At 40.3% G+C, this 143,865-nt stretch overlaps 4 protein-coding genes across 5 annotated transcripts; 2 read left to right on the top strand and 2 right to left on the bottom strand.

Annotated features, from left to right (window-relative positions):
* Positions 1–27,489: 27,489 nt before the first annotated feature.
* On the bottom strand, positions 27,490–45,116 carry hhipl1 (HHIP-like 1; the record flags this gene model as incomplete). The annotated part of the gene is made up of 9 exons (XM_083907784.1): positions 27,490–28,058; positions 28,159–28,241; positions 28,592–28,673; positions 28,793–28,938; positions 30,315–30,441; positions 31,999–32,327; positions 33,834–33,977; positions 37,175–37,821; positions 44,817–45,116. 9 exons carry the CDS (start codon positions 45,114–45,116, stop codon positions 27,490–27,492), a joined length of 2,427 nt encoding a protein of 808 aa, XP_083763910.1.
* A 3,990-nt stretch (positions 45,117–49,106) lies between these two features.
* On the top strand, positions 49,107–65,895 carry LOC310942403 (coiled-coil domain-containing protein 85C-B-like; the record flags this gene model as incomplete). Its single annotated transcript, XM_083907783.1, has 5 exons — positions 49,107–49,764; positions 59,732–59,811; positions 63,516–63,596; positions 64,636–64,725; positions 65,791–65,895. The coding sequence occupies 5 exons, from the start codon at positions 49,107–49,109 to the stop codon at positions 65,893–65,895; spliced, it is 1,014 nt and encodes a 337-aa protein (XP_083763909.1).
* A 5,277-nt stretch (positions 65,896–71,172) lies between these two features.
* On the bottom strand, positions 71,173–83,705 carry LOC310942402 (uncharacterized protein; the record flags this gene model as incomplete). The annotated part of the gene is made up of 11 exons (XM_083907782.1): positions 71,173–71,627; positions 72,265–72,333; positions 72,418–72,448; positions 72,569–72,744; positions 73,463–73,632; positions 74,462–74,519; positions 78,944–79,049; positions 80,278–80,409; positions 81,626–81,707; positions 83,161–83,342; positions 83,643–83,705. The coding sequence occupies 11 exons, from the start codon at positions 83,703–83,705 to the stop codon at positions 71,173–71,175; spliced, it is 1,524 nt and encodes a 507-aa protein (XP_083763908.1).
* A 6,609-nt stretch (positions 83,706–90,314) lies between these two features.
* Positions 90,315–136,554, top strand: setd3 (SET domain containing 3, actin histidine methyltransferase). Of its 2 annotated transcripts, XM_083907452.1 has the most exons (13): positions 90,315–90,392; positions 95,457–95,575; positions 96,939–97,031; positions 99,516–99,664; positions 99,922–99,994; positions 100,630–100,886; positions 111,182–111,240; positions 113,742–113,856; positions 114,104–114,178; positions 115,042–115,208; positions 118,154–118,239; positions 119,844–120,004; positions 120,538–123,268. In XM_083907452.1, the coding sequence occupies exons 2-13, from the start codon at positions 95,473–95,475 to the stop codon at positions 120,982–120,984; spliced, it is 1,785 nt and encodes a 594-aa protein (XP_083763578.1). In that variant the 5' UTR covers positions 90,315–90,392; positions 95,457–95,472; the 3' UTR covers positions 120,985–123,268. The 2 variants fall into 2 exon arrangements, with proteins under 2 accessions (XP_083763578.1, XP_083763579.1); XM_083907453.1 differs by lacking the exons at positions 119,844–120,004; positions 120,538–123,268 and adding an exon at positions 136,490–136,554.
* Positions 136,555–143,865: the final 7,311 nt, after the last annotated feature.

The following is a 143,865-nucleotide window of genomic DNA, read 5'->3' as shown; positions in this document are numbered from 1 at the left end:
AAACAGTTTTTTTTCAGTAATCTGACATCTATTTGGAATGTTATTCCTCATAATTTACTATCAAAGATTGGTGGCCTCAAGTTATTTATTGTTTGTAGTTATAACATGACAGAATCCCTGCAAATATTTGGCATCAACCACAATTTCACACCTCAAAACCAGTGCGTGAAGCCGAAAAAGTAAACGTCAGTCCTCTCTTTATCCTTACTAGTGCAGTGCCCATAGGAAGTATGTATTCCTATAGTTGGAGCTGAAGAAGATTTTTACGTTATGGCCAAATGAGGCTGTGTGTGAAGGTTGATTGTACAAAGAGGTGTACTCTTGTGTAGTGTTAATATACAAAGTGTATATTGGGTTAGACATGGATGTACATTGACATATAAAGAGACACAGACATTTTAAGAAAAAGAAAATGATGTATGCATTGAGAAGATGCAGTAGGTAGTAGTATGAATGGAGCAGTAGGCTCATCGTGACCTGTAGAGCCACGTCCATTGTGGCCACATCCATGCATTTTTTTTTTAAAACACTCACTCACGGTAAAGCTGTTTTGTCACAATAAAATACTAATTAGTCCTTAAAGTGATGAGCTTGTACACAATGTCTGTACAACAAACAGAAACATTGTGGCATGCAGGGCTAATGTATGACTGATTAACAACATACACCCAATATATTTATTTATAGTAATATTTTAGGCATCCCATGCTTAATTAATGCTTTATACAATATGATTTATGGATTATTAATGCTTAATACTCATAATGCTTTATACAATAATAATAATATGGTAAATAATATAGATAAACTGGGAGCTGGATTCAATCCTACAACCTTCCCAACAAAAGTCTGACAACTTAAAGGTACAATATGTAGTATTTATGGGTTATATAACCCAAAATCCACTTTTGTATACATATAATGTGCTCCTGCATTGTCTAGTCGCTGTATAATAGTTTTTGTTTCATTTTCGTAGTGTTTCAAAAAGTCATGTTAAATAACATGACCGCGGACCGCGGTTGCATAGCCACTGTTAGCAGCGAGACGCCATGTTTCTACCGGAGCCTGTAAGGACAAACGCGAGAGAACAAAACAAGCGTCTCTTTACTTGTAGCGGAAGTCCCGCCTCCTCTCTCTTCGCTTCGTCTGCTACGGCCGCGGTAGCTCTGCCCTCTCCCTCACCTCACGAACCTCATCTGCTGACATGGAGAAAGACGACGAGGACGACATTTGACCAGCTGCGGATACCGTAGCGCTCAGGGAAGGGAGGGGGTGAGCAGAGCAGCAGGTCTTTGTTGTAAATTTCAGCCTCTCCTCTAGATGGCACTATAAACTACTTATTTCCCCTTTAACCACTAGACTACCACTGTAAACATATGTCCTTTATGTCATTACCCAACCCGATCCGATCTGCGCATGCGCATGAATTCCTAGAACCATTGACGCTCGGACACCTCTCTTGCCGGTCAGTATCGTAACCGTCTAGGTATCGCGGGTTTCAAACCTTTCAGAGGATGGATGATATTTGCACCATGTGCTTATGCTATTCAGAACCGTTTTTAATCATGATGTGTACTTCAGCTTGAGAAATCGGAGGTGCGCGAGAGCGTGAAAATTCAGTCAAATGCGCGAGTCTCACGGCCAATGCGTGAGAGTTATGCACAGTGTTTGCAGATGCATTGTTTTAAAAGTAGCCTAGTATCATGTACTTACTATAAAAGAAAATCCTCACGGCGCCCCTGCCTGGTGTAGCGTGATAAATATTAATAATAATAATTTTATAATTTTATTTAATAATAAAATTAAAATTACTCCAAAAAACTTGAAAATCAAGGATTCAAGGACACCATCGGGCCATGCTCAACCCACATCCAAAATCTTAGGTCGATCTGACTAACGGTCAGCGATATGCCCTTCACAGACACACACACACAGACACAACTTGCTTTATAGATAGATGTGGTGAGTCTGAATTACTAAATCATTAAACACTAAATTATGGAAATTCAGAAAATAAAAGATACCAGAAGTTGTTGATGTTCACAACATTAATTTTTTTTAATATTGAGTCTATTTTAAAATAACTAAAAACTGAACTTAAATACAATAATTAAATGCATAAAACATAATTTAAACTTCAAACACACATTTATTTATTTAGTGTCCTCCTGTTATTTGTTGTGATTCAACTTAGTAATTGGTGGGAAAATATTAACACAAATGATTAATTATTTTTAATAATTCATTTTGTTATTAATTTCTTAAAAACGGGGCACCACTCCTCTTAGCGTGAGGAGAATGACAGAGAAACTGTCACTTTACAACCTTCAAGTGTCTTTTGACTATCAGTTATAACTAATTAATAACAAGTATATTAATATTTATTAATAAATAACAAAGAAGGTGTGAGATCATACACTGGCTTCTTTCAATTACCCTTTGTCACAAACAAGCAAGCACAAAAGACAGAAACGGTACTTTTAAAGTAAAGGTTCAACATTTATTAAAGCATTAAAATTAATCAATAACAGCAACAAACATCAATCCCTTAATCTAAAATAACTGCTGGTAAAAACGTTTCAATATAAAAGAAAGAAAGTAAAATAAAATAAAAAGGGGTATGGATCTGAGTGCAGGAATGTGTGTGTGTGTGTGTGTGTGTGTGTGTATGTCTGTGTGAAAAGGGGGCGTGTCACTTTAGCAGCAGGTAACAGGAAGTGAACAAAACAAAGCCAAAGTAAAACAGGAAGCAACAAACAAAGCCAAAAGGTAAAAGAAGGAGGGGTCTCTGACGTGACGGTTGTCACGACGACGCGTCTCCCACTTCCGGGTTACCAAAGAGTACGTCACGTGAAAATGGCGTCACTCGCTGTTACCGTGAGGCGACGCGAGATGGCGCTCATGCTCTGATTTATTTACTCCGCTCTTCCGTCTTTCACTAGCGGAAGCGCTGAGTAAAAGAGGAGAGTTGAAGGAGGAAATGAAGTCCGCAGTGACGTGGAAAATTTAAAGGGAAATGGCGGCAAGAAGTGAAATAGACAAAGGAACGAGTCTGATCAGAAAACTTCTGTAATCACACAGTTTATTCGGCTTGTCCGACTTAAACGGTGGTTCTTACAGATCACGGAAGTTTCCTCTCGAGTGATCGCGGGCTGTGTTGAGGACACAGGATCGCGATACACGAGGACAAATCACAGTACAAAAGGGGAGACTCGTGAGGAGAAATAGAAACCGAATTCGACCACACAGATTAGCGAGAGTTTATCTCGTGAGCCTGTCTTCTTACCGGTCAAATTAAGTTTCTATTATGATCGCCGCTGGCGCTGCGCGCGGAGCCAAAGGCATAAAGAATAATACAATCGATCAGCTGGGCGGACGGCGCCGGTGGTTCCGCTAAACGGTCCGCTAGCTTAGTTCACAGGTATTATTCTACACAAGTTACAGCCACAATGAAAGAAAATAAAAGAACATAAAACAATAAAAACACAATGAAACTACGGGGTGCACTCCCGTGTTTATAATAAGCCTTAAATAAGCTATTTTGCCCAGACACAATCGCTTACTATGAGTTGCCTTACAACGAGTAAGGAAGGGGTCCGTGGATCTCGTTGCGCGATTCTGCTCCGTGCGTTGGCTGGTTCTGCCGGAATGGGAGAGATGAGAGGGCGCCTCTAGAGCTGTGTTACGCATGGTTCAATCCGTGGTTCAATCTGTTCTTCGGTCAGTATACCGGTATCAGAGAACGGGAGCGGGCGTCTCGTTGCGCGGCTCTGGTGCTGGGACAGCTGGTCGACAGGGATTTAGGAGCACGGTCTCCTATTCTGCAGAATAACGGGAATAACTCGCAGGGGGTTATTCACAGGATCAAAAATAAAAATAAAAAACAAAAAGGGAAAAACCAAAAATGGGGTAGGAATGGACGAAGAAGAATCTTCAAAGCTTGGCCAGCAAGGATGTAGATTTTCTTGATGTTTTCCTCTTCTTAAACACATATGTCCTCTCTCGCTGAGAGCTATGGTGAAGAGACCGAACTCTGGGGGTTCGAATAGTTGTGATACCTTTGCTTCGGGGGCGGGGCATTCTGTGGTGTCCACCAATGGGTGAACGGCTGACTGCCGTGGACGTCATCTGCCGCAGTGGGTTGTGGGGGATGGGTACCTCACAGCTGGACGCCTTGGGGGAAAAGATTCCTTTCCTTTGTTCTCCCCCATGTGGCTCCTGGGGTCTTTCAGACCGCCATTTTAGGTCCAGGCTGTATTCAGGCTTTCCCAAAGAGGACAGTGAGGTCTCACAGTCATGCTGGGCCCAACATATTATATTGTCCTCAAGACACAAAAGTGGAAAGTTAGTGAATAATTAAACTTTGAACATTATTAAACACTTTTAATAGCTCCTTTTCTTTGCCTTCTTCTTCTGGCTTCTCTTTATGTAATAACAACATTTTGAATCAATGCAAATTCCTCTTCTTGACATTTTGGTTTCACAACAATATTCTGTCAGTTATTTAATGAGGATGGTCTTCATTGATGTGTGAGGAATCTGTACCAAAATGCTACATCCCTGTAACATGGGGGAATATGCAAATACCATGCTATACCATCTGGAGTCTGTTTGCTTTCTAAATACCTCCCAAGAATTGAAAACCCAACAACTGTCCTTGTTCTCTCCAACACACACACAGGTAAGATTTGTTTTTCCTGTTCTAGTTGTAGTAACATTAAACTCATAAGAGCTCTTTTCCAGAAATATATTACAACTACACTATTGTGGATGATGTGTCATGGAATAAGACATGTCTACCTAATTGTTACTTAATCAATAACAGAGTTTAAGACATTTCATTTAACTCATTCAAAAATTATATTCAACTAAGGTCCTTATTCAAAAAAGCAACACTAGGGGTGGGAATTGATACGTTTTTAGAAATATCAATGCCATTGTCCATTCTGCCTATCAATCCAATTCCTTAGCAATTCTCTTATCGCTTCCTGGGTAGTAATCGAATGGAAAAAAGGACTTCTACATATTTCCCAAAATGATGTATGTACAAGACTGTGAACACACTGAACAACACCTTGACAAGAAAATATGGTCTAAATAATTTAGACTGATACAATAAATAAAAAACAGGAATTGAAATGTAATACTTGCTAAATGCTTACATGCTAAATTACAGATTAATGATCCTTTTTCTTAAAAGGGATATTGTAAATGATGTAACAGTGGACATAGAAGTTCTCATGTATGCCACAATACCATTGTTCATGTAACTTATTGCAAGCCTTAACTTGAGCCGATGTCAAGGGACCACAGAGGGCCCCCAGGAAACAGGTGACGGCGGATCCCCGGGCAGGCCCCCAAACATACGCATAGGTCAGAGGCTCGAGGACCCGTCACGGCGTACCCCGCAACCCTCCGGTACAGGGACCCACTGTACATCCAGGGGCCAAGGCGCCCAGAGTTGGCCCCCACCAAGTGAACGGCTCGCCGCCCACCACCACGCCTCCCAGGAGTCATGGCGAGCTACAGTCAGACAGACTTGCTTGCCATACTTCCAGAGCACAATGTGTCTGTATTTGCTGCAATGTTTCAGGTTAAACATTGCATGTGGTTTGATTCAACAAACTCCAAAGAAAAATAACTTTGAAAAATCTCTCTCTCTCTCTGTATTTTGCATGCACACATCCCATCATGTCCACACACACACAAACACATGTGTGCATGCTGGTGTGCACAATTAACTCCTCCCAGACTTGGGTCTATATGGTGCATGTGGTGGAGGAGACACAGGGGAGGAAAGGAACGGGGAACAGGGTCAAAGGGTGAAAGAGCTTCCAGATGTTGAGGCTGTTTCTTTTTCAAATTAAAGTTCCTCCTCACTTCCTTTTTTGACTGAGAACATGTGTGTGTGTGTGTGTGTGTGTGTGTGTGTGTGTGTGTGTGTGTGTGTGTGTGTGTGTGTTTGTCGAGCATACAACCTTAAAATTCAGTGAATAAGTAGGAAGTCAATGTGTGCTGCAGGATAAATGTCATTATTCAACATGGCGACACGGGCTGTATCTATATACGACTTTACCAGAGTTGTTACAAAGTTTATTTCTCTGTTTTGTTGCGTGGTGCCTTTCTATCAATAGGTATTACAGAATAAGTCCTATAAGTAAAGTACGCTGCCTAGCAACAATAGTCAAAAACAACTTTGACAAAGGGATCCCTCATGTCGTTCCACGTCCTACGGCAAAAACCATCGCTTTTTTGGAACGTGGTAACAATCTCCTTCCATGGATTTAAGGCCATTTGACTGTCTCGGTGATCTTGGACAGAAAAGTCATACAAATGCTTGTACTGTTGGACCTGACTTGGTGCACGCCCCAGCCAACAAAGTTACAAAAATGTGCACGACCAATCGGCGTGACACGCTTTGGAGCTGACACGCCGGGCCCGACACAGGATATGACGCAATTTGTGTTGTGCGCCCAGCACACTATAGTGAACTTTTGTGTTTTAAAAACTTTACTTGTAAAAACATCCGCCACTATGTCCACAAGCTTTTCAAAGTATTGAAACAAACAATAAATTGACCAAAAGTCAATAATTGTTAATATAATCTTAGGCCCCTGACTCACTTAGCTACGGCCCTGCATCAAACGTGCAGTGCGCTGTTCACAGTCTGGCTCACACACAGTGAGTCTGCTGCGGTGGCTCTGCATCCAAAGAGAGGAGCGACTGCCAGGTGAAGTTTAAACACAACAATTTAACTTAAAGTTACATTTATAATGAAAGTAATCTAAGGTGATTCAGCGTCAGCGATAACAGCGCGGCCATTAATTAAATGTGAAATCGCTTGCTCGTGATTTGTAAGAGCGTTTTGCTCTTTGATCAGTTTTGATTTTAGTAAAGACAACAACAGCTTCATACACTATATTTAAACATGTCATGTTTTAATCCATAACGTTAACACAGGGTCGCTGTTTCGTGGGATTACTTTACAACGCACTACAGGGTGTAGCAGTAGACCTGATATAAAACCACTTACTGTCACCTATCACAGCAATGAGTTAAACCAGGTGACATCCTTTACTTTTCTAACTGAGAAAATAACAAATACAATAGCATTAAATAGTCTAAACATAACTGTTCTGTGCAATAAATATCTTCTGATTTTAGATTTGTTATACATATTAACTACATGGCCCTACAGTGTAACAAGGATAACCAGAGCTTCGCACGTCTTGACTATTGCAGGCAAGAGTAGCTGGAGAGAGCAGAACAATGAAAAGGAGAGCAAAGAGTGGGGATTTGACAGACAAAAATTTGAAAATTGGAATTTTGTAACTGATTTAAGTCATTTTACTCACTTAAATTAAGTAAATGTTTGGGGGGTTTTTTCACCATAAATGCTACTTTTACCACAGATCACACAACAATGCAGTTCATATAGGTTTAACAGTTTATGTTGGCAACCTTTACCTTTACCAGTCATTAAACAATGCAAAATACAAAACAAAATAAATAGTGTCGAGGGCAGCCCACAAAACAAGACACTCTGATAAAGTGACATATGTCACTATATAGAATACAATATGGACTGCTGTTCTGTAAAATGGCCGAATTGCATGAACACATCGTTGCTCTTAAAAGAAGTCAGAAGTTAACAAACTGGGCACTGCACTGGGCAGAACGAACACATAAAGTGCAGGCCTTGTCCTTGTTCTTTACAGAAAAAATCCTGTGTAATCTACACATAACAGCTGAGACTGAACTGTAGTCATCATGGTGATCATATTTAAGAGAGCAATTTTAATTTCAACGCTTGCACTTTTGGGGACAGCTTAATCCCATCCAGTTCTAGGAAAATTTTCTGAAACATCTCAAAAGTGTAACTCAGTGTTTGGGGATATGCAAGGTTGAGGGCATAAATCAGTCCCATAAGCAGTGTGCCACATCCTTGTAACATCTCCTTGCCTTCAAGAAGGATGGATACATTCATGGGATCTTCTCCATCTATACCATGGACAATCAGGTAAAGTGCGCTGAGTAGTTGAACGATGCACAGTGACACCATCTGCAGCAAGATGATGTTGTAGGTCTTTGGAGCTGGTCTGTGGGTTGACTGTGACTGTCTTGGTCTGCCACTTCATGCCTTAACTAGAACTGTGCCTGTGGTCTTCCAATTCCTCACAATGTTCCTCACAGTTGAAACTGAGAGCTTAAATCTCTAAGATAGCTTTCTGTATCCTTCCCCTGAACAATGATTTTGAACAATCATTGTTTTCAGGTCATTTGAGAGTCGTTTTGAGGCTCCCATGTTGCCACTCTTCAGAGAAGATGCAAACAGGAGAAACACTTACAATTGCCCTCCTTAAATACCCTTTCTCATGATTGGATTCACCTGTGTATGGAGGTCAAGGGTCACTGAGGTTACCAAACCAATTTTGAGTTCCAATAATTAGTGCTAAAGGTATTGAACACTCAAAGAAATGGAAAATGTATGTATTACACCTTATGTAATGTATTTATGTTAAAAATACTTAATAAATTCACGTTTAGTAATAAAATAAGAGAGTTACGTAACATCTAAATTATAATAAAAGTTTTGGGAATATTCAAAATTGTTTAATAAAATTTAGTCGACATGAAGTTTGTCCCAACGCGTTTTCCGTCCATCTGGGACATGTGCAGTGGGCAGAACACTCAGCAAGAAGAGTAACAAATTTACCTGTCTGCGAGGTGTGCCCCTGCAACATATCGTAAATTTCCATTTATTAACTTGGCCATACTAACATTAATAAAAATGATGTATTAACTACATAAGATGGTGATTATGACTTGTGTATATGGAGGAACCGGAGGGCGTAATATTTTTGAAACGTTTTTGCTGGCTGGAGGTTAGCGTAGCAACAACTCAATGCTAATTTATAGCCTAGCATGCACTTGCAGTCTCCTCCGGTCGTCCAGTGGAGCGACCCGATGACTGCCTCACGAAGGTATAGTGTTACGCTATTTAGAAATAGCTTTTCTTCCCGCCTTGTGTGTCAGGCAAGCAGCTTCAAGTAGTGGTGAATCCGTCATTGCTTTAGACTGGTGTGGGCTAGTAAGTTATATCAGCTATGTTAGCCATATGGCAGAATAGTATATTAGGCTTTAGGTGGGGGATGTTGGTTAAGATTAGGGTTTTTAATGGATGTGTGGATAAAACTGCGCATAGAGAAATGATCTATTCAGTGTTGGACAAGAGAGCGCGCATGGAGCTGCGCACAATGCAGGAGAGAGAGGAGCAGTCAGCAGGGGCGGTGCGGGGGAAAAAAGGCCCGCACCAGATGAGGGGCACCCTCTAGAATAGCATATAATTAATTTTTTGGGCTGTTAAGTACTCAAATTTGAGTAATATTAGTTGTACTGAGTAAGAAAAAAGTGGTATCAGTGCATCTGAAAGTAAGTAACACTATAGGATGCATAGTTTTTTTTTGCACATACTTCCAACACCTGGAAACATCATCAGTTAAATAAATCGGCACAATACTGCAGTAATGCTGTATGGATATTGTACCGATAGAGAACCGGAAAACATTAGCTGCTCGTATAATAACCTTGACATTCAGTCACGGTTTTGTGAAAGACTCGGGATCAGTGGTGTGTTCAACACATGGATTTGATTTAAGCAGTACAGCAGGGACCTGCTGAGATCATTTAGAGGGCAAGTGTTCAAATGACAATGAGTGAATGCCAGGAAAAATTCAACCACAAAGACTGTCTGCAGGTTTTTGAGCCAGCACACAGCCCAATATATCCCAGTAGTAAGGCAAGTCAGTACATACACTGTTAGAAAAAAACAATAAAGAACTGGCAGCTGGGTTGCCATTATGTTACTGTAAAATTAACATCTTTTTACTGTCACTGAAATTTACAGTTTTGCCCTGTAAATGAAAAATACAGTGTAAACTGATATTTAAGATTACTTTCACTGTATTTTACAATTAAATGACTATTTAGCTTAGTATTATTTGTACATTTCAATGATCTATTACTGCACACAGTTAAAGGCACTTTTGTTGAGAAAATGTCATTGACTTTAGGGTTCACAAAATCTCTGTTTGAACCTGGCCACAAGCAGGGAAGGCAAACCATAATAAAATGAACCTAGTGATTTTTCAATCATGTGATTAAAATGTAGAGAGAGAAAGCAGCTTCTTATTTCACTTTCTTTTATTTGAATGTAAAGATGACATCTAAAAACCTACTGAACAAATTGCATGTTAAAAACAGTATTTACGAACATACATATATTACATATATTAACAGTATTACGAACATATGCCGACTATTATGATGGTAAATTTCAAGTCATTCACAGATACTTTCTGTTTTTCAGACTAAAGTCAGCTCACTGTCGAAGTGCATCAGGGCAAATGGATCATTTCCTGAATTTCAAAAATTCATTATTCCATAAGAGGTTTGCGAATATTTTCAAGGGATCCTTGTTCAGGGCGATGCCGACTATTATGATGGTAAATTTCAAGTCATTCCCAGTTTTATTTTTTTTTTTTATTTTTTTTTTTTAATAAAGTCAGTTCACTGTCAAATTGCATCAGGGCAAATGGATAAAATTATTCCTTAAGAGGTTTGCAAATATTTTCAAGGGATCCTTGTTCAGGGCAATGTCAACTACTAGATCCAGCAGGACCAGTATAATAGCGTCATAGCGTCATAAGAATATCATCTTTTACACTTAGTAGTGCAGTCCCTGTGCTATGGTGGGTTCTAAACCTAGTTTGGAAGACTGGAACTTTTCAAATACATTATTGCTATGCAGGTGATCACACAACTGGGTGGCTACAGCTTTTTCTAAAATCTTTGAAATAAAAGGGAGGTTTGAGATCTGTCTATAGTTAGAGTGCTGGAGGAGACCAGTGAGGTGCGCTCCGGGAGGCTTATAGGGGTGAAATTATTTAGTATGTGTATAGCTGGAGCCGCCATTAGGTCTAAGTTAGCTGTACTAAACTGTGTTTTGGTGATGTTGGACGGTAGGGGGTGGTTAATTCTATCTCTGATTGTTTCTATTTTATCGTTGAAAAATGTTACGAAGTCATTACTACTACTCAGAGATGGAGGGATTGATGGCTCTGTCAGCCTGGCTACAGTGCTGAAGAGGTACCTGGGGTTGTTCTTATTTTTCTCTATTAACTCTGAGTAATAAGAGGTTATTGCATGTCTCAGAGCTTTTTATATCAAAGCAGTTCCTCCACAAGACATAGTGACTGTCATTATGTGTGGAACGCCACGTTCTTTCTAACCTCCGCATATTGAGCTTTGACCCTCAAGTTTGGGCAGTGTACCACGGATAGACTTATCTCAGTTGATTACTTTTTTCTTTAGAGGGTTGTTACAACCGGCTCAAAGGCCATAACAAAAGTGGGGGATGCACCAACAAGTATGTATAAATCAAGAGTAACATTTATAAAATAATGTGCAAACACAAAAACAATGAGGTGTGTAAGTCAGCATCAGTGGCACATGGAGCAGGGGTGGACGGTGTTTAGGGGCGATTTGGGTGACGCCCTCCCAACTCAGCAATTCCAAATATCCTTAGTACTAATATTACTTTCAGCCGTCTCTGCCAGCAAAGGTAGTTATTATCAGTGTTCTAGACATATCTGTCATTGTCCAATCAGAATCATCAGATTCAAGTCACGTTTTATGGTTCTGCCTCTTCTGGGGCGATTTGACTGACGTGGAGAATCGACCGAAAATTTTCCCTTTGACTCTCAATACCCTCCAATGCATTTTTAATGAGGATTTATATGCATGCACTAACGTGCTTGCATCATATGTAAATTGAGCAAAGAGAGGAGGGGATAACTTCTCTTCACGTCTCAACTCAACTCAACTTTATTTATAGAGCGCTTTAAGCAGCTATAGCTGGTAAGTGCTTAACAGTACAATAAATAAAACATGGCACATAAAACATAGGAGACAAAATAAAAACAATAAAACAATTAATATATATATATACAGTTAGGCCCATAAATATTTGGACATCGACACAGTTCTCTTTATTTTGGCTCTATACACCACTACAATGGATTTGAAATGAAACGAACAAGATGTGCTTTAACTGCACACTTTCAGCTTTAATTTGATTTGATTTCCAAATCAAGTGAACGGTGTAGGAATTACAACACTTTCTATATGTGCCTCCCACTTTTTAGGGGACCAAAAGTAATTGGACAATTGACTGAAAAGCTATTTCATGGACAATTGTGGGCTATTCCCTCATTATTTCATCTTCAATGACACAGGTAAAAGTTCTGGAGTTGATTCCAGGAGTGACATTTACATTTTGAATATTGTTGCTGTTAACTTTCTATATGAGAAAGAATGCACCAGTGAGCTCAGCAACACCAAAGGACCTGGAAGACCACAGAAAACCACTGTGGTGGACGACAGAAGAATTCTTTCCCTGGTGAAGAAAAAGCCCTTCACAACAGTTGGCCAGATCAAAAACACTCTCCAGGAGGTAGGTGTATGTGTTTCAAAGTCAACAATCAAAAGAAGACTTTTCCATCGTGAATACAGAGGATTCACCACAAGATGCAAACCATTAGTGAGCCTCAAAAACAGGAAGACGAGATTAGAATTTGCCAAACAACACCTAAAAAAGCTGTTACAATTCTGGAAGAACATCCTCTGGACAAATGAGACCAAGATCAACTTATACCAGAGTGATGGGAAGGTAAAGTGTGGAGAAGGAAAGGAACTGCTCATGGTCCACAACATACCACCTCATCAGTGAAGCATGGTGGTGGTAGTGTCATGGTGTGGAAATGTATGGCTGCTAATGGAACTGGTTCCCTTGTGTTTATTGATGATGTAACTGCTGACAAAAGCAGCAGGATGAATTCTGAAGTGTTTCCAGCAATATTATCTGCTCATATTCAGCCAAATGCTTCAGAACTCATTGGACGGCGTTTCACAGTGCAGATGGACAATGACCCAAAGCATACTGTAAAAGCAACAAAAGAGTTTTTTAAGGCAAATATGGAATGTTATCAGTCAATCACCTGACCTGAATCTGATTGAGCATGCATTTCACTTGCTGGAGACCAAACTGAAGGGAAAATGCCCCAAGAACAAGCAGGAACTGAAGACCTTTGCAGTAGAGGCCTGACAGAGCATCACCAGGGATGAAACACAGTGTCTTCTGATGTCTATGCCTTCCAGACTTCAGGCTGTATTTGACTGCAAAGGATTTATAACCAAGTATTAAACAATGAAAGTTTGATTTATGATTGTTAAGTTTGTCCAATTACTTTTGGTCCCCTAAAAAGTGGGAGGCACAAATAGAAAGTGTTGTAATTCCTACACTGTTCACTTGATTTGGATGTAAATGCTCAAATTAAAGCTGAAAGTGTGCAGTTAAAGCACATCTTGTTCAATTCATTTCAAATCCATTGTAGTGGTGTATAGAGCCAAAATAAAGAGAACTGTGTCGATGTCCAAATATTTATGGGCCTAACTGTATATATATATATATATATATACATATATATATATTTATAAACAATATAACTATAAAACAATAACAATGTTTAAACAATAAAAAACTATAGAACTATAAAACAATAACAATGTTTAAACAATAAAAAACAATAAAACTATAAAACAATAACTATGTTTAAACAATAAAAAACAATAGAACTATAAAACAATAACAATGTTTAAACAATAAAAAACAATAAAACTATAAAACAATAACAACGTTTAAACAATACAAAACTATAAAACAATAAATATGTTTAAACAATAAAAAACAATAAAACTATAAAACAATAAATATGTTTAAACAATGAAAACAATAAAACACTAAAACAAGAGCAGAGTCTCATGCTGAGTTGAATGCAGAAGAATAAAAATGTGTTTTAAGATGAGAAATGAAAAATGGACAGTGAGGGGGGCTGTCTAATATGGAGCGGGAGGGCGTTCCAAAGTTTGGGACGTCTCTCGATAAGTTGTTCGCCTCTCTGCTCGCTGCGCTTTGAGCGAAGTGAAGCTTACTGTTTTAAAAATACACAGAGGACACCTATTCAGAAAAGACATCAGGGTACCGGGGACGCTTGTTGGAGACTCTGTGGGTTGAATGGAGCCAACCATTTTCATATTTTTTGGGAATGTGAAGAAATAAGACCTTACTGGGAAAAGATCCACGAACATATACAAAACGTATTTAATGTAAAGATTCCGTTTAAATGTGAAACTTTGTATCTGGGAGATCTATTACTTGACACATGGAACAACAACGACAAAAAACTGCTTGCTATACTGTTGGCAGCCAGTAAGAAATCCATCACAAGGAAATGGTTAAAAGTAGAACCACCCACCATTGATGAATGGATTGAAATTGTCTATGAGATTTATGTTATGGAGAAGATATCTTTTTCCCTCAGAGTCAAAAAAGGGAAATTTTACAAGATGTGGTCCAAATGGACTGAGTATGTGAAACCAATTAGATCAGATTTCATTTGACTGTACTGGTGCTATGTGTGAAACTACCCTCCTTATTTTCTTCATGCGATGGTTTGTTTATTTGAGATGGTGCGCCCCCCAGTTTTGTTATATTTTGTTTCATTATTGAAGTAGTGATCTATGGAATAATTCCAGAAGGGCAATATGGATAAAGTCATCAGAACTTACTGTCTCCATCCTTTAACAAGATCTGAAATGACGAAGTGTTTGATTATTGTATGTGATGGAAATCTGCTTTTCTAAATAAAAAGATAATTACAAAAAAAAAATACACAGAGGATTGTGCTCGTTTAATCTGTCCCAGCACGTAGTTTGACCAGTGCCACGAAGTTCACGCTTTCATACGCGTTAGCTGTTTATTGGCTCATTGTTGATGTTTGTATCGCTCAGGGTTTAACTGCAGGTTAAACTTCACGCAAATCAGACAATTGAACTGTTTTGTGTAAGAGAGTATTGTAAGATGCATTTAGCAACACTTCTGAAGATCCAATTCTGCACTTTCCTTTACACTTAATGAATAATTTGACTGCACTATCTTGTCATATGTTTGTTGTATGTATCTGGTAAAGGTTGTAAAAGCTCTTGATCCTTGGTCAGTTAATAAATACTTAACTTAATATTCTGGCCCTGTATTTATGTGGTTGCATCTGTGTCCTGTTTAGCTGTTTTACATCATACATTAGATTCATGTAAATAATATTTGTTTATCAAGTTGCCATCTAGTGGACACAAGGACTGTTAATCATCTAATAACAAATTGATACTGTATTTCTTTATGCACTTATAGGCTATGGGCCCGGATAGTCCCACATTTTATTATTTGTATTATTTTTTTATTATTATTATTATTTTAACATTTAAACCGCATAATAAAGGTTATTATGAATCCTATATGAATAACTTATGTCATATATGTATATATATATATATATATATATATATATATATATACATATATTTATCTTTAGGGGGCGACTGAACTAGTGGAAGCACAGAGAAGCGTTGTCAAGTTTTGGTTCTAATAAACTTTGTAACACTTTTGTGTTATATACTATATGCATTCAAGCTTGCTGGGAGGCATCCATTCATTTGTCTTTTCATTTGTGAATGGATTTGTCCTGCATTCATTTCAATGTGCAGACATGGAATTATTATGTATTATATACAGACCTTTGAATGTGCATTTATTCTTATGCTCTATAATTTGCTTTGAATTTGTGCTTTCTGTCTTTGTAGAGACAGAGTTCAGTTTTGAAAGGAGCTGATTATCTTGCTTTGATTTATCCTTATTCAATAAAGCAACATCATGTTACTCTTTGATGTGTTTTTATATTTCTATTGTGTGTATGAATATACAATTATTATTAATATTTTTTTAATTAATTATTGTAATCAATGATCACAAACTTAGCCTGCTCCAGACAAGGCTAACACCACAGGATAAATCTCCATGGTAACTTATGTCAAAAATATCCTGCTTTACCCTGTCCTGCTTTTGAACAACCAGATCATGGATAAATTAAGCCAGGATAAGCAACATAGCCCGCTTTAATCCCTTTAACCCCTCCTTTGTATGCAGCAACATGTTTTGTAGATCTTGTTTATGTGTATGCATGTATGTGTGTGTTCATGTATATTTGTGCGTGTGTGCTTTTTAAATAAGTATAGCACTCTGTGCTACATTTTTTATGTATGAAAAGTGCTTTATAAATAAAAGTTATTATATTATTATTATGCTCGTCTGCTCTTCAATGACGTGAATATAGTCTCTGTGTGAATAATATAGTCTGTGATTATGTAGTGAGGAAAGTTCACAATACAAACTCACAACACGAGGTTTGTCCTTTCCCGCATAGTGCTCTCATTTCATTACGTTTGAGACGCAGTCTCTGCTGTGACCCAATCAGTGTTGAGTAGGCGTATCGTGTACCGGGCGTGTCTTTTACTGGGCTATCTTGTACTGGGCGTGTCTTGTACTGGGCGTGCCTTGTACTGGTCTGCGGGTATGCAGTCAGACCCTTCTCATATATTGACCAATCTGCCCTAAACTTCACATGCTAGATAGGTGACCTGGGCAGAACACACAGTCCAGGGCTTACCCAGCCTGCTGGTGGCGCCGGCAGCTGCAAGAGCCTGCACAATGCTGCTTTCAGCTTTAATTATCATCATTATTATTATTGTTGTTGCTATTGTTGTTATTTACATTTATATTTTAAGCATTTATTTTGTCACCAAAAACATCTGCTGCATTATTCTAAATAATTAGTAGTTAAATGGTTTCGCCAAGAAGAAAGAAATGCAATAAAAATGAATTAATGGAACATCAGATAATGATAAAGAGTAAAGTTTAAAATATTCTAGGGATGTATGTCGTTGCTGTTGTTATTTCCAAAAAACAGATAAATAAGTTAAATAATTGTTTATCAGACTCGTGATTGTATAACAGGCTGGTTACTGAAAATCGTGTGAGAGGTGGTATAGTTTAGCTCAGTTGAAGCCTGTTCAATTTAAAAAGTATCCATTGAGAGTGGTTCATGTGCTCCCCAAAATGACCACAGAGTGTCAGTATCAAGCTGTTCAGTCTAACGAGGAAGTTGATGTCTAGGCCCCAGCGAGGATCGAGCTCCCAAGGCCTTGTTTAAAAGACCAGTGCTCTACCACTGAGTTATCGGCTCCATAGTGTACATAGTGTACATAGTGTACAAAGTGTACTTTGTATGCAATTTATGAATAATTAGTCACTTTGTAAACTATTAAATAATATAGCCAAAGTGCTAAAATATATAAATGCCGATTATACAATATAATGATCACATTTATATAATATAATGATCACGTTTATAAAATATAATGATCACGTTTATATAATATAGTATCACATTATAACATTATACTGATCCCCACAAAACATTTCCACTGTGACAGCAATAGCTTCTGTACAATGTAACGTTTGTGAGTAATTACATTTATTTTTGCAAACTTCCAAGATCACAGCAACCTGTAGGTTATCAAAAGGTGTGTTTAATAGGCCTACACTTTTTGAAAGTCTTATTAGTCTGTTTGACAGAAAAAGTATTAGAACTATAAAAGTCTACTTGTTCTATGTTTTACACCCAACTGAGCTAAATCACTCAACAAAGCTTTCTGCAAAATCAACAATAAACTAAACTATTGCTGATTACGTCATTAAGGAGTTGTTACCTATTTCCAGGTAGATATGTGAAACACTGGTATCTGAATCAAACACAGTTGGACTTTGGTGGTTATTTTGATGAATGAAGTCATACAAAAGCTTTGAAACACTTCTGCACATAAATATGTATAACTTTCAAATCCATGTAATGAATGCAAGACATTAATGACATATTATTTTTATACGTATAATATATAATGAACTATTTTTCAAAACGAGTCCTGGCTGGAACAAGGGTCTTTCTGCATTTTTCTCTAATTAGAATGGCTTACCTCAGGATGAAACTGAGTCAACATTCAACATTGGGGAAAAGGCAATTTGTCAAATAGGTCTAATCGTATTTTAACATAACACTGAGGAGCATGCAAACATTCAAATTGGTAATGACATATGAAATAAAACTCTTATGTAAACAATGTGTATCTTGTTCACATGAGAAAAAAGAAAAGTGCTTGTAAGTAAAAGATATAAGTGAAAGAAAAGCTTGAATACAGTCAATGTTTGATATGAGTGAATTCCAATTGTAGTAAATTTTTAAGACAACAGCATTGTGCTAAATCCACACAACTATATTTTCATATGAAAATGGCATTTTTGAAGAATAACAATCTCTTACAAAAAAGGCTATACAACTATAGCACAATGCAAAGCAAAAATAACATTTTCAAGAAGTAAAATAAGCCGGATTTACTTTTTCTCCTATATATCATAGTCTAATAGTATAGTCTTACTTATTTTTCTAGTTTTACAATAAACTACAATATCAAATTGGTTAGATATATAATATATGATAATATGATATATGATATATATAGTTGTATAGTATAGTATTCTAGCGATGCTCAATTTGCTTATTATTTACATTAATCCCTCCACCACCCCTCCATTCTGTAAATTAAATCATGGCTACATTCTAACTGTTTGGTATATAATAAAGCAAATAATTACATACAAAATGTCATGAATTAAATAACACATTCAAATCATCCCCAATTAAAATCTATGTGCTCCCCTCCATAAAGCTATCATTGAATTCATCCTTCTCAAAAATGTAATCATATGTATATGTCTTTTTTAAATTCTAACAACTTTTCTTTCAAAGTGGGCTATGTCTCTTCTCAATCTACAGCAAACGTTGCATGGCTCAGCACATTAAATTCTTTCATTTTCCCATTCACACCAAACAGCCACAACTCTCTCCATTCCCGTTTCTTTACAAACTCTTCTTTCTGATTCTTGCTTATTAAATGTCTCATTCTCTCATAATAAATGTTCAGTTCCCTACATTCAACAATACAACTTTCCTTGTTCACTCTACACACATCACACTATTTACTTACATTCACATCAAACCTACTTATAACTAAATTAATTAATACTCTATTGTAGGGGTGGGAAAAATAATAGATTCTTCGATGCATCATGATTCTCTCTAGAACGATTCCGAATCGATGCAGATAAGTTAATAATCGGAATTTTAAAAAATTAAATCACTTCGCCTGCTGCAACATTCTGTTCGCTTCGCTCGCTGCAGAGCCAGGGTTTCCCCAGTGTATTATAAGCCTAGTGGGCCGCCAGGCTTTACTTGCCCCCCCCCGCCAGGCTTTGCGTTGCTTGTTTATTTATTTAAAATAGATTTTTTTTATACACCTCTGCTTTTTCTATACCGGGGAACAAGAGCGCACGTTCCCCCATGTAATCAGCGTAGCGCACACTTGTCCAGGTGCCGATTGAAACCCAAGTCACACTATCAAGTGTGTCATTATTACGGTTACATCGTTCTTGTCAATAAAGATATTATATTTAGGGATGCACCGATAATTCGGCGGTCGAAACACAGCTACAACACGGTGGAACAGCACCTGTTAAACGCTGGAAAGTCTCTTTGCGCAAAAGTGAAACTTGGCTGCATACGGAGCAGATTATGAACTCCCCGCGACATTCACTTCGCACCAGAGAACATTCTCTCTCTTTGAGCAGTTAACTAAAGAAATCAGCTCATCTGATGCATCTGTTATTCCCGTAATTGCAGCGTTAAAGTGTCTTCTTTCACAAAGATTAAGACCACGGAGTGAAAAGATGAAAAGTGCGCTCTGCTCTTCAGAGTCTGTCACCGGCGTTTTACTCAGATCACCTGCACTTCATCGCGACTGTACTCCATCCTCGTCATGAAGATCATTATTTTTATGTGGGGATAAAACACGTAGAGAATTAATCCAGTCTGCTTTAGATATGAAATGAGCGCTTGGAGATGCAGAGGAGTGACGAACGGCGCAGGAGAGGGAGAAGAGAACAGCGCAGGGGTGGTGCGCAGAAATAAAAGGGCCGTTTGTCTGCACCAGATGAGGCAGATGAGGGGGCACTACCACTTTTATATTTATGTTGCTTTATCTTACTTTTAAATGAGTAGCAAAGTATTAAAGTAAAAATTGTTGCATCGAGATGCATCAATAATCGGTTTAGAATCGAATCGTTGACCTAATCATAATCGAATCAAATCGTGAGGTGCCAAGAGATTCCCACCCCACTCTATTGTGTCATAAAAAGAAATAAAAATGTTCACATTCACTGTTAGGGCCCACGGTTGATGTAGTGGTTCGAGCCCCGTTTGGAACAACTTCGGAACAAGGGCCTTTCTGCATGGAGTTTGCATGTTCTCCCCTTGTGTGCGTGGGTTTTCTCCGGGTTCTCCGGCTTCCTCCCACAGTCCAAAAACATGCGATATGGGGATTAGGTGAATTGGTCACTCTAAATTTACCGTAGGTGTGAGAGTGTGAGTGAATGGTTGTTTGTCTCTTTAAGTGGCCCTGCGATGGACTGGCGAACTGTCCAGGGTGTACCCGCCTATCGCCCAATGTCAGCTGAGATAGACACAGCACCCCCTGCGACCCTCTGGTGGAGGATAAATCGGTAGATGATGGAAGGATGGATGGATGGACATTCACTGCTATTCCACTTTACTCTCAAGTTTTACCATATTTTCTTCACATCCATATCAATCATCACTTTCCCCCATACATTCTCTCTGTCAGTTTTCCCTTCTCCAACGTACATTTCTACGACTTTGTCTCCATTCATTCCCTCATCTCTTTCGATCATGCTCACCCATTCACTCGGCACCCCCTTCTTCATTTTCTCCATTACTCCTTCTGCTGTTGTTGGCCATATTTCATCTCCTCTTTCTCTGACTTCATCCACAATCACCTGTGACCTCATAAACCCTGGTTCGGATTCATAAACTAAATCTCTTACTGTTCTCATCCATGCCTTCCAGACCACCCGCTGTAAATTGTTACTCCCCCCGCTGTGATGTTTGGATTTAAGAATATTGGCTTACATTCATATTTAACATTCCCCACAAACTCTCCCCATGCTCCCATCATTTCACTCACAACACTCAACATTCCTATTTTCATTATCACATTATACTCCACTCTCACTGCAACCCTCACACCTATTTATTGCCTCTATCTGCCTCTTTCCTTCAACTCTATCATACTCCTATCTATCTTATTCCCACACACATACATCATTTCTGACTTGTCTATGTTGACCTTTGCCCCTGATGCCTTTCCATATTTCTCCAAATCCCTAAATACTCCTTCTACACTTTCCCTATTACTTAACTGTTACTGTGTTGTCATCTGCATACTGATATAATAAACTAATCTGTCTGTTGGGTAGTTCTATTCCCTTTATGTACATCGATAGTCTGCCGTTACAATTGATTTGTCTCGGGTGCACTGTGGAGTCGGTATGAGTGTTTCTAATGCCATGTTAGCACATACTATTGACTTGCGCTAGCCATAGCACCAGCAAACTCGGCAACTAGAAGAACTGAATGAAATTTCTTGAAAACGTCACCAGACGTCTCCATCAATAGAAAATAGGTCTTATGTCCAAAATTCCGAACTATCACTTTAAGCTATTCCCAAATCCCATTTACTCTCAGTCTCTGTGTAAACATTGGTGGTCTACTCTATCAAATGCTTTGTTTAGATCTAAACGATTTTGCCCTTTTTCTGTCCTTTCATATACTGTATAGAGTCCCTAATACTACTTACTGTGTCTACTATGTCCCTACCTGGTACACTATATGTCTGTGTACTCCGTACCACTTTCCCTATAAGTTTTTTACCTATTAGCTAACACCTGTGCAAGTATTTTGTAAACATTAGTGAAGGGAATTCCGGCTCTTTTTAGAGAACCGGCTCTTTCGGCTCGGCTCACTAAAAAGAACCGGCTCTTTCGGCTCCCAAACGGCTCTTCAGGTTGTTTTATTGCTTTCATTAATTTATCAACAACAATATAAAATTATGCACAAAATTAATTACTAAGTAAAAAAACGTGCTTTTTATTCATATATATGTTATATATGATATATGTGTTTATTATATAAATATGCTTTTATTCATACACTCTTGTTGTTTTTTACAAAATGTAAAAAACATCTATTTACAATTCAACTTTTAACTATTTCAATTTTCAACTTTTTCCTTTTAAACAAATTTTAAGTGAAACAACACAAAACACTGCAAACCACAACATAATAAAATATAGATTAAAATATGCAAAATAAAAAGAAAAAAAATGAACACCCAGATCTTTAATTAAGGTTGAGGTTGGCATTAAGAAATACCAAGTGCCTCAGCTGTGCAGGTTGTTTGTGGAGCTGGCTCTGTAGGATATTCTTTTCTTGCAGACTCTACACTCTGCCACTGTGTTGTCAACAAAATTGAAATGGTTCCAGATTTTGCTTCTTTTCCTGGTGTCACTCATTTTCTTACTATGGTAAAGGTATCTACTATACCTTTTCTAATGTGTCGATGTTGTCTCTTCTTTCTCTCTCCTGCTCTGTTCGTGTGTTACTGCTGCGAGTGTAACTACCGCCCCTCCCCCCGCTGCTCAGCGCAAACACAAGGCACACACGCATATTGACCAATCACATGCGGTGCGAAGAGAAAAAAAGTGAGAGAGAGAGAGAGAGCAGCGCTGAGCAGCGCTGAGCAGCGCTGAGCAGCGGGGGGAGGGGCGGTAGTTACACTCGCAGCAGTGACACACGAACAGAGCAGGAGAGAGAAAGAAGAGACAACATCGACACATTACAAAAGGTATAGTAGATACCTTTACCATAGTAAGAAAATGAGAGAGAGAGAGAGAGAGAGAGAGAGAGAGAGAGAGAGAGAGAGTGACAAAAAAAACAAAAAAAACAAAACACGGCTCCCAAGAAAGAGCCGGCTCCCGTCGTTCACTTCAAAGAGCCGGCTCTAAGAGCCGTTTCATTCGCGACCGACCCATCACTAGTAAACATTATTTAACACACTTATTGCCCTATAATTTCTGCTTTTTTTATATATATATATATATATATATATATATATATATAACACTAACTAATCCTAGTGTCATACTCTCTGTCATCTCCCCTGTCTCTTATGTTTGTCTAAATGGTCTTTCCAACACTGACACTAATTCCTCATTTAAATCTTTTTTTTTATGTGATTTTTTGGATTTTCTTTTTGATATTCTGTCTCTCCCTGTTAAAATAAACCTACCATTAAAATTATAGACCGTTCATTTCTTTGTTAGTGGATGATCTTACAAAATCAGTGAGGGATCAAATACTTATGTCCTCCACTGTATGGAATCGCCCCAACCACAACGCACTCTGTGACACATATTCCCCCCAGTTTTTTAAAAACTCCCTCCTCTCCTTCTCCCTATTGGTGCGTATATATTTATTAGCTTCACTGTTTTCTCCATGTGCACAAAAGTAATCCCTATACACCTTCCTTGCCCATCACCCTAATTTCACTCAGTTGGCGTTGTTCTTGTAGGCCGAGTATTCCATGCATATATTTTGTAACTGCATGTTCTCTTTTTGTAGAATTGAAAGACGACAGGTATGTTCTCCCCACACCAAGAGACCCTTATTGTTGATATGGTCCGTGAGAACAATGCCAACTGAGTGAAATTCAGCAGAAGATCAAAGAGGAAAGATTCCAGTATGTACAGGTTGGTAAACATCCATACACATTCAATGTTGATTGATCTAAGTAGTGATTTACTGAAGTGGCCTAAATCACCTTTTCTGTATCACTTACAAAGCTATATCTATGTCAACAGAGGGTTTTTCAACTGTATGCAATGGAAAGACCCCATGAATACATCTACATGGATGAAGCTGCGTTTACAATCTCACCAAAATGAGAAGGAGAGGCCATAATGTGATTGGCCATCGGGCTATTGTTGGTGTCCCTGGGCAGCGTGGTGGCAATGTCACATTAGGTGCTGCCGTCAGCAATCGTGGGGTTGTCCATCATCATGCCAACCTGGGGCCCTACAACACTCACCAGCTCCTCATTTTCCTCAATCACATGCGAGATGCTCTGTTAGGGCAGGAGGATGAGCATCCCATCTATGTTGTTGTTTGGGACAATGTGAGTTTTCACAGAGCCCTCCAAGTGAGAGAGTGGTACAATATGAACCAAGGTTTTATCAATCTATGTCTTCCACCGTACTCCCCTCTCCTAAACCCAATTGAGGAATTCTTCTCCACATGGCGGTGGAAGGTATATGAACGGCAACCTTACACCAGGGTAAATCTCCTGCAAGACATGGAACTTGCCTGTGGTGGCCTGGATACGGCATGCCAGGGGTTTTTCCCCGTTGCCTGGCCAGACAATATGTGGCCTGTGATGTGGATGAAGTCCTGTGGCCTGACCCAGTACGGAGACATGATGCTGTGGCTGAGTAGTGCACTTATTTGTATATGTTTGTACTTTATTTAAACATGGGCTTACTGTACACAAGTGGCAAATGCATTAGATTTCTGTTTGTTTGTACAAGTGCTACGTGTAAATGCACATTTATTTCTCATTTATGTCCTGAGCATTGTGTTTTCTATTTTTCTATGTGGGGTTTAGTGACTGTTCAGTAGTGTTTTTAATTTTGATCGAGTCGGGGCACGATTTGACAACATAGTTCAGTTTTGAGCACATATTGAACTGTTTTGAGGTGAAACTTTGGTTTTGCAAGAAGAGTCTGATGTTTTGTGAATGTAGCTTGAAAATTGGGTTTTGTGTTCACAGTTTAGAAAAAAGGATGAGCAGCTTTCACGAAATGTGTCTTAGCAATCGTGAAAAACTATAATTGCTGTTAACATTTACATACTGTACTATAATGTCAAAAAAGGTAATTACCGGTTCTCTTCTCTAAATCTTCAGATTATGGTGGACTCACTGAATCTACTGATATTTGGTTGTACCCTTTGTCCAGCCTCCCTCATGCTCATACCATGAACAAGAACATGGTCAATCACAGTAGCTCTGGTTTCATCAGATATTACTGTTCTTTGTCTTCGCTGATCACCTCGACTTCCTCTCACACGAACTCTTCCTCTCAGATTTCTATCCATTGTATGGCATCACAAACCAGTGGTCTCTGAACTGGCTTTATATGCTCCCTCACATCATTAGCCACAAGTGTGATCATTTTTGAGTTGTTGTGTTCAAGTGGTGACACCTGTGCTTTACCTGTGCATCGCAATGAAAATGTGTGGGCAAGTTGTGTCTAAACAGGTGAAAAGTGCTTATGGTTTTTCCAAAAGTGATGGATTCAGTCAGTGGGTTCAGGCAACTGAGCATTTGGGTTTAGTGTTTTAGCAATTGAGAAAAACTGTATTGAATTTGACTTGTACATATCTTGTCCTGTCTGCAATGTCGGTGCCAGGCCACATCATCCTTTTAATTATAGACTTTTAATTGCACCCCCCAATTATTCAATGTATCTGTTATTTCTCTGTCTTTATAGCGGACCGAGACAGGAAGTTCCAATATTGTTTTTTAGTGTGTATCTGCGTCCTTACCTTGTTTAAGAAGCCCTGAAGGTTCTAAACAAACAGTTCAGCAGTTCAATCTCGGGCTCAGCGAGATCTCTGAAAAACCTGGTCCGGTTACGTAAACACCGGTTCTCCTGAACAGCAGATCCTCCTGCTCCGGGCACTAGTCCGGGCACATTTGGTTGCGTACATTGAACCGCAGAAGAAGAATAACGTCCGTTGTGGAGGTGTTTCACGAGAGACAGTGTCTTCTGACTCTGGGTCTGACTCCGGTTCAAAGTCATAAAAGGGACTGCGGTGGGGAGTCGTGAAGAAGCTATTTTTAAACATTGATAAAACAATGTTTTGATAATGAGGAGCAGTGCATCCACCGTTCCAGCGGGGGGAGCTGTGCTTCTGAGAGCGGGTGTGCTGATTATGTCACTTCCGGGTATTTGCCAATCACAAGACTCTGTCTTCTGGGGGTGAGAGTTGAGTCTGAAATATCGCGGCTGGGGAACAGCGTCAGAAAAGAGAGATTTCTATCGGCTCGTTTACAGCAACTAGGAGGTTTTTGACCATAAAAACAAGTTAATGTATGTAAGTAGACCTCCATAACTAACATATATGTGCAACAGGACCACTCTATGTGAGCTTTAATATATACCGGCAGTTCCACGAAAGAGACCACCATCTCTTTATTATCCAATTTCCTTCCCGGTTATATTTGTATTATGTTATTTTTATGCTGTCCATCAACTAGTTTTTCACCTTGTTCTACTTTTAACATTGTATCTCCTGTCATCAGAATAGTTTAAAGTTGTTAAGTTTCCCCAACCAGTGAACCATTGTTGGGGAACTCAGAACTACAAAAAAAAAAACTATTTTGTACAGCTGATCTTTCTCCCAGCTTTTCTCTATTCTTTTCTCCTTCTCGCTCACTCTGCTTCGCTCCGCCTTGCGTTTCTCTTTCCTGGTTACCCAGAAGGCAAGAGTGCTAACCACTAAGCCAACCATATATGTGCTTATCCCATTTCCAGACTTTTCTTCTTAAAACAAGAAAATCGAAATCAATTTTAAAATATTTAGTTTATTTCTATAAGCAGGTTTTGTAGTGTAAGCATGTCCTACTGTAAACAGTGAGCCGATTCTACCCTCTGAGGTTTATTTCAGACAATATTGCTACTGGCAACAGTGGTGAACACTAAGAGAAGGGACTTACTTTAGGAGGCCTGTGATGAGGTGAAATTGTTAACAGTGGTTTTCTTTCACCTGACTAGAAAGAGCCAGCATTACTGTCAAACATTTCAGTTTATAGGTGCTCTTACACACATGGGCCATGTGGTGGATCCTAAGCAGAGTTGCACTGTTTAGCAAGAATACTCGGAGAGCAAGGACCTCCACCAAGGCTTAAACTTAGCTGACATTTTTATATTTCAATCAACTGGATTCAGAAGACTTCGAAAGATATGTGTAGAACTTTACCTGTTAATAGCTAACGGCATCTTACATAAGATGACAAAATCAATCCTGCTCAGTTAAGATGTAGCTGAGATATATGCACATCTGAACTTGTTATGGGACTTTCAGTGTGAAATCTAAATTGACACCACATTCATGATCTGGATCACATACAGAAGAAATTTAGTGTCTGATCCTGCATACACATACCACATTTTATTAATTTACTATTATTTTTACAGTTTAACCCATTATAAGAGATTGGAATTTCTAAAACATTTGATACTTTTTTGACACCATCAGTGGGTAGATTCTAACCAAAATCTTTATGGGAACATACTTGGGCGATCACCTAACCATCACAAAAAAAATCAAATTGATCCATCAAAACAACTGTAGAGAGGAAGGACAAACTTTCAGATAAACCCACATTGTTAAAAACATGCAGTTTGTATGTAGCTCCAGTTAATCATAATGAGCCCTGACTTTGTGGTTGTCATACTTCTATAACGTAGTCCGAGTTGCCACAGATCACCCCAGCATCTTCATTGTGGGCACAGTTATGAGCCCCAATGCCAGCGTGTTTGCACTCTAGTAGGCTGGACTCTGTACCTTCACACTGAACATCATCCAGAAGAATTCTCAGATCCTTCCCCTCACCAAACTCAGAGTTCTTGGCTGCTTTCAGAGCATAGTGGAATCCCAGCTGCCGACAAACCACCGCAGCGTTCTTGATGGACCACAGGTCGTCACACACAGTTCCCCACTCCCCGTTAATGAAGATCTCCACCCGCCCATGGTCGTGACGACCCTGTTTGTCTCCAACCAGCCTCACCGTTCCATTCCGTTGCTCTGGTGTACTCTCTGCTCTAGATTTTTCCTTCCTTCGGCGACCTTTCCGTCGTGAATGTCTGGGCGGTCTGGTGGTTGTAGTGGTTGGTAGAGACATGGCCAGGTCGAGTTCTGGTACAGGTAAACGGTCAATGAGCTCTTGGAGCCAGTCATCTGATTCTGTGGGTAGTGGCTCTGGTATGTTTTTATTCAGTGGCTCAACACCAATCAGTACTGATAGAGAGGCAACAGAAAAACATGAGACCAAATATGAACATAAGCAAATGATGTAGCAGAAATGTTAACCAGGTGTTTTGTGGTGGGACTGACTCACTTTCCTGTGGAACAAACTTGATGAGATTACTTTTCACTCTGACAGGAAGAGGGTCATAGTGACACTGTGTCGGTGGACCACGTCTGAAAAACAGGTTACAATAACAGATGATTGATAGATATTAAGCAAGAAGTCATTTCAACTACACCTTTACACCTGGCATTCGAATGCTTTTTCTGTGATCAGATGAAGAGCCCCCTTATTTGACCCCCCCCCTCCCCCTCTTCTTCTGCAAAGATTTCCAGCAGCAGAAATTGAAATACTTGGGCTGTCACAACACCACATCCCTCTAGCTCATGTCTGTTTGTAATTATTAACAGATGTGTGTGCTCCATGTCCAAAGAGCAGGAACAGAACTGTGAGCACATACTGCACACAGCACGTCACACAATAATTCTGCTCAAAAACATAAAATAATGGTAACATTAGTCACCTGGAGGGATCCACCATTTTATAAACAACTCCTGATGGTGACGTAGCACTTGGTATTCCAGTCGACATGAAATACAGCTCACCTGATTTTAAAAAAAGCACAAAAAAGTAGTTAAAAAGCACATAAAGCTAATGTGCAAAGAATACTAGAGTAAAGTATTGAGCTTTGCTGTGAGGTTGTATGCACATATTTCTGCATTACCAGCTTCATCTTCAGCAAAGGAGATGATGTACTGGTGATAGTTGTTAATTAGTCCAGGGAAGGCACAGGTCAGGCCCATCCCCATACAGATCTCATTGTATTTCCACCGGCCTGTGTTTCTGTCCTCCTGTAGACTCATCAAACGCCTACAACAGGAACAATACAAATCATTATAGAACTTTATTTGCAATTTATTAAACATTTTCTGTTGTGTCACATTTCCCAGAGAACAATTAAACAGAATTAAGCCTGCCCCACACTACAGCATAATAGGCCAGATGTTGGTCCTGATCTGACCCTTCCGACAATCAGGGGGGCCTTTCAAATATAGGCTGATTTGAACAGATTTGAACAGATCTGGCCAAATTATCATGTTGTCTGAAGGATTATCAGACATGTCAACGGACGCATCACTCTTCCCAACTTCAAATCATACGTATTAAACATGTTTTATATTTACATCTAAACAGTGATTGGGGTGTGAACCCTGCAATAACCAATGAGAGTAAGTTAACCAAGAAATGGATGTTGCAACGTAGAATTTCCATCTTCTCAGCCATGACTGAGTCCGCCTCAGCAGATTATATTCTGAAGTCACGTTAAATTCTGGGAGTGTCTGTGATATCCCAAATCCCTGGAATCTCCTTAATGAACTACTTTGAAAAACTGTGTTAGTGTGTAAGTCCTGCATCTTGACTGGATCATCTAGTCTGTGCTTTCGCAGGATTAAAACATTGAAAATCGGTTGCAAAGTTCATTGTGTCTGTGGGCTCACATTTTTTTTTTAAATCAAGTCAGATTTTATAACCCTTTAGTGTGGGGCAGGACCATTCACATGCAGCGTCTTTTGTGAGCACAAAGGGTCCACAGCAGTGTATAGTTGCTAGGACTGTTGCCATGCAGCATAAAAACACGGATTTGCGACCAAATCCGACCGAGGGCCTTTGTGCATTGAGGTTTCTCCCACAGTCCAATAACATACATAGGTTGCTTAGACACGCCAAAGTGACCGGAGGGCAATGAACGGTGGTTTGTCTCGATGTGTTGGATGGACAACCTGTCCAGGGTGTACACCCCCGTTTGCCCTATGCCCCATGCCCCTTTGGCTCCTGTGCCCTACAACTCTCAATTTCTCAATTTCAGACATAAAATCTGACCCTCCATCATCCAGAAGGGGCTCCTGAATCAGTTAGTAGAGGAGAGGAAGCACATAGACATGGCAAGTTTCTTCTTATTTTCCCCTCCATACAGGTATTGAACAGTAAGCGCTGGTAATCAGACATCTTTGTTTTTTTCTTGGTTTAGTATGTGAATTAACTGAGTGAAGCTGCAACAACTTCAGTCTTCACAACAGCTCCCAGGTTTTGTTTTGGCAAGACAGAAGCACATCCCCACAAGCACCTTTGTTGAAAACAACTCAGTGTACTTCCACGTGTACGGCCCCTTATAGGGATACAAAGTGTACGAAACAATGCTTAAAAATACATTTTGTAGCCTATTATTTCACTAGTTTAAGTCTTACCCACTCATGAAGTCTCCAAATATATACATGCCATTCAGGTTGGGGTATTCACAGCCTCGGTACACATAACCACCAGTCACTGACTTGCCCATCTTGTGTGGATATGCATATATAGGCAGGACATCATCTGTGAACAAAACCTACAGGTCATAATTAGTATCACTGTGGCTGTCCCTCATCTAATTTGATTGTGAAAAAGGATTAAATAATTATGATTAATAATTAATCATACTTATTATGTATTGTATATTAATGTGATCAAATTGGGGCACCCTGTAACAGGGAAAAGACAATCATCAGTCTACACAATCACGTGCACTAGCTCTCTCGCTCTGAACCCCCGTTTGTCACAGTTTTCAGGCACAAAAGACATTCCTTTAAGTCAGGGGTTCTCAAAGTTTGATACCTGAGGGCCAATTTAGGAACCCGACATTGGACTGAGGGCCGCCAAAGGGGAAAAAAAGAAAAAAAACAGAAAGAAATCCCATTTGTAATAACTATGTCGTCCAAAATTTGACAATTAAAAAAAAAACAAAAAAACGTTGTACTATGTCGTCCCAAATGTGAACATTTTTTTCAAAAAAAAGTACGGTCCAAAATTTGACAAAAACGTCCTACTATACTATGTTGTCCAAAATGTGACAATTTTTTGGGAAAAGATTTCAACGCCAAAATGACAAAAACGTCATACTATACTGTGTCACTATGTCATCCAAAATTTGATGACATAGTAAATACAGTTCTACAGTTTACACTTATTGGTCTGTATCCAGTAATGTCCAATAAACATTTAACAAGCATAGTAGCTCCTGGATTTAAACTATCAACTGTAATTCATTGCGGGCCGCCATTGGCTCGCGGGCCGCACTTTGAGAACTAATGCTTTGAGTGAATAAAAGTTTACAATTTATTTAATCAAATGGCACAATATCAATTAATCAACTTGAATCAATGAGGCGAAATAACACAAAAGTAATTGCATGATGTCATCACTCTTCGGCAGGCTCATTTTCGTTTAGCTAGCTACTGACATGGCATGCTAGGTTTTCAACACAGACCAAGTTATCCTGTGACAGGGCAATGTAGAGCTTCTTAATGGGACTGAAGAAGCTTCGGTCTTAAAGGGACTGAATAACAGCGTGCCACAGCTTCAGTAAAACGGGCTACGAGCAGGGAGAATTGACCCTTCGCCTATAAATTGTCGCAGCTATCTTGGTGGGAAAATTGAAAACACGCAAAAACTGCAGCCAGCACGCGCCTGTCTATACCCGCTTAGAGTCTGTCCAACAGTGTTGCCAAATCCTCAGTAAGGAAAGTCACTATTGGCTGTGCTTAAAATCACATAATTTACATAATTGGCCATATAACTGCATGTGCACCTTGACATGGTACCGATATCAGGTCTGACACATATCAGACATAACATAAAAAAACACCTTAATACTGTTGAAATTTTGCCGTAAATTCACAGAAATTATTTAGTGCAGGGGCTCGGTGTGTGATAACAACGTATGCTGTGAACGTTGTTATCACACACAAAGCTGTCACTCTCAATAACTGCAGTGGAAATTCCATGACAGCAACAGACCTTTAGTGAGTGTACTGTGAAGTACAGTGTCATGCGGACTTGTCATTGCGACATAAACAAGGTTTGACCTCCAAACCATCTAACGGTAATACCTACCAAGTGAGCTGTTTGCACATAGCTTCTTGTCAAAGCAGGAGAAGCCCTCTTTAGCTCTCCAGCCATAGTTCCGACCTTTCTCGATGATGTCAATCTCCTCAAACTTGTTCTGACCTACATCCCCACAGAAGATGCGTCCTTTTCCCTCTTTGGTTCGAGGGTCACCCTTGTCCACGGAACACCTCCACATGTTGCGGACACCATAAGCATAGACCTCAGGTCTAGCTCCTCGCTTGTGTATAAAGGGATTATCTGGAGGGATTCTGTACAATGGGCCCCTCTCATTGTCATCCACATCAATACGAAGAACTTTACCCAGGAGAGATGACCTAAAATAGATGTAGCCATAGGGAAAACATGTTACAACTGTGACCATTTATGTCACAAAAAAAACAGTTACAAATATCACTGCACCTCCTCAGAGATCGAGGGCTAGCCTTGACTTGCCTGACCTTGTTTAGTGCTGTCAGTCACTGGATACGAGCACATGAGTGAAGGCAAAGAGTTTTCCTGTGACTGGATACAGGGGAATGTGTGGGAGATCTCGAAGGTGTGGGTTTACATAAAACTGTTTGTTAGAAAAATGTGTGTGCTGGCAGACCTTGCATTTGTTATTCCCATTCCTTCTTAATTTCTGAATTGTTAAAATGGATCAGCATGTTTCTTTTTCATCTTCTTCAGGGGTCGCCACAGCGAATCAACCTCCTCCATCTAACCCTCTCTGTATCCTCCTCTCTCACACCTACTATCTTCATGTCCTCTTTTATTGCATCCATAAATCTTGTCTTTGGTCTTCCTCTAGACCTCCTGCCTGGCAGTTCCAACCAGGCTTTGGCCTTTGCCACCTCTACCTTTACTTTGTGCTGCAGCTCCCTGTACTCTTAGTCTCCTCAGTGTCCCACTTTTTCTTTGCTAACCCCTTTCTCTTTATATACTTAGAAATACAACTATTTCACTTTATATACTTCATAAATGAATCAGCATGTTTGAAATTGAAATTGTTCAAAATCAAAGGCTGGTAAATGTTTGAAGGCACTACTGAAATTAAATAATATGAATAATGTGATCAGATAGTGATCGGATAGTGCTCCACCTCATGCATTTACACCTGGTATTAAAATGCGTCTCCGGTGTCGACATCAAGCTCTGATCATTATCTGATCACAGACCACGTCACCCCCCCCGCCCCCCCCCCCCCCCCCCGTGCACTGCCATATCATCAACAACAACAATGTTTGCCACACATGAAGTCAGGTTGGAGATGCATCGTGGCCAGAGTGAACAGAAGTATAAATTCCATGGCAATCGGATCACAGAAAACAAATGTTAATGCCAGGTGTAAAGGGGGCCACTGGGTCTGGTTTTGGCAGAGATTTATTCCTGTTTTTGCCAAAATCTGGCAAAAACTCCCTTTTTCCGCATTTAATGCAGTTGTGTTCTTGTTGGGTTTCTCTGTAATAATTGTAAGATCTTGACATGTAAAGTGCCATGAGATAATGTACTACATGTTATGAATCAGTGCTATACAAAACATGTAATTGAATTAAAAAATTGCATTGCTGCCAAAATGGAGCATACAAAGACCAAATTAGCATGTTCACCTGTAGGTGGGTAAAAACCTACATGAAATGCATTGTCATTTGATCTGAATGCAAAACCCTTTTAAACCCATGGATTCTTTCCCTTTTTTAGATTTCGATGGTCAAGCTGAAATTAAAATAAATTGAGACCTAGACCTTGTTGGTGCATGTTTTTGACTGAGGAAGAGAGCCATCCCCCTAAAACTTTAACAAAAATGTGTTTAAAGAGTTATACTTAAGATCAAAAGTGCTTACTTGTTCTGGGCATTCCCATATTTCCCAAACGGGTCTCCTGCCATCCCACCATCACCTGTGAAAATGTACAAGTAACCATCATCTGCAAAGAGCAATTGCCCTCCATTGTGGTTTGATGCAGGTTCATCAATCTCCAGAATTACCCTGGAAGAACAATAGACATGACAAATACTGTAGGCAAAAAGAGATGAACAAATAAAACACAAACAGGAAAATACCTTCAAACTAAAACTAGAATAAGTATGGAGCCCCCGAAGTGACATGAGAAAAAAAAAAAACACTTGAAATCTCGTCTTTCAAAGTTGAAATCTTGCGTTTCCAAAAAATTATGACAAAAAGAAAAAAAAATCAATTTTTTTTGTTGTCATTTTTTTGAAATCTCGAGTTTTCAAAGAGATCGATCTGAGGATCTCGAGTTGAGAGAGTGCTCTTATGTAGAGGAAACAGAAGTTGTCAGAAGCATTAACCCAAAGACGGGCAAGTTTTCTTCTTCATTGTTGTCTTGTCTTCTCCTTCAGTAACTCTTGATACTGTATCAAGAGTTACTTTGCCTCCTGAGACGAGGAGGGGAATACATTATTCAAAAGGTTTGGTTTCGAGTCTAGTGGACCACTAGGTGTGAATACTACTTAAAATACACCAGGAAGAAAGGCATAAACGAGGACGTACAGGACAGGATACAGGAAGGTACACACACTAGGAAGAACTACAATATAAAACAAAAATCTAACAAGACACAAGGAAGACAGACAACAAGAGGAAACAATACACAAACAACTAAAAACTTTCAAAAGGCTACGTGCACAACAGAACTTCCGCCTAGCAAGCTAGCAAGATTTGCCCATGGATGTATTATATGAACTGGATAGAGCACCAGTGAATATATACTATATGAATATAGTAAGCTGAAAAGTACACTGACGTAGTTAAAGATTAAAACGATCAATTCAATAGAAATGGTTTATTTAATTGATCGTGGCTATTAGTTTATACGTGTTACAGGAATCGTGTTGTTTTTGCCTGATTTCCCTTATATAATTATTATTAGGAGCTACAACAACGTGTTATAGTTTTATAATTCCCGATTCTTTCACTCAACCTGTTTATCTTCAACTATAATGTGCGTGTTCATCACATTTAACAGTAACTTCATGAACCGATAGTGACGGTAAGACAAACTAGTGATGGGATCGGCAGTTCATTTGAGTGTACTGAATCACTAGAATCCGTTCATCAAACTGATTCGTTCAGTGCTTAGCAGGAGCCCAGTGCCCTGCTACGTGACTCACGTCCTCCCTGAGTGCAGTACGTTCGTGCCGCAGGTCATAGAGTGAGTGACAGCACGAACGAGATTCATGTCCTCAGCCACAGTTCTCCAGCTTTCTGTGTGTCAGTACGTGCGCGGGTCAGTGAGTGACAACGCGGACAAGATTCATGTCTTTAGCCAAAGTTCTCCAGTTCTCTGTGTGTCAGTTCGTTCGTCTCATGACTGAGTCAGTGACTGACAGCGCGAATGAATCACAGCAGACACAGTTCTTCTTACTAGTCACTCCCTCCCCGCTCGGCGCACGTTGGCTGGTGCCGTTTGCCGAAGATTCACGAGTGAGTGACGGCGCCGGCGAACGACATCACGAGTGATTCACAGAACGCGGCAGTTCCACTCCCGGCCGCCACGATCGCTGCTGAGGTCAACTGAACTAAGAAAGGAACGAATCAGTTCATGAAGTGATCCCAGTCAGTTAGTTCACTCAAATTATTCGTTCTTTTGAAGCTCTTTTTAACTATGGTTGGGAGGAGGGTCAACTACCAAAAAATACATGCTGTTGTAATTCTAATTCTGAAACCAGGAAAAAATCCTTCCTGTCCTTCTTCTTACTGACCGATTGCATTAGCATCTGTCCTGTGTTAAACCATGGAAAGAATGGTTACTAACAGATTAGTTAATGTCCTGGAATCAAAGGTTTTTTGTGAATTATCAAAATGGGTTCAGGGTAGGAAGAACTACTATGTATTCAATAGCATTCTTGGATCAAGAAATTAGGAAAGCTTTCATAAATAAAGAATCTGAAATTGCAGTATTTTTGGATCGCTAAGTCGCTATTTGCGGACGATGGTGCCATTTGGAAGAGAGGAAGAAATATTCATCACCTTTTCAGTCAAAGTTCAGACTGTTCTGTGGGCAAATAAGTGGGGTTTTAGGATTTCTAATTCCAAAAGTAAATGTATGTTATTTGGTTTATTCCTGTTTTAGTATCTCTTTGTATGACTGCCCACTAGAAAGAGTTAATGTTTTTAAATTCCTTGGGATATGGATGGATGAAAGACTTACATGGGAGTGTCATATAGATAAAATAGTTTTTAAATGTGAAAAAGTGATCAACATTCTTCGTAGCTTGGCTGGAAGTGACTGGGGGGCTGAAAGGGACACCTTGTTTATGATCTATACAGCCATGATAAGATCTGTCTTAGACTATGAGTATGTGATATTTGGTGTAGCAGCTAAATCAGTTCATTGCAAATTGGATCGGGTCCAGGCCAAAGCCTTAAGAGTCTGTTGTGGAGCCTTGAGGTCCACCCCAATTCCTGCTCTACTGGTTGAAATGGGAGAGTTTCCCCTAAGAATCAGGAGATATAAAATGGGGCTCCACTACTGGAATAAACTCAGGGGGGGAATAATAGTTCTGCAGCAATAGGTCTTTTGGAAGACTCTTGGGAGTTTGTAGGTAAAGAAAGGAAATCAAACTTCTTATATCTCATTAAGCAGCTGGCAATAAAAATAGGATTGGACAACGATACAGTGAGTTGAACTACTTGGTCTCCAATACCCTTCTGACTTCTTCGAGACCCTGAGGTATATTTACACCTGCTAGAGGGGGAAAATAATCCCTTTTGAAAAAGTCTTAGGATGCCTTAACCAGTTTAATGAATATATCCAGATTTTTACAGATGGCTCTAAGGACCGAGAGTCTGGGAAGACTGGGCTAGGAGTATGGATGTGATATCTGATTGGATTAAGTGTTAAAGATTAATGGACAAGTTTCTCCTAAATTTACGATCAGAGAATAAAATATAGTAGTATTCTCAAAATAAATAAATAAATAAAAAAGACGAAAGCAAGTGAACCTTTATGATACATTATTGGATAAAACTCACCCATAACAATAATTAAATATATATATATATATATATATATATATATATATATATATAGGAAATTTTAATTTCTCTGTGATATAAATAAAGTATCTATCTATCTATCTATCTATCTATCTATCTATCTATCTATCTATCTATCTATCTATCTATCTATCTGTCATATAGTGTGCCGCTCTAGTGCTTACCTCTCAGAGGTGTGATCCACCACATTCATGTCATTGGCAGATATGTGGAACTCACTGATCCTGATCCTCTCATCAAAGCCCACTTCCACTGAGTAGTACACATACAACTTTCCATTGTATTTGTACCTGGGGTGAAAGGTGAGTCCTAGAAAGCCCCTCTCATCACCCTCCCATGGTGACGTTAATACTGCTTTGGTAATGTTCAAAAAAGGTTTATGCAGTTTGGATCGATCAGGTAGGTAGGTCCATACCAAACCCAGCTGTTCCGCCACAAATAACCGATGTGTGCCATCATTGGCATGGACCATGGCTAGAGGGTTCCGCAGATCATTGGCCACTTCTTCCAGACACAGTTGGAGACAGCCATCTGAGTCAGACTGAAGTCGGCCCAGATTTTTGGTGAGCCCCTCGTTGCTGAGGAGGTGTGGGTAGCAGTAGTCCATGTCATCTAACTCCATGCGTTGGCAGAAATTAGTTTGGTTTTCTTTGACTTTGAGTATGTGTGGGTTGTCTGACAGGAGAGGAATGGCAGCATTGCACTTAGTCCAAAATTCAAAGCAATAGTCCTGACAGAGGCCGGGAATGGTCCGGACAGGGGTGCTGGGATCCTCTGCGTCAAAGAGATGAGCTGCATAAGGAGAACATTCCTTGATAGATGGAGAGGAGAGGTGAGTAAGAGGAATAAGTAAATTAAGCAAACACTCACTCACTGAAAACATGCCAGGATCTGCAAGCAGGGACATAAGGGAAAACACGTATTCTATTATAATTTCTTGTCTTTACACTCATCATATTTCCATCATCTGTATTTGTTATTTCATAAAAATGAAAAAACAAAATATGCTATATATCAAGGATCAAAGGAGGATACATTATGTGGTCCTCCACGGCCAAAGAGGGCTTTTTGTATGAAGTACTGACTGTGATGCTAATGATTTAGCAACTAGCTGAGAGTTTGCACATCATCAGCTAATTCAGGAAAAGACTGATCCATCAACACCACACCACACAGCCACTTCAATGTATTTCATTAGTGCCTGCGGCGGCAAGGCAGTTTTATTTGATATTAGATATATGTGTCTATCTTTGATCCTTCTCTCGTAAGTTTATATAGTATATTTTGTTTTCATGAAACAACAAAAACAGATACACTACAAGTTTGGGCACCCCTGTAAATTTTCATGATTTTCCTTTATAAATCATTGGTAAACACTGCTCAAAATCTACTAAGGTATTCATGCAGAAGAACGAATACAACGTTCTGGAATGGCCATAATTTATAATAGTATTTATATCATCATAGATACATTCATATATCTGAATAGTGTCATATATATTTTGTTCAATTAAAGTCCAGTATCACCACACACAGTGTTTCACTTTGTTTATGAAAGTGCAAATTAAAAATAGGCCATGTGATTTTACTCCCCCGTAATGCAAAAAAACCAACAAAAAAACAAGAGTGACACTGGGTAGACACTGGATTAAATAACACAGCTATAATATAGTTAATGCAATTTATTGAGGTACAAATCAAATTCAGCTTTGGGCCCCATAAATGTTTCTGTTTGCCTCAATGTGTCAGCTAAATAATCTATCTGTTTGTTGTTTTTGCGGTGATGAAGTCTACTAACGTTTATGCTAATGCAATAGCTTGTGAGCTTACATGCTAACAAGTCCACTCACATAGCAGAAGTAAAATCTGTCTCTGCCTCTGTCTTTGTTAGAAAGCACAGCCACCATTTAGTTCTTCTGCGTTTTTCCTTGTCCATCTTCATTCAACAGTGAACACCCCCCGCTCCACAGCAGCAGCATGTGTTTTCTTCGTGATTGGCCGAAAAAACAACAAAAGCACTGGAATGTAATATCACCACACCCTAAAGCCTTGTTTATGGTCGCGCAGGGCTCCGCAGACGGCACACGACCTACAAGCACGCACTGAGGCATTTATGCTCAGCACATTGTTGGTTGCAGTATTCGCCTCAACGGCAGTGGGCGTATAACCAAGATATTTAGTGAATAAGCAGGAAATCAATGTGTGCTGCCGCATAAACATCCTCTGACTAGCAACAGTAGTAAACAAAAACTCCCCGCCATTGAATTTTAGGATATTGCTTACATTGGTCTCGAAATGTAGGTTTCACGTATTTGGACATTTAAATTTGGAGCATGTAGTAGCTTCTTTGAAACTTCAACTTGCACAATTTTGGAAAAAACTGAAATCCATCATAATGAAAAAAAAAAAAAAGTTTTCTTTTTTCACTTCGTTTGCACAGGGTCGACTTCAATGTTTGAACCCTTTGAATTTTCATAAGTGGAACAAGCTTAGGGCAACAGTAGACCAGATGATCCTGTGTCCCTGCAAATAAAAGGGATGATTTTATCTATGGATTTTGGTGTTGGAGAGTGAGGGTTACAGCAAGATAAAGTGGCTGACACATTTTTGTGCAGGAGCAAATTTAATGCTCCTGCGCAACTGGCTAAAAATCAGTTTCCTTTGTGTCCCTGCTGGCAGATATTATTTCTATGAGCAAGTGCCTTTTGTTCTCATGCTGAGCAGGCACAGGTGGCACACATGCACAGTTTATGTCACAGCACCATATACATATAAACACACTTCACAAAAACTTTAATTTTCTCTTCAAAGGTCCAATATGCAACATTATACTTCCAGAGATATCTGGAAATTAATGTTAAATGTAAGTGTAATGTAATCTGAAATAAAAGTGGTTTCACAATTTCAGGCAAATTAAGCATTAATATTGAATTCATCATTTATAATGCATGAATATTCATTAATATGTAGTTTATAAACACAGTTATAAATGTTATATGATGAATTCAATTTGTATTAATGCTTAACTTAATAGTGTGTTTCTCTTTAGCATTTTTGACTCCCAAGAGGCATTTATCACACATTTCTCAACAATCCCCCCAAACACCACTGCTTCTGTGTTCAACTGGTGAAATTACCAACAGTGTATGGCTGCAGTTCGGAGCCTCTCCTCTCATGCCATCACCTCTCGTGCCCACCAAGGAAAACAATTTTCAAAATAAAAGCTTGCGTCGCGAACCACTCGTCTGTTGCCATAAACATAAAATGACACTTGTAAATTGTGTAAAATGTATTGTTCAAAATTAGATTTATGCTCCACAATTTAACCTTCCTGGATTTGTTAATAATTGTTTTTCAACCAAACGGTAAAAGTAATCATGCTAATACTTATTAGTGTATACTAATACCTAAAAAAAAATACTTAAAAAATACCAGACGAAAAAATGGAATGGGAAAAATATACAGAACATAAAATGAATAGTAAATACTGCAAAAAATGTATTATTAATATTTATATTCAATATGAGATAAATGCTCAAGGAATTGGACAAAGGTGGAACTGCCTGGATGTGCCTCCTCAGTGAAGGAAGATACTCTGGATACGTCTCCTTATGGATGGGTGTTGAAATAGCTTAGACCATTAATATAGAGGTGTCAAGATTTATTCATATATAATTAAATAGATATTGAATGCCTCTATACCAGATAACCACATAATTGGAAGTAACATAAGAGTCACGGGAAGTCATTCTTACACAGAATACAGAGCCTCTGTTGGTCAGTTTCAACTTTCAACAAGTTTAATGTTAATACAATAACTACTGTGCTCCGGCACTGGGCTGACCCAAATGGCTGCAGAACCCAGGCTGGGGATCTTCAGAGTAGATCCCCTGCAGGTCCCCTCCTCTTCCTCTTATGGCAAAAACAAAACAAAAGCATATCATGTCTTCTTTTTTTTGCAAAAAAGTGACTACACAGCCACTCTGTTTCAAAGCATAGCAGGCAGCAGTGGTGGAGGAAGTGCTGAATCTCAGTACTTAAGTAAAAGTACAAATAACCAGAGAAATATTTACTTTAGTAAAAGTAGAAGTACCAAAAGGACAACCCTACTTAAGTGAACGTAAAAATTACCTGATTTTAAATGTACTTTAAGTATTAAAAGTAAAAGTACTTGCAAAATGATTCTTTCTCAAAAAAAACAGGCTGTGGCATTTTAATTGAGTTTTAGGTTAATTTAATGTGCTTACCATCTATGGCCCAGTTTTCAACACAAATATGAAATGTCATTTGCAGTACATTAACAATTTTAACATTGTAACAATAACACTGTTAATTACCATATGTTTAAGGCTGTAAACATTTTGGAATCAGTGCATAAGTTATTATTTGACAGGAGCATGTATTCTCTTCTGATAGTACATACAGTTAGGTCCATAAATATTTGGACATCGACACAGTTCTCTTTATTTTGGCTCTATACACCACTACAATGGATTTGAAATGAAATGATGTGCTTTAACTGCACACTTTCAGCTTTAATTTGAGGGTATTTACATCCAAGTGAACGGTGTAGGAATTACAACACTTTCTATATGTGCCTCACACTTTTTAGGGGACCAAAAGAAATTGGACAATTGACTGAAAAGCTATTTCATGAACAATTGTGGGCTATTCCCTCATTATTTCATCTTCAATGACACAGGTAAAAGTTCTGGGGCCTCATGTACAAAGACTTGCGTGGATTTCCTACTGAAACTTGGCGTACGCCAAAACCCAGAAACTGTCGTACGCACAAATAAATGTATATGTATCAAAGTGTGCGTACGCAAGGATCCAAGCACGTTCCCTTTGTACATCCCAAATCAAACGTGGAATTGAGCGCACATGCAGAGGTGCCAAACTCCTCCCTGTCCACGCCCCATTTACATATGCAAATCAATTTAAATAGGCCCTGAGATTCACCTCTTTGATCAAATAACGCACTGAACCAAGAAAAGAAAAGGAATTTCACACAGTCTGAGCAAGAGATTCTAGTGAATGAATGAAAACGCCCACACACACACACACACACAGAGAGAGAGAGAGATTATAAAGAAATGGTCAGATCTCGAGGTGGAGGTGAAGCGGAGGGTTTCTGCTCACCGCCGAAGCAAAGTGACCGCAACAGGTCATACAATCAGCTGCTCACAATACACATCGCTCATGCGTAAAGATGGCACTATTAATGAATTTAGAAGTGTGCCGCGGCTGACATTTACAACTTTACGCCCGCTTTTACTGACATGAATACTGAACAAAGGCAGACGATCAGGGGCTTGTTAGAAAGCTCTGTAGCTCTAATTTCACCAGCAGAAAATAAAGAAAACCAAAAACATATGTGAATGCGCACATGCCCAAATGTGCATTGCGCTGGTTTACATAAGGGACAATTAAAATAAACTATTATAAACTATTTATTCACCCAGAAGCCACCCATCGTGCACTGTGCCAGCCTCCAGCCTGTCCCCAACCATGCTGTTAGTCATAATGAATGAGTAATGCGTTGAACCAGACCACCTTACACGATGTTAGCTGCATTTGCGCATCACATATGATTTGAACATTGATGGAATGAAAATGTTTCCTATTAACGTAAACAAATTCTGTGACTGCGCTTTTATAGCAATGTGTGTGCAGTCAATAGCTCCGATTACATTAGGGAAAACAGCTCTCGCTGAAAATTGCGCTTTAATAACACTTCCCATATTTCTTGTAATTTTTTTAATGTAAATATTAGCATTTTAGCTCAAAAGCTTCCAGGCCATGTGACCTAAAGACTTTGAATCAGTAAAGAACCATCATACAGGACTGCCTAGTCAAGACACACCTCTTTTTATTCCATTTTAATACTTCCCATATTTTTTATTATTTTTTAATGTAAATATTAGCATGTTAGCTCAAAAGCTTCCAGACCATGGGGCCTAAAGACTCCAAATCAGTGCAAAAACATAGTGCTGGACTGCCTAGTCAGGACACACCTTTTTTTATTCCATTTAAATACTTCCCATATTTTTTATAATTTTTTTAATATAAATATTAGCATTTTAGCTCAATAGCTTCCAGGCCATGGGGCCTAAAGACTCCAAATCAGTGCAGACACATAGTACTAGACTGCCTAGTCTGGAAACACCTCTTTTTATTACATTTTAATACCTCCCATATTTTTTTTAAATGTTTTAATGTAAATATTAGCATTTTAGCTCAATAGCTCCCAAGTCATGTGACCTAAAGACTTCAAATCAGTGCAGAATCATAGTACTAGACTGCCTAGTCTGGACACACCTTTTTTTATTCTATTTTAATACCTCCCATATTTTTTTAATGTTTTAATGTAAATATTAGCATTTTAGCTCAATAGCTTCCAGGCCATGGGGCCTAAAGACTCCAAATCAGTGCAAGAACATAGTGTTGGACTGCCTAGTCAGGACACACCTTTTTTTTTATTCCATTTAAACACTTCCCATATTTCTTGTAATTTTTTTAATGTAAATATTAGCATTTTAGCTCAATAGCTCCCAAGTCATGTGACCTAAAGACTTCAAATCAATGCAGAATCATAGTACTAGACTGCCTAGTCTGGAAACACCTTTTTTTATTCCATTTTAATACCTCCCATATTTTTTTTTATGTTTTAATGTAAATATTAGCATTTTAGCTCAATAGCTTCCAGGCCATGGGGCCTAAAGACTCCAAATCAGTGCAAAAACATAGTGCTGGACTGCCTAGTCAGGACACACCTCTTTTTATTCCATTTAAATACTTCCCATATTTTCTATTATTTTTTTAATGTAAATATTAGCATTTAGCTCAATAGCTTCCAGGCCATGGGGCCTAAAGACTCCAAATCAGTGCAGACACATAGTACTGGGCTGCTTAGTCAGGACACACCTCTTTTTATTCCATTTAAATACTTCCCAGATTTTTTATAATTTTTTTAATGTAAATATTAGCATTTCAGCTCAATAGCTTCCTGAACATGTGACATAAAGACTTCAAATCAGTAAAGGACCATAGTAGTAGACTGCCTAGTCAAGACACACCTCTTTTTATGACATTTTCATCTCCCATATTTTTATTTAATCCATTTTTAATGTAAATATTGTCATTTAAACAGTAATTTGTTGACGGTCCCTAAATGAGACCTCGGAAGTCAAGAGCGATGGGTCGGACTTTGAACAAGCCGTGATCGTGCACCTATCTCCGGGGAAAGGCGGAGGAGGGTGCCGCTGGATCTGGAGCTGGAGTGAATGTCTGTTGAATATCCAATATGAAACTGATTTCACCGCGGTCTTTAACCGATATTCACTGACATCAGATAAGATTCCGTTTCAAGTGGTTAAGGAATCGCATATTTCCTCAAATAAACAAAACACCCAACAACATCGTCCAGAAATCTGCAAACTATATTGACATAAAAAAATATGTTACTTTAAGAGTTGACCTGTTTTGAAATGCACTGCAGAAAACAAGCTCACAAACTTACCTGTGACTGCGTCATCATCTCCGTCATCACTGAATTTCTTCCTCTTCTTTTGGTTGGAACTATTGTTCAGGCAAGTGGAATAACGGTAAATCCCCCTGAGATTGAAATCTTACTCGCATTCGGTTGTACACTCTTGGTTGTGCACGCGCAGGCATGAGAGGAGAGGCTCCAGACTGCAGCCATACCCGTCTCCAAATTACCGCCGCCTGAAACTACAGTTTCTCCTGTACTGCAGACGGTGTTTGCCAACCCGCCCCCCCACACACACACACACACACACTTACCTGGCACAGCAGCTCCATCACGGAGCCCGCACATTTCGCATATCCATAATAATCAAAGTTGTCCATAACGTTATAAAACTTGGTCATCAGTTCCTGGTCTTTTTGATAATCACAGCAGCCAAACTCCTTATACATGACGCAGAATTCCAGCTCCCTAAGCGGCCGGAAGGGAGGTTTAAAATCCAAACACTGCGGGTGAGGCAACACAGGTGCGAGCCACATCATAAGAACATAAAAACAAACGACACCAGTGGGCGAGAGCCACGGAAGCCGCGGGGAGTTGAGGTGACACCGTCGCATTATTCTGCAGAGCGCGCAGAGGAGACCATGGAGGCTTAGTGCAGACGCGTCTTCTTCTTCTTCCTGTGTGGACTTTGAGCGGTTTCACTGACGTGGTTGTGGTGGTTATTCGCTGCGGGGTCAAACCCGTGCTTGTGGGGCTGTCACCAGGCTGCATCAGAAGAGTCAGACTGTCGCTGTCTGAAGCTGAAGCAGCCACATCATTAGACAGACAGGGCACAGAGAGTGTCCTCTACAAAGAGCAGCACGTCATCTGGACTTAGTTTTGCCTTTCACTATTTTTGCAATGCATTGAAGGTTACACTGTCGGATAACACTGCATGTAAAACTCCTGCCATCCACTCGATGGCGACCTTACCCAGTCTGAATCTCTCAATTGCTACACTCAAACCCGCCCACCCATTTCACTCAATTGAGTGTCCGATTTGCCTAATCTCCAAATCTGCATATCTTTGGACCCAGGTCTTCTTGATGCAAAGGCAATAATATCTATATATAAATAAATAAATAAGCTAGAAAAGCACTCAGAGAGCGCTAGGCAACTCAGCTTGTTCCTGGTCCCATTGCGGATATCTCCTCAAAATTTCATCTAAATCTGTCCATCACTTCGAGTTATGTTGCTAACTAACAGACAAACAAACAAACAAACAAACAAACAAACAAACAAACTCAGGCGAAAATACCTCCTTGGCCGAGGTCAAAAAAGAAATAAACAAGGGCTCCCCTCTACAGTATTGATTGGTAGCAGTTCGTCTCCTCGTTTTCTAGCATTTATTAGGCTAAACACAGCAAACTGGCTGAGCACTGGCTGAGCCCCAGACCTTCCGATCTCATAAGCATAGAACACAGAACTAAATAAATAAATACAGGGATTTTATTTATTTATTTCTGTGATTGTTTCTATATTTATTTTTTCACTGATTTATTTACTTCTGTCTGTATTTATTTGTAGACATGTCATGTTTAGTCGTCCATAGTGAAGAAGCATCTGTGGGCATGAGAAATCTTGTGGCCACCTTTCTTATTTATGATTGTTTGTTATTGTACCATTGTTATTGTATGTCCATCACACATTCCTTCCTCAGGGAGAGACAGAAGTGACTTAACTCAAATTTACAGTTGGACAATCATTTTGTTAAATTAATGGAAAAGAAAATAGATTGTTTTTCTCACCACTAATTATGCAGACATGTATAGTCTAATTGTCTGTGATTCCCTCAAGGATTATCTCTGGGAACAGATTATATCTTACACTGCTCAGGTGAGGCAACAATCCTATAAAGAGCGGTCAGACCTCGCTGACCAAATCAGAGAGATAGATAAACAGTATGCCCAGACTAAGTCTCCAGATCTTTACAAAGAGCAGTTGGTACTAAAGACCAAATTTGACCTGCTCACCAATTATTCAATTGAACAAACCCTTTTAAAAAGTGAAACCATGTTTTATAAATATTGAGACAAATCAGAAAATTACTAGCCAATCAACTCAAAGGCTCTAAGGCAACAAACAAAAATATTTCAAAGATCTGGTTACCGAATGGCCTTATAACTACAGATCGCTTGCATTAATGAAGCATTCTGGGACTTCTGTAGCCAGCTATACACCTTGGAATCTCAGACTAGTGGTGATTTGATTTACTTTCTAAGAGGTCTCAGTGTTCCCAGTCTTTTACCAGATCTAAAGTAGAGATTAGAGGAGTCTATATTCCAAGTAGAAATAGTGCTAGCTCTGATGGCCTCCTGGCAGAATTCTTGAAGAAATGTTTCCTGCTGCTGTCCCCATTGTTATGTTCAGTTCTCTCAGAATCTTGGAGACAAGGTTCCATACCTCCTTCATTTTCAGAGGCCTGTACTCTTGTAGCTAAAAAAGATAAAGATCTGTCTTAATGCCCCTCCTACAGAACTATTTCCCTCCTAAACACCTGAAATTATAGCAAAGGTCCTGGTCCTCCCACTGTCGTATCCAAAGACCAAACTGACCTTGTAGGCCAGGAGTTCTCAAAGTGTTGATACCTGAGGGCCAATTTGGGAACCCAACATTGGACTGAGGGCCGCCTAAGGAAAAAAAAAAAAAAACAGAAAGAAATCCCCTTTGTAATCATTTTAATGACCAGATTGCAGTTCTACAGTTTCGCTTTAAGTTATATAAGCGTTAATATGATGATGCTTTATAATTTACTGGGTAATTACCCAGTATTTTGGCCCTTGTTCTTACCTTCTAATTACAGGTTAATACCAAGTAAGACATTTCTGTTACCATATATTTACTGGGTAAATAGCTAGTAATTGGGGGCTGTAGCTACCTGCTTATTACCAGCTTATAACCCAATAATACACTAAAATTCACCATATAGAAACCAGGTAAATACCCAGTATTTTTGTTAACACTTATTGGTCTGTATCCAGTATTGTCCAATAAACATTTAACAAGCTTAGTAGCTCCTGGATTAAAACTATCAACTGTAATTCACTTCGGGGCCGCCAGATATGTTTCTGCGGGCCGCCATTGGCCCCCGGGCCGCACTTTGAGAACCAATGTTGTAGGCAGTCCTACTTTAACATAAGGTAACAGTTCAATATTGTCTACTGCCTCTGAAGATGTCCCCGAGTGTGCTGTTTCTCTCGATGGAGAGAAGGCATTTGATCCTGTCAAATGTATGTATATACATATACATATATATATATACTCTATGCATGTTTTATATTTTATCTTATATTTTATGGCGTCGGGTACCTGGGGTGTTTTTCTTTCCTGTCTCCTGTAAACGATTTCAATTTCAACAGTGCTGTGTGTGAATGCTGGAGTTGTTAATTTCCCAGAGGGATTAATAAAGTCGTCTTTCTGTCTAACACATATTTCTCTTTTTGTGTGTGACTAAAAATTGTACACATGTGGCTCGAGGTTTTGCTTCTTGATGACTTTTCTATGACCTGTCATGACAGAGTTAGTTGCTGCGACAATGGGAGCTCAGTGGTAGAGTGAGTGGTCTTTCAACTGGAAGGCTGTGGGTTTGGGTTCCTGAATGCTAGTCAACATGCTTTTGTGACCCTGTTGTCTAAAGCAGCTTTAAGTGACTACAAAAGTGCTACATAAATACAGAGCATTCACCATTGGTTGAATGCTCTATGGTATAATGGTTAAAATAAGATTAGGGTTAGACATTTACTGGTTATGCTTAAGAATATGGCTCTTGCTGGGCTTAGGGCCAAAGTTTGTCTGTCTAAATCAGGGGTCTGCAACCTTTGGCGACTCTGCAGTGGCTCCTTGTAGCTTTAGAGAACAAGGCGACGAATAAAAGTCTTTTAATATGATGTGGAACACATCCAACGTCAAAGTAAAATGCAATATTAAGTACACATGTGGATGTCCTCCATCTTTTGATCCACATGCCTTTTTCTCAAGTATGAACGACACACAATCCGATCATTATTTCCAAGTGGGTTCATTTTAATTTTTTAATAATTTGTCACAAACAATGAAACAATGGAAGAACCAGGTCTACATCAATGTGTGTTTTATTTTTGCTCCACGTTATAAGAGGCTGGGTATAAACTGAACATTTTGTAGTTCTTAAAGTTCATAAAGAAAAGAACTATTGCTCTTTTATGTATTATATCTGCATAAAAACCTTTATTCCTGTTATTATCTTCATTTTGTGGGTTGTTTTGCGGCTCCAAATGCAATTTTTTTGGGTGGAGAGGCGACAAAAATGGCTCTTTTCATCCCAAAGGTTGCAAATGAATAGACAAGACAATGAAGAGACCCAACAAGAATAACCTGCGTGTGTGTGTGTGTGTGTGTGTGTGTGTGTGTGTGTGTGTGTGTGTGTGTCTCCGATCACCGGCTCCTCACTTATCACTGTGTCAGTGTCTACACTGAGCCTCACATCTATGTCTCTTAACTTAACCACCATGACTCTGCTGTCCACAGAAATACCGCAGTCTTCCTCAGGCTGTTAATGTGTCAGCGTGACATTAAAGCAGCTGCAAATGGAGAGTCACGTGCAGGACGGGAGTCAGCTGGCCGAGGAGGAGCTCCTGATCCTGGGGAAGGAGGATCTGATCCGGAGGCTGCGAAGGCTGGAGAGCCGCAACATGGAGCTGATGCTGGAGCACGGACACATGATGAAGGAGGTGAACCGGAGTCTGCAGGTCCACCTGCATGAGATCCGCAGTCTGAAAGAGGTCAACCGGAAACTTCAGGACGACAACCAGGAGCTGAGGGAGCTGTGCTGCTTCCTGGACGACGACCGACAGAAGGGTAGAAAGGTGTCCCGGGAGTGGCAGCGCTTCGGCCGCTACACGGCCAGCGTCCTGTGGAAAGAACTGGGACTGTACCAACAGAAGCTGCGGGAGCTGGAGCTCAGTCAGGAGGCGCTGAGGGCGGAGAACGTGGAGCTGAAGGACATCGTCTTCATGCTGGACGAGGAGAGGAGCGGAGCCGGTTGCCGGAGCTCCATCGACAGCCAGTCCAGCCTGCAGGGCCAGCTGAGCGGCTCGGTGTCAGTTCGGGACGTCGGGGATGGAAGTAGCACGTCCAGTACCGGGAGCGCTGGTAGTCCAGACCACCAACCCCACAACCAGTCACACAAAATAGCATCTCTAAGAAGATCAATGGAAGATCTTTCTGCTCATTACCTGCAAAGAGGTGAGTCGCACTCTCATTCATCCATTCATTCATTCATTCATTCATTCATGTCACATTTGCCCTGTTTTAAGGGCATGGTCTAAACAAGTGAGTTGTTTAGTGTCAAATGAAAGGGAGGCAACAGAAACATTGAGCGAGTAAAGTGAGAGTGCTGCAGATAGGTTGGAGTATGACCTTTTTTAAACGTAATTTGATATCAACATATATTATGATATATTTCAAATCAATATTTTTGTAAGCCTGGGTAATATGTCTTATAAATAATGGCTACATATTTTTAGTGTATAACACTGCACACAGGTTGTTTCTCTGGACTCATGAACGTGTTTCTTTTGAATGTTGTTTGTGCCTCTTAAAAGGAGTGACAATACACTGTAAATACACTCTAAAATAAAATATCTACTGTTTATGATCTGTATTTCGTGATCTTAAAGTATACTTATTACCTTTCATTTCAGATAATAGCAGGCTTATTTCTTTAGCTTTTTGATGTGAAATGAAGGATGGAAACAATGAAATTGACTATAAATATAGTCAAATTCTGCTGTACCACAATAATGAGTTAAAGAAGTGTTATTAAGTGACTTTTCCTTTAAAATATTAAAACGGACCTAGACGTGAAGTTCCAATTAGCGCTGTTTTTAGTGTGTATCTGCGTCATTACCATGTTTCTGAAGCCCTGAAGGTTCTAAACAAACAGTACAGCCACTGCTGAGAACGCTGTGTTTTATTGTAATCTCGGGCTCAGCGAGATCTCTGAAAACGGTTACGTAAACACCAGTTCTCCTGAACAGGCGATCGTCCTGCTCCGGGCACATCCGGTTGCGTACATTGAACCGCAGAAGAAGAATAACGTCCGTTGTGGAGGTGTTTCACGAGCGACAGTGTCTTCTGACTCCGGGTCAAAGTCATAAAAGGGACTGCGGCGGGGAGTCGTGAAGAAGCTATTTTTAAACATTGTTAAAACAATGTTTTGTTAATGAACAGCAGTGTATCAGGGGGGAGCTGCGCTTCTGAGAGCGGGTGTGCTGAATATGTCACTTCCGGGTACTGGCCAATCACAAGACAGTTGGGAAGGCTCTACTTTGGCTGGCCAATCACAACACAGTCTGTCTTCTGGGTGAGAGTTGAGTCTGAAATATCGCGGCTGGGGAACAGCATCAGAAAAGACAGATCACTATCGGCTCGTTTACAGCAACTATTGACCATAAAAACAAGTTAAAGGGAAACTGTAGTATTTATGGGTTTATATGACCCAAAAACCCTAACCCTAACCCGTGAGCAGAGGAGCAGTTCTTTGTTGTAAATTTCAGCCTCTCCTCTAGATGGCCCTATAAACTACTTACTTCACCTTTAATGTATGTAAGTAGACCTCCATAACTAACATTATGTGCAATAACAAATGAGACAACATCTTGTCTCATTTGATAATACAGATATAATATTGATATACTGCCCAGCCCTAGCTGAAAACACTGATATAAATCTTCAGTCAGGTCTGATCGCATTTCTTCACAGCGCCTGTTTTCAGATGAAGGAAGTTGTGTTTTTACAATACAACACAGCGTTCTCAGCGGTGGCTGAACTGTTTGTTTCGAACCTTCAGGGCTTCATAAACGAGGTAATGGCGCAGATACACACCAAAAAAACAGTGTTAATTGGAACTTCCGTTTTATGGGAGCTTTAAAGGCAAACCTTTACAAATGAAAGTGCTGACAAATTAAAATATGTAAACACACAATGTATATAATGTGGATAAAATGGCTCTCGAGTTGATCACAGGGATGAATTCATGTGTTTCTTACTGCTGCACAGGTATATGAAACTGTCAGTATATATTGCTTAGATGTTGGATAAACATTCAGTGTGATTTTCTGCTATCGTACACGTACACGTTTCTGCATTTTAAACCTCCCCCGATTCTACTTTTTATATATATTTTTTCATTTATTTATCTCACTACGCCATTGTTTTATTGTTTTATATCTTTGCTGTTGTTGTTGTTTCTGTTTTTATTGTTCAGCACATTGCGTTGCACTTAAGTATGAAATGGACTATATAAATAAACCTGACTTGACTTGACTTGATTTTAAAAGTGTTAATATAATGACTTTAGGCATAGGTTATGTGAGCGTATCTTGTAACTAGCATCAAATATGGTGTTTTTACAGTCTAGCTTTAAGCAACCATGGTGCAACAGCATGAAGAGAAAGTATTTTCCTGTAATACAATGAGCTAGAAATACAATTTTTCTGGATGGTGGTTGGCACTGTATGCACTGTTCTATGATAGCTGTTCCGTGACACAGAAAAGTGAGAAACGGCCACTGTTTCAACAGTCTTTAGGCCAATTCCAATTCCTATCTTAACCCACAATCTTAACCCTCAAGCTCAACCCTTAATCTTAACTGGCCCTCAAAACCAAGTGTTGAGGGTTATTTTGTCACTTAGAAATGGGACACCCCTTAAATGCAGATACGTCTTCAGACTGTAGGGGGCAGAATAACGCGAAAGCTGCGTCCAGTCTGTCAACTCCAAAAAAGAAGAAGAACACATTTACGTCAGGATTATTTATTACGATCCGTTAGTTATTAGGTTATTAGGTTGTCAGTTAGTTTTAAGGTTGTCAGTTAGTTTTAAGATGATACTCATACAAATACCACAACCACGGACATATTCAGATGACAGTTACCACACACCACGGCTTATTGAAAAGTAAACCATAGCAAACGATCGCTTGTCCGCACCGGCCGGCTATTGACAAAAGATCGTAAAATAAAAATAAATGTTACGCAACAATGACGTAAGTAATCCATAATATGGGCCTAAACTAAGAAAATGGACGCCATTGCTCACTGTAGCAGTGTTGTGTCACTCACTCGTGAATCTTCGGCAAATGACGCCAGCCAACGTGCGCCGAGCGGGGAGGGAGTGACTATTAAGAAGAGCTGTGTCTGCCGTGCTGCAGTGATTCATTTGCGCTGTCAATCACTGACTCAGTCATGATTCGCGGACGATCTGACACACAGAGAACTGGAGAACTGTGGCTGAGGACATGAATCTCGTTCCACTGTCACTCACTCTATGACCCACGGCGCGAACGTACTGCACTCAGGGAGGATGTGAGTCACGTAGCAGGACACTGGGCTCCTGCTAAGCACTGAACGATTCGGTGAACGAATCTTTTGAACAAATCATTTTAATGAACGGATTCTAGTGATTCAGTACACTCAAATGAACTGCCGATCCCATCACTACACTGTAGCCAAAAGCACAACAACCTTGCGTAGCGACCCCTACTGATCAGGTGGGAAATTGCAGTGCGTATCTGTCACCACGACGGAGAAGTATGAAGGCTCGAGGTGTCTCCGTGGTTACACAGTCGGATAACGCATTAGGCAGTCGGAGAAGTGGCCTTTATGAAAGACCTTAACCTTGGCAGCATCTCATTCACATATGTTGATGAGGCTTTTCACAGCATTTGAGTGATTGTATTGATTGTATTGTGTTTCATTGTTTTTCCACTTTTACCTCTTGACTGGTTTTTACCTTATGACGCTTTTCCATAATACAGTTCTTGTCCTACATGGCTCAACTCTACTCAGTTTGGTATCAGTCACATCCTTTTCCATAGTACCTTCTCAATGTGAACCGGGTCGTCATGGCACAGCTGATTTCTTAATGTATATGCTGTCTATTCTATTTGTTATAATCTAAATAGGCTTTCTATTTTCTACATTCAAAGATGTGCAAATGTATGTTTATTATGTATTACCTATGTATTTATAACTGCAGGCGCACCTGCACACAACACAACAGCAGCGTCCAGCGGTCTAATTGTATCACAGCCACGAAGCTGAGCTCCTATGTTCAGTCTCACTCTATGCGAGGACATGCACAGAGCAAAGTATTCCTCAACAGTTATTGTACTGATATTACTAGTTGACATAGTACATTATTTTCGGATATCATGGGCTATGGTATTGCGCAGATGCACGTAATGCAAACCACTGTCAGAGCCGTCAGACTCTGTTGAACTGCAGCCACGGCTGCGGGTCTTTTCTTTTAATATGAAAAGATTCAGCCACTGCTCTGAAAATAGCTGGCAGCCAATGAGTTAAGATATCGAAACCGTACCGTTACTGTGGCCCCAAAACCGTGATGCATACCAAACTGTGGGAAAACTGTACCGTTGCATCGCTCAGTGTGTGTGTGTGTGTGTGTGTGTGTGTGTGTGTGTGTGTGTGTGTGTGTTTGTGTATGTGTATGTGTGTGTGTGACAGATTTGCAGCTTGTGAGAGAGAAAGGCAGTGTTATGATAATGAGGCAGCACGGGAAGGTCTCTGTGCACCATGGGAGTTTCTACACACTATCTATCTGCTGTTGTTCTTATCGGCAAGTTTGTTAGTTGTGTTTTGTTTTGGGAGTCACCTTTTTGTCATTTCCTGTTTTATTTTTGGTAAGGGTTCCCCTCTCCTCCCAGGTTGTCTGCACTGTCACTGTCTTTACCCTGGTCCTGTCTTTCTTTGAGTGTCTGCACCTGGTGTTATTCCCCGATTGTCAGCACCTGGTCCCGGTTCCCTCTTCCCGGTCGGTTCCCTTTTTCCATTGTCAGTGCGTTGTTCGTGTTCATGCAATTTGTATAACCTAGAATCAGTGTTTTTCAACCACTGTGCCGTGGCACGCTAGTGTGCCGTGAGAGATCGTCAGGTGTGGGAAATTATCCAATTTCACCTAATTGGTCTAAAAACATTTGAAAACAAATAATTAATTATCTGCAAATAATATGGATATAAATATTCAAGACACTTAAGAATGACTAAATTGTTAATATAGGCTACAGAGTATCATTTTTTAAACATTTTTGTTTGGTGGTGTGCCTCGTGATTTTTTCAATGAAAAAAATGTACCTTGGCTCAAAAAAGGTTGAAAAACACTGACCTAGATTGGTACTCTAGAACATGACCCTCTCTTTTTGTCATAGTTTTGTTTAGTGCCTATTGCTCTTGCCCTCGTGCATTCCTTTTCGTTCTGTTTTTTAAGAGAGCAATAAAGACTCTATTTACTTTTACGTCTCTGATGGATCCAGCTGAGACCCTCGCCATGAAGAACACAGTCGAAAGTCCACAGATTTACAGCTCAGAACTGAACAAATTAGCCTTCATTGTTTCCCATCTCACCGGCCGCTCCTCTGTGTGGGCCACAGTTACTGGACTGAGATGCACCCTCCTGCCGCACGGCAGATGATTTGTTTTCTGCCCTCAGGAAGGTTTTCGACACCTCTCTTCCCGTCACGAGCCTTGGATACCTGCAACAGAACCGCGACAGCGATGGAGAGTACGCCATTCAGTTTTGAGCAGCGGTGCTGGACTTCGAGAATGAGAGGAGACAGGAGGAGGGTCCATGCAGTCATCGCTCCCCACGGTTCACCCCCAGATCTCTGACCACAGCTCTGTTCCTGTCTTGTAGTTCTGTAATAAATGAAGCCGGAGACCAAGACGTGCAGTTCAGCACATCATCCGCCATATCTCCCATAGTGCCAACTTCATGGCTGGCGTACCACGTTTCTCCAGCTATTGTTCCTTTGGCGACACTTAGTGGTGATGCTGGGAAACTGTGGGAGAACAAGTTGTCATCAAAGTGATTGTCCCGTATGTAAACCAACGCCATGCACATTTGGGCATGTGCGCATTCAAATATCATGTTTTTGGTTTTCTTTATTTTCTGCTGGTGAAATGAGAGCTACAGAGCTTTCTAACAAGCCCCTGATCGTCTCCCTGTGTTCAGTATTCATGTCAGTGAAAGCGGTTGTAAAGTTGTAAATGTCAGCCGCGGCGCACTTCTGCATTTATTAATTGTGAGAAATAAAAAAAATAAATGAATCATGAGTCAAAGTGTTTAATATCCTGCCATCTTTACGCACGAGCGATATGTATTGTGAGCAGCTGATTGTATGACCTGTTGTGGTCACTTTGCTTCGGCAGTGAGCACAAACCCTCCGCTTCACCTCCACCTTGAGATCTGACCATTTATTTTTAATCTCTCTGTGTTTGTGTGCGCACTGCTTGGATCCCACAGCCTCACACACGCTCCCACTCACGTCTTTTTTTTGTCATATTTATCCCTGGTACCCTGAGGGTACCAAACAAAATCTCAGACTGTGTAAAATTCCTTTTCTTTTCTTTGTTCATTGCGTTATTTGATCAAAAAGATGAATCTCAGGTCCAGGGCCTATTTAAATTGACTTACATATTTAAATGTGGGCGTGGACAGGGAGGAGTTTGGCACCTCTGCATGTGCGCTCAATTTCACGTTGATTTGGGATGTACAAAGGGAACGTGCTTGGATCCATGCGTACGCACACTTTGATACATATGAATTTATTTATGCGTACGACAGTTTCTGGGTTTTGGCGTATGCCAAGTTTCAGTAGGAAATCCGACCTATACACTTATCACATGAGATCATGTGGCACACAACGTTTGAAGTGGGCACACGTTGTGGTGAGCCAATGCAAACAAGAATATTACTGATCTCAGGTCTGTTGTGCTCTCATCAACCTCCTTTAATACATGGCTAGGGTTATCCCCCACACAGATATGAACTTGTCGACTTCCTCAGTTTGAACTTATCAGGCAGAGGTAATGTCTATGACGCAACAGGAAACTGAGAAAGAACTAACACTAACCAGTAAATCATAAAATACACAGTATAGCGTATAGTGTTTGACATATTAGTTTTATTTTCAGATAGACTTCTGACCTTAAGTAGAGTGTTATTTGCTAACAAACAGGGCGGGGGAAAAGTCTTCCCTGTATCCACACTGCAAAAATAGATTTCCAGGAAAGCAAAATAAACCCTGAATTCTGTGAATTTTTACTTTAAGCTTTAATTGCCACTAACAAGCTAAAACAATGGTTTGCATGAAATCTAAATGCTTAAGTTGAATACAGAGGTAAAATTGATTATTGATGTGTGCGCAAATATGAGAACTAGTAAGGTATACATGATCAAAGTCAGCATAATCAAGAAAAGTTAGAGTTCGATGTAAATTTTGGCTCGTTGTGTCTATATTTTTCTTAGTTTCAATGAATATTACAGGCTGAAAATGGCTGCAGATTAACCAGAAAACTGTAATGCATTTAAGAATCTATGGCTTTTTTCCTACGAAGCTTTGTCCCAGGATGTAGCTCGAGCAGCTGCTTTAGTACATTCTTAATTACTAAGAAACCATTGAACCTTTCCTCTTCCTCAAATATGAGTTCCATGATTTTGGCATTTAAGCACTGAACACTCGTTTGCGCCATGAATATAATATAATATATGTGTCTTATATGTATCATTGTGGTGTTTAAATTGATTGTAAAGTATGATAACAATGATGTAATCTGTAAAGCTTTGGCACATCCTAATTCTTGCTATAAGAGCTGCAGAAACACCATTTATCTCTAACACATGTTGAAACACACAATTACTCAACAGCTTTTCCAGTTCAACCTTCTCTATATGTATTCTATATCGTTTAATATGGGTATTTTAATTATTGATGTTTGTCGTGCAGTGCTTTGTAACTGTGGCTTTGGAAATAAAGCTACAGTGGAAGGACAGAGGAACAGAGAGGTGGACAGACAGGACTGTACTGTAATTGTGTTTGTGCTGACTGAATGAATGTCCTCTTATCTCTGCTTTTATTTGTCAGCAGTCTTTCCTCGTGTACAGTGTGTGTGTGTGTGTGTGTGTGTGTGTGTGTGTGTGTGTGTGTGTGTGTGTGTGTGTGTGTGTGTGTGTGTGTGTGTGTGTGTGTGTGTGTTCCGGTGACTTTGAGACACAGTGTCAATCCTGTACAGCTGAATATTTGACTTCTCAGTCAAACAGCTCTGTCTCTCCATTTGTGCTGCTCTGCCCTGATTGTTTTACTCTGAATTCACAGTTAAAGGAAACATATTATGCAAAATCAACTTTTGGTAACGCTTTCTTTTACAGTCCCCTAATTACCTGGTATTTAGCTGGTAAATTCATGGTAACACTAAAGTGTTGCTAGGTAATTACCAAGGGTAATAAGATAAGTAAATACAGTGAAACCGTTGCCAAAATACTGGGTAATGCACGGTAATGTACTTGGTAAGTAAAGTAAAACTGTACTGTAAAAGAAAGCCAAGCTTGTTTCCATGTAATTACACACATTTTTACGGTTAGGTTTGTTAGATTACCCCTTGGGTAAATAGCTAGTAATTAGGGGACTGTAGGTACCTGCTTATTACCAGTTTATAACCCAATAATACACTTACATTTACCATAGTTTTGCCATAGTTTAGCTGTACATACCTTCTTATTAACAGCAGTAATAACACGCTATAATTAACTATATAGTTACCAGGTAAATGCCCAGTATTTTGGCAACAGTTTCACTGTATTTACTTTCTTATTACCATTGGTAATTACCTAGTAACACTTTGGTGTTACCATGAATTTACCAGGTAAATACCTGGTAATTAGGGGACTGTAAAAGAAAGCGTTACCCAACTTTTTATTATAATATATATATATATATATATATATTATATATTTCTTATATTTGGGACTCTGGAGGCCCTATGAGTAGGCAAAGTGTGGAAAAAAGATGTCCCGCTCATGTTTTTGTGGTCCGCCTCAGTCTAAGTACAGGAGATAAAACATGCGATGTTGACTTCTGCGCTCATTGTGACTTCACAATGATACATTCCTGGAATTGTTGTCTCAATGGAGCTCTGCTTTATCCAGAAAAAAATGCGAGATGGGGGCAATAGTATCCGGAAAAGCAGAAGTCCGATGAAGTGTTCTATTGTTGGCTGCACAGTGCAGCACAGAGTTCTACACAAACTTCCAGCCTCAGAGGAGATACGTGTCCAGTGAATACTTTTAATATATGACGGCAATGTGCCGGCTAGAGTCGGCAAATGATCACTTTTCCAAATGCTAACTGCTGCTAGCTGCTGGAGCTTCAGTGACGCTGACGTAGTTTCCTGTGTCTCATTTGCATTTAAAGAGACAGGCACTCAAAAGTGAGCGTTCTGAACAGGGTTGTTTTGACAGGGTGATTGAACTGCTGTGGTGCTTCATCCTTAAGGTGTTTTGACCAAAGCATGTCACAGACATGTTCATTAGGACACCAGGGAACTAGGTTCACTTGAAGAAATAAGGTATAATATGTCTACTTTAAATAACAAGATTGTAGTGGGAATCTCAGTTTCCTGTCCTGCAGAGAGATAATGCAGCAAACATATTAAGATATTGAAGACCTTATAATTTGTTATTATTATTATCATTAGGTGAGCCCTTTGTTAAGTGGCTAAAATGTGTGTTTTCTTCATGTCCTCACTGACAACTTTGTTTTCATTCAGTAATATTTACAATTACATTTTCCATTCACATATAGTGACTGAGAGTATGCCTGCCTGTCTCCTGCAGCACAGGGAGCTTGCACCCCCTACAGGATGTTATGTTCCAGTACCTCATACAAGCACATTTTTAAGAACCTGTCCTTTAAAGGCTTTTAACCCTTTAAGGTACTACTCAACCATTTGGTCGACTACACTTTAAGTCACTATATCTCATTGAAAAATGCATCAAGCTGAACTCACCAACACGTAATGTGACTTGTTCTGAAAGTTGTACTTTATGAATTATGCAAACCAGGTTTGTTATGAACAGATGTCTCAACTGTTTGGTAGAGGCCTGTATCTGAAATACTGTAGTCTAATTTCACGTTATTGTTATCATAAGTAAATAAAATAATCAAAAATGATTTTGATTTTTTCTTGGTGCGTACCTTAAAGGGTTAAGCCAGTATACAATGTCATAACACATCAGCACAGCCCAGAAGGAATTAACTGTAATTGATCTATATATAATTTGGATTGGCATTGGCTCAGTCCAAGATGTCCTGAGAACTGACTTTAGTTTGTTTTGCTTTGTTTATTCTGTGTAAGATGCATCATCTGACTACATCACACAGCTGGAGAACAAGGTGAAGATGCTGGAAGGTGAAAACCAGTGGCTGTTCTCACAGGTAAGTCACAGTCACTGACACTGAATCCTCTCATCAGTGTACACAGCACAAATTGGTATCATCATCATCAAGTGAAACTTAAAGGCATACAGGACATAATTCAGTGCAGGTACTGTTGGTTAGATATTTAGTCCATTAGATATGAGACTCCAACCAGCAGTCTGGGTAACTCTATCTCACCTTATTTGTAAGATAAGATCGGTTCACTGTGTATGTACGTGTGGGAAAGTATTAAAGCTCACATAGAGTGGTCCTGTTGGACATATATGTTAGTAATGGAGGTCTACTTACATACATTAACTTGTTTTTATGGTCAAAAACCTCCTAGTTGCTGTAAACGAGCCGATAGAAATCCTCTTTTCTGACGCTGTTTCCCAGCCGCGATATTTGAGACTCAACTCTCTCAACCCGGAAGTGACATATTCAGCACACCCGCTCTCAGAAGCACAGCTCCCCCCCCTGGAACGGTGGATGCACTGCTACTCATTATCAAAACATTTGTTTAAAAATAGCTTCTTCACGACTCCCCGCCGCAGTCTCTTTTATGACTTTGACCCGGAGTCAGACCCAGAGTCAGAAGATACTGTCGCTCGTGAAACACCTCCACAACGGACGTTATTCTTCTTCTGCGGTTCAATGTACGCAACCGGATGTGCCCGGACTAGTGCCCGGAGCAGGAGGATCTGCTGTTCAGGAGAACAGCTGTTTACGTAACTATAACGGGTTTTTTCAGAGATCTCGCTGAGCCCGAGATTACAATAAAACACAGCGTTCTCAGCAGTGGCTGAACTGTTTGTTTAGAACCTTCAGGGCTTCATAAACAAGGTAATGACGCAGATACACACTAAAAAACAGCGTTCATTGGAACTTCCGGTCTATTTCCGCTTTAAAGGAATAGATTTTTTTTGGTTTTAATTTTTTTGAAGTATGGTTGTCAGCAATGCATGGGGCCTGTTGCACAAAAGTAGAATTAAGATACCGTTTGAAGTTCTCAATTAGTTTTAGCTGAGTTGAGTTCTGTTATGATTATCTTTTATTTGCAAGCCTAAAATGTATAATAAACCTCAGAGACCACCCTATGCTTTGACACATTCACTATGTGTGTGGTGACAGTAGTTGGTGGACACAGGTGTCTTTGGTCCTCAGGTCTTTGGACAGCACTCCTGAATTCACTTCCCACTCTGCAGCCTCACATCAACAATGGTCGTCTGTAGTTATATACGTTGGTCTCTTGAATAGAAACATGTAATTGTTACTATTGCTAACATTTGAACAATGTTTTTGTGTAAAAATACAGGATTTTTTTGTGTGCAGTCAATACTGTTATATCCTAAGCCAAACTGTTACATCAGTAACTGTGACCATCAGAATATCCCACTACCTAAACCTAAAATCTCAAATTCTTTACCAAAAACAGCAACAGCCCGATTATATTTTACAGTACTCAAAAGACTAAAAAATAATACTATACACACGGAGCCGTGAATATCACAGGAAGCAGTCAATTTTCTCTGCCAGTGTTTACCAAGATAAAGGGGACATATTATGCAAAATCAACTTTTTAATCATTTAAATACTTATATTTGGGACCCTGGAGGCCATACCAGTCCCCAAAGTGTGAAAAACTAAGATTCAGTTATGTTTTAGTGGTCCCCCTTGTTTTGGCAGGGTTATTGAACTGCTGTGGTGCTTCATCCTTATGGTATTTTGACCAAAGCATGTCACAGACATGTTCATTAGGACACCAGGGAACTAGTTTAACTTTGAGAAATAGGGTACAGTACATCCCCTTTAAATTATCTTACCTAAATCAAAACAAAGCACATTATTAACCAGGCAGAATTCTGATGGTCAGCTCTGATACAACACCGGCTAGTAAAGTTAGCATGCACTTTTCAATCACAAGTCATCAGCGACCTTCACAATTGTTTTGCACTCTTGTTTTGTCTCTTGCTCGAACAGATTCTCTTTTTCATTCCTTGGCTTCTTCTGAAAGTATCCACTTTGGTTTTGTTGGCTCTGCCATAGCGTTCTCTTTGTTCGCATACTGTGTACCGTAAAGTGGATTGCATGCGCCTGTGCACTGGGACTTGTGATGCATCCTGAATAAGAGGGTGAAGAAACAACCAAAGTACAAAAAATACTGACGCTGTGTAAACGTCAGTTTTACTGTGGTCGACTTTAACTTATGATTAGATGAAACACATGATACGTAAAAAAATATGATATAGTCGCTTTTAATAAGATGATAGAAAAGGTCTGGCTGAACTGGGGACTGACTGAATGCATAAGTAGCCCAATATAAATACTTAGAGAGCTTATTTGAGCAAAGTAACCATTTTTATACTGTACTGTTTTGTTCTATACTATTCTCCACTGTAAACTGAGGTTAGATACATCAGGATCTCATGTAAAATAGCAGATACTACAAATAAAACTTAAAACTTAAAAAAAAAAAAAAAGTTTCGGTGTGTATCTTCCGCTTTCCTCAACCCATAAGGCACGTCACCAACTAACATGGAAGATCTGAAGATACACACCGAAACTCATTGACTTTGTATGTAAACTCACTGCACGTTCAGTGTGTATACAGCATTAGAAGGGCTGAGGTGAGGGAAATTCAGCTTCAACTTCACCAGTAAAGGTTTTAAATAACAATTTTACACACTGTAACTTTGACAAAAGGTTTAACCGATAAAATCTCATAAAAGCTTATTTAAGTTTAACTGTAACTTCAGTTTACAGTTGGAAAAGGCTGTCTAAAAACGAGATGTGGAGTGGACATATTCTTCTGCAAAATGTCCACTTAAGCCAGGGGTTCTCAAAGTTTTGATACCTGAGGGCCAATTTAGGAACCCAACATTGGACTGAGGGCCGCCAAAGGAAAAAAAACAAAAATAAATACCATTTGTAATCATTTTAATGACCAGATTGCAGTTCTACAGTTTAGCGTTAAGTAATATAAGCGTTAATATAATAACGCTTTATAATTTACAGGGTAATTTACCCAGTATTTTGGCCATTGTTCTTACCTTCTAATTACAGGTTAATACCAAGTAACACATTTCTTTTACCATATATTTACTGGGTAAATAGCTAGTAATTGGGGGCTGTAGCTACCTGCTAATTACCAGCTTATAACCCAATAATACACTAAAATTCACCATATAGAAACCAGGTAAATACCCAGTATTTTTGTTTACACTTATTGGTCTGTATCCTGTATCCTTAGTACCTCCTGGATTAAAACTATCAACAGTAATTCATAGCGGGCCGCCAGAAATGTTTCTGCGGGCTGCCATTGGCCCCCGGGCCACACTTTGAGAACCAATGACTTAAGCTTTTAAGTTGTATAAGGTTGTATAAGGAAAACACAATTAAATAAATTGTGTTTTCCTTGCCAACAGAGGGAGCACACAGCTCAGGCAACACTTGCCACATAAAACCACACGAACCTAAACTAACCTTATAACATCACATCACATCACAAATAATTGAGCTGAGACAGAAAGAGACAAAAGCACTAGCAGTGATGTTTATCCGAGACGGAAGGTCCAGAGCAGCAGATGCAGGACAAAATTCTGAACAGCTGATTGATCTTCTGCTGTTTTACTGCAAACACAGCAGCTCTACTGCACCTCCTGTCGTCATAGCGATCCTGTGTGTCCACCTGATAACAATGACTGTGACTCCTTCCTCTCCAGACTGCTGCTCGGAGCCCCTCCCCCACAAGTCTCTACCTCCCTGCAGGGCAGAAACCAGAGGCAATAGTCCATGCATTGAAGGTAAGCCAACCAACCTGCCTTTGTTAGCAGATGTCTGTCTTTCGTACACATGAAAGAAAAGTTGTCAAGAATCAGCTAAAATTTGTTATTTCCACTGAACCTGCATTTTGGAAGCACTATTTCTTGAAAAAACAGGTCTTAGAGTTGAAAATCTCAAAATATGTATTCATATGCTACTTTGGGAAAACGATGATGTCATAGTCCCAACTTTCTCCTGTGTTTGCTTTCACTGTCACTATCTTCATCATTGTTTTCCTCTTCTTGTGTTTGGTGTATTTCTAAAGCAACGTAACATACAGGCCTGGCATAAGTACTACAGTGTTTAGAGTTATATTTGGGGTGTTTCGTGTGGATGAAGACATTTTCTTTAAACTATGCCGTGTTTATGGAAAACTCTTTTTTTAAAAAAGAGAAAAAGACAGTACAGCGAAAGTACTTTGTTTCTGTGTGGATAAGGCCTTAAAATAACAAATGGATTGGCTCCGGGGTCCTGTTTGGAATACAACTCTTGCAAACCAACTGTTAATGTATGCCATACAGTAGAATTATGTAGTTATTTTTGTGGCACAGACCCAAAACCAGAAGTGACATAGTGCCAATGCAGATGATGCAAACCTGCTCAGGCTTTGAGTCTGTCAAATCAAACTTGAGTCATATTGTGCCCAAGAACCAGATTAAGACATGGACACAGGCTCTCATTTAGTAGAGTGGTTTGCCAACCTAAAATGTGTTCTAACAATGAGAAAACATGGTCAACACATCCTTATATCATAGACCTAAGCTGGTGTAACTTCTTTAAAATCAGTTTTTCCTTGTATCCCCGCTGTCAGCCATGTTGTTCGTGAGAGCAGCACCTCACCTCATAACTTTGTCTGAAGTCATCCTTTTGACTATAGAGTCATAGAGCAATGTAAAAGTAGCACAGTACTAATACATTTGTGTGTGTGTGTGTGTGTGTGTGTGTGTGTGTGTGTGTGTGTGTGTGTGTGTGTGTGTGTGTGTGTGTGTGTGTGTGTGTGTGTGCACATAGGTGCTGGAGGTCCATGACAAGCTGGACAGCCGGAGGACCCAGGAATACAATGAAGAGCTCAATGATAAAGAGAAGGCCATTGTGAGAGAGATGTGCAATGTAGGTTTCTTTCTTTTTTTCGTTCATTCTTTCTTTCTTTGATTAACAGGTAGCTCTGCAGTATTGTAGTGTATGTGGTGTAAACAAGGGTGTAAAAGTTCCACAGATAGATAGAAAATATTTTATTTATTAAATGTGCTATATCATACTGGATATTGCACATTAAACCTAACCTTTCCCTTAAATTTCCCATAAATTTGATTTATAAAGATATGCAACCATCCATCCATTATCTACCACTTTATCCTCTGGAGCATTGGTTCTCAAAGTGCGGCCCGGGGGCCAATGGTGGCCCGCAGAAATATTTCTGGCGGCCCGCAATGAATTACAGTTGATAGTTTTAATCCAGGAGCTACGAAGATTGTTAAATGTTTATTGGACATTACTGGATACAGACCAATAAGTGTAAACAAAAATACTGGGTATTTACCTAGTTTCTATATGGTGAATTTAAGTGTATTATTGGGTTATAAGCTGGTAATAAGCAGGTAGCTACAGCCCCCAATTACTAGCTATTTACCCAGTGAATATATGGTAACAGAAATGTGTTACTTGGTATTAACCTGTAATTAGAAGGTAAGAACAATGGCCTAAATACTGGGTAAATTACCCAGTAAATTATAAAGCGTTATTATATTAATGCTTAAATTACATTATATTAATGCTTACTTAACGCTAAACTGTAGAACTGCAATCTGGTCATTAAAATTATTACAAATGGGATTTCTTTCTGGTTTTTTTGTTGGGTTCCTAAATTGGCCCTCAGGTATCAAAACTTTGAGAACCCCTGCTCTGGAGGGTTGCGGGGGGTGCTGTGCCCATCAGCAGACTCAGCTGAAATAGGGCAATAGGTGGGGTACACCCTGGACAGTCCATCACAGGGCCACATATAGAGACAAACAACCATTCATTCACACTCGCGCACCGAGGCAGTCATCCGTGACACCATCTCGATCTACATGAGTCACCACGAGTGAAAAATCACATGGGATATTTCATAAATACATGTCAGACATGATAAACATATGAAATGTGTGTGTTTGACAGCCATTGTTTCCCTCTCAGGTGGTTTGGAGGAAGCTGGGTGATGCCACTGGCTCCAAGTCTTCCCTCAGACAGCAGCTGTCAGGAAATTTGAATGGAGCATTACAGTTGTTAGACACCAAATGAAGATGCCCAGGGACCAGGAGTTTGAACTGGAAACATTTCAGCCAACTGATTTATTTCTCTGCTGACAAATTACAGCCTTAAACTGAGTCAAAGTGGATGTGTAGTTTGTCATAGTAGGATATTGTGCTCTGTGTTGTCTTTGGAAAACAGTATGGCTATTCCAAAGGCAAAAGCAGCCTGTGTCATGATGTGGGCTTTAGTATAGAGCTCGTCACATGACTCAAGTTTGCTCACAGCGACATGAACTGACTGGAAAAGCTCCTAAAAAATGAACGGTGCCAGTGCCAGTTTCAAGAGTTCATCTGATATTGAGTATGGAAACAGCCAGAGTGGACATTATTCCAGACCTGCAACATGACATCTTCGACTTTCTGATAAAGGGTTAATATTTATATAGCACATTTTTAGTCTTGATGACTTTACATTATCCCTCCATCCATCCATCTTCTACCGCTTATCCGGGGCCGGGTCGCGGGGGCAGCAGTCTGAGAAGGGACACCCTGACCAGTCTGACTTACTGCCGGCAATGCGAACCAAGCTCCTGCTCCAGTCGTACAGGGACTGCACGACCCTTAACAAAGGGCCCCTGACCCCATACTCCCGGAGCGCCCCCCACAGAATGCCACGAGGGACACGGTCGAAAGCCTTCTCCAAGTCCCCAAAACACATGTGGACTGGTTGAGCAAATTCCCATGAACCCTCAAGCACCCTGCGAAGGGTATAGAGCTGGTCCAGTGTTCCACGGCCAGGACAAAAACCAAATTTTTCCTCTTGAATCCGAGGTTCGACTATCAGCCGAACTCTCCTCTCCTGTACCCTGGAATAGACTTTCCCCGGGAGGCTGAGGAGTGTGATCCCCCAATAGTTGGAACACACCCTCCGGTCCCCCTTTTTTCTAACCCCTACACCACCCCGGTCTGCCAGTCCAGAGGCACTGTCCCCAACTGCCACGCAATGCTGCAGAGACGTGTCAACCAGGACAGCCCTACAGCATCCAGAGACTTTAGGTACTCAGGTCGGATCTCATCCACTCCCGGAGCCTTGCCACTGGGTAGCTTCCTAACTACCTCAGTGACTTCGGCTTGGGTAATGAATGAGTCGACCTCTGAGTCCCCAGTCTCTGCTTCCTCTAGGGAAGGCGTGTCAGTGGGATTGAGGAGATCCTCGAATTATTCCTTCCACCATCCGACAATGTCCCCAGTCGAGGTTAACAGCTCCCCACCTCCACTGTAAACAGTGTTGGTGGAGTACTGCTTCCCCCTCCTGAGGCGCCGGATGGTTTGCCAGAATTTCTTTGAGGCCGACCGGTAGTCCTCCTCCATGGCCTCCCCGAACTTTTCCCAGACCCGAGTTTTTGCTTCTGCGACTGCTCGGGCTGCCGTCCGCTTGGCCTGTCGGTACCCGTCAGCTGCGTCAGGAGTCCCTCGAACCAACCAAGCTTGATAGGACTCCTTCTTCAGCTTGACAGCATCCCTTACTTCCGGTGTCCACCACCGGGTTCGGGGATTGCTGCCGCGACAGGCACCAGAGACCATGCAGCCGCCAACTTCAAACAGCCACGTCCACAATGGAAGTGGAGAACATGGTCCACTCTGACTCAATATCTCCAGCTTCCTTCGGGATCTGGTCAAAGCTCTCCCGGAGGTGGGAGTTGAAGACCTCCCTGACAGGTGATTCCGCCAGGCGTTGGAGCACTTTCCAGTACTCCTTCCAGACTCCAAAAAGGCTGGGTACTCTGCACTGCTGTTTGGCCCATAAGCCGAAACAACAGTGAGAGACCTACCTCCCACCCGAAGGCGGAGGGACACGACCCTTTTGTTCTGCTGAGAGAACTGCAACACATGGGGGCTGAGCTGGGGAGCTATAAGCAAGCCCACACCAGCCCGCTGCCTCTCACCTCGGGCAACTCCAGAGTAATAGAGAATCCAGCCTCTCTCAAGGAGTTGGGTTCCAGAGCCCAGACTGTGTGTGGAGGTGAGCCCGACTATTTCTAGTGGGTAACGCTCCACCTCCCGCACAAGCGCAGGCTCTTTCCCCCCCAGCGAGGTGAAATTCCATGTCCCCATAGCTAGAGTTGTTGCCCCGCGATTGGGCTGTCAGGGCCCCCCCCACGCCTGCCACCCAAATCACACTGCACCGACCCCTTATGGCCCTCCATGCAGGTGGTGAGCCCACTTGGAGAGGCGCCCACGTCGCTCTTTCGGGCTGAGCCCGGCCTGGTCCCACGAGCAAAGACCCGGCCACCAGGCGCTCGCCTGCGAGCCCCACTCCCGGGCCTGGCTCCAGGGTGGGGCCCCGGTAACGCCAATCCGGGCGACGTACGCGTCTTCTTCTTCTTTGTCTTCAGGGGTTTGTGAACTGCTCTTAGTCTGATCCGTCACCTAGGACCTGTTTGCCATGGGAGAACCTACGAGGGGCATTAAGCCCCGGACAACATAGCTCCTAGGATCATACGGATACTCAAACCCCTCCACCACGATAAGGTGGCAGTTCAAGGAGGGGTTTACATTAGTGTTTGCCATTTACCCGTTCACAACCAAGCACTCAACACATAGTCTATCACACATCTGTCACTTGCAGGATTTCACATACCAGGCCCAACAAGACATGATAGAACATTTTCAGACATAACAGTAATGTTCATAAAATTGCTCTGAATCCAACGTGCCGACGTGAACTCATATTAAAGCATATATTTGATGTTGGTTTCATTCACTCTGTACTCTACCACTGAGGAACCATGTTAATGTTAAAAAATGTAAACTTTGGCAAAAACTTTGCTTCATGCAACACGAAAACCAATCAGTGTTGAGATAATCCAAATTATGTCACTTCTGTGGTGCAACAACATGTCGTCACTCAGTTGGTTCATGATTGCCACTCTTGTGATAGATGCAAATGAACACAAAATAGCAACAGCAAAAAATCTTGCCTAAATGACACGAATGGCACAATGCAATAATTCTCATTGGGTGTAACTGTAGCATTACACATGACATGACAAGCATCCATCCATTTTCTACTGCTTTATCCTCCACATGAGGGTCGCAGGCGGTGCTGTGCCAATCTCAGCTGACATGGGGCTAAAGGCAGGGTACACCCTGGACAGTTCACCCGTCCATCACAGGGCCACATAGGGACAAATAACCATTCGCGCTCACAGTCATTTAGAGCATGGGTGTCAAACTCTGGCCCGCGGGCCAAATTTGGCCCGCAGTGTAATTTCATTTGGCCCTTGAGGCAATATCAAATTAACATTAGAGCTGGCCCGCCGGTATTATACAGCGGCAATCGCGCTGAGTTTAGCCGGCGATTTGGCGACTTTGATAGTCAGTATAGTGGTATTTTCAAATTTATTAGCTTGTGGAAAAAGTTAATGTTGATATTTACCTCAGAAGGCTGCAAATAGAAAAGAGGCATTACATTTTTTTATTTAAATTTTATTTGATATGCCATTGATATTTTTTTATTATTATTATTATTTGAAACTCGATTTTGCATGTCACTATAAAGTTATATAAGCCTTGCTTGTTCAATATTCAATGCAAAACTTGTTTGGGTCCCTATTAAAAGGTTAATTTGTTCAACCTTGGCCCACGGCTTTGTTCAGTTTTAAATTTTGGCCCACTCTGTATTTGAGTTTGACACCCCTGATTTAGAGAGTCCAATTTGCCTAATCCCATTCTATGTATGTGAACAGCTTGCCTGACAAAATGATGTTAACTTGGTTGCGTGATGTCAGCAAGTGGAGTTCTATTTACTAAAGAACTTAAATCATGTAGTGAAAGTGTTGTTTAGGTGCTTTGGCTGCCACCTGCTAGTGGAACAGACGCCACATTGTCTTGGAAGTAACCATGTATTCCAACATCAAGTGACTGTTGCTGATTTGTTTGTTTCTCCACAAAGAAACAAAGCTTTGATTTCATGTCACTTTTCTGAGAAGTGAGCCCAAGGATTCCAGCAAAACATCATAAATATTGTTATATAAATAAACATTGATTGATTGAATGCTTATTCATTTTTGATAGTCAATAACTACTACTAAAGCACATATTTGTACCTGCTTGATCAAGGGTACTGTTCCCAAACAATTATATATACATACCCCATTGAATATTACCAACACACTCATATCCTCAGTGGTTTATTATGCTCTTACATAAAAAAAAAAATCTTTACATCCAAAGCATTGTTTAAAACAGTGTGGTATTCACAGCATTAAATGTTTTCATAGACTGGCACCAGCCAGTTCTTAAAAAAATAAAATGACAAATCACATCAATAAAAAATGAGACAGGAACATTTTAAACTGTAATAACTGGAACTGTAGATGTTTCGACATTAAAAAAATCTGAAAATCTATATGTGCTGTTGATCACAGAGACATACGTTTCATAGAGTCTGTGGTGGTGTTGATCATTCAAGGATTTTTAAGTGTTTGTTCGTTGTACTGACATTCTGCATAGATTTTAGCCAACTAACAAAGAGCTTCACCTAAGAAAATCTTCACCTCGAGTATATGATATCTAAAATATTTGCTTGAAACTATTTGCTGTTAGACAACTTATTTTACTGACTCTTCCTTACAAAAGTCCATAGAGAAAATCAGTACAGTACGGCACACAGGAGTTATTGATCCAATGCTGCCTACATCAGTGAATTCAACATGCATTTTGTGATTTTGGTGCTGTAAATAATTCCGTCAGATTTACCTAATTGATAAAAAGTTACCCAATGTGGCAGCAATAGACCAGTAGCTGTAGCTATGTGCAATAGCAGTAGCTATGTGCCTGTGAACTAAAAAAGGCAATTTTCTCTTTGGACTTGGGTGTGAGACAGTTCAAACCTCAGTTTTCAGCTGGAAAATGCTTTTTAAAAGGCAAGATAATGAGCCAAAATACACTTAACAGTGAGTATTTTTGTTAACTGGCTAAAATGTGTTTTTCCTTGTGTTTTCCGATGGCAGCTTTTTTTTTTTCCAGTGAAAGCAAGCCTCAGTGTCTCAGGCTGGTTCTTGACTTGAGTTGCTAAGGAGTTCACACAGCAGTTGTGCTGACAGTATGTCAGTACTTTATATAACTATCCCTCTAACACTGCTACTTCAGCTCATGCCAACATGAGGTCTCCAGAGGGCGAGCAGAAACTGTCCCAGATGATGAGCATCACATTTCTTTTTCCATATCATGTAAAGAAGAGACTCTGAAGAAGTAATTTCTTATACCATAAAAAGTAAAAGCAATGTTTAATGTGCTGTGGTGATTTCTTATCAGAGCACTTTTATCTCATCCACGTACCCAGATTCAGCCCACTGAGAGGGGGCATCCCAGGCGGCAGTGGAGGAGGTAGCGGATTGTGTCCTACGGTGGATGGCACTGGGTAGCCATTACTCAAAGTGGGCGGCATCCCCATAACTGAGGGAGGTGGAGGTCCAAGCAGGTAGCTGTAGGCAGGGATAGGGGCAGTGTGGTAGGATGTGGTGCCCAGGGGATAGTGGTGGTAGCCAAGTGGTGGGGCACAGGCCTGGGGCACAGTGGTGTAACAGGAAGCTGCCTCGGGTATCGCCATGGCCTGCAGTTTCTGGTAGCCGTCGCTGGAGACTAGGGAGCTGGAGCTGGGAAGGTCCATGGGTGGAGGAGGTGGTGGAGGTGGGCAGTGGGGTAAGGGTGGGGGGGCTGGTTGAGAGGGGAGTTCTGGAGCTGTGGGGTAGGAGACGGAAGAGTAGGGTTTACGATCTGTGGGACAAAAAAGGTGAGATATAGGGGCTGTCCACAGAAACGGATGTAGGTGAACCCACACACTTATTTTTTTTGTATTGTCCACACAGAATGATGAGAACCCTAACCCTACCCAAGTTTAGTCTGTAACATAGATTAGTTTGTCTGCCAGGGTGGTTCAGTTTGTAGAATAAGATGTGTAATAATCTAATAATTCAATTCAAACTATTATATTATAAATATTGTGTCTTGAAATTGCAGTAACTTGTATTGCAATTTAGATACATTTCGATTAATTGTTCAGCCCTACACTACAGTATATGCCAAAATATGCAAATAACATTTACCACAAAGCAAGCCAATCCACTTTTCTATGTTGATAAGAGTATTAAAATGAGGAAAAATAATGGTACAAAAAGAAATCAAGGAACGTTTAGAATAGATAAAAATGTGAGATTAATTGCGATTAATCGCGAGTTAACTATGACATTAATGCGATTAAATACTTTAATCGTTTAACAGCACTAGTATTTACATAAAGCAATTTATACCAATCCAGCTTTTATTTAGATTATTTGTGCCCATGTAAACATACAGTAGCTGATGATGGAGAATGGAGAATTTAAGTATAGAGGTAAGGACAAAGGACACTGACCGGGGTTTATGGACACTGGTGGAGGAGGCGGAGGAGGAGGAGGAGGTGGAGGCTCTAGACTCGGGAGCTCTGGAAAACATAAATATATACAGTGAGTATGAGGCTTAGTGAGCTGAAACTGGTGTCTCATAGCTGAAAGGGGTTGGTTCTTACTTGCGGCCTTGCTGTCTTCTTTAGATGACGGCTAAAAAACAAGTTGATTCAAAGTCAGAATATCCTCGGCTCAAGACATACAGTAAATACATGGTTATAAGTAAACACACACTGACATTAGCAGAGATACAAAAACCCTAAGTTGAAGTACCTGAGCTATTTTGGGCAGTCCAGGGCTGGTCTGAGGAGAGGGTTTCTTGGCCATCACTGGTGCTGAGGGGGTGAGGATGGTTGGTGGCAGGGGGTTTTCCACTGTCCCCATTCCTCCATCTCCAGGTATCTGCTGCTTAGCCTGAGAATACAAGTCCAGGATCTGGTGGCAGATGTCTTCAAGATGAAACAAAGCAGGGGAGAAAGGGGAGTCACAAACAGGAACAGATGAAAAGGTAGAAAAATAGCAACATATTGTATACTACACATACTGGTTTCCCATAGACATAGTCTGGCTGGCACATGGAACTTTCATTGAAGGGCTAAATGATATTAGAATGAAGTTACATTGAGATATTAAGTCTTTCTGCTACATAGACGCAATTTATATTGTGAGATGAACAATTATCCAGGAATTGTCAGCTGATGACTTAAACCACTATTTTAAATTCTGGAATGCTTGGAGTGAAGAGAAAAGTAATCTGTATTAAAAAAAAAAGGGCAAACAATGAGTAATCTTTTTTTGTTTGTTTTTTTAACTTTGAGGGGGCAGCATTGGTTTGTATAAATACAGTTTTATTATCACACTAACATCAGTGACAAAATATAATGCGGTATGGCATTTTAAACATTGGTACAAAGTAAGGGTTAGCTATTGTTTAAGTCATTAATTGTTGCTTACAGATAATATCAATGGACACGGTTTCAGGAAAACAACCTTTATTTATTTTTTAACTTCAAGTACGGCATGTTCATTTTCAGGTTTTATGCCGTCTTTTTGTCAGTCAGAAATAAACTCATGTTACAAAGACAAAAACCTTGATCTTTCTGTCCTGGAGTTCTCTGTGTGAGCACACACAGATAATTTAACCAGGCATGTGAGAGTGCATCTTACCCTCCAGCACCTCCATGGGTACATCATGGACAAACTGCTCCCACCAGCGCCGAGAAGACTGTTTGGATGTCCACTCCTGGATGTCAAACTTACAGAGACGTCCGGCCAGATACATGACAGCCACTGCTATGATCTGTGGCTCCCACTGCAGCGCCACCATGGTGCAAAGGCTTGGTATGAACACAACAATGTTATCTTTGTTATCTTTGTTACCATTTAAAGTTTTCTTGAAGTTTCTCTGGCATATGGAATATTCTAGTGAGGTTACGAGGAGACACACAGGAGCTAAAATAGCAATGTTTTACAGTCCTGATGCCCTATAACATGTACATAATCATATTTTTACTATTAACCATCAATGTAAAATCTGACTTTTTTTACAGTTATTTTCTCTGTGACAAGAATACAATTCTGAGCTTAACATTTCAAATGATCCAAAATAGATAGTGAATATACTAGTGGCCATCAGGTAGCATAAAAATATGAGAAGCTCTCTCTAAAATGTCAGATTTGTCCTTGAAGTAAATCTACCCCAATCTAACATAAAGCGCTTATTCTATTTCTATTCTATTCTATTAAAGAAAATGAACAGGATATCCTAGTTTGCTGCAACATGAGTATTAAAATATGTTAATTTCACTGCAGAAGACACAAAATTATATCTGCAGTTTGGCATGGGGAGTACTGTAAGGTATATACAGTACATCATACAAAGACACATTTTGTAATTTTGCCTCTGTACACCCCCACAATGAATCTGAAATGTAACAATCAAGATGTGATTAAAGTGTAGACCAGGGGCTCAGAAATAATTGCAGTTTCATGGCCAGGTATTGCCTGTTACCTCACCATTAAGTGAAGCACTCTTGATATATCAGCATATCAAATAACGGCAAATGCCAATACAGTGCATCCCTAATTATTGTTCTTGAATGAATGCCCAACTGTAACTGTGGTTTACTTTAAAATGATCTCATAAATACTGGTTACTCAGCTCACCTGTCATTCACAAAGGTCCAGGCCATCTGAACCAGCCTCTGCACCTTGTTCTTATCACCTTAAAAAAGCAGATGTTACACACCGATTAATCTAAATACCCTAATTTCCAGACTATAAGCCGCTACTTTTTTCACACGCTTTGAACCCTGCGGCCTATATAACCATGTGGCTAATTTACAACATCACGTAAAAACGACATATCATCATGTTCCGACATCAGTGTGAATCGTGCATTTAAAGTGGCACTCCAAGTTGAGCGGGAGGCTTGGATGACCAGCGGTGAGAAATGATTCACCAAAACTGGCCGGATGCGAAGAGCAACTCATGTCTGCCAGTGGATCCTGACAGCGTGGGGCAGTGTGAAAAAACCCACGATCACTAACAGGTTTGGAAAGGCTGGACTGCTGCGCGATGAAGAGAACGGCACACGCACAAATTCGCCTCAGGACGAAAGTGACAGTGAGAGCGACAACGAAAGAGAGACTGAAAGTGAAAGTGTCTGACAAAGTCATTCTGAGGCTGTTAAAGTTCGACTGAAGAAGACTTAAGAGTGTGCAGGAGATGAAGATAGCGATCAATGACTTTTCTGGTAAGCTGGTTATTTTTTTAACCAGCTGTGTTACTGCTGTGCCACTGCCGTGTTACAGGCACTTTTTGGAAAATGCATTTATTTACAGTAATTAAAAATGATGGTAAAAAAATATTTGTGTATCATCTTTCTGTGTAAATAATCTCAAGTTACAACATGGACACCTGGGGCTTATAAACAAGTGTGGCGTATATATGATGGTCTATTTTTAAAAGCAGGCTCAAGACCCATTTATTTAATCTGGCTTTTAACTAATGTCTCATTTTCGTAGTCAGTTTTTATATTTTAGCCCCCCTTATATCATGTATATATTTTTAATTTCCATTTATGAGAGTTCATTTTATCTATTTTATTAATGGTATTTTATTTGCATTGTATCTATTTTATTAGTAGTATTTTATTTTATTTATTTATTTTGTATATTCTTAGCCTATGTTATTTTTATGATTTTATTCCATATATTCATTAGTTTTAGGTTTTTATTAAGTGTCTCCAGTGTTTCCTCGGTGGGAGCCGTCTGCATTGGGGGCTGTGATTGCCGCTGGCTGGGATGTCTCTAACTCATGGCAAACATCGGCCACGTCCGGTGGGGGGTTTATGGCAGTGCTTCACTGCTGTGGGCCGCTCGCTGGCCTGTGGTGGGCGCCTGGGTCGGGGCGTCCCAGCCTTGGGTCATGAGTGGCCCCCCGTGCAGACGGCTTCCTGTGATGGTGTTTCCTGACCTGGCTCCTCTGTATCCAGCAACACGTTTCGTAGATCTTTTTTATGTGTGTGTATGTATGTATGAGTGTGCGTGTGTTCATATGCCTGCATTTGTGTGTGCGTGTGAAAGTTTTCTGTGTGCGTGTGAGTTTGTGCTGTGGTGGGGGTCTGGGTGGTGCGGGATGGGCTGCTTTGTAACTTGTAAAGCACTTTGTGCTACATCTTTTAATGTATGAAAAGTAGGGATGGGACTTTTTTGTCGACAAATCGATCGACAATCGACACGTGCGCACCTCGACAAAAAAAATTACGAGTAAAAAAAGTCGAAGTGTCACAAACACGTAAAGTTCACAACCACGGAGGTTGAGGAAGCTGTGCAGGAAAAGGTGATCCTGCTGTCCAGGCTCTCTGCGCTCTCACATGATGATGCGCGCGTCACCGGCTCGTTCTCTCGAGTGGCTGCGCGCGTCCAAGCGTGTGTGTGTGTGTGTGTGTGTGCGTGCAGTGCGAACGAAGTTTTGGACGGGGGTGGGGGACATAACACAAGCGCTACACAAATGATCCAGTCAGGATCACTGTACTTCACTCTGGTGGACACCTCATGAGCGCAGGTTCAAAAACCTGAGAGCTCCGTGAAGTTGGCCCCCCACCCCCAATAAAACCATTTCAAAATACTTGTAATCGATTGTGCTTCGTTTGTGCAGGTTTGTGCAGCAACAATTTTCGTTTGTGCTGCTTTAGTTTTTGAGTTATTAACATGTTTATATCCAGCCCCCCATATCGTCCAAATGAGCTGAAAATGGTCTCGTTTGTTTCGGCTTCGTTTGTGCTGGTTTGTGCTGCAAAATTTTTCGTTTGTGCTGCTTTAGTTTTTGAGATATTAAACATTATTTCAAAATGGGGCGCGCGCGCGCGTGCCCGCGCCGCACAGAGCGAGCCTCTTCAGCACTCGGTAGGTGAGGTAGAGGAGGATGAAGCAGAACCAGCCAGATTTGTCCAAATGAGCTGAAAATGGTCTCATTTGTTTGGGCTTCGTTTGTGCTGCTTAGTGCTGCAAAAAGTTTCGTTTGTGCTGCTTTAGTTTTTGAGATATTAATAAATCTATATTGTCACGCAGCCCCCCATATCCTCCAAATCAGCTGAAAATGGGCTCATTTGTTTGGGCTTCGTTTGTGCTGCTTAGTGCTGCAAAAAGTTTCGTTTGTGCTGCTTTAGTTTATGAAATATTAATATATCTATATTGTCACGCAGCCATATCGTCCAAATCAGCTGAAAATGGTCTCATTTGTTCGTGCTTCGTTTGTGCTGCTTTAATTTACAGTACTGGGGTTAATATTAACCGTTTTCCGGGGTTTTAATTTTTTTGGTCCTCCAGGCTCCACACCGGGACTTCCCCGGAGGTCTACCCGGCCCAGGGGGCCCCTGTCCCGGCAGCAGCCACCGCCACACACCGCCCCCAAATCCTGGAAGTCAACACTTTGACATTTTTTCACTAACTCCTGGAGCTCCACACCCAGGCTTTCACAGACGCTTACCCGCCCCAGGGGGCCCCCAGACCGGCCACAGACACTGCCACACACCGCTCCTAAACCCTGGAAGTCAACACTTTGTCACACAAGTTTGGTCTTTGATGGTAAGTGACGTTTCGGTCAACGTCACACCTGACGGAAGACCCCAGGGTCCAAAAGACGGCACAAAAACGAAGCACAAACAGGTGTGACGTTGACCGAAACGTCACTTGAAAAAATGTCAAAGTGTTGACTTCCAGGATTTAGGGGCGGTGTGTGGCGGTGGCTGTGGCCGGGACAGGGGCACCCTGGGCCGGGTAGACCTCCGGGGAAGTCCCGGTGTGGAGCCTGGAGGTCCAAAAAAAATTAAAACCCCGGAAAACGGTTAATATTAACCCCAGTACTGTAAAGTAAAGCAGCACAAACGAAGCACGAACAAATGAGACCATTTTCAGCTGATTTGGACGATATGGCTGCGTGACAATATAGATATATTAATATTTCATAAACTAAAGCAGCACAAACGAAACTTTTTGCAGCACTAAGCAGCACAAACGAAGCCCAAACAAATGAGCCCATTTTCAGCTGATTTGGAGGATATGGGGGGCTGCGTGACAATATAGATTTATTAATATCTCAAAAACTAAAGCAGCACAAACGAAACTTTTTGCAGCACTAAGCAGCACAAACGAAGCCCAAACAAATGAGACCATTTTCAGCTCATTTGGACAAATCTGGCTGGTTCTGCTTCATCCTCCTCTACCTCACCTACCGAGTGCTGAAGAGGCTCGCTCTGTGCGGCGCGGGCACGCGCGCGCGCGCCCCATTTTGAAATAATGTTTAATATGTCAAAAACTAAAGCAGCACAAACGAAAATTTTTGCAGCACAAACCAGCACAAACGAAGCCGAAACAAACGAGACCATTTTCAGCTCATTTGGACGATATGGGGGGCTGGATATAAACATGTTAATAACTCAAAAACTAAAGCAGCACAAACGAAAATTTTTGCTGCACAAACCTGCACAAACGAAGCACAATCGATTACAAGTATTTTGAAATGGTTTTATTGGGGGTGGGGGGCCAACTTCACGGAGCTTCATATTTATTACCGCTGTTCTGATGGTCAATAATGGACATTACAGCCATGTTTTTGAGCCTAAAATGAAGTGCTACAGTGTAGAATAGTTTAAACCCCCGGTTACTGCTGTTACTTCTGCTGTAAAAAAAAAAAAAAAAAAATCGACAAAAAATTCGACACGTGGACATCGACAATCGACTCTAAAAAAAAATTGAAATTCCCATCCCTAATGAAAAGTGCTTTATAAATAAAGTTATTATTATTATTATTATTATTATTATTATTATTATTATTATATGTACTTATTTGTTTTTCTTTCTAAATTTAGTTTGTGCGGCTTATATTTAGGTTTGTAAATATTATGTTATTTTTTACAACTCTGTCATGAGGCTCTCATGAGCATTTATTTCTTTACTTTTTTATCAATATTAAATGTATGAGGGAGAATGCGAGGTAGCGTCATGTCATGTCTGATGTTGCCTCTGTTCTCTCCAACTTAACTCATGACTTATTGAAAAGACTTCTCAACTGATCTCAAAAACCTTGATGACAGAATACTCCCCAAACAGAATATGTACAGAATAAAAGACTGGCAAGATGTACCTTTGAGCTGCTTTGCATAGCGCAGAAGGAATTGGTAGGGATGTTCAACCTGCAGGTCAAACTTGATGGTCTGCAACAGGATGCGCTCCAACACCATCACCTCCTCCTGTAAGAGACGGTACTCTTTAAAAGGGATAGCTCAGGTCTTTGGAAGTGTGGTTGAATGAGGTACTGAAAACATCCCATTTAAAAATGCCCCAAAGGTTGTCTTTATAAATGAGGTAGATCGATGGTCAGCTGATTCTGATTTCCACAATGCAGAAAGCGAAGACAGAGTCGCAGAATTGAGCAATAGAGCTCCAGATGTAAATGTCAAACAACCAAGGTACAACTCTGACAAGCCCTCTGGCTGGAATCAATGCAGAGACAAACAGTAGAGAGCACACAAATCAGACAATGTCAGAAAACTTGTCTCTTTGCCAGCAGCTTCATCATAAAAGTGAAGATGGTGGATGTTGTGCCAAAACAGTCACAGACAGGCTAATGGGAGAGTATTTTACTGGATCATCACAGATCCAGAGAGATGGTGGAGGTGAATCACTGCTATGAAACATGCTCACAATGAGCAGAAGCAGATGGAGCAATAGGAAGAAACACAAGCAAAGGATATTGTGGTTAACTCTGTAAATAAGGGATTTTGTAACCAACATACAAGTCTGCACAGCAACATTAACAGAGCATGTGTGTGTCCATGTGTTCCCCTGCAAACTCTTATAAACTTTCAGGGACTCTCTGAAGTAAGATGAAGAGAAATTAATCAGGAAGTTGAGGATGCTTCCCATCACAACAATTTCTAAGCAGCCATCTGAGACAAACACATTGCAAAATTCAAAACTAACTAGTCATTTCAGAGCAAAGTTAGGTTAGGTTATACAGTCAGGTCCATAAATATTGGGACATGGACACAATTCTCTTCTTTTTGGCTGAATGAAACTAAGATATGCTTTGATTGCACACTTTCAGCTTCAATTTGAGGGTATTTACATCCAAATCAGCTGAACGGTGTAGGAATTACAACACTTTCTATATGTGCCCCCTTAGTTTCATTTTAAATCCAGTGTAGTGGTGTATATAGCCAAAAATAAGATAATTGCGTCGATGTCCCAATATTTATGGACCTGACTGTATGTAGTGCGAGTTCTTCACTTTCTGTTATGCACTTAAAATTACTTGGAAATTCAAGATATTACCCTATGTGTAGGTTTTGTTTTGTTTAAATATCTTTCAGAAGGCATGATTTTTGGAAAGTGCACTTTACTGTAAACAAAGATTCCATAGGGCTATACAATTCATTCCTGTTCACGTCGTCATGACAGAGATTTGTCATTACACACCTTGGGGTCGTCTCCAAACTGAGCAAACTGGCTGTCGTTGAGCAGGTTGCGAGCCGTTTTGATGATGTCTTTGCATTTCTTTGGAGTTTCTTCCACTTTGCCCGCGAGGAAAAGACAGCATCCTCCTGTCACCTGCAATTATACGCAACACAGAAAACAACACAATGTAAAAGGAGCGACTTGAGATACATGTAATGATATGAAACAGGTGAGTGTGGTCAGATGTGGGTGTGGGTCTACCTGGATGACCATGACTCACTGACTCATAACTGATATGTACACGTTTTTATGTACATACACATTGAATGCAGATATGTAATGCCTTAAGGGTGATGTTCAAAGAGTGTCTCATGTACTTGCGAATACTACCATAACATCACAAAAACATGCAGGAGTATATCAAGTATCAGGGCCCAACTATTGATAACACAATGACATTATATTGGAAGTGCTGTTACTTTAGTATGAGTATGAACATTCATAGTTTTCTATTGTCAGTGAAAAACAAGATCAAACTGGTCAGAGTTCTTAAAGGGAGAGGTTAAACCTTTTGAAAGTGGTTCTAATATAGCACCAAGAACCAGCCTAAGACAAGAATATGTTTACTTATTTATCTCATTGTTAGACGCTTTTCATGACTGGAAACTTTAAACTCTCCCGCACCAAAGGCCATTGAGAAAATCTGCATTTTTAGTTTGCTGGGACACAGAATCTGCTGTTTTACTGCTGCCTCGGTTGTTGTTTGCGTCACTCAAAAGCTCTGATTTACTCGAAAGACTTTGGTGCAAGGAGTGAACGGCTTACAACCCAACATGGACTTCAGTTTAGACAAGACCAGTTGTCTTTCAACTTGAAGGTTTGGGTTCGATTCCCCGCTCTGCCAATGTGTCCTTGGGTAAGACACTTAAACCCACGTCGCTCCTGACGGTTGTGCACATAAACGTGCTGTGTGAATGGCAAAAACGATAGCTTAAATCAGCTTTGAGTAGTCATCAGGACTAAATACAAACCATTTACTCTTATAAATAAAATCTGCCAGGTTTTCAGTAAGAGCAAGCCTCCGTGTCTCAGGCTGGTTCTCTATGCAAGGACTGTGTATCCATAATACAACCACACTTAAAAAAAAAACCTGAACCATCACTTTAAAGTGTGGCATAACACAAATGAGAAAGCAGTTTGGCATCACTTTGTCTCATGTCCTACCTATTGGCTCTATATTTATTTGTATTATGACGCGTTCACTCTCATTTTACAGATGCTTTGTATGTACTGTCATGTTTGCCATGTATGCTTCAACTGCAAATTCCCTACAGCTGCAAAAAAAAATGTTTCATTCATTCACACTTACATATCTGGGGAACTGCTTGAAGGAGTGGAACATGTAGAAGCGATGGAAATAAACAATTCCTGTGGCCAGTGTGTCATAGTGTCTGAATCCAGAGGTTAAGGAGACTGACTGCAGATAGGTGGGAGGAGACCACAACACACAACTGATTACCTCCGTCTTCGAATTATGTGGAAGCCAATAGGAGCTGAGCTCCCATAAAAAGGTGTTGGGCTCCTATGAAGGTAGTCAAATTGTACAACTGTGGAGGTCATAAAATAGAACTAAAAACCAAGAGCGTAGGTTTATCTATGGACAGTGGCAATGTGTGCAAATTCTGTGAATGAGCGGATTTTACGAGCATCACAAGCAGAAATATTGCTGCAAATCACAGAGGAGACGAGAGAGAGAGCGCAGATGATGTGCTGTTCTGACAACACAGCGGCAAGTTTTTAGGACAATACCTAAAGCACACAGATCCCCACAAAATAAGATTATAATTCAAACCCTGTGATACCTCAATATTAGTCCGCAATCTGATTACAGATCGGATTTTACAGTTCACATTCATAATTGCAAGTGTCTTGCGCCAGAATTTCCCAGGAATATAAGACCTCCCTCTCAACGTCACACAAAGCATCATATTTGTGACAACGCTCATTATTGAAGCAGACAATTTGGAGGGAGCTAGTCAATGTCATCACACTCAGACTGCATGCCTAAAGGCAAAAAAACCACACGGTTTCTGATTTGACATTGTTCAGCTTAAAGCTGGGTGATTTGGCTTTTAAATAATATCTTGATATATTAAAAATGTAAATACACTCTAAAATAAAATGTAATCTACTCTATATGATCTTAAAAAACAAAATGAATAGCTTTCATTTCAGATAATACCAGCTATATTTATCTATTTGTTTGTCAGAAACAACGGAATTGCTTATAAATATGGTCAAATTCCTGGGGTCACACAAATATTAGGCTTAAAATTAAAGTGGCTTAATATTGTGGCTGAGTGTTTAACAAATGTATTCAATATAACGAATATGATTATCAACAGGAACGGTCATCACAGATATCACAATATGATTCTCCAAAGTCCTATATCTTGTCTCATATCATGATAATTAAATATCCATATACTGCACTGACCACAGATCACCAGCAGACAATGCCAGAGCTGTTATTTGGCAATAAAATGTCAGAAAAAGTGAATAAAAATAAAGAAAAATGGATGATGTATGTTTGCCTTTTAAAGGGCGATGATTGTTAATGTTGTTGAAATTATTCAGACTGAATGATTTGATTCGTGGACAAAACTATTCAGTCTGAATGAATCATTTCTTAGTTGTATACACAATTACATTGTTCACATTTAAGAAGCTTTAAAAAAAAGTATGTACGCTTGTTTTAATTCTTGTAATTCTTCTAAAAAAAAAATACACCGAACAAAATAGCTCTCGACTAATTTAGTAATCGATGAATAATTGCAGCCCAAGACATTGCGGAACAATAGTCGAGGATGATGATGTGTGTCAGTTAACATGGAGCAAGGATACAGCCCGAGCCGTGTGCCCACGTCAAAGATGAAACGAGCCCCCTCTCTGCGGTACCGGGCCTCGGTGCCGGGGTCCAGTCCCTCGGCCTGAGAGGGGGTGTGGGCCAAGTCCTTCTTGTCCCAGTACCAGCATGGTCTGATAAGGTCCAGGGTGACTACTGCTCTTGCTGTTCCCTGCTGTTGCTGGAGATGGAGGAGGAAGGAGAAGAGGTGAACACTGCCGCTGTGCTCCTTCTGCCGCTGCTCAGTCCACTAGCACTGTGTTAGTGAACCTGCTAATAGCTACTCCGCTCACACGCTACCATGACTCACGAGAAGAAGAAAAGAAACCACAGTATACGTCTCTAAGCCGAGATTCTCATCACAATATGGTGAGTGTCTCAGTCCACCTTAAAAACGGGACAACAACTGCTGTAGAGGACGTTACTGTCTTCTTCGTGGAGATTTTATTGGTGGTTGGCAAACAATGTACTGGTGTATTACCGCCACCAGCTGGTGGGGAGTGTGAACCAGGGGGTGGATGGGTGGATGGGTGGATAGACACATCTATTATTCAGGGTCTCTGCAGGATTCAACAAGTCAAATTTAAGACTTTTTAAAGACCATAATGAATACAATTTTAGACCCATTTCAAATCCATTCTGGCAAAAAAGTACAAAAGACATGAAGGAAAATTGGAGCCACCAATCGCTGAACTTGCAATTTTCGGCTTAGCTGTAGACTTTCATTAAGTTTTCTCCGCTGCTATGCTAAGCTGTAACACACCGCGGCGCGAGCACAGCACACTAGCTAGTGGTGCTGGATAAATTGTCACCGGGCAGCACAGGTGGCCTACTTTAGTTCCATGTTGTAGTTCTGTTATTGCATCATCAAAAACAGAAACATTTCAAAGCGAGACTGAAGTTTATGCATGTTTTAAATAAAAGTAACGTTTATAGATTTTTAAGACCTTTCAAAACTGTATTCAAGACCTGTAATGAGATTTTAGGAGAATTTAAGACATTTTAAGGCCTTAAATTCAAATAATTGGATTTAAGACTTTTTAAGACCCCGCGGATACCATGATTATTAGATAGATGTATTATTGCAATATTGCACCTGTTGTGACTTCTTATGTCGTCAACAAATTCAGATACACGCAGTTTACTTGTGAGCTTCTGCTAGCCTACTTTATTGTTTAGGGTGTTAGCATGGATGTATCCATGGGTGTAATTTTTGAACTTCCTATATCCTTTGTATAGAAATAAGTCACGTTCGCAGCAGTAGCTTATTATTATTATTATTATTATTATTATTATAAAAATAATAATAATAATAATGATGATGATGATGATGATGATGAACAATACAGAGATACAGAAAAAATGTTGTCAGGCAAACAAGAGAGAGAAAAACAATGACAAAAATTAGCAAATAATAAATATTAGTTAAAAAAGAAAACAAAAGGCCTGGCTTCATTTATATTCAGAGCTTCTGGAACATCAGAGTTATTACATTAGAAGAATGTAGCATAAAAGCTAACAGATAACATTGAAATGTATATAACCCCCTACTAATGAAGGATAATCATAACATCAGGATCATTTTGAATCCCATTCCGGCCAAAACCCCTAAGGCACCGCGCCACTGCTTTAACGCGCCCAGTGGGGATTGCCGCTGGGAAGAGGTCGGAGCGAACCGTGCCGATGTCGTGCCGCTGCTGTAACGCGCCAGGTGGAAATCAGGGGTTAGAGCCACCAAAGCAGCTGCTAAGCAGATAATACTTTTGGGGGGCTTGTTTTCCTCAACCCAATATAGTGCCCTTAAAATTGCCAGCAACTCTACAGAGAAAACTGACAAGTGATCTCACATACAGACACATTGATCTACTGCTGGCCACATATACTCCTAGCCCAGTCTTCCCAGACTCTTGGTCCTTAGAGCCATCTGTAAAAATCTGGATGTATTCATTAAACTGGTTAAGGCATCCTAAGACTTTTTCAAAAGGGATTATTTTCCCCCTCTAGCAGGTGTAAATACACCTCAGGGTCTGGAAGAAGTCAGAAGGGTATTGGAGACCAAGTAGTTCAACTCACTGTATCGTTCGGCAACAGTAAAGTCCAGCTTTTTTCACCTCAGGCAGCTGGCTAAGGTGAGGCCTTTTCTCTCTCATAAACACTTTGAAACAGTAATCCATGCCTTTGTTACATCTCGGCTGGATTACTGTAACGCTCTTTATCTTGGAGTCAGCCAGTCCTCCCTCTCACGTCTCCAGTTGGTCCAGAACGCTGCTGCTCGCCTCTTAACTGGAGCACGTAAGAGGGAGCACATTACTCCCATTTTGGCCTCCCTTCACTGGCTGCCTGTGCATTTTAGAGTCCATTTTAAGATTCTTTTATTTGTTTTTAAATCTTTAAATGGTCTTGCCCCGCCTTACCTCTCTGAGCTTCTCCATCCTTACACTCCTGCTCGGTGCCTCAGGTCAGCTGACCAGCTGCTCCTGGAGGTACCGAGGTCTAAACGGAAGCTCAGAGGGGAAAGAGCTTTCTCCATTGCTGGTCCCAAACTTTGGAACGCCCTCCCGCTTCATATTAGACAGCCCCCCTCACTGTCCATTTTTAAAACTCATCTTAAAACACATTTTTATTCTTCTGCGTTCAACTCAGCATGAGACTCTGCTCTTGTTTTAGTGTTTTATTGTTTAAACATTTTTATTGTTTTATAGTTTTATTGTTTTTTATTATTTAAACATTGTTACTGTTTTATAGTTTTATTGTTTTTATTTTGTCTCCTATGTTTTATGTGCCATGTTTTATTTATTGTACTGTTAAGCACTTTGTACCAGCTATAGCTGCCTAAAGCGCTCTATAAATAAAGTTGAGTTGAGTTGTCCAATCCTATTTTTATTGCCAGCTGCTTAATGAGATATAAGAAGTTTGATTTCCTTTCTTTACCTACAAACTCCCAAGAGTCTTCCAAAAGACCTTTTGCTGCAGAACTATTATTCCCCCCCTGAGTTTATTCCAGTAGTGGAGCCCCATTTTATTTCTCCTGATTCTTAGGGGAAACTCTCCCATTTCAACCAGTAGAGCAGGAATTGGGGTGGACCTCAAGGCTCCACAACACACTCTTAAAGCTTTGGCCTGGACCCGATCCAATTTGCAATGAACTGATTTAGCTGCTACACCAAATATCACATTCTCATAGTCTAAGACAGATCTTATCATGGCTGTATAGATCATAAACAAGGTGTCCCTTTCAGCCCACCAGTCACTTCCAGCCAAGCTACAAAGAATCTTGATCACTTTTTCACATTTAAAAACGATTTTATCTATATGACAAGTCTTTCATCCATCCATACCCCAAGGAATTTAAAAACATTAACTCTTTCTAGTGGGCAGTCATACAAAGAGATACTAAAAGCAGAAATAAACCTCTTATTACCAAATAACATAAATTTACTTTTGGAAGTAGAAATCCTAAAACCCCACTTATTTGCTCACAAAACAGTCTGATCTATAGCCTTCTGGATTTGACTGAAAAGGTGATCAATATTTCTTCCTCTCTTCCAAATGGCACCATCGTCCGCAAATAGGGATTTCTCGGAAGATGTTGTTGATCATTATATTAAAAAGTACAGGACTGATGACTGAACCTTGGGGAGTACCATTTTCAGCTGCGCTTCTGAGAGCTGGTGTGCTGAATAGTACTGGCCAATCACAAGCCTCTGTCTTCTGGGGGTGAAAGTTCACTCTGAAACATCGCGGCTGACAAACAACGTCAGAAAAGAGGATTTCAATCGGCTCTTTTACAGCAACTAGGAGGTTTTTGACCATAAAAACAAGTTAAGACATGTAAGTAGACCTCCATAACTAACATTTATGTGCAACAGGACCACTCTATGTGACCTTTAACTAATCTGTTAGTAACCATTCTTTCCATGATTTTACACAGGACAGATGCTAATGCTATCGGTCAGTAAGAAGAAGGACAGGAAGGATTTTTTCCTGGTTTCAGAATTGGAATTACAACATCATGTTTCCATGTTTTGGTAGTTGACCCTCCTCCCAACCATAAAAAGAGCTAGGATTTCTTCCAGAGAAATATCATCTAACTTTTTGAGCCTTTCGTAGCAGATCTTATCTTGGCCTGGGGTGGTATTTGCCCCTGCGAGAAGAATACATTATAGGGATAACTTTCCTCACTAACATAATCCAGTTTCCATCCTCTGACTTCAAGGTTTCCTCCCTCAACTTAATATTCTCAACTCCAAGAGAATTAGATTTATGCACCTCCTGGAAAACTTTAATGCACATGCTTGCATTTTCTTTATTTTTTAACAGCCTCAATTCTACCATCGTTCAGGAGTGGTATTGTGGGTCTGACCACTTTTCCTGACATTTTGCGAATTCTGGACCAGACCTGTCAGATTGGTGAATGGTGTTAGAGTACCACCTCCTCCAACTCTTCTTTTTTAGCTTCTTTTATAGTTTTCCTTGCAAGTGCTCTACATTTCTTGAAATAGCTTGCTTTCTCATTTTTATGGCCTTGTCACAGTCTCTATTCCACCAAGGAACAATTACGTGTTCCTTAGGGGCCCCTCTACAACCTTTTAACTTGGTTCTGGCATTAAAGTCACTTACTCAGATAACCGGGGACCCAATCCTACTCAGAATTTCCTCTAATTCAGCCAGGATCAGGCTTGCAAGGGTTATAAAAATGTACTAATCTTATTTTTCCCTGAGAAATCCAAACTTCTACTACTAAGCATTCTAGGTTTGGGTCATACTCACATATTTTATATTGAATCCTTGATTTAACAAATCACACACCCAACACCCTGCTCTATCGGCTCTATCTTTGCGCAGGCATGTATACCCTGGGATTACAAAGTCCAGACAAGGCCTTTGGATGCCAAAGGAATGGAAACATGCGGTGGTGGTCCCTATCATGAAGCCAGGCAAAGAGGCATCTGACCCTAGCTCATACTGTGCTATTGCACTCACAGCAGTGCTATGTAAAATGATGGGGTAGAGGAAAGGGGGAACACATGGGGTTTCAAAATATTTGCTTCTAAGTCTTAATATATAATATTTGGTTTTAAAAGGAAGCTGCCTAATATTGGCTTGTATATGCACGGGTCCCCACTTTATCCTCCACTAGAGGGTCGCGGGGGGTGCCTTGCCCATCTCAGCTGACATTGGGCGATAGGCGGGGTACACCCTGGACAGTTCGCCAGTCCATCACAGGGCCACATATAGACAAAAACAACCATTCACTCACACTCTAACACCTACGGTCAGTGCCCAATTCACCTAATCCCCATATCGCATGTTTTTGGACTGTGGGAGGAAGCCAGAGAACCCGGAGAAAACCCATGCACACACGGGGTGAACATGCAAACTCCTTCAGAACGTCCCCAGTCCCTGCCCTACTTACTGAAATGGGAGAAATGCCCTTATGGTTAAGGCACATTAAATTAGGCTTGCAGTATTGGGTAAAACTAAGTGGGTGTTATCAAACTTTCCCAGTAAAGTGTCTGTTACAAGAGTCTAACGGAGGCAATAAGTATAAAACATTCTAGTGTTTTATAAAATAATAGAACATCTAAATTCAATTAGAGACAACACTTTTGATTATTTTTACAGATTAATCTAGAGATCCAGTTAGTGGGAGAGCTGGGTTTGGGATGTATGCAGCTTGGGGTGAAGATTGGCCGGCGCATCTCAAATGGGAGCTCTGTTTTTACAGAATTAATGGTAATAATCTTATGGGCTTTAAGATGGATTGAGGAAACCAGACATACACAGGTTATCATCTGTTCTGACTCTGCAGCTGCTCTGGAAGCGGCCATATGGAAGGGGGAAATCTAAGGTTCGACCCGATATTGTTATCGACATCCTAACTTTGTTTTTTAGAATCGAGTTTAGATCCGACATCACCTTTTGCTGGATTCCGGGACACGCAGGGGTTGGGGGGAATGACCAGGTGGATCAGATTGCAAAATAGAGTTTGCGTAGAGAGATAGATGTTCATATATCCTGGGGGAGAGTGGAGTTGAGAGAAATAATTAAAGAGGGCTTAATGAAGGAATGGCAGAAAGGGTGGGAAAAAAAGAAGGGGTAGACACTATTTCTCTTTACAAACCCAAGTTAAAAAATGATGTACCTGCACTTTTCAGTCTCATAGGGACTCAGTTAAAACTGTGTAGACTAAGACTGGGTCACTGTGGGTTAAATCACTCTTTGTTTATTGTAGGAAAACGGGCGTCTGGTCTATGCGAGTGTGGGAGTCCTGAGACAGTAAAACATGTTCTTCTGGAGTGTAGAAAATATAGAACAGAAAGACAAAACTTGTTTGTCAGACTGTTATGACTTGGAGTTCAGGCTTTTTCTTTGCTTGGTCACGCCATAAATTGATCTCCAAGGAAATTTTGCAATTCCTGTGCAATACAGGACTATATGTAAAAATCTAGTTCATCATCTGACCTGTGGAGGGCAATAATACACTAAACGGCGTCTAAACTGCCGGAATTGGACAGGAAGTAGAAGAAGACATGGACTTCCTACTTTATTTTTTATTTATTTTTTTAAATACTTTTATTGAAGTTCAAACAATAACAATTACAGGATATATCAAATCTCTACTTCACATTAATATAAGCTGAGATGCAAAAAACAGTAAACAAAAACAAAACAGTGTATAAATTGCAAACAACAATGTATAAAATTGCAAAACAGTGCAAAATACATACAAAGGGGCCACATTTTAAAGAATTAAATTCTCCCAAGGGAGGAGCTGTTCCATATCTAGGGTTTTTCTCCTCCAGATTTCTGATAAAACTTGTTTATATACTGTATTTCTGTCTATTATTGTTTGTTTTATGACAATTGCACACCTAGTTTTCCATAGTTTTGACCCTACAATGCAGATGACCAACTGCAGGAGGTCCTTATGTTTCTGGTTTATTTATTTTCTGAAGCCGTTCAAATGACTGACATATGTTTCAACCAATCACCGCACCTCACACCATCTATGGCCACATGTTCTTTCTAAACGTGCCTGTCCAATCAGAATGCGCAATGAGAAGGGGGCGTTACCCGAAGCAGCAACTCCAGCCGTACGCTGTTCGCTGTCCAACGAGCGAGTACTATGCTGGAATCTGTTTCACCAATCACCCACTGTGTCTGAGTCAAGGTGCGTCCGTGTACAAGAACAGAGACTACCGCTGCAGCTGCTGCTATCACTGGAAAGGTATGAATGAGCCGGAGATGTATGTCCTCGGCTGCCTTGTATATGGACTTTCGGACTCCTTCACTTTAATTAAAAGAACAAGAAAAAAATCCCTTTACTGCATGTGTGTATGTCGTAAATTAGCTGCTACGGGGCAGTGGACACGGCTAGCTTAACAGTAGCACGGCACAGCTTATTTGCTAACAGCTAGTTCGCTAATATAAGTCCGTGCGGATGAATGAGCTCCGTCAAGTTATCGTGCCTCGTCCTGTTTCAGCTCTGGTCGGACAATTCTCCGTCCTCACTGTTCCGAAGCTAGCTGCTGGCCTAGTGGAGAGGTTACTGCCGGTTGTAATAGCACTCGGAGAGGCTAAACTGAAGTTGGGAGCGGCAGTGACTGTCAAAATGCCGTGGCACGACCCCAACCAATGTCAGTTTAAGTCCGAATGAGTAAACTTATCAGCTGTCAGAAATGCACTTTAAAGAGAAACTACACTGCTAATTATTGTGCTCAGTACATTGGCCGCAGGGACTCACCCTTTAAAAAGCGACCCAATTCAAAGGGTTATCTGTTGTACGTGTAATTCCTGGTGACTATATTTAGACTTGGACACCAGATTTTTTTTAAGTCTTTCATGTCACTACTGTTTAGTGAGCATTGTACTGTATGACAAATGGTAAATGGTTTGTAATTATATAATGTTTTTACAGCGCTTTTCAAACCCAACCATTTATGTGATAGAGAGAGATTGTTGTTGTTGTTGTTATAATTTTTTTTTTAACAGCTAGACAAATGTATTTTCTTTCTGTTTTTACCATCGCAGCTCCATTCGCAATGTCACACAAATGACAAAATACAACAAAGGCACTTAAAGACACCAATTAGACACATTGTAAGTAACGGCACAAAATCTTCACAGCAAAGGGACATAAATCAAAATGTGTTTGTCCTTGATTTAAGTTTTTCATTAAGATACCTACAAAAATGAGATTTAATTAAAGCGGACCTAGATCGGAAGTTCCAATTGACGCAGTTTTTTTGGTGTGTATCTGCGCCATTACGTCGTTTATGAAGCCCCGAAGGTTCAAAACAAACAGTTTAGCCACAGCAGAGAACACTGTGTTGTATTGTAATCTCAGGCTCAGCGAGATATTTCTGAAAAAAACCAGGTCATGTAAACAGCATTTCTCCTGAACAGCGGATCCTCCCTGTCAGGTCACTAGTCCGGGCACATTCAGTACGCAATGTACGCAACATTGTACCGCAGAAGAAGAACGTCCGTTGTGGAGGTGTTTCGCTTGCGATAGTGTCTTCTGACTCTGGGTCCAAGTCCTGTAAGCGACTGCGGCGGGGGGGGGGGGGGGGGGGGAGCCATTTTTAAACCTTGTTAAAACAATGGCCGTTTCTCAATATCCACACTTGTCCGTATGCGTACTCCTGTATTTGTGAAGACGTCATCAGCCTCAGTCCAAGTTCTGTTACAATTCTCCAACAGCGGGAGTGTTCTCGCTCCGCCTATTTTACCAAGTATGCATCGGGTGGTGACTTGAGTGTACTTGGGAAAGCCATGTATCCCAGAATGCATTTCAGCCGAACAGAGCAGGATAAAATACTAATATAAACCTGTAATAAATATTTTTCTGTGTCCCAGAACGCAGTTTTAAAATGATTTGGGTCGAGAAATTTGTCATTTAGAAACCAAACGTGTGGTTTGGGTAATAAGATATTGTTATTGTGACAAAACAGAGTAACTATCCCAAAACGGTACAACTTTATCAATAAAGTGGCTTTAATTTACGAGCATTAGGATCACTTTCAAAACAAATGTCCTGGAGTAATGGCAGGAAGAACACAATAGGGCTCGATGATCCAAGTTCACGAACTTCAATAATGTGTGTCCACCATTAGCCTCACGCAGAGCGGTACACCGGCAATGCATGGACATCACCAGGTTGTCGATCGTGGAATGATGCACATTCAGTTGTGATCATGTTGAGTTGATTCATGATTTGTGACAAAAGTCCACATTTTGCTGTGCCCTTTTATTTCCCAGACCATAAGGAGTGTCTGTGTACTGCTCACGCATATTGACCACCACTCTGATATGCTCCATGACTTTCGTGAGTTGAAATACTGGGTTCGAGCAAAGCAAATCATGCCACCACAGAGCAGCGTTACCTCGGCCTGTCTTGATGAAATGATCCACTGGACGGCATTCATTAGATACTTGGTGTGATTGATAGATTTGTTGTTGATGCGTAGTTTTGTTTTTAATGCAAACATTTTGACCTGACAATGTGAACGTTTGTATAATATAGCTGTCCCAAACGATTAATCTAGCGATTATTTTTTCGATTAGTCGACTAATCTAATGACTCATTTTACGATTATAGTGTGCGTGTTTGTGTATGTATGTGTTTGCGAGATCCCGTGATAAACTGTGTGTATAAAGGAAACAACAACACAGCTTCTTTCATTCTCCGACGTGGAAGAACTGTTGGGGCCAATTCCGATGATGGCTGTTTCTTCGCTTCCGAAGATCACTGGGAAGGTTGTCCTCCTCTGCATGCTGTCCTGTGGCTGTATAGCCCAATCCTTGATCTGCACACTCTGCTGCAGGCCGGGCATGTACCCATGTTCCCGAGCCGCCTACATGCAGAGTTGAGACTGCGACTCCCAGTGCCAACTAGCACCTATCGGTTTGCCCCTTCTCCATCGATGTAGGAATTTCCTTCCCACCTGCGCTCTGCTGCTTTAAGTGAGGATCAGTGCGTGCCAACCAACCTCACTCTTTAGGCCCAGGGACACTGCCCAGGGACACTCCACAGTGGCTCAGCAGGCTGAGACGTCTGTGGCGACCGCAAGGCTGTAGGTGTTACCCGGACCCTCCTTTAGCGACTATCCAATCTCCACCCCCTCTTTCGAGGTTACAGGGTAGGAAAGTTGCACCTACCCCAGGACTAGGAAATTGGTACATCCGGCCTCTTGCACCATGTCAAGGCGGAAGGGTCGGGAGCTGATGTTCGGCCTTCCAGCGAATTCCAATTCCTATCTTAACCCCCAAGCTCAACCCTTAATCTTAACTGGCCCTCAAAACCAAGTGTTGAGGGTTATTTTGTCACTTAGAAATGGGACACCCCTTAAATGCAGATGCGTCTATACTAGATGATACTCATACAAATACCACAACCACAGACATATTCAGATGACAGTTACCACACACCACGGCTTATTGAAAAGTAAACGATAGCAAACGATTGCATGTCCGCACCGGCCGGCTATTGACAAAAGATCGTAAAATAAAAATAAATGTTACGCAACAATGACGTCAGTAATCCATAGTATGGGCCTAAACTAAGATAATACAATGGTTTTCATAATTTTTATATCACTATTAACAAAGAAAATACTTAATTTGTAGCGTACTTGTTTCGCTGCTTTCGACGCCATCTTTGTTTTGTGAAAACACGCAAAGCATTCTGGGTAGCCCGTGCTCCCAAGGGTGGTCTCAGAAAATCTCAATATTGAGGGCGATACAGCCCTTAAACTTGGCCCTCAACTTAATTTTTCTGAGAATCGGGACAGCGCGCATTTTTGAGATTGAGGGTTAATCTGGTGTCATTAAAGATTTTATGTTTCTCCACATCAACAATCAGTCTGCTCCTCAAGGCAAGACGACCAACTTATTCAATCATAAAGTGGTCTATGTCCAGGCAATAAAGCTCATCAGTCAGCGCCACCGCAACAGTCCTCTGTTAAGGACCCTTAACAATGCTGTCCCTTATCGCACCACATCCCGCAGACATCAAGAGATAGTGGAGGCTGTAACGTTTATTAAAAAATATGGTAGTGAAGGACGCATCAGTACCGTAAGCAAACCCAGGATTCAAGACACATGTTAAGACGTCACGTTAACATTTCCAGGCCTGTATGATGAATGTTATGCTGAAGTATTTTGTTTTGATTTTGCCTGTGTTATTGTGTTAGTGTTGTCAGTGCATGTTGTACATTGTTGCAAGTTGTGCAGCAGTGCAAGTAGATTGGTTATTTATTTCTATTTATTGTTTTTATTGCTATCATTATTTTAATTTACTATTATTATTATTTGACTTATTTACGTGTTACTAATTTATTTCTGGCTGTTCTCTTAAGTTATATTTAAAGTTGAGTTTTGGTGGTTCAATAAATACTCAAGTTTTGAAATCAATGAATAATTGTGTTTATTAATCGTGATTTCAATATCCATCAAATTAGTTGCGATTATTATTTGTGCCTTAATCGTCCAGCCCTAGGAGAGATTTCTATCGGCTCATTTCCAGCAATTAGGAGGTTTTTGACCATAAAAACAAGTTAATGTTTCTAAGTAGGTCTTCATAACTCGCATATATGTACGATAGGACCACTCTATGGGAGCTTTAAGCATCGACTTGTAACTGAATTGACAACTATTTCAATCATTGGTTAACTGGTTTGAGAGTTTTTTGTTTATTTTTTTGATTTGTCTTCTTTATATTTTACGGTTTATTTGCTCATTATAGGAGAGAATACATTTTAACTGAATAATTTGGATTTATGGACAAAACAAGACATGTAAGAACATCATAATGTCCAGTTTTGGGAAGTCAGACTTTGCATAATGTATTTCTGCTTAATTCAGCAGGGCATTAATTGTCTAATTTTCTATCTATTTCTATTTTTCTATCTATCTCTGTCTTTTACTTTATAAAAATAAATGTTTGCCTGCTCACTTTACAGTTTGTGGAATCTTTGTTTTAGGGAATTCAATGAAATTCTTTTTCTGTGTGCGTGTGTTTCTTATGTGTGTTAAGAATACTGTATGTCTGGCATTAAATATGCCTAACCCCACATTGCTCCTGGAGGCTGTGTGTGAATGGTATAAAATGAGTGATAGAAAAGTACACTACACATAGATGAGTGTGAATGGGTGACTGGCAAAACTGTAGTGTAAAGCAGCTTTGAGTGGTCATCAACACTAGAAAAGCGCTACATAAATACAAACCATTAACTTTTTCTTAACCCAGTTGAGCATGTTCTCACTGTTATAATGTGTCCTTTCTACCCAGTTATCCGCCCAGCACCATGGGAAAGAAGAGTCGAGTGAAGACTCAGAAGTCAGGCTCAGGAGCCAGCGCTGTGGTTTCACCTAAAGAGATGTTGAACCTCATCTCTGAACTGCTGCAGAGTAGGTTTACTTCAAATGTATACCATCCAGTCAATACAGTCAACATGACAGTAATTTGGTCGCAAAACTCCTGCATATTCATGCCAGTTAATTGTTTACGTATATACAAAAGTCACATATGTGTATCATAAAATTTGAAGTCACAGAATGTTTTATCTACCCTGTAAATACAACACAGAAGTTACAAGTTCAGAAATACCTTATTACAACTACACAAATCCCAAGCTACACCTCACAAATGAAAATCTTCATACATTCACGGTTTTGCTACTGTCACCACAGTATATTTGGTGGTGAACACCTGTAAAGAAATGGGGAAACGGTTTACAGTTTTCCTCATTTGGTGCAAATCACACTTGCACACCTGTTTTTCACTATGTGAGGAAATTTTGTACACTTGTAAACGTATGTTGCATTAATTCCCATGAAATGAATGCAACATAAGTGGTACATCTGTGGAATATTGTATAAAAATATTGTATTTATTTATCTATTCGCTATTTGAGCATTTTTTTTTTTGCGTTTGCATTACTTGATAACTACAGCTGCTTGTATCTGCTGCGCCGAGTCTCAAGCTATGTTTTCCTCGGCTCTTACTTTTGCACCATAGCTGACAGAGCTTTTCCACGACTGAGTAGACTATTTCGAACAGCTCTTTTAAAATGGCGAGAACCGAGTTGCAGTTGCTAACTGTTCGTTTGCGAGCCGTTCTTTTTTTTATATGCAAATTGTCCATGCTGCCTTCACGTGGCATGTGAACGGCTTGTGACATCTTCTGTATCAACTTGGGGGAGGAGCCGAGTGCACAGCGCAGCCGGAATGACTGACTGAGAACTCAAAACATAACACTGCCTGCCACATTGCTGCCGCTGACAGACAGAAAGGGAGGAGATGTTTACACTTAGTTATTTCAAATTAGTACTTTGTTATTGTTTACCATTATGTTTGCACCTCACTATTGTTTACAGTTAGTTTTTTCTGTATTCCTGTACTTTACTAGTTTTTTTTAATTTTATATAATTTTTCTTATTTATTATTCTTACATATTATTTAACATAAACATATTGTTTTTCGCATTCTTGTATGGAAACATTTTTTGTCAAAATAGTGATCTCGCTGTCAAAGCATAGCGGTATGGCACCACCTTATGGGATGTTGACTATGAAAACACAAGCGAAATGAAAATACAATCTATATTACAGAACAACTTCCACCAATAAAGTATATATTGGTGAGATGTGTGAGTTTGAATCATTCTAATTAAGACATGACAAATACTTTGCTGTATTTTCAGGTCAGTGTCTCTCAGTGACCGTGTGTTTGTCTGTGTGTTACTGAGGTGGTTGCCCTTTGTTTTTCCCAGAATGCAGCAGTGCAGCTCCCTCTGCTGGTAAGGAGTGGGAGGAGCACATCCAGATCAGAGGCTTGGTTGAGAAGATTCGAAAGAAACAGAAGGGTGAGGACGTGTGCACATCTTGTAACATATTTTAAATTTGGACTTAATGAATTACATTATGCTATTTATATGTGTGTATATACAGTGGTATGCAAAAGTTTGGCCACCCCTGTAAATTGTCATGATATTCCTTTATAAATCATTGTTATATAATATAGGAGACAAAAACAGTAATATTTGAGAAGTTAAATAAAGTTTATATGATTTAGAGAAAGTGTGCAAGAATTATTTAAACAAAATTAGGCATGTGCATAAATTTAGGCACCAAAAAAGAAACATTTTACAATGGTTTTCATAATTTTTTTTTCTCGATTAACAATGAAAATACTTAATTTGTAGCGTACTCGTTTTGCTGCTTTCTGCGCCATCTTTGTAATGGCAAAACACGCAATGCATTCTCGTTAGCCCTTGCTCCCAAGGGTGGTCGCGAAAAATCTCAATATTGAGGGCGATACAGCCCTTAAACTTAAACTGCCCCTCAACTTAATTTTTCTGAGAATCGGGACAGCATTTGCACTAGCGGGAGCACGCATTTTTGAGATTGAGGGTTAAGCAAGGAATTTGAATTCACCCTTTGTGTTTCTCCTCTTTGCATCTTCTCTGAAGAGTGGCAACATGGGAGCCTCAAAACAACTCTCAAATGACCTGAAAATAATGATTGTTCAACATCATGGTTTAGGGGAAGGATACAGAATGCTATCTCAGCGATTTAAGCTCTCAGTTTCAACTGTGAGGAACATTGTGAGGAATTGGAAGACCACAGGCACAGTTCTAGTTAAGGCCCGAAGTGGCAGACCAAGAAAAATCTCAGATAAGCAGAGGCCAAGGATGGTGAGAACAGTCACAGTCAACCCACAGACCAGCTCCAAAGACATACAATATCATCTTGCTGCAGATGGTATCACTGTGCATCGTTCATCTATTCAGCACACTTTACACAAGGAGATGTATGGAAGAGTAATGCAGAAAAGGCCTTTTCTCTGCACAAACAGAGTCGCTTGAGGTATGCTAAAGCACATTTGGACAAGCCAGCTTCATTTTGGAATAAGGTGCTGTGGACTGATAAAACTATAAGAGAGTTATTTGGGCAAAACAAGGGGCGTTATGCATGGTGGAAAACAAACACTCCAAGCATTCCAAGAAAAACACTTGCTTCCTACAGTAAAATTTGGTGGTGTTCCATCATGCTGTGGGGCTGTGTGGCCAGTGCAGGGACTGGGAATCTTATTAAAGTTGGCGTCGCATGGATTTCCACTCAATATCAGCAGATTCTGGAGAACAATGTCCAGGAATCAGTGACAAAGTTGAAGTTGTGCCGGGGCTGGATCTTTAAACAAGACAACGACCCTAAACACTGCTCAAAATCTACTAAGGCATTCATGCAGAGGAACAAATACAACGTTCTGGAATGGCCATCTCAGTCCCCAGACCTGAATATTTTTGAAAATCTGTGGTGTGATTTAAAGCTGACTGTCCATGCTCAGAAACCATCAAACCTGACTGAACTGGAAATGTTTTGTAAAGAAGAATGGTCCAAAATACTTTCCGACTTTATTTCACTTCTCAAATAGCACTGTGCTTGTCTCCTATATGATATATTTAACTGACATTTCTTATCCAAAGAACCAATGATTTATAAAGGAAACATTCTATATACACACATATATATATACACACACACACATCTATGCATATATAGCAAACGTAAATATACATATGTATATATACATATATATAGCATACGTAAACGTATATATATGTATATACTAGGGCTGTCAAATTGCAATTTTTAATCAGATTAATCACAGGGTAGCTTTGGATTAATCACGATTAATTACCATTCGTTACTATGCCAGAAAAATTCTAATTTTCTCTTTATATTGTTGTAGGAATGGAGAGATAAATAAAGTATGTGAAAATATAATTGTAAAGAACAATAAAATACTGTAAATAACTTTTAAAGAAACCTATACAAACTTAGTAAAAACATTAACATTACATTGTAAAGAACCCACATTATAAGACAATATAAATATATAGAAAAAATAAAATACTGTGAATAACTTTAAAAACAAAGTTGCCTGCCTTGCCTGTTCATAAACTGCACGTCTACCCTTAACGCAATGAAAGTGAGAATGTGAGTTATTGCGTTAAAAAAAATTAACGTGTTAATTCCACAAATTAATCATCCTGCGTTAACGCGTTAATTTGGCACCCCTAGTATATACTTATATATACACGTGTGTGTATATATATGTATATATACGTATAGATGTGTGTGTATATATATATGTATATACATACACATATATGTGTGTATATATATATATATATATATATATATATATATATACACACACATTAAGACAATTAGAAATATTATATCGCAACAACTAAATACTGATACCAAGGAAATACTTGTCTAGTTCAGTGAGATTGTGATAAGGAAACTGTGTGGAGAGCAATTGTTTTTTGTATGTTCAGGTTTGTCAGTTGTGTTCGAGGGCAGCAGAGAGGACTACTTTCCAGACCTGATGTCCTGGGCTAAAGAAAATGGTGCCTCATGTGACGGCTTCACTGTGACCAACTTTGGCACTGAAGGCTACGGCCTGCGCGCCACCCGTGACATCAAGGTGAGTCCAACACTGATGACGGCTTCATATTTTTTGTCACTTTTTGTAAGGATTTTTAAAAAAAATATCTTTTTAAGTCTGCAGTTAAATGCTGTGTCAGATCCACTCAGTAGGGAATTTAACCCGCTACTGACATGCTTTAGCACTTAAGTGGTTTGAAGTGTGTACAATTCATTATGAACCAGCACATTACATTTATTTTGAGGTTTTTTTTCACTACCCACCCCTATATTTGTGTGGGTTTGTGTGTGATGCAGGCAGAGGAACTCTTCCTGTGGATTCCCAGGAAGATGCTGATGACAGTGGAGTCAGCCCAGAACTCTGTACTCGGTGAGAACCTTGTCATATTCTAAATATTTGTCAGGGAACTTTTTTTCTTGATGCAAATCTCAATTTAATGCAGTGATAACTCAATGGATGACTTGCTGAAGTGAATGAATAAGAATGTGATGAGTGTGAAAAGCCTGCAATCTCACACACACACACACACACACTCTCTTTCAGTGGTAACATAGGAGTCTGCTCTTCTTTCTGTTCTTCTTCTCTACATCATTTCCACATCTTTAGGAATTTTGAATGAAGTGGCAGAGCTTTCTGTGGGAATTTGCATCGATGATATATATGAAGATATAGCCTTCGTGGAGTTTGCATGTTCTTTCCGTGTGTGTATGGGTTTTCTCAGGTTTCCTCCCACAGTCCAAAAACATGCAGGGATTAGGCAAATTGGACACTCTAAATTGACTGTAGGTGTGAGTGTGAAAGTGGATGGTTGTTTATCTCTATGTGGTGCTGTGATGGACCCTGTGTCAGCTGGGATTGGCATCAGCACCCCTTGCAACCCTCACCCAGGAGCTGCTTCTTTATCATTAACAGTAAAGTCAAAGAAGACAAGAACATCAGTTTTGTGAGTCTGTTCACTGCAGTACAATGTCGCCATGTAACTAACTGTAATCAATGTGTCTCAGGTCCCCTGTACAGCCAGGACAGAATCCTCCAGGCCATGGGCAACGTAACACTGGCTCTCCACCTCCTTTGCGAGCGGGCCAACGTGTCGTCACCATGGCTGCCATACATCCGCAGTCTTCCTCAGAAATATGACACGCCACTGTATTACCAGCAGGAGGAGGTGGAGTTGCTGCTGGCCACTCAGGCAGTGCAGGATGTTCTGAGCCAGTATAAAAACACAGCACGCCAATATGCTTACTTCTACAAACTGGTGCAGGTAGGCAACACACAAACATTGTTTCTTTTTTTAAAAAGAGACTGCTGTCTGTCAAGCTGTTGTGCTGACCAGGAAACCTGCTAAGCCCAGTGGTAGGGCCTCTCGGGCAGCCCACCGGCGGCCCACTGTGTTTTTGTAAAACAAAAATTTAAAAGTTGACAGGAAATTTGAAATTATGACTATTATGGGTTGTTATAAAACTTTAACACCAACTATAGAGTCTTACAAAAAGACACGATTGAAATTAAAATCAATAATATCAATTGTTTTCACGAAAGAAAAAAAATCCTAATAAATCCTTATTAGGTCTGCATGATTTAATTCCTGTCTCGGGCAGCCTGTTCAGTGCAGGGTTCATTGTTGCACACAAACCTTTTTAGCAGACGCACAGCCGGATTTCAGCTGGCGCTATGATGAAGAGTGAAACCGCCCATAAAAGGCAGAAAATGTCCAAAGTGTGGCACCATTTCACGCTTAAAGAAGAAGCCAACAAGGTGCAGTGTAACCACTGCAAACGACAGCTGGCGTACCACAACAGCACGTCCTCAATGATTTAGTATCTGAGCCGAAAGCATCCAGTTGCTAATGCTAAAGCCGCCGGCACACGCTAACATAAACATTGATGCTCACTGATTTGAAGCTCCCATAGAACGGAAGTGCCGATTAAAGCTGTTTTTTTTTGGTGTGTATCTGAGCCATTACCTCGTTTATGAAGCCCTGAAGGTTCAAAACAAACAGTTCAGCCACTGCTGAGGACGCTGTGTTGTATTGTAATCTCGTGCTCAGCCAGATCTCTGAAAAAACCTGTTCTGGTTACGTAAACAGCAGTTCTCCTGAACACCTGGTCCTCCTGCTCCGGGCACTAGTCCGGGCACATCCGGTTGTGTACATTAAACCGCAGAAGAAGAATAATGTCCGTTGTGGAGGTGTTTCACGAGCGACAGTGTCTTCTGACTCTGTGTCAGACTCCGGCTCAAAGGTGTAAAATGGACTGTGGCGGGGAGTCGTGACAAAGCCATTTTTAAGCATTGTTAAAACAATGTTTTGATAATGAGTAGCAGTGCATCCACCCTTTTAGAGGGGGAGCTGCGCTTCTGAGAGCTGGTGTGCTAATTACGTCACTTCCGGGTATTGGCCAATCACAAGACAGTTGGGAAAGCCCTCACTGGCTGGCCAATCACAACACAGTCTGTCTTCTGGGAGTGAGATTTCAGTCTGAAACTGTGCAACTGATGAGGGCTTCAGTGAGGAGAGATTTCTATCGGCTCATTTAAAGCAACTAGGAGGTTTTTGACCATAAAACAAGTTAATGTATGTAAGTAGACCTCCATAACTCACATATATGTGCGATAGGACCACTTTATGGGAGCACATACCCACCCCTGTGTTAGGTTACCACACCAAGGCTGTGTCAGTGAACATTCTTACAAAGAAAGAACGCACCAGTGAGCTCAGCAACACCAAAAGACCTGGAAGACCACGGAAAACCACTGTAGTGGATGACAGAATTCTTTCCCTGGTGAAGAAAAACCCATTCCCAAGAGTTGGCCAGATCAAAAACACACTCCAGGGCCCGTTTTTCAAAAGGTTTAAGCTGGATAAAATTGATCCGGATTTGGTAATCCTTTGTTTTGCTATCCATGATCACATAATCTTACTTTTGAGCCGGGTTTTCAAAGCAACATCGGATTGAATCTATCTGATCGGGATAGAAACTTTAAAGGATCACCAAATCTGGATAAGCTCAAATAGGATAGGAAATTAACAATTTAGAACTATAGAAATGTAAAGAGCAACAAGTAGAATAGCAACGCAACTGAGAGTTTAAATGGAGTTCTTAAGAGGCGCTTTGGATGCCTTAACTACCTGACAGCGGAACCACAGAGAGCATGTTATATAACCCTTGCCTGTATTGTCCTGAACAACATCGCTACCAAGTGCAAACAGGATGTGCAACAATAGTTACACACTATTTCTGATTAGGATTTGTTTTGGATTTCAAAAACATTGATATCATTGGCATTGCTTTGTTATTCTGTTTTATCATTGCATGCATCACTAAAAAATATTCTAAAAAGAAAACTAAAATATTTTTAATTGTGATGAATACATATGAATTAGTGACAGAAATAAATATATGAACGTTATATAGAACGTTATATGGCTGCATTATTAACCAGCAAGAAACAGCAGACGAGCGCAAGAGTGAGCAATCATATTTTACGAGCATCGGTGATCGCATCACAGCCGAACAGAAAAATTGCTGCTAGTCAGAGAGGAGACGAGAGAGAGCGCAGTTGAAAAAAAATAGTATACTGTAGTTACACGTATATATATATATATATATATGTATATCAGAGGTTGCGCTAGACTTTTTTGTTGTCTGTCATTTTGACTGACAGGGTCATAAAAATCCTGTCATAAGCTATTTTTACCGGTCACTTTAATTTTTTAAATGATAATAAATATTCAATAGCATTTAATTTTAATTAATTTTTAATTAATATTCAGTCCAAAAAAGCTGAACAAATAATCCACACAGTGGATACACACATCAAGCAGAATATGAAGAATATGTAACTTTTTCTCCGCAGTAACAAAAACATCTGACTTTGGCCCCAGTAGCTACATATGAACAATGAATAGTGAAATATGTGCGGGTCACAGACACGCTCCAAAGCCTCCTGTCCATAGCTCTTTAACGCGCTGTCAGCACCGTCCTCAGCCAGGAGAACTCCCGCTCCCACTGAACTCTGTACTCCCGCCTCACCTCCTTGCTGCCGCTACCTCGCTCCGCCGAGGCCAAGGGCTGAGTTTGTCCTTCATCTTCATCCTTCATCATCTATCCCTCTTTTTTCACCTCTTTTATCAACATCGTTATTGGGCTTTTTAAAGAAACTTCTGACACTCAACTGCCGTGACATTTTTCTTCTTTTTTACTTTTCTTCTTCTACAAGAGCCAATTACTCGTAATATGCTCTTCGCCACCAAGTGGTCAGGGGTGTGAATTGCAATCTGTCAAAATGACGGATGGACCTCAGATTTTTCCGTCGCCGTTTTAAAAAACTGGTCAATGACGGAAAATATTCGGTTAACACGACCCCTGATGTATATATACGTGTGTGTGTGTGTGTGTGTGTTATATATATATATATATATATATATATATATATGATATTACACTTTGTATGTGGGGGTCAAAACCCTCCAAAACTAATTCAGGAATAGAGAATAAGCAACATGCTTTGGAGTCTGTTAGTCTGTACTGTTCGTGTACACTGCAGTTCTGGTGAATCTCCACAAGGAGGGAGTGTTGTGTTGTGTTTTAGATGTTTAATCAATCACATACATTCTCAAGGCACTGTACATAGCCTTGAGATAATGTATGGGTTGGGTCAGTCACCCATTACTGTTGGTTTCACTATTGTGATGCTGGGAGCTGTCTTAGTGCTTTGGTGCTGAACACCCTTTTATGACCCATCATACAATGTTTATGTGTTATATTCAAACTACTATTACTACTGGCTAACAATCATTGGCCAAGCCATGCCAAACAACCATTAGATCTCCCATTCTCTTCTTGGCCTCCCAGATTAATAAGTTGTGTTTGAATTTACGTAAATGCAAGGACCACATATGACTGAAAGAAAGTTGTTTTTACTTCACATCACAAAACCGATGGCACACACAAGTAAGTTGCTATTAACACTGTTCTTACATTTATCACAAGTATGAAATTTCACACGTCTTGTATTTATTTGATGATCACGTTTGGACTTCATGTCATTCAGAGAACTGGAGAAGGCTATTGCTAGAGTAAATGTGCAAAATGAGGGACTGAAAGTAGGAAATGTATTCACAATCAGAGTATGTCATGCATAATGTCTTAATTGTGGAAGAAATGTGTATTGTCATGTGGTAGAAAATCATCCACATGATACACACCAAAGTAAAATTTTGGAATAGGCAGAAAATTCCATGAAGTTTTTAACTGACAAATCTGTCAATGTCATGATAGAGCTCAAAAGAGAGCTCAAAAGAGGGATGAACATTCCAATATTTAAGTAACTAAATCCCTAGACCATCTTTTTTTCAGGGTGTAAATCCATGTACTGTATATGGGTACCTCCATCCATCCATCCATTATCTACCGCTTTTTCCTCCACCAGAGGGTCACGGGGGTTGCTGTGCCTATCTCAGCAGACATTGGGCGATAGGCGGGGTACGCCCTGGACAGTTCGCCAGTCCATCGCAGGGCCACATATAGAGACAAACAACCATTCACTCACACACTCACACCTACGGTCAATTTAGAGTGACCAATTCACCTAATCCCCATATCGCATGTTTTTGGACTGTGGGAGGAAGCCGGAGAACCCGGAGAAAACCCACGCACACACGGGGAGAACATGCAAACTCCTTGCAGAAAGGCCCTTGTTCCGAAGTTGTCCCAAACGGGGCTCGAACCCAGGAACCCGGGTCTTCTTGCTGCAAAGGCAAGAGTGCTAACCACTACACCAACCGTGGGCTATATGGGTACCTAATAATTAAAAATTTAATTTACTGATTCAGGTGCAAATCTTCACTAAATGCAAAGTAAATTGTTTTTGGGGTTTTTTTTGGAAAAAGAAATTATCAGGAAGTAAGACCTTACAAAATTGACTAAACAAAGTCCTAATTGAGCTGAACATTTTTAAATTTGAATGTTGTTTCTATGTTGCAGTTGATATATCCCACCACCCACTCCTGTGTGCTCTCATCCAAGTTTCCCCGCTTTAAATAGTCACCCACACGGACAGATGTGTTCAACGGACACTCTTGATATGAGTCCATGTCTATATTAGATACCTTAGATTCTTTGAGTTTGACTTTGACTGTTGTAGTTGCATGTGAAAATCTCATGTCCTCATAGTCAGGCACACGCACAGTCAGAGAGGTGAGGTGATGGAGGGAGTGAGCGTATCCTGTCCCCTCATCTTTGATAAATCTCCTTTCTTAACACAAAAAACACTCCTCTCCATACCTCCTACCTCTTATACACACACACACACACACACACACACACACACACACACACACACACACACACACACACACACACACACACACACACACACACACACACACACACACACACACACACACACACACACACACACTCACTCCTTGTCCTCTTCCTCCTCAGACTCAGATGACCGGGCTTGAAAATTAGCTTGTCACATTGGCTTTGAATTGAATTGACCTGAATGTACCTTTGTCAAAAACACCCCTCCTCTCTCTCTCGCTCTCTCTCCCTCCCTCTGGTTTTTCTCGGCCTGGCTATGCTGCAGAGCGAGCTGGTGCTGAGCGGCTTGACTGTGATAGAGAGCTGAACCAGTAAGGTTCTGGTAAAACACAGGGTGCTGAAGTGGAAGAGATGGAAGAAAGTGTGAGTCAGTGGTGTGTATGCAATGGTGAGTGTGTGAAGCCCAGATGGTTAACGCATATGAGGCACAGACGGGTAAATTTGGCAAGAGACAGACAGGTTAGAGGGGTGAGACACAGACACACACAGACGTCTCTCTATCATCTCAAACCCTATCTTGACTTCTTTAAAATTTAGAGCAATAACACTTGAAAAGATAAACTGGTTAAATGTTGGTGGTTAAGGTGAAAGGGCACTGTCATTTTAAGTGTGTGTTTATTGTAAGGTCTTGACCTTACCCTGTAAAGTGCCTTCAGATAATGTATGTTATCATTTGGCATGAAACAAATAAACTTAAAATTGAATTGTCACACAAAAGTATAAAAAGGTTCAATGCAGCAATGTAATGTTCTGTTAATTTCAGACAGCTATTCAGCACTATGACTCAAAAATAGATGTGCGTGAGCAAATATACCATCGACTTTACACACACACACACACACACACACACACACACACACACACACACACACACACACACACACACACACACACACACACCTATACAGTGTAAGGACATGGCAGCTCCCAACATGCCAACAGATATGACATTGTTCAAACTAAAAATTCAGTACATATTGTATATTTCACAAATATGTTTTCTCTCACTTTACGTCACTTTTATCACACTGATTTAAGTGCAAGTGCGTATCTTTCTTTGGCTCTAAAAACAGGGTGAAAATTAATTATTGACATTTGAGACTGAATTCATATTTGGACAAGCGCATATTTGTATTGGCGGGACCTTGATAATGAAATCCACTAACAAATGGGAACATAATTTCATAAAGTAGTCGACAGAATGTTCTGAAGACTTGAAACAAGTGCTTGAAACTGTTGACTCCTCCGAAAAATGTGTACTGATATTACAAAGCATGTTAGTAGTAGAAGCTTGTTTTCTCATAGACTTCAATTATTTTTATGGTTATCATTAAAAGGTGGACTCTCACTCAAGTGACAACATTTTTAGTTCCTCCTACTTCTGAGGGTTCACTTTTCAAACCAACTCATTTTTTTATAGGGTTGTCAAAGTTAGGACAATACAAGACCTTGACGTTGTTATGTCCCTATTGTCATACCCAAGTCTATGCCCAATTGCCCATACTACAAAGAGTAATTTTCATGAAGTGATTACCAGTAAATAATGGTCTCACTTACCAAAAAATGTCTCCATTGTAAGGGTGTAAAGACTCTCAGATAGATTCAGCTCTACCTTCAACCCAATTCAAGTACATATCCACACTGCCTACTGTGGCACATGATGGATGACCCCTGTCTATTTATCTTTTATTTACTTGCACATTGATAACATTTTTTAAACCTGTGTCCAGTCAATGAATCTTTCACTTCAACAGAATTTTACTGATCAAAATTGTGACTACTGCTGCAACTAACAATTATTTTCTTAATCTGTTAATCTCTGAATTAATGAAGTAATCATTAGATAAATAAAATGTTGATTGAAGATGATGAATGATGAATTATTTTTGTCTATAAACCAACATTATTAAGTTTTCATGATTTATTTGTTATGTGAAACAATCGAACCAGAATATCTAAGAAGCTAAAAATCATGGAGCTTTTTTAAATTTTTAACAAACCCTGATTATTTGATAATATTTGATAATACAAATACAAATGAATTGTCAACTATTTGATAATACAAATAGTTGACAACTCATTTTGTAATTGGTTTATCATTGCAGCCCTAACTGTGGCTTTATTTGTAATGTTTATTCCATCCTTTTCTGCCAAGTATTATGAATACTCTGACACTACCGCTAGTAATGGAAATTTAGAATTTATTTAGGAGTTATGTGTCATTATAAATTAGTTCAAGCTTGATTTTTGGAAAAAGTAACAGCCCTAGTAAGTGTAGACTCTTACAGCCCTTTAATAACTCTGTGGATGAGGTGTGGGAGACAAGAGATCACTCTGGTTACCTGGAACGTCCACCACAATGACCTCATACCCCATCCTCTCCTGATGGGACCGAGTCAAACAGAGCACAGATAATTGTTTTTGAATGTGGTCACTTTGGTTAACTTGACTAGCATGATCCCTCCATAGTCACCTGTAGAGATTAATCAGTGTCACCTCTGGACATGCTGTAGAAATGCACCACACACACACAGAGCAGCTATTCAGAATCCAGAGAAGAAATATGATGTGACCTCTCTATTTTACCCTGAGGTGTTTGTGTATGTGTGTGTCTTTAGGAGAGGTCAATCGATGTAAGGAGATAAAACATCCTACCACCAGTTTTTAGCCCATCATCATACTACATATATTTGAATTGTTGTGTTGTGGTTGTCCAGTACAAGGGACTCCATGTGCTCCAGTTGGTCTATTTGGCTCTTCAGATAGGTGAAGTCCTGCAGTCATGATGGTCTTTCAACTGCTGGAGCTCATCTCTTCAACTAAATCATTCCCAGTACCATCTTTCTGAATTTGGGGATATCCAGCAGGGATGTTCTTAAGCTCTCTGGGGCCTATGGCCTGGTGTCATTGTCCTGTGGCTGTGTCAGTTGTCCATTGGCGGCCTTCTTCCAAAACGGGGCCCTAGGCTATTGCTTAGTTTGCCTACCTGTTGCAAGCTCTTCAAATTAGTGATGCTCCAAACTCGTATATCGGGTTGAATCCAATACAGTTGTGCTTATAATATTTGAAGCAAGCGCCTTCTTGGCCGAGAATGGCAGAAACATTTAGATGATCATGTAGATGAACAACAATAACACCCAGAATGCACTGAGCTCGCTGCCCTACAAGCCCACTCCTGCTACAGCCCTAGGCCACACCCACTGCTTCCCGAAGTTAGTTAGAGGGCAAGCCCTGCAAACATACACATTCGCGTGATAAATTAATTGGCACATCCAACTTTTGAACTGCTCGCGTTTTCTCTTTATCGGCTTTTCAGAAAGTCCTGTACTTCACCTGAAGTTATTTGTGGGATTTTCTTTGCATCCCAAACAATTGTTGTGGCTGAAATTTTGGTTTGTCTACCTGACCGTGGTTTTGTTTCTCAATCCTTTGATATTTTCTTGTATCCCTTTCCTGTTTTATAGAGTTCAACTACCTTTTCCCACAGATCCTTTGACAATTCTTTTGCTTTCCCCATGACTTGGAATCCAAAAAAACGTCAGTGCAGCACTGGATGGAAGATGCAAAGGTCTGTCAGGAGTCCAGGAACTCATTGACCTTTTATACACACCCATTAATTATAAGCAAACAGATTATAGGTGAAGATGGTTACCTTTAATATCCATTCAAATCTGTTTGTGACAAGTTGTGTTCATGTTATCAGGCCAAATCACTAGGGTATGTAAACTAGGGATGGATCCGATCCGGTATCGGGTTCGGATTGGATCAGAAATATCCACACTCCTCCAAGCCAGGGTTTACATTAGCCGGAATATGCCGGTTTTGGCTGTAGAAAGTAATCGGCCAAAATGTTTGGTGGAAAGAATGCCAAATAATTAAATCAATGGTTAAGGGGTCGTCCACATGGAGATGGTATTTTAGGACCTGAAACGGTAATATTTTTCTTGCACTGTATTTAAGGATTGAACATCCACAGCTCGTCTGTGACTTTTTGTGTGTGCTGCTCTGCGCTCACCGTGTGTGTGTCAGTGACTCTCTGCCCGCAGTTAATAAAGTTGGATGGATCTCACTCGTGCGGCAGAATTGTGTGTTCTCATAGTAAGTAGGTTTTTGACATAAAGTTGCTAGATTTGTCACTGTTTAAAAAAAAAAAAAAAAAAAACTCACCAAGGGTCTGTAAAGTCACTGTAAAGTCCGCAATTCATCACATACTTAGAGTTTATTAAAGCCTTATATAAAATAATCAATAATGATGATAATAATATTAAAGCAAGCAGAGCATCCATATCGATATAGGCAGATATCCAAATTCAGGTATCAGATCTGATCGGAAGTGAAACAAAGTTTTACATCCCTAATGTAAACTTTTGATCAGGGTCATTTGGGTAGTTTCTGTTGTTGTCATGATGATTTAAAGATTAAACACACTTGTTTGACAATGAATGGCTTTAGCCAACCGGTAACCATGATTGAAAGAAAAGGTTTTGAGTTTTCATTCATATTCTCTGAAAAATGGTTAAGAAATCATAAATTCTCTTAGGGTAAGTAAACGTATGAGCACAACTGTACAGGCATTTGTTTTTTACTGATTTTTCTGGTTGTCAGTTAACAGTTTTTTAATTGTGAGCTGCCAGTCCTGTAGACTGTAGCAGGGTTTTATCAGCCCATCAACAGCATGTCATTACCCTGATATTGTCCACACTCGGTACAGCTTAGTATTATAGCATTAGTGGCATTATTTATATACTTAAGTTAAGGGCCTTGTTTTTTTTTTAGAAATATCCCTTTAAAAGTAATGAAGTTGAAAGTGATCTCTCTTGTAAGGCGACTTCTCTCTATATCTCTCACGCGATCACTGTTGTAGGTGTGGTGTCATCGGGTGCACACATACGCACACACACAGACCCTGTTTCAGGCCCAAATTGATGAGGCAGATTTATGATGGCTGCTGGCCACAACAAATTAAGCTGACAGTGATGTATGGGGGAGAGTGAGTGTCACACTGCACTAACGGACTAATGGACCCCCACACACGCACACACATACGGCCCAGTGGTGGCCCCCCAACTCCCAGTCTTTCTTGTTAGGCATCCTTGTCAGGCAGCCCCTACAACCACCCTCCCACCCCTGAGCATACCTGCATAATGAAATTCCTCAGACTGATTTGTGTTATCCCCCCCCCCCCCATCTTTCTTTTTCCTTTCCTCCACCTCCCTCTGTCCATCCCCAGACTCATCTTGCAGCCAGCAAACTGCCGCTGAAGGACACCTTCACTTTTGATGACTACAGGTCAGCGTGTGTGTGTGTGTGTGTGTGTGTGTGTGTGTGTGTGTGTGTGTGTGTGTGTGTGTGTGTGTGTTTATGTGTTGGGTAGAGCCTGTTTTCTATATTTGTTAGTTGCTTGCACACCCTTTTCCATCAGTAAGACAAAAAAAGGCCTTTTTACCACAGATATTGTGGTTTTTGTGTGGTTTATTCCCATATTGATCATATTTCTAACCTGTCTCCAGTCAATGCAGCTTTATGAAACCTGATCAGTCAAAATGTATGTTGTTAGCGATGCAACTTTGTGATTTGTCTCTGCAGTGAGTTGTTTGTGATGTGAAGTATACAGTTGTGCATACCCTGTTTACATACCCTGGCAGAATTGAAATTGTGATTTCTTACCCATTTTTCAGAGAATATGAAATACAACACAAAAACTTTCCTTCACTCATAGTTAGTGGTCAGCTGAAACCATTTATTGTCAAACAACTGTGTTTACTCTTTTTAAATCATGATCACAACACAAACTACTAGGGCTGTCAAAAGATTAACATTTTTAATCAGATTAATCACAGGGTAGCTGTGAATTAATAACGATTAATCACTATTAATTACCATTCGTAAATATGCCAGAAAAATTATAATTTTCTCTTTATATTGAGGAAGAGATAGAGATATAGATAAATTAAGTATGTGAAAATATAAATGTAAAGAACAATAAAATACTGTAAATAACTTATAAAAACCTATACAAACTTAGTAAAAAAATAAACATTACATTGTAAAGAACCCACATTAGAAGACAATATAAATAAATAGAAAAAATAAAATACTGTAAATAAAAAAAAAAAACTATATTGCACTGTAAATAACTGACATTATAAACAAAATATAACGTATAGAAATTAAATAGTTTTCTTGGGGGTACTAAACCCACAGCAGGAAATACCTCATCAGCACCTTTGAAGCACTGCTTCTACTAGTTAGCGTTAGCGTCAGCTAGCATTCTGACGCTAATGTTAGCTGCTGTTCAAGTCTGTGTCCCCGTTAGTTAGACAAAGTAACTGTTAAGTAACGGCAGCCATTTACTGTTAATGTTATGATTATATCATTATCTGCGCCAGTAGCGCCACTTACAACTGTGTGTCTTTCTTTCTTTTTTCTTCATCCTCTTTTTGACATGGAGCCCCTTTAGGGGCCTACTGAGATGTCATTGCAAATCGCCTACTGTTGCTTAAGGGGGACGGGGATGCGGCTGGTCACTGATACATTTACATTATTACAACAGCCCTCAGGCTCCGAGTGTCGGGAACCCTCTATCGGCTCGGAGCCCTAAGCAGTTGCCTGCCTTGCCTGTTCATAAACTGCACGTCTACCCGTAGCACGATGAAAATGAGAAAGTGCGTTAAAATAAATTAACGCGTTAATTCCACAAATTAATCATCCTGCGTTAATTTTGACAGCCCTACAAACTACCCAAATGACCCTGATCAAAAGTTTACATACCCCAGTTCTTAATACTGTGTATTGCCCCCTTTTACATCAATGACAGCTTGGAAGTCTTTTGTGGTAGTTGCAGATGAGGATATTTATCATGGTAAAGCTGCCCATTCTTCCTGGCAAAAAGCCTCCAGTTCCTGTAAATTATTGAGCTGTCTTGCATGAACTGCACGTTTGAGGTCTCCCCAGAGTGGCTCAATGATATTGAGGTCAGGAGACTGAGATGGCCACTCCAGAACCTTCATCCACTAACCATAAGTGAAAGAAAATTTTTTTGTGTTTTCATTCATGGTCTCTGAAAAGAAATCATAAATTCTGCCAGGGTATGTAAACTTATGAGCACAACTGTATGTCAGGGTGAGAGACTGTGACGCATGTCGTAAAGAAGAATTTTTTTGTGGCATGGACCCATACCAGAAGTCCCATTGTGCCAATACAGGTGATGTAGACCTGCCCAGGTCTTGCCAGGGGCTACACCAACTGTTATGCCATCAGTGCAGTTGCAATTGTTTCTCTACGAACTAGTCTGAATACGTAGCTGACGTAATGTGTGGTGGGAAGGTTGCTTGTCATCTGCTGAAGCTGCCTTTTTACTGTGGTATTTCATATCTGTAGTGACTGCAGCAGCTATATTAGCTGCACAGATACCACAGTGACTGCAAAGGTTCAGGCCACTGGTTGAGTCTGTTGCCCCAAAATGGTGGAACTCAATTCCATTTGGGTTAAGAGCTGGTTCCTCTGCCTACATTTTTAAAAAACAGTTAAAAATGTATCTGTTTAGGCAGGCATTGGAATAAGTCTGGGGGTGTTTGTATTGTGTTGCCGTATTTCTTTAAATGTGCTGCTGCTTTTTGTTGTTTTATTTTGTATACTAATTGTATGTATGATGTTTGTTTTTTTTGTCTAGTGAAACATTTTTGAGTTTTCTCTGTGAGAAGTGATATCCAAATAAAAATTTACTGACTTACTAAATGGAGTTATTATGCTTCCACTTATCTATATCTATACATGTATCTATTTGATAGGTGGGCAGTGTCTTCAGTGATGACCCGTCAGAACCAGATTCCCACAGAGGATGGCAGTCGGGTCACTCTAGCCCTCATTCCCCTCTGGGACATGTGTAACCACACCAATGGACTGGTAAAGTCTCACACTCACAAACACATAAACCTAATAGGATAGTTCACCTTGTCTTTTTTGGTTGTATGAGGTACTGGTACATAGTCAACGATCCCTGACAATCTTTAGAAAACTGCATTTATAGTAGGAATGAGCATTCCAACAACTCTGTATCATATAGTCGACAACAGTGGTGTTGATGAAGATTGGATTCTGTGTCCTGACCTGTGTTGGGGGCTAAAAATCAGCAAATATAATTTATCTGCAGATCACCACTGGCTACAACCTGGAGGATGACCGCTGTGAATGTGTGGCACTGCAGGACTACAAGGAGAACGAACAGGTAACTACTACCCACACTCCTCTCTGTTACTGCCTGCATCTCATTCTTCAAAACAAATGTGATTGGGGATTGGCTTAAGTCCTGTATCATACTCCCAAAGCATCATTAATGGTAGGGGTGGGAATCTCTTGGCACCTCACGATTCGATTTGATTACGATTCAGAGGTCAACGATTCGATTCTAAACCGATTATCGATGCATCTTGATGCAACAATTTTTTACTTTAATACTTTGCTCATCATTTAAAAGTAAGATAAAGCAACATAAATATAAAAGTGGTAGTGCCCCCTCATCTGCCTCATCTGGTGCAGACAAACGGCCCTTTTATTTCTGCGCACCGCCCCCTGCGTTGTTCTCTTCTCCCTCTCCTGTGCCGTTCGTCACTCCTCTGCTTCCTCAAGCGCTCATTTCATATCTACAGCAGACTGGATAATTTCTCAACGTGTTTTATCCCCACATAAAAATAATGATCTTTATGATGAGGATGGAGTACAGTCGTGATGAAGTGCAGGTGATCTGAGTGAAACGTGGTGACAGACTCTGAAGAGCAGAGCGCACGTTTCATCGTTTTCACTCCGTGGTCTTAATCTTTGTGAAAGATGCAAGTGATAAGCCCGCCGGGCTTATAATACACTGGGGGAAACCCTGACTCTGCAGCAAGCGAAGCGAACAGAATGTTGCAGCAGGCGAAGTAATATAATTTTTTTAAATTCCGATTATTAACTTATCCGCATCGATTCGGAATCACGAGAATCACGATGCATCGAAGAATCGATTGTTTTTCCCACCCCTAATAAATGGCATTCATAGCAAATATAGGATTGTTTAATGTGACTTTGATGTTTTTCATGTCCCTCCTGTAGATCTACATCTTCTACGGCACGAGATCTAATGCAGAATTTGTCATCCACAACGGCTTTTTCTTCGAGGATAACGCCCACGACCGGGTGAAGATCAAGCTGGGCGTCAGCAAGAGTGAGCGCCTGTACGCCATGAAGGCTGAAGTGCTGGCCCGAGCCGGGATCCCAGCGTACGTCCAAAACCCTTTCTTCGTCTCACTCTTAAAGGTCACATAGAGTGGTCCTGTTGCACATATATGTTAGTTATGGAGGTCTACTTACATATATTAACTTTTTTTTATGGTCAAAAACCTCCTAGTTAGCCGATTGAAATCCTCTTTTCTGACGCTGTTAGTCAGCCGCGATGTTTCAGAGTGAACTTTCACCCCCAGAAGACAGAGTCTTGTGATTGGCCAGTACTATTCAGCACATCCGCTCTCAGAAGCTCAGCTCCCCCCTCTGGAACGGTGGATGCACTGCTCCTCATTATCAAAACATTGTTTTAACAGTGTTTAAAAATAGCTTCGTCACGACTCCCCGCCGCAGTCCCTTTTATGACTTTGACCTGGAGTCAGACGTCAGAAAACACTGTCGCTCGTGAAACACCTCCACAACGGACGTTATTCTTCTTCTGCGGTTCAATGTACACAACCGGATGTGCCCGGACTAGTGCCCGGAGCAGGGCGATCGGCTGTTCAGGAGAACCGATGTTTACGTAACTATTACGGGATTTTCAGAGATCTCGCTGAGCCCCGAGATTACAATAAACACAGCGTTCTCAGCAATGGCTAAACTGTTTGTTTTGAAACTTCAGGGCTTCATAAACAAGGTAATGACGTAGATGCACACTAAAAAACAGCATTAACAGGAACTTCTGGTCTAGGTCCGCTTTAATGTGCTTTATGTTTAAAACTTTGCTCTTCCTCCCTTCTTATCTACAAAGGACTTAATCCTTCAAAATGGGCCTGAAGGAGTTCACTCTAAAGTCATGAATGTTGGTCAAGGAGAGTTCCAGGCTCATGACCAACTTCACTAACCCTTGTTTGTCTACAAACATGAGATATTTCAACCAATTAGTCTCCCCTTAGGCATAATTGAAACACAATATGAATGTTGCAGCAGGTCTCTTTAATTCTCTCCTTCCCCAACAAGTATCAACTTCCAATCAGCCACTTTCATCCCTTTTCATCACCATGAAGCATAATCATTTTATCATGAGGCTCCCAATTTGTATGCATCTTTCTCTGCTCTGCGTTTCTCTGTCATCTCTTATTGATGACAGTTGCAATCTCAACAGTGGAAATGAAATGAAACATTCTCCATTGTTGCTGGGGCGCTGTATTGAACTGACAGATATGCTCAAAGATTATTTTAAAAGGAGACATACAACTCAGTTGCTGAGATGATGTCACACAACTCCCCTCTTTCACCTCTGCTGTGTTTCTGTCTGAAAAGTAAAAAACAACTGAGCATTATTGACTTGTTTAGTTACAGAATACACTGAGTTCCTCTTCATCATCTTAAAAATAAACACAAAGACATTTTGTAGAAAGACTTGGAATGGACACAGAGCCTATGTGATCGAGAAAGTAAGAAGGTGGGTGCAATGTGTTTGTGTGGTGCATCACCACATCGATCACTTTCCTCAAACTCTAGGAAAATAATGTCCCCTGTAAAATGAGCTCAGTGTGTAATGGGATAATGTTACCGAGTCAGCTCATGTTTTTTTCTGCACTCTGAACTGCAACACTAACATTGTTTTCAGAGAGAGACAAACAAGATGAGACTGACCTCTTGTGTCCTATATTTTTGAAAAAAAAAGCTAATCCCTGTGTAAGGGAACATTAATTAACAGTCAATAATTTCTGTAATAAGCATTCACTAACTAATTAAATTATATTTTAACTATAAACATTTAAGAATTATTAGGCTTAATTAAAACCTTATTTTAACAGTGTATGGGTCAATGACTTTTTTAAGAAATAAAGAGTTTTATGATAAAATCATTTTTTTCTAGTTTTACATTGGTTGTACCACACTGACATGGACAATGTACCAACCTACATATAGTTGAAAGTAGTTATTTTTATCAGTATACTATTTGACAGAGATCTACAAACCTTTTTGCTTAGTCCCAATGGTCCCTGGGGTTCCTCTGGCTGATGCAACATTTAGTTTACAGCTATTGTCTCTTGACTTCAAAATAAAGTCCAATGTTTATGGTTGCCCCACCCTGATATTTAGGAAATGTAAATTGCTGGACAAAAGTTTTGCAGTTATTTTAGCAGCTTTAAAACTATTGATATTAGGGGAAAAACATTATTCAAAAGACTTCAAACATAAAATAATGCCCGAGTATTTTATTTTGAGTTTATCATTATTAAAATAAAATTTTTAATAGTTTTCTATTAAAAAAAACTTGCTCGGACAGCTGCATCACCTTATATCTTAGGGGTTTGATAAGCCAAAACAAAATAATATAATTATTAGAATTTACTTGAAAATGCATGAAAATTAATAGGTTTTATAGAATCAAGTGATAGATGTCATGAAAAGATAATTTATGTTTTTTTTATATAATGGACTTGGATACAAAAAAATGCACGTCATGTCATTGACCCTTATAAAGCTACTGGTAACATCAGTTAACTGTTTATGGCAGTACTGAATAAGCCTTATATAAGCACAATTTATCACGTATTAGCCACGGTCTTAATCTTAATTAATGCTCCTTGGAGCCTAATAATGGTTAGTAAATGCTTAATTATAGTTAAGTAATGCTTATGTGCTGTCCTACTTTTACAGTATGCAATCATTTAAGGGATGCATGTTTTACCCTTTACAATATGGGTCACAAGAAACATTAATAAATATAAAATATATTTAACAAAGTTTAATAATGATTATACATAAAGTAGGGAAAGTGAGGGAAACAAATTAATTAATTTAATTAATGTTAACTAAAGAAAGACATTTACAGTGACTTAACGCTATTAACTGTCACTATGAATTAATAACTGCATTAACTAATTTTAATTTAGTTTTTTTGCAAAGTGATAATATTTCCTTCCTTTTCTATTTCGCATCGCATTTTTTTAAATGGTAAATGATCTGTATTTATATATGTTCTTTACAGGTCGTGTGTCTTTGCTCTGCACTGTAATGAACCTCCCATTTCAGCCCAGCTCCTGGCCTTCCTCAGAGTCTTCTGCATGACTGAGGGTAAGACACACACACACACACACACACACACACACACACACACACACACACACACACACACACACACACACACACACACACACACACACACACACACACACACACACACACACACAGAGAGAGTAGGAGACAGAAGAAGTAGAGGTCGAGGAGACAGAGAGGAGGTTGATGAGACAGAGAGGGGAAGAGCAAGGCCTGTCCCTCCCCAAGCTGCTTAATTGATAAAGGCAGGCCACCAGATGTGTGGAAGGAAAAATCCACCAGGGGTGGGGGGGGCGGGGGTTGCAATTATTATTCATCTGCATGTATGCAGAGCAGCAGCGGTATCATAAATCCCCAATCACACAAGGCCACATCCTCCTCTGTCACACAACTCGTCTTCATGACCCTGCTTGATATATTATTTACTTTTTTTGCTGCATGTTAATCTTTAAAATGGCCCCCAACACCTTTGTGTGTTTGTGTGTGACATAACAGATGTGACATGAAGAAATACTCAAATGCACACATGCACGCGCTTGTGTACACAAACACACACACACACACATCCAAGGTGCAGCACTCCTCTTTCATCTTCCATGTAACTAAATCATGTTAAAGTGTTGAGATGAGAGGCAGCAGGATAAGACTGGGAAACACATCTGTGACAGTAGGGGAGACAGCATTTACACTGCATGGTACAAGTGACCTTGTTTCGATGTGGCTTAATTCAGACCCATGACAGTAATATGAGTATATGAGTAAGCGCATATACAGTGGTATGCAAAAGTTTGGGTACCTCTGTAAATTTTCATGATATTCCTTTATAATTAATTAAAAAATAAATTACTCTTCCATACAGCATCTCCTTGTGTAAAGTGCGCTGAATAGTTGAACGATGCACAGTGACACCATCTGCAGCAAGATGATGTTGTAGGTCTTTGGAGCTGGTCTGTGGGTTGCCTGTGACTGTTCTCATCATCCTTCACTAGCTAGAACTGTGCCTGTGGTCTTCCACCTCCTCACAATATTCCTCACAGTTGAAACTGAGAGCTTAAATCTCTGAGATAGCTTTCTGTATCCTTCCCCTAAACCATGATGTTGAACAATCATTGTTTTCAGGTCATTTGAGAGTTGTTTTTAGGCTTCCATGTTGCATGTTCCATTTTGGTAGACTTCAGAATCTCAAAAAAAGGTAACCAAGAAGAATTGACATCTTTAATATACGTCCAACATAGGAGTGCCTACATTCAAATGACCACGTCTTCTTCAGATATTATCTGATTTACCTGTTAGACATTGCTGGAAAGCTTAGAAATCACAGTTTCAGAATCCATAAATAACTCAAAATGTCCCTTGTTACTGGTTTTGTCATGGCTGGCCCCATAGGATTTTTTTTTAAATATATATTCGAATTTCAAATATTTGTTGACAGCCCTTCTCTGCATACATTATCTGGATGATACATCTGATTGGTTGTAGGTCTATCCAATTACGTACAGAGGAATTTGTTACCTACGTCCATTTGTCACACCTAAAAATAAATCATGCTCTCTCCTTGTTTGAATCCTTTTTAACCGCAGTCCAGTACATGTAGCATGTGCTAACAAGTCGATTCATTTCAGAGGAACTTAAGGATTACCTGCTCGGAGAGCGGGCCATGAACAAGATCTTCACCCTGGGCAACAGTGAGTTTCCTGTCAGCTGGGAGAATGAGATCAAGTTGTGGACTTTCTTGGAGATGAGAGCTGCCCTGCTGCTCAAGACCTACAAAACTACATCAGAGGTCAGTTCATGGGAGCCTTGCTTGTGAAATCAGAATTTAACAATTTACCTTATGTAAATACTTGGGGAGGGAAGTACACGATATTTGTCTTGTAGTTAATTTCGCTGAGTGATTAATGTTGATGATTCACGAAATCCCAAAAAGGTTTCTAGGTATTAACTATGCAGGGTACCCAAATGTTTGATGTGGCCCCTTTTCCTGTTCTGTTATTTTGAAAATGTAAAAGATGAAAATATAACACGATTTTGTTTAAAATGTAAAGGTAATTTATCATCTGTAACGTCATGTGTTTTGTCATTTCATCTTCCACTTGCTTAATTGTTCACATTAACAGACATGTTGACCTGCTAATGTTTGTTAAATTACTTAAAATTACTTCTAGAAGTTGGGTGAACTATTTTGGGAAAGTTGTGGAAAATTTTGATAATAAATCTGTAAACATGTGTGGGAACCCTGGCTGTACATTAAGGTGGAACTTATGTCATCATTGCAAGAAGACAGATAGTTGAATTAAGACGTTTTTCCTCTTCCAGGAGGACCGCTCCATGGTGGAGAAACCCGATCTATCCTCGCACTCTCGCGTGGCCATCCAGCTCCGTCTGGCTGAGAAGCAGATCCTGGAGAAGGTGTCATCTAGTGGACAGGCCAAACGTCTGCACTTCCAGCAGAAACTGGAGGAGGGCGCCCCGCTGCCTCACTATGAGGAAAGCGACATCGCTCTGCTGGAGAATACCGAGGCAGACACGAAGCTTCCTATTATTCTGCGTAAGCTGGAAGAGGTAGAGGAAGGCCAAGAGATGCAAGGGGAGGAGCTCAACCACCTCCTTAATGGAGAGAAGGTGGTGTACAGGATGGAAGCTGATGTAGATCCAGTGCAGGAGGTTCAATCATCTTTGGACTCGACTGAAAGTTCAGAGAAGAACGGCCAAAGAGAAGTGGCCAAGCGAACTGAAGAGAATCCCAAAGAGAAGAGCGATTAAATATATTCAACTCCACAGCCACACCCCATGCTATTTATTTATTTTTGTGTCTCTTAAATGACTCGGAAACGTAGATGCTGGAAAAAACAACAACAAAGATGGTAAGTGGGCAGAACTGTGGTCTTCCAGCGTGGCTTTTTCTCTGTCGTCCACTGCTGAACTTCACAAACTTAAACCAATCAAAGTCATTCTGAAATGTAGGTTTTCCACAAAGTTAAAACCTCCTTGATCTTGACAGTTTATTTTGTTTGTTTTATTACTGCAGTTAGTCTCCACATGTGTGCAGTATGTTTTGAGTCGACAATCATATTGTATAGAGCTTTTTTTGTTGCAGACCATCACTGGCCTGTTTCCTGCCTGCTTAATATCGTTTCAAGCAGAAGAACAGAAGGAAAAGAGAAATGTTCTTATTTTCCTGAAACCGTCTTAACAGTCTTATCGTTTGGCCAAAAGGTAGTGCTTTACAATAAGATGACCTTATAATGGATGAATAAATTATTTCTAATTAAGTTTATAAATCATTGATATGATATATTGAGATGTTATAACACAGGAAATGTTTGCTTGCCTGCTTGATCAGGTATTTATTATTTTTAGCATAAAGTGTTAAGAACCAAATAAATAACCGACAAATATAAATTAAAAAATTCATTTCAAGGGTAGTCTTACTGTAAAGTGATACCGGCTTGACTGAGATTTTTTTTGCATTTCATGAAGTACTTTAAGGACTTTTTTTTATTTTAATGTTTTAGAAGAATCTTGATGAACCTAGGTCCATGTCAGAGTGAGGTTTTTAGGATGTCACGTAAAGGGACTAATGTGTGACACAGTGATCGCTGTTTGTTAGTTATATATACATATATATATGTGTGTGTGTGTGTTTATATATATTTACTCTGACTGTGCACTGATAAAGAGAGCCACGACTGAAACACTCCTCACACCAAAGTCCATAACACACAAAAGCTGCTGGCTCACTGCTGCCTCCTGTGATAGGTTTGTGTCACTGAGGTAAACCTGAACAAAAGATTTCAAATGCCAAGTCAATAAACGACACATAAACTTACAGATGGAGGCAGCAATGGTTCAACAGCTCCTGTGTGCTGTGATATAAAATCACTGATTTTCTCTGTAGACGTTGGTGTGGGTGGGAAAGTGGGGGATTTACAAATCCAAATGATAAGACTGTTAAGACGGTAAACTTTTCTGTTGGTCCCTGTGGCTGCCATGTTTTCACTGAGCTTGTGCACACCTGCAACTGGCTGTTTCTCGGCACAGGAAGTGATTTGTTTTATGCCAAGAAAGAACAGCAACATTGAGAAAGTTAAGTATGAGTGAGGTTGGAGTTTGACTGAAAACACAAAAAGTTTCAGAAGTGAATTCTACTGCTCAAAAAACCTGTCCCCACCCACTCCTGTGATGCTTTATACACGCACATGCTCCCCCTGGCAGGTCTGATAGTATTGCTTGACTGAAGCTGTTTTCAGATGGACACAGATAATGTACCATTTCTATTCATGAAGACCAAACAGAGGCAGAAAAATAACCTTAATAAAAATCACTTCAACACAAGTCTGTCTAATTATTTAGGATGGATCATAGCTTTTCATCTGTTGCTGCTCTTTACTGCTGGTCTGTTCTCAGAAATAATTGTTGGTTAAAGTACAAATAACACCGCAGGTGATTTATTTTTAAATGTAGCCTATTCCACATGGTGATGTGGAATCAGACACAGAGTTGACCTGTTACATTTTATAAGCCTTGCCACAAATAAAGAGTACATGATTTTCGGGGCGCGGCCATAGCCAGTCGACATGTGGAGACTCACTGACGCGCTTTAGACCAGTGGCTCCCAAAGACTGGATCAGGGCCATGTTTTTTTTTTGTTTTTTTTAAGTTTTCCATTTGCTTTTGCTACAATTGATATTGTGATTTGGGTCACAGTAGTTTGCAATCTTAAAAAAAAAAATAATAATAATAACTGGGTCCCCATGTAGAAAGTTTGGTTTGGTTTTTGTGTTCACCAGAGCTTGGTTGTTTGAGAATCCACTGTTGCACCACATGAATGCGTTTTCCATCTCAAATCTGTATTTTTTCATGCAATCGCCACATACTTTAACCAACCTGTGCTGCTTTTCTACAGATCTCTGTACTACTGAGTGTGTGTGTGTGTGTGTGTGTGAGAAAGTGTGTGTGTGTGTGAGAGTACATTTGTGAGAGAGCTCCAAGCTTTAACAACAAAATCCAGAGAACCCTCACCATTTCACTGTATGCAGTAGTTGTTCTCTCTATCCTGAAGCCATTGATGTGTAAAAGTCTGAGATTAAACGTCATCTCATTTCTCAATTCTTCTGCGTGACCTCTTTGTTCTTCAATCTTCTGTCCTTCACCACGTCATCATCCCACACTTACTCCTCTCCTTTGGTCAGGGGGAGGAAGAAAGGCTTATTCCGTGTATTTCCCCTCCTTTTGCCCCCCAGCCACCTTACAAATAATATATAATAATCATAATATGCAATCAACATTATCTTGAATCATTTAATTTGGTGCAATTATATTTTGAAATGGCTTGTTCATTATTACGAGTGTCGAAGATAAGATTACAATCCATGTGAATATAGAATGGTGTAGCAGCTTTGGCCAAGCATGCGTGACATACCGATGTGATAACAACGACCGCGAGACAACAGACAACAATGGAGGACATCCAGCAGCTCTTTTTTTCTTGCTCAAGTTTTTGGCTGTTTGTCGCAACAAGACGTCAAGCTGTGTATGAGAATAGACTGCTGGTGTTGAAGAGACACAGGTGGTCGCAAGGGAATTTTTCTGTTACCCAATCGGCTGACTGTCATGGGTGGAGCCGGTCTAGTTCCACCTGGACAGTACTGATCCCTTCTTACTCTGATACCCCAAGGGAAGGGTACCAGAGTCTCAAAAAATGCAATGGTTGGGGCTGGTTATTTTTGTACGATTGCTAATGACCTCTCAAATTCTGACTATTGGTTTAACCCCTAATCGGCCAAAATATCCTAAAAATGCAATATTTTTTTTTCAGTCAGTTCTAGTTTTGTGTTGTACCAGGTTGAGGACTTTTTTGATAATTTATAAGTTTTGATGGACCCTCCACTTGTTATTTTTCTAAATATTTCGTATAATACGGAGAAATATAGAGATGACACTGGTGTGTGATGTATCTCAGACTGAGAGATGAACAAGTACAATTTAAAGAAGTTAGTTAGAATGGAAGTCTATGGGAAAATGAGCACTACTTCTCACTTGATTTCTAATGTCAATAAACATTTTCCTGAGGAGTAAATGGTCTCACTCACGAGATTCAGCTCTTCTTCAACAGAACACAATATCAGTTTTGTACACCATCTTCTCATTTAGTGAATAGTGGACAATAAAGCAGAGAATGTGTGATTGACAGCTAGTATCGTTCAATCGGTGCCTGGTTGCAGGTCAGTGAATTTCTGGTTTCAAATACCATCAAGTCACAATGGCTTCACTTTCGGAATCTCTAGTTCTCATAACTAGAGTCCAGCAAGGAGGGAAGCAGCATGGGCATCTCAATGTATGAGAGGCTGTTTGAAAAATAATTCAGTCTTGTGCTCACGTTACATCATACTCTCTCACAAACACTACTATAGTCACGCACACTTACTATCATACTCTCTTACACGCTGTTATGGATGCAACAACATGATAGTGAATGTATGAGAGAATGATATGCAATGTGTGCGAGTATAGTAGTATGTGTAAGAGAGGTTGATTGAAACAGAAGTCAACTTGAATTTTACGTTTCTAATTGGCTTATCCGGATTGTTTGTGAATGATATTGTGGTCTACCTGGTCCGTGTCAATGAGGCAATTGGACTTTAAATAACATTTTAACCTCTTCCGATGTGATAACAACAATGTCAGAAATTTCAAACCGTAATCAACAGCCCTACATCTGGGTAGTTTTGTCAGTGTTTGGATGTGTGTACCGGCGTTCACTTGAACATGAATACCCTGGACTTCAGATCAAATGGTCAGATTTCAATTACATTCGTGATATAGCGTTTACGAGGACGGAGAAAAAACGGCGTTGACGGAGAAAAACAAACAGCTGGATCCGCTGGCATTTTTTCTAAATGAAAATAGTAACACGCTCCACCGGTAGAATTGTCAACATGAGACATGGGAACGCTGTTTTTTAGTGTGTATCTGCGTCATTACCTTGTTTACAAAGCCCTGAAGGTTCAAAACAAACATTTCAGCCACTGCTGAGAACGCTGTGTTTTATTGTAATCTCGGGCTCAGCGAGATCTCTGAAAAAACCCGGTCCGTTTACGTAAACAGCGGTTCTCCGGAGCAGCAGATCCTCCTGCTCCGCGCACTAGTCCGGGCACATCCGGTTGCGTACATTGAACCGCAGAAGAAGAATAACGTCTGTTGTGGAGGTGTTTCACGAGCGACAGTGTCTTCTGACTCTGGGTCTGACCCCGGGTCAAAGTCATAAAAGGGACTGCGGCGGGGAGTCGTGACGAAGCTATTTTTAAACACTGTTAAAACAATGTTTTGATAATGAGGGGCAGTGCATCCACCGTTCCAGAGGGGGGAGCTGTGCTTCTGAGAGCGGGTGTGCTGAATATACTGGCCAATCACAAGACTCTGTCTTCTGGGTGTGAGAGTTAAGTCTGAAATATCGCGGCTGGGAAACACCGTCAGAAAAGAGGATTTCAATCGGCTCGTTTACAGCAACTAGGAGGTTTTTGACCATAAAAACAAGTTAATGTATGTAAGTAGACCTCCATAACTAACATATATGCAACAGGACCACTCTATGTGAGCTTTAAGGGGGAGGTATTGGGACGGAGCCAACATCCTGAATCTACAAGAAAAAAAGAAAAGAGGCAGCACCACACAGCTGGACAGTCTGGGTCTGTCCTCCCGTCTGTCCTTTCCGTCTTTTTCACTTGCAATTTTCTTTCTTCTCCTCTCCTCTAATTTGACCCAGAAACACATAAGACATGGATGGATGGAGAAAAGAGAGAGAGAGAAAGGAAAAATTGTCAGACAGTATTTCCATTTCTTTCTTTCTTTCTTTCTTTCTTTCTTTCTTTCTTTCTTTCTTTCTTTCTTTCTTTCTTTCTTTCTTTCTTTCTTTCTTTCTTTCTTTCTTTCTTTCTTTCTTTCAAAGAGAGGCAACACCATTCTCTACTCTGCAGGTCAGAGAGGGGACAATTAAGTGTGGAGGGCACCAGGAGTCGCCGACAGGTGATGAATGGCTGGGCCGGCTGCAACTGACAATATGCAGACAAGCCACATCATTTGCAAATAGATGTGGGGAGATTGTGTGTGTGTGTGTGTGTAGGGGGGAGTTTAACCCTTTCCGGGATCATTTCTCACAGAGGAGAGGAGGGAGGAGGTGGAGGAGGTACAGCCACCTGCCCAGCAGAGAGGCTCATTTGTTAGAACTGATGGTGGCTCTCAGACAGCAGCACAGAGCTCTGGGGAATACGCTACAGCATCATTACATCACCATGTTGACCAACAGCCTCGCACACAAATTCAGTGTGACGGAGTCAAAGTCGGCAACGACGCCCGCTCACTTTCACCTCTGCTTTTTATACCACGGCTACACTACTGAATCCTGCTTTAATGTCTTTTCTGTTAGTCTTCTCTCTTTTTCCTCTGCTTACAGGATGATGGTAAATGTCAGGAGAAGCTGCTGTTGTTGCTCTAGTTAAAGGTCCAGTATGTAAGATTAGGTGACATTATTTTAATCTGGCGGGTATGGAATATAAGTGAATAATATCATAATACGATTGTATAATTATTGTTTTCATTACCACAGAATGAGCCTGCTCTGTTTACAGTCGTCTCCATAGTCTTCTCCATATTAACCCCGTATTGCTCTTGATGACTGTGAAAGAGAAATAGAAAATGCACTGCACATAGATGCTTTGGGTGAATGGGTGAATGACAAAACTGTAGTGTAAAACAGTTTTGAGTGCTCATCAAGCACCAAATAAAAACAGACAATTTACCATTTCAATTTTCAACACTGCCCCTTTAATGCTGAGCTTCATGACATTTACTTTGGAAAGAGTTTAGAGTTGCTACAAAGGTGACAGTTTAATGGGGTAGTTTTTTTTTTTTGAAGCGTGTTTGTATGAGTATGACTAAAAAAACATGGCTGCCAGCAGGAACACAGGGAAAAGAGATTTTAGCCACTTATCTATTTCAGCAAAATAAGAATATGTCTACTTCTTCTCATGCCTCATGGTCATATCCAAAGATTCAGAAATTTTGGAAAAGGGTTCATGAGATTATCACAGAGGGTAATAAGAATGGATTTTGAGTTTTGCCCCAGTCTTTACATATGAGGTGACTCTAAGTCCATGGCCCATATCCTAAAACCTTGAGCCAATTGGATTCAGACAAGTTTAATGATAGGCAAACAGATGATTATGAGGAAGTGGAAAGATGCAGAAGGCCCGTTGTTTCAGGACTGGCTTACAGAGCTAGGCAAAGTATGGGCTTTTGAAAGAATGTCCGCTTGTGAACTGAACATTTGTTCTTCTTTATGTTCGAAATAAACTCAACTAAACTTAGAATTCCTCCTCACTCCAACTCAAACACAGACACTCTCTCTCACGCATGCACACACACACACACACACACGCACACACACACGCACGCACGCACGCACGCACACGCACACGCACACGCACACACACACACACACACACACACTCAAAGGTGATGTCTTTGTTTTGCATTTTGCAGGCGTTGACTGTCTTCTTGATGGATCTGTTGTTCTGTGGGTGACGGAGGCTGGAAAAACACTCCTTGTGTTGTCATGTATTGTCAATTAGTAAAGCTATGGTACAGTATGATGAAGTATTTTTTTTTTACATTTCCATTAGGAATAGTACCAAAAAAACCAGCCCCAATCTTTGGCACCCTTCCTTTTGCCTACCAGAGTAAAATGGTACAGTAAGATCCGACAGTCAGCTGATGGGCAACAGAAAGACGTCACTCCCTTGCAACTGGTATTTCTTCTTAATGAAAATGGTCAATAAAACCATTTTCATTTCATTGAGATCATCCACCAGAGGTGGAATTTAATCCTTTCTTCTTTTTTTTTTTTTCAAATTTATGGCCCTCCTCGCCCCAGTGTTGTGCGGGTTGTGTGTTGTAGTGAATGTTGTCTAAGGTGTGAGTAAAATCTTTGGGGGGGGGGACAATGTGCTCCACTGCTGGCTGACAGTGAGACTCCACACCCCTGGGGGGAATTTAACCCTTTCAGGTATAAGCCTATTTTTTAGGTCTCTGCTCGAAAATTGCACACTCATAATTAAATAAGTATATCAATATATATAGCACCCACAAGGTCTATTTGAATACTTTGTACTGTAAATAATAAGACATTAGACGCCCTACTTTTAGGCTGGAAGCCCTAAAGATGCTCTATGCTTTTCCCCCCGTTTCCCCCGGTAACCACCGAATCGATGTTGTGATGACGTATGCAAAAGCTGAGGCCAGCACGCGCCTGTCTATACCCACTTAGACTCTGTCCAAGATCAGTTTGGAACACCAATAAAACGCTTCCAACAAGATGTGAGTACACTGTGGAACAGCACCTATTAAACGCTCGATCCTCGTCATTAAAATCATTATGTATGCGTCATATATGGATGTTGGGATAAAACTGAGCATAGAGAAATGATCCAGTCTGCGTTGGATCATATGGTTTTACATGCCATTATGTAAACATTATACAATAAACACTATGAGGGGCAGGCTAAATGATGTTTGTCCAGATATCTACACGGTAAAGTAAGAAACAGGAAAGTAAAGTAATAAGTAGTGAAGTTACTTGTGGGATTTGCTAAGATGTGTAAATATCAGTACATGTGTACTGGTGAAGAGTAAATGAAGATGAACATTGAAAAGAATGCAGGTTCGTCTGAAATAAAAAGGTATTTCAGGATGAGTACCTCTTTGGAATGATGCAACTGCAGCTATAAACTTCAATCAAATCAAAGTAAACATGTGAACGTCATCTCTGCAAAGTTTGACTTTGATCAAGTGATGTGGAACAACATTAGAGAGGTTTTGGTTTTACAAATAGTACAGGCAAGGCCTTTGTCACATTTTAGAAACATCTGTGCCATTTGTATTTTTTCATGTATTAAACTCCTTTTTTCACCTTTATATCACTATTAGTGTTTAATAAAACAGTTGGTGGCTTTATTTCAAAGTTCTCTTCCATTCCAAAAACGAACACCAGATATGTGTCTCTCTCTCTGTTGAATGACACCTCTGTGGCTTTCAAGATGGTGGAGTGAGTGGCAGCACTTTTGAAGGCTCTGGCCAAAAGTCTTTTGTTTAGTCCTTGAATCGTGAATGTGATGTGCAACAACCCAGTATTACATTATATAAAGTATTTTTCCAAAAAATAAGAAAGAGAAAAGAAGAAGAAGAAGCAACAAAGTTTTTATGAAACACGTGCCTGCCAGCATGTTTGATCACGACTAAGACACCCCAGATGTCCTTGAAGCATGTAATGATAGTGATATTGAAGATACCGAGGTGGATAAAGAAACTTCCAAGGAACGAAGATAAAATTTGACCCACACCCCAGTAAAAAGCCTGAATCCTAAAAAGATGAAACCGCAAGAGGAAAGAAGGACGGAAGATAATTCCAGTGTTTCTGGCCTTCATTCTCCAAGCAGTACAAGCCTTATCCCGAAAGACGGATGAACAGACAGAACTTCTAAAGAATTTCGAAAGACGTATCGAAGCAAACACAGTGGCTGTTACAGAGAATAAGGAGGAGATCTCTGTGCTGCAGAATAAAGTCTCCGAGCTACAGAAAGAAAACCGTTCACTCAGATACACTCAGAGCAAGTCCATTACAAAAGACGCTGGAATCTGAGACTGACTGGTTTTCCAGAAAAGGAAGGAGAAGGTGCGAGCGAAACTGTCATCGGGATTCTTACAAGAGTTGTACCGCTGTCTGTGGAGCGGCTGCGTGAGACAATGGATACGTTCCACAACAACCGAGCTCTGTTTTTTGCGCAGTGGTTTTTGGTTTGTGGGCGGGCCATATGAAGCTGTTTGCTGATTGGCTATTAAATTGTGTGTATGGTTATTAAATATATCGACTGTAACTGTGATTTCTCCCGCTGTTTATGTGTTTTAAACATATGAACCGTATCTATATAGGGCTTACTTGGCGTGCCACTCGGACCACTGTTTATAGACGTACTCCCTCCCAGTTGTGTGTCTTTATTTGATTAATTTGGCAATACAAAGACTAACCCCCGATTTCCACCGGGCGCGTCACCGAAGCCGATCGCTGCCACTATAATGAATGTGAGCATTTCCACCGGGCATGCAGCAAATTCTTGTGTGAATACGGCTGGCTCGCAAGGCTGCGCTGGGCTGATGGCAGCGCGCCTGGCGGGGATTTAAGTTGGGCAGAGAACGCGCTCGGTGGAAATTCAGGGTTATCCTGTATCTCATACCCATAATGCATTAAACTAGACATTTTCGTCCCATTTGGTTTGGTTGCTCTCACACCAGAGGAACCGTACCAAAGTAGGGCGGATAAAGCGGTCCGAGACCACCCCTTGAGGCAGGTCTCGGACCGGTTGATTTGGTGCGCGACCTTTAAAGGGGTGCGCTGTAGGTGTGAAAGCATCCTTAAACAAAGGTAACAGATAAACTGTCGTTGTTTATCTGTTACCTTACCTATTATGTCTTTGCACTTTATGTCACTGGTTTTTTATTCACAAGTATTTTATTTTTGCAGCTTATATCACATAAAAGCTTTGTTTATACTTGTGTGAGATGCCGCGCGACCATACAAATATGTGCGGAGGCGTTTATGCTCAGTGCGTTCAGCGTGTTGTTCTCTGCAGTATTCGCCGCAGCGGCAGGGGGCGTACAACCAAAATATCCAAATTGTGCTGCAGTATAAATGTCCGCTGCCTAGCAACAGTAATAAACAACAATTTTCCGCATATCAATTACATTGGTCTCAAAATTACTGTCTGTCTCTCGGTGTTTCATTTATTGGGACAAACATCCTCTGCTTTTTTTTAATTCACATCCTACAGCAAAAAGTTCCTGAAATGGGGCGAGTGCACTGTGTGAAATACAGGGTGGTCTGGACCCTCCTGATTAACATTTAAGACCCCCTGAAAGTCAGCAAAAATATGAGGGGGGTCTAAAAAAAAAAAAAAAAAACTCAATTACCAATTGTCATTAAAACAATTTTTTTTAAAGTTTACTATGCCTAATATTCATCCATCCATCCATCCATTATCTACCCCTTTATTCTCCACCAGAGGGTCACGGGGGGTGCTGTGCCTATCTCAGCTGACATTGGGCGATAGGCGCGGTACACCCTGGACAGTTCGCCAGTCCAGACAAACAACCATTCACTCATACTCTCACACCTACGGTCAATTTAGAGTGACCAATTCAACTAATCCCCATATGTTTTTGGACTGTGGGAGGAAGCCAGAAAACCTGGAGAAAACCCACGCACACACAGGGAGAACATGCAAACTCATTGCAGAAAGGTCCTTGTTCAGAAGTTGTTCCAAACGGGGCTAGAAAAAAGGAACCCGGGTCTTCTTGCTGCAAAGGCAATAGTGCTAACCACTACACCAACCGTGGGCCCTGTGCCTCATATGTCTAGTATTTATGATTCAAAAAATGAATTCACAAATATGTTGTTTTTGTCTGGGAAAAGCAGCGCAGGTCCTTTAAACACACAGCGAAGGCTTGTTTTTTATGAAAATTAGCCACGTAGAAGTGAAAGTCATCAGCAAGACTTCGTACAGTTCAGCTCCTGGAGCTCAGTGATAAATGGGATAAGGCCACGGAATGTCGAAGAGAAGGCAATTTTTTGAACTATGTTACAGTGTAATAATCTGCGTATAATCGCAATAAAAAATGTTTTTGGGAGACCAATGTGACCGAATGACCAAACTCCATCCATCCTCCACCCTCCACCTCCATGTCTCTGATCTTCCTCCTGGTTGTGGTGTGATGGCCTGTCAGGAGATGCTGCTAAGAGGGCAGAGCGACGACAAGATCAGCTCACATCAGACCTGATACGCACGTGTAGATTGGTGTGGCTATTTTCTTAAGACTCTGTGTTGACTTCCATTCATTTGGACAGCCTAAACAAAGAGTTAACGACAACCAGTTAATGTCTAACTCTGACCTCAACTTCAGAACCACAATTCAAATGTTATCCCTAAAACTTAACCAGTTCCTCGGAAGTCCATGAGGACTACTGGCCCTGACAGGGTCAGGGTTTATGACAGGAAATGTCCTAAAGAGGGAACAGATACAAGAACACACACATGCAAATACACGCCAGAGGTGAGGCGGTAGGTCTGGAGGATTGTGGGTCAGATCTGGGAGAATTGATGAAGATGAGGTGAGACACAGACAGTGGGCCCCTTCACTGCTTTCTGGTCAGTGTGTGTGTGTGTGTGTGTGTGTGTGTGTGTGTTTCCTCTGACCACATCCATCATTACTGTGGGCCTGGCTGCTCAGGTGGGGACAATGTGTGTGTATGTGTGTGAGACATGATGGCTTTTGACACAGTGGGCTCTCCATCCCGGCAGCCTGACTGTCAAGCCAAATATCTGGAAAAAAAATGGAGAACAATGGAGGGAGGGGGGGAAAGTAAGCGGGCAGGAGTGTGTGAGTTGTTAGCACTGGGACTTAAGGTGAGTAAGTAGTTTATAGTGCCATCTAGAGGAGAGGCTGACATTTACAACAAAGAACTGCTCCTCTGCTCACCCCCTCCCTTCCCTGAGCGCTACGGTATCCTCAGCCGGTCAAATGTCGTCCTCGTTGTCTTTCTCTGTGTCAGCAGATGAGGTTCGTGGACGAGGGAGAGGGCAAGCTACCGTGGCCGTAGCAGACGAAGCGTAGAGAGTGGAGGCGGGACTTCCGCTACAAGTAAAGCGACACTTGATTTGTTCTCTCGTGTTTGTCCTTACAGGCTCCCGTAGAAACATGGCGTCGTGGCAATGCAACCACGTCCCGCGACCATATTATTTTACATGACTTTTTGAAGCACTACGAAAATGAAACAAAAATATTATACAGCGACTAGACAATGCAGGAGCACATAATATGTATACAAAAGTGGATTTTGGGTTATATAAACCCATAAATACTACACATTGTCCCTTTAAGTGGACTAAATCCTGTAACCCTCTCTGTGGAGTCCTCATGTCCTCCCTATGTCAGTGGGACTTTTCTCTCCAACTTTTTCCAACAGTCCAAAAACCTGCAGGTTTGGCTTATCTGGAGATGATAATTTGACTTGAATTTTTTCTACTGTGAATTTTTATTTGTTTTTTTTCTCAGTGATCCAGGATTGGCTGCAGCTCATTCCATTTGGATTAGTGATACAGATAATTTGTTCTTTAGTCTCCTTGATCAAAAACTGTTATTTACTCACAAGTAAACACAACACACATAACATAACACAAGTTATTTCCTTACAGTGCTCAAGTATATGATATCTTAAGTGTTCACTGCTATATCTTGTCTAGTGGCAAGATATAGTGGTAAACCGCATACTCTGCCACACCAAAGTATATAGATAAAATCAACAATTTTAGCTCAAGGAGCTGCCGGTCTGCTGCTGCTTCATTTGATAAGTTTGTGTCACAGAGATGAATTTGAATTGGGACCACATGGACATGCTACACATAAACCTATTGGTCATTTTGCTAGGTGCAGTACATATGTTCAACTAGTAAAACACATATCTAATCAGCCAATTACATGGCAGCAGTTTGGTCCATTTAGTCATGTAGACATGGTGAAGACGAGCTGCTGATGTTCACACCAAGTTGTGTTTACAGAGAATGATTCAAACGAGAAAATATCCAGTGAGCCAGGAATGTCAGAGGTCAGATGAGAATGACCAGACTACTTCAAAAATTATTTAAAAAAAAGGGAACAGTAACTCAAATAACCACTTATTTTTGCCAAGGTGTGAAGAACACATACAGTCAGGTCCATAAAAATATTGGTACATCGACATCATTCTCTTCTTTTTGGCTATATACACTACTACAATTTGAAATGAAACAAACAAGATGTGCTTTAACTGCACACTTTCAGCTTTAATTTGAGGGTATTTCCAAATCAGGTGAACGGTGTAGGAATTACAACACTTTGTACATGTGCCTCCCACTTTTTAGGGGACCAAAAGGGATGGGACAATTGACTGAAAAGCTATTTCATGGACAGGTGTGGGCTATTCCCTCCCAGTTCACTAAATTCCTGGAATTTTTCACTTTGTCCGTAAAACATGTGAGAGTGCTGGCGAGGGCAACAGTATCCAAAAAACACGAAAAGTTCTACTCTTGGCTCCACAGTGCAGTCCTAAACAAACTTCCAGCCTCAGAGGATTTATCTGTGGAGTGGATACATGTTATATGACGGCAATGTGCCTGTTAGAGCCTGCAAATGATCACTTCTCCAAATGCTAACTGCTGTTAGCTCCCAGTAGCATCTGTGACTGTAATTTCCTGCACCTTAAGTTTCGTTTTTAAGGAGGACCTACAGAGATACTACTAAATAGAGCATTCTGAACAGGGCTGTTTTGGCAGGGTGACTGAACTGCTCTGGTGCTTCATCCTTATGGTATTTTGACCAAAAGCATGTCACTGACATCTTCATTAGGACACCAGGGAACTAGGTTAACTTGAAGAAATTGGATGTAATCAGGCTCCTTTAAAATTTGAGTAAAGACAATTTAAAATTGTATAAAAGCCTTAATGTATCAAATGCTTTAAGTATCACCACCAAAGTTCAAATATCGACAACAACATCAAACAATCAAATTTTTACTCTGCATTAAGTCGAGGCCTGCAACTTTGTATGTGGGTGTGGTGTACCAGAAGGGGGCAGTGGAAGACAGTTAATGAAGCACAGGCTAATTATACAAGGACCACAAGGCCTTGACACAAACAGTCTTCTCTTTGTCTTCATATTGCCTTTACATTTTCTTTTTCCAAATTGATAAAATTGCGACAGCATCCAGCTACTGACTAAAGTCCATTAGCAAGTCCTGCAGCTTCTTCCCACTCTCAGAGAGAACTTCTCCAACAAGGACCTTTAAAGCTGACAAGTCATGTCACTAAACCTTGAGTCAAGTGAAGTCCACATTATGAAAAGCTGCTTTCAGACCTGCAATGATACTCTGGAGATTTTCTGGGGGTCAGCAAACATTATCCAGAGATTTCCCTGCTGTTATCAATGTTTGACCCAGACAATCTCCCACTGCATATGTCATATGTGAACAGTCTGAACCCAGTTCTGTGGATCCGGTTGTAGTCTGTAAACGACTCAAGTCTGAGTCAACAAGGTTGTGTCACACTTCGATTCCAATATGGTCCTCAGTGCTCCACTTGTAAACTTATAAATATGTATATGCTCACTCTCTTGCACCAAAGTGCAAGAGAGAACATCAGTGATTTTAGCTTGCAAGGGCAATGTAGCTGCAGGTTTACTGCTGCCTCATTTTGTAAATCCAACGATTTCAAACATGGATGTCACAAAATAATGCAATTATACTTACCAGGGCCAGCTGTGGATCAACTGGTTGGAAAAAGTTATCATACATCGAAGTTTGGAGACAGCAACAGGGAAAAACGGGAATGCCACCTTTAATTTCTGTACAGACCTAGCCCGGCGTATGCCAGACTGGATGTAGGACTGGCAATTGGATAGACTTACAAACAATCAGACAAATGATCCAGATGATGTATGCAGAGTGAGTGAAAACGTGTCAACAAACGTTGCTTGTTGTAGTTTCCCAGGAATGATGGCTGTCTAGTGATGGCGTCTAACGACTTTTGCCCAGAGAAGCTCCGTGGAGCAAGTCGCTTAAAATGGAAGCAACAGTTGAACTGGAAGACAGCTTCTCTTCCGTGGCTGCCATGTTGAATCTACACAAGTTGCTTCTCTGTTGCCATTCTGCTAAGTCTGCCTCGAGCGGGCCAGGGGTTTGAGATTGGTTCCCTCTTTTTAGGAGATTCTGAAGTTGGCCAAAATGGTGTTCTTATCAGCGAAAAATCCACAAATCATCCTGTTATCATCCTCCATTTATTAACCTCATCAAACGTTGGGTCTAGTAGAAAATGGCAGCATGTATTCATGTGATTTGGCTCAGGATATTCACTGTATTGTTCTATTTGTCCACAAGAGAACAAAGTTCTGGTTTAGGCAGCAAATGTCACGTCAGTACTGGAGAGGGAAAGTGACATGAGAGCATCTTTAAAACAAAAGCGTGGACTTGGCTCAGCGTTACTGTGTCTGAGGACAGAGCTAATTGTGGTGAATACAGAGCTTTGGCAGTGCTGCGCTCCTTCTATCACGTGCCAGGGTTTGTATGTGCATGTTCTGGGCTGTGCATTCCCTCACTTTGTTTTTTGCTTGCTCTCTCTGCTTCCTCCAGGGACCGTGGTGAAAGTGGGCCTGCCGTCCGGCTGCCAAGCAAACCTGATTTAGTCACACTTGGCTGCCGTTCCTCTTCAGCAAAACAATCATGTTTGGTCCAGTGGATGGTGGCCGGTGGCCGACCATCGGACTGCAAGTTCACGTACTGGGCCAGATGCAGCACTGCCTGACGCAGGTTTCCAGTGGTTAAGCTGCTTGTGTTTTATGTTCCGGATGGATCATCCATTTATGATGATCCGACTGCTAAACTGAGCACTGATGAGGTCCAGCCCTCTGGGCCACTGTCTACTGTCAGTGTCTTTTTTCATCTCAGAGCTGAAGCTTGTGTTAGCTGATGTTTAAGGGTAAATTCCAACTCCTTGCTTAACCCTCAATCTCAAAAATGCGCACTCCCTCTAGTCCAAGTGCTGTCCCAAAAAATTAAGTTGAGGGTCAAATTTAAGGGCTGTATCGCCCTCAATATTGAGATTTTCCAAGACCACCCTTGGGAGCAAGGGCTACCCAGAATGCATTGCGTGTTTACATAAGAAAGATGGCGTCGAAAGCAGCGAAGCAAGTGCGATACAAATTAAGTATTTTTTTGTTAATAAAGATATACAAATGATGAAAACCATTGTATTATCTTAGTTTAGACCCATATTATGGATTACTGACGTCATTGTTGCTTAACATTTATTTTTATTTTACGATCTTTTGTCAATAGCTGGCCGGTGCGGACATGCGATCGTTTGCTATGGTTTACTTTTCAATAAGCCGTGGTGTGTGGTAACTGTCAGCTGAATATGTCCGTGGTTGTGGTATTTGTATGAGTATCATCTTATAACTAACTGACAACCTAATAACTTGACTGACAAACGGATCGTAATAAATAATCCTGTGTTCTTCTTCTTCTTTTTTGGAGTTGACAGACTGGACACAGCTTTTGCATTATTCTGCCCCCTACAGTCTAAATACGTAACTGCACAAGGGGTGTCCCATTTCCAAGTGACAAAATAACCCTCAACACTTGGTTTTGAGGGCCAGTAAAGATTAAGGGTTGAGCTTGAGGGTTAAGATAGGAATTGGAATTGGCCCTAAATGTAAACACAGCATTAATGCTCAATGAACGCAAGATAACCAAATATCAAATTCAGATACAGTACGATTGTTTCACACAATGTTTCCCAAACCCTGGGCAGAACCCACATATTTCTTCTTTGGATGGTGTGATGGTATTTTGCAGGCACCACAGGAGGTACAGAACACTTAACTGTGCAAATCTTTTGAAAATATTTCTGATTAATCTCAATCATTATCATGTAATGTTGACAGTTGTAAGCTTTACACTAAAGTTTGAGCAAGTTATGAAAACGTTAAGTTTGTCAGAAGTCACTTCACCAATCAGGAGACATATTTGAAATAATGTGTATCTCAAACTGTAGCTTTTTAAATATGGATTTTTTTTAAAAATGTATGTAAATGTATTATATGTCATGAAAGCAGGGATTAGTAAACAGCAGAGGGCAGCATAGAGGTAGACCTTGCAACCCTAGTCATTTTTAATCAAATACACTAAATGTACTTTTTTTGTCCGGTGGTCGATAAACTAAATTGTAAAGGTGTAGATTATTTATACATATAAATGATAAAAACAAGTTAGAAAATACTTTTTGTTAATTTGAGGATGTTTGGGAGGACAAAGGATCAGTTCAGCATATTTCTTAAGTCATAATTTTGGATTTCACAGTTGGTGCAACTTCATATGATGATAAGCAATACGTCACGGGAACAACTCCTTTCAATACAAAACTGTGCTTGACCTGTGCTCTATTCTAGGTTCCCATGGTAACTCTATCTTGGTGTTGGAGATAATTATTAAAAAAAACAAAAAAACAACAACAACAAAAACAACAAACTATTTTTAGTTGCAGGGTTCTGGGTTTTTTGAAGTGTGGTTGTATCAGGTACTAACACAAAGCACTGAGCTGTGCACAGAGAACCATTTTAGCCACTGGCTCACCAAATAAAATCCACACATGCTTATGTTGACAGTATCTTTAAAATATCTTTTGCCACATTTCTTACTGGAAACTGCTGCTTTGTAAACCTCCTCCTGCACCAAAGTCCATGGAGAAAATCAATACATTTTACACCATGGCACACAGGAGTTGTTGATCCACTGCTGCTTCCATCAGTGACACGTGTGCATGTGTTATTTTGTGACTTTGGTGTTTGAAATCCTTTGTTCAGATTTACCTTTACACAAGGCAGCAGTAGACCAGCAGGTCATGTGTCTGATTGATCTAAAAACCTTGATTATCTGTATGGTCTTTGGTGCCGGAAAGTGAGCAGTTTACAAACTTTGGTTTCCAGTTGGTAAAAGACTGTCTAAAGTGACAAACATATTCTTCGAATATCATAAATTTAAGCAAACATATATTATTTGAGGTGAGATTTTGTTAAGTAGCTAATATCAGTTTTTCCTTGTGCCACCCTTGTCTCAAGTATCCAGGGGGTTATGATCCAGTGTTGCTCTCCTAAAAGTCACTAGAAGTTACTAAATGACGGCATCACCTAATTTGCACGATTGGAATGTTACCTATGTAATCGTAATATACAATGTAGGAAAAAAAAAAAAACATTGTGGGAGATACAAAAAGTGACTAAAAAGTCTCAGCAAAACCCTCAGCAAAAGTGACCGAAAAGAGACTCGGCTGTGTGTGTGTTTTTTAATTATTTTTTATACATTTATTTTTGTTTAGTTTTCTTAAGTCTGGTCTAGTTTATTTATGGTCAACTTAGGAGCCTACAACAAGTCACAGCAGTAAAACATGAACAGTTTAACATGTTTTGGATACGATAAAAAAGAGACAATAGAAAAAATGTCAGTGATACATACGGTAACTATTCTGGCCCTAATTATTATTTTAGACGAAGAAAATGTTTGGCTTTGGATCAGCCAAAGTCTCCAAAAGTCTCCAACAACACCAGAAAAAGTCACCAGATTTGTTGCTTCAACATGTCAATCATATGTTTTATTTTACTTTGTAAATGTGGCTCCAGGTTTCCGTCAGAATATTAAAACACACTTGACACCACAAATGACAAAGGAATTGTCTCCTTAAGTAAGGCTAATTAGCTGCTAGGTGCTACACTTTTGAGTCAAAAACATGTGCTTTTCCTCTCTCTGCCTCATTATATTAGCCACTGAATAATGACTAACATATACATCAACCACTGGTATAATTGTGCTGGAATTAGTGATTGTGAAAGCATGAAAGTGAGAGTGTGTATCTTAGTGTGTGTGTAATAAGAGTGCAACGCTGCTACTAACTTGCTCTAAATAAATCTGTGATTAGCATTTTCCTCTTAAAATAAATTATTTGAACTTTTATATCCGTTGCTCGCTCTCATGCTCGCTCAGCCCACATAGAAACTATTTCTGCTGCGTTTTATTCAATTTCGAATCCTCATTCATAAACTGTATTAATTAGCCTCACAACAACGAGGTAACAAGCATAATGCAGGGATACTCAGAATAATGCACAACCTGCAACAGTGTGTAGAGTTACACTGAACAAAAACACAGGAAGACCTTATTCTGAAGCCAAATGGGAAGTGAAAATATTTATTTTATAGCCACCAGGGGGAGACTCTACTGGTTCCAAGTTTGAATGGAGGTGTTATTGAACTTCTGACTTGGTTTTTTAACATCAGTAAACATTTTCCTGAGGAGTAAATGACCTCAATCAAGATTCAGCCCTTCTTCAATATAACATGATGTTAACTGCAAATTCTGTTCCCATTTTAAGTAAAATACACAATAAAAATATGGCAAATGTGAGTGGACACTAGTGTGATTGACAGTTGTTATTGTCCAGTAGGAGCCCAGTTGAAGGTAACACCTCTGAACTTCTGGTTGCAAAACATTCAGTTAACGTTCAGACACTATTCTTCTTAGAACTAATTTCTGCCTTTGCTTCCATTCGGACAGCCAACAAAGTGTTATCCCTAACCTTAACCTAACCAAAATTCAAGTTATAAGCCCTAAACTTACCCAGTTCCTCTGAAATGAGGTTCTGCCTCATTATGACCTGATATTAATGCCATAAAAGGTCATAAAGAGATAATAAATAAATAAAAGTTCACTGACACGTTGTCTTGTGTGTATGTAGCAGAGACTGACCAACAGAGGGCGGTGTTGTATTGCAGTTGTGAGAGGAGAGAGCAGCGCAGCAGAGCTGCTGTCTGTCTAATCTGCGCCTCATTCCTCATGACTGCATACAGAAAAAGAAAAAAAAAGAGGAATAGCTCTTTAATGGATGATCCTGATCCTGGACCCTTGATCGGTGCTGTTAGTGAGGAAAAGGCGGCTGCTCATTGCTCAACAAGACCACAGTCTCACAGATGAAATCTGTACACCTCAGTAATCAAATATTTCAGAAATGTACAGATTTAAGCAAGTTTGCTTTTGAATTCTGTTTGATTTTCAGTCAAAAAGGTAATTATCTCTTCTTAGTAAACAGTCTAATCACAAGACGTATTTATTCTGGATCTATAAATTACATCACACGGTCATCTTCAACCACTTCAAGTTAAAACACAAGTTCCATGTTCCTTGACATTTTAACAACGAGGCTGATGAAGGTCGACCCTGTCAACCAACTATTAAAGCTCATCCAACATTGGACTGTTTGTGTCTTAGCGTTTGTCCATTTTCACTCAAAAACAAAATGGATGTCAGACTTAAAACAGGACTTTAAATAATAACACCATGCTTATCAGCAGATTATCTTCACAACACTTGCTAACTCAAGTTAACTTAATTCAAGTTTGTAAATCATTATCTTTTCTTCATTTAAAAACCCTAAAGGACACCTCCACAAATTAAAACTTAACTGCCCAGAAGAGGTGATGGGGGGAAATGGGCTTATTTAGCAGCCACATGTATATATATGTGTGTGTGTATATGCAAATGAAGGACAGGCTAAACCAGGATGCCATAACTCACACTGATGGCCTGTAAGTGAGAGATCGCCTTGAAGAAATTGTCCAATAAGAAAGTGGGAATGATGCACCTGTCGCCCATCTGACTAATGAGCCAATCAGGTTGCAAGGACACGGAGCACATCCGGGTAGTGGAGTTTGGCCTGCAGTGTCACAAACAGCCAAACTGCCACTGCTTTAATTAAAAGTGCAAAAAAAAGAGATAAAATGACACCTTTAAAAAAACATTCAGGCTGCAATAAGGAGTGATTCACGACTTGTCGTAACATCGGCGACTGATAACAGTGTGGACCTCAAAATCTAGTGTGAGCGACAATGAAGACAGCCTACTTCTTTTTCTCTCTTTCCATCCATCCGCCAAGCTGCTCAAAGCAGTTTTAATCCCATATCTTCATGAAAAAATAAAAAAAAATAAAAAAGCACTGGCACAAAGTCACGTCTTTAAAATGACAATGATTTACATTTCAACATAATGCTCTCTGTCGGCTGTTATTGTGACAAAGTGCTGCGCCTATCCCTCCCAAATGAAAGTGGGTGTTCTGTTATGTGTGCGACAAAGACATTTGGACGAACCTGCCATCGTCTCCTTTTGCTTGTAAATGAGCATGCAAAATCTATTTATGTCCTCCTACAGCATATACAGCTGAAATGAGGGAGAGGCTGTTGGCTTATTGGGAGACAGACTGAGCTGCCGAGATGAGCCCGTGTGAAGATATTTAGACAGAAAATTAAAGAAAGAAAGGAGGAGGATGAAGGAGAGGAGCGGCAGCCCTCGAGGCCATGCGGGAGAAGTAAAGCGAGAAGTCCAACACAAAGGCGAGTGGAAGGATGAGCTGCTGCTCTGACAACACCTGGCCCATGAACAAACTACAGGCTTGTCTAGATGCGAGGTATAGGGAAGGGATAAAAAGAACCTCAAGGCCTGCAACACCTCTCCCTTCCCCCCATGAAGCCTCCTCTTTTTTTGAGAAATGGAGCCATGGAGTTGAAACGCAGACATGCAGATGAAGAAGAAGAAGAGGGGGGGGGTTTGGAACGTGATAGCGGCTAATCCAGCTCAGATGCAGTTCTGTGGGGATGAAGGCGCTGGCAGATGTGGTTTGTTGTCATGGTTGACTGGCCACTGGTTCAAAACCTAAGCTTTTTAAGGCGCAAAATAAAAATAACAACATGTTTCCTCCATGCAAATCTGAGCTATAGGTGGGTTTTTTTTTTATCATGGAGATGCTGCCACTCAGCGATATTACAACTTACACTTACACTACACACTTGCTCAAACCTAGTTTCTCTTGACTGCACACACACACACACACACACACACACACACACACACACACACACACACACACACACACACACACACACACACACACACACACACACACACACATTCGCTCATTTCTCAAGTCACCCAATTTTTTTTACTTCTGCGTCTCAGTCTCCTCCCCTCCCACAGGGACATGTGGGGATGGAAATCAGTTGCTCCTCTCTGCTGTTAAATGGCTGATGCAGAGAAGCTGCTACTTTCCTGTCACAAAATCAGTAATCCATTACACATGTAGGAACTGCACCTTTAATTTCACGACAATTATTTCACCGTTCTTGCATCTCCTGTTTTATTTGTAATTGTATTTATAACACATTTCTTGATAAAAAATAAATAAATAAATCTGTAATTATATTATATATTAAATTATTGATGATCCTTAAAATGTTCCACTCCAGGAAAAACAGGTCACCATAAGGTCACAAACATGCTCAAACATCTTCAAACTGACTCTTCATTTGCCCCTGAATTTATGATTAATATAATAATAATAACAATGATGATAATAATAATAATAATAATAATAAACAATTATGTGTGTTTTAATGAAGCACAAGACAATAGTAGGTTATTAGAAAATTAATTGAATGATTGAAATGAGTGATACAGAATCTTGGTGACGCGTTAATCTGACCGGGAGTGGGATTAAATAAATAAATAAATAATAATTTATTAATAATAATAATAATAATAATAAAACGTCAGGCTGTATGGATGAAACATACATGTTCAAATTGTATTAATAAATCTGTATTATTCAGATTATTGTATTATTCTGTATTATTCAACGTGACAACGTGCCATAATTTGACTGATTTAGGAGACGCGTGAATGGCCTATGTTTTTCCTAGAGGTATGTGCACGCGCGCGCTGAAGTGCTTTAAAGGGGTCAAATGTTACATTTGTACAATATTTAATAATTTGATAAATTTGCGCAATTCAATTGAAACCAAAGGGAGCGAGAGTAAAAGGAACGGTACAGCGGCCACATTTGTGCGTGTTCCAAAATAAATTAAAAAGTGCTCGGTAATGAGTGTCCAGCATCGCGTGGATCATGTCCA

This window comes from Microchirus variegatus (assembly GCF_963457635.1).
Source record: "Microchirus variegatus genome assembly, chromosome: 21".
In the NCBI taxonomy this organism is placed as follows: domain Eukaryota; kingdom Metazoa; phylum Chordata; class Actinopteri; order Pleuronectiformes; family Soleidae; genus Microchirus; species Microchirus variegatus.
This window is presented reverse-complemented; position numbering and strand designations above follow the sequence as displayed.

Bases quoted from the DNA above. Each gene is read 5' to 3' on its own strand.
- setd3 (XM_083907452.1), top strand. From the start codon at position 95,473: ATGGGAAAGAAGAGTCGAGTGAAGACTCAGAAGTCAGGCTCAGGAGCC. The intron at 95,576-96,938 runs GTAGGTTTACTT...TGTTTTTCCCAG, and splicing joins CATCTCTGAACTGCTGCAGA to AATGCAGCAGTGCAGCTCCC. The intron at 114,179-115,041 runs GTAACTACTACC...TCCCTCCTGTAG, and splicing joins ACTACAAGGAGAACGAACAG to ATCTACATCTTCTACGGCAC.